The sequence below is a fragment of the Oncorhynchus mykiss genome, chromosome 16 (genome assembly GCF_057628025.1).
Source record: "Oncorhynchus mykiss isolate SJ-2025 chromosome 16, ASM5762802v1, whole genome shotgun sequence".
NCBI classification, from domain to species: Eukaryota; Metazoa; Chordata; class Actinopteri; order Salmoniformes; family Salmonidae; genus Oncorhynchus; species Oncorhynchus mykiss.
In genome coordinates this window covers 33269594-33413772 of record NC_143037.1, presented here as the reverse complement: position 1 = coordinate 33413772, position 144179 = coordinate 33269594, and the positions used below count along the sequence as shown (strand labels likewise).

Sequence of the window (144179 nt, the reverse complement as noted above, 5' to 3'; positions counted from 1 at the left end):
TCAAGGTTAGGCTTGCACAGATCGGGAGGACCTTAGGAACATTCCTGTGGTGGAATTGTCCTTCTAAACCTAACAGTTCCGCCGCTGTCACCCAAAAGCAAATGATGTTGTGGTGCAGGCTTCATTTTGGGCCTGCTTTTCTAATGGTCGCTGCGCCTAGACCGAGCGAGCTACGGTCAAGCGGGATATCTCGTTGAACTCGGCACGGCCTAGGGATTATGGTAATGCCATTTCCTGCTCTCTGTGTCTTTAAGCACCGCACTTTTTCACTCCATCCTTGCTGTGTGTGTGTGAGAGAGCTTTTCTTTGACATCTGTTGGGAGAAATGACTGATTTACAGTTCAGGAGATTTACCTAGTCACACATATGAAATCTTGGAGAGAACTGACTTTTTTTAACCCCTCGAAACAGCCCCTGAGACACCAATTATGGCACTTCCGGTTGGCACAGGAAGCTATAAGTAAACACATGTCTTCATTGACATAGCCACTTACAGAATCCTGAGTTTTAAGTCTTTAAGTTAAGAATTGACTGATCTACACAGGTTTCAATACAGTGATTTTCATAATGACAGGTTATGTTTTTCAAAACACTTTTAGGGTGATTTTAACCACTTCCGGTTGGTCCAGGAAGCTTAGAATCAACACAGGTAGACCTCATAGTGGTTCTGATGGACTGTCACCGAAGACAGGTTCATACGGCATTCATAACCCACATAGGCTTCAGGTTGAATTTAGGGGAGCAGGCAATGTATTCCTATGGGGAGAGATGTCATTGTAATCTGTGAGATCAAAAAACCTGTTTTACTGTTAAGGGTTAATGCCACACGGTCAAGGTTAGGCTTGCACAGATCGGGAGGACCTTAGGAACATTCCTGTGGTGGAATTGTCCTTCTAAACCTAACAGTTCCGCCGCTGTCACCCAAAAGCAAATGATGTTGTGGTGCAGGCTTCATTTTGGGCCTACTTTTCTAATGGTCGCTGCGCCTAGACCGAGCGAGCTACGGTCAAGCGGGATATCTCGTTGAACTCGGCACGGCCTAGGGATTATGGTAATGCCATTTCCTGCTCTCTGTGTCTTTAAGCACCGCACTTTTTCACTCCATCCTTGCTGTGTGTGTGTGAGAGAGCTTTTCTTTGACATCTGTTGGGAGAAATGACTGATTTACAGTTCAGGAGAGTTACCTAGTCACACATATGAAATCTTGGAGAGAACTGACTTTTTTTAACCCCTCGAAACTGCCCCTGAGATACCAATTATGGCACTTCCGGTTGGCACAGGAAGCTATAAGTAAACACATGTCTTGATTGACATAGCCACTTACATAATCCTGAGTTTTAAGTCTTTACGTTAAGAATTGACTGATCTACACAGGGTTGAATGCCCTATGTCTATCAAACTGCAGGCAGGGTATGGGTATACACTTTTAGGGTGATTTTAACCACTTCCGGTTGCTTCAGGAAGCTTAGAATCAACACAGGTAGACCTCATAGTGGTTCTGATGGACTGTCACCGAAGACAGGTTCATACGGCATTCATAACCCACATAGGCTTCAGGTTGAATTTAGGGGAGCAGGCAATGTATTCCTATGGGGAGAGATGTCATTGTAATCTGTGAGATCAAAAAACCTGTTTTACTGTTAAGGGTTAATGCCACACGGTCAAGGTTAGGCTTGCACAGATCGGGAGGACCTTAGGAACATTCCTGTGGTGGAATTGTCCTTCTAAACCTAACAGTTCCGCCGCTGTCACCCAAAAGCAAATGATGTTGTGGTGCAGGCTTCATTTTGGGCCTACTTTTCTAATGGTCGCTGCGCCTAGACCGAGCGAGCTACGGTCAAGCGGGATATCTCGTTGAACTCGGCACGGCCTAGGGATTATGGTAATGCCATTTCCTGCTCTCTGTGTCTTTAAGCACCGCACTTTTTCACTCCATCCTTGCTGTGTGTGTGTGAGAGAGCTTTTCTTTGACATCTGTTGGGAGAAATGACTGATTTACAGTTCAGGAGATTTACCTAGTCACACATATGAAATCTTGGAGAGAACTGACTTTTTTTAACCCCTCGAAACAGCCCCTGAGACACCAATTATGGCACTTCCGGTTGGCACAGGAAGCTATAAGTAAACACATGTCTTCATTGACATAGCCACTTACAGAATCCTGAGTTTTAAGTCTTTAAGTTAAGAATTGACTGATCTACACAGGTTTCAATACAGTGATTTTCATAATGACAGGTTATGTTTTTCAAAACACTTTTAGGGTGATTTTAACCACTTCCGGTTGGTCCAGGAAGCTTAGAATCAACACAGGTAGACCTCATAGTGGTTCTGATGGACTGTCACCGAAGACAGGTTCATACGGCATTCATAACCCACATAGGCTTCAGGTTGAATTTAGGGGAGCAGGCAATGTATTCCTATGGGGAGAGATGTCATTGTAATCTGTGAGATCAAAAAACCTGTTTTACTGTTAAGGGTTAATGCCACACGGTCAAGGTTAGGCTTGCACAGATCGGGAGGACCTTAGGAACATTCCTGTGGTGGAATTGTCCTTCTAAACCTAACAGTTCCGCCGCTGTCACCCAAAAGCAAATGATGTTGTGGTGCAGGCTTCATTTTGGGCCTACTTTTCTAATGGTCGCTGCGCCTAGACCGAGCGAGCTACGGTCAAGCGGGATATCTCGTTGAACTCGGCACGGCCTAGGGATTATGGTAATGCCATTTCCTGCTCTCTGTGTCTTTAAGCACCGCACTTTTTCACTCCATCCTTGCTGTGTGTGTGTGAGAGAGCTTTTCTTTGACATCTGTTGGGAGAAATGACTGATTTACAGTTCAGGAGAGTTACCTAGTCACACATATGAAATCTTGGAGAGAACTGACTTTTTTTAACCCCTCGAAACAGCCCCTGAGACACCAATTATGGCACTTCCGGTTGGCACAGGAAGCTATAAGTAAACACATGTCTTGATTGACATAGCCACTTACATAATCCTGAGTTTTAAGTCTTTACGTTAAGAATTGACTGATCTACACAGGGTTGAATGCCCTATGTCTATCAAACTGCAGGCAGGGTATGGGTATACACTTTTAGGGTGATTTTAACCACTTCCGGTTGCTTCAGGAAGCTTAGAATCAACACAGGTAGACCTCATAGTGGTTCTGATGGACTGTCACCGAAGACAGGTTCATACGGCATTCATAACCCACATAGGCTTCAGGTTGAATTTAGGGGAGCAGGCAATGTATTCCTATGGGGAGAGATGTCATTGTAATCTGTGAGATCAAAAAACCTGTTTTACTGTTAAGGGTTAATGCCACACGGTCAAGGTTAGGCTTGCACAGATCGGGAGGACCTTAGGAACATTCCTGTGGTGGAATTGTCCTTCTAAACCTAACAGTTCCGCCGCTGTCACCCAAAAGCAAATGATGTTGTGGTGCAGGCTTCATTTTGGGCCTACTTTTCTAATGGTCGCTGCGCCTAGACCGAGCGAGCTACGGTCAAGCGGGATATCTCGTTGAACTCGGCACGGCCTAGGGATTATGGTAATGCCATTTCCTGCTCTCTGTGTCTTTAAGCACCGCACTTTTTCACTCCATCCTTGCTGTGTGTGTGTGAGAGAGCTTTTCTTTGACATCTGTTGGGAGAAATGACTGATTTACAGTTCAGGAGAGTTACCTAGTCACACATATGAAATCTTGGAGAGAACTGACTTTTTTTAACCCCTCGAAACAGCCCCTGAGACACCAATTATGGCACTTCCGGTTGGCACAGGAAGCTATAAGTAAACACATGTCTTGATTGACATAGCCACTTACATAATCCTGAGTTTTAAGTCTTTACGTTAAGAATTGACTGATCTACACAGGGTTGAATGCCCTATGTCTATCAAACTGCAGGCAGGGTATGGGTATACACTTTTAGGGTGATTTTAACCACTTCCGGTTGCTTCAGGAAGCTTAGAATCAACACAGGTAGACCTCATAGTGGTTCTGATGGACTGTCACCGAAGACAGGTTCATACGGCATTCATAACCCACATAGGCTTCAGGTTGAATTTAGGGGAGCAGGCAATGTATTCCTATGGGGAGAGATGTCATTGTAATCTGTGAGATCAAAAAACCTGTTTTACTGTTAAGGGTTAATGCCACACGGTCAAGGTTAGGCTTGCACAGATCGGGAGGACCTTAGGAACATTCCTGTGGTGGAATTGTCCTTCTAAACCTAACAGTTCCGCCGCTGTCACCCAAAAGCAAATGATGTTGTGGTGCAGGCTTCATTTTGGGCCTACTTTTCTAATGGTCGCTGCGCCTAGACCGAGCGAGCTACGGTCAAGCGGGATATCTCGTTGAACTCGGCACGGCCTAGGGATTATGGTAATGCCATTTCCTGCTCTCTGTGTCTTTAAGCACCGCACTTTTTCACTCCATCCTTCCTGTGTGTGTGTGAGAGAGCTTTTCTTTGACATCTGTTGGGAGAAATGACTGATTTACAGTTCAGGAGGGTTACCTAGTCACACATATGAAATCTTGGAGAGATCAGACTTTTTTAACCCTTCGAAACAGACAGTGTGACCCAATTAAAGGCACTTCCGGTTGGCACAGGAAGCTATAGGTAAACACATGTCTTGACTGAGGTAGCCTCTTACAGAATCCTGAGTTTTAAGTCTTTACGTTAAGAATTGACTGATCTACACAGGGTTGAATGCCCTATGTCTATCAAACTGCAGGCAGGGTATGGGTATACACTTTTAGGGTGATTTTAACCACTTCCGGTTGCTTCAGGAAGCTTAGAATCAACACAGGTAGACCTCATAGTGGTTCTGATGGACTGTCACCGAAGACAGGTTCATACGGCATTCATAACCCACATAGGCTTCAGGTTGGATTTAGGGGAGCAGGCAATGTATTCCTATGGGGAGAGATGTCATTGTAATCTGTGAGATCAAAAAACCTGTTTTACTGTTAAGGGTTAATGCCACACGGTCAAGGTTAGGCTTGCACAGATCGGGAGGACCTTAGGAACATTCCTGTGGTGGAATTGTCCTTCTAAACCTAACAGTTCCGTCGCTGTCACCCAAAAGCAAATGATGTTGTGGTGCAGGCTTCATTTTGGGCCTACTTTTCTAATGGTCGCTGCGCCTAGACCGAGCGAGCTACGGTCAAGCGGGATATCTCGTTGAACTCGGCACGGCCTAGGGATTATGGTAATGCCATTTCCTGCTCTCTGTGTCTTTAAGCACCGCACTTTTTCACTCCATCCTTGCTGTGTGTGTGTGAGAGAGCTTTTCTTTGACATCTGTTGGGAGAAATGACTGATTTACAGTTCAGGAGAGTTACCTAGTCACACATATGAAATCTTGGAGAGAACTGACTTTTTTTAACCCCTCGAAACAGCCCCTGAGACACCAATTATGGCACTTCCGGTTGGCACAGGAAGCTATAAGTAAACACATGTCTTGATTGACATAGCCACTTACATAATCCTGAGTTTTAAGTCTTTACGTTAAGAATTGACTGATCTACACAGGGTTGAATGCCCTATGTCTATCAAACTGCAGGCAGGGTATGGGTATACACTTTTAGGGTGATTTTAACCACTTCCGGTTGCTTCAGGAAGCTTAGAATCAACACAGGTAGACCTCATAGTGGTTCTGATGGACTGTCACCGAAGACAGGTTCATACGGCATTCATAACCCACATAGGCTTCAGGTTGAATTTAGGGGAGCAGGCAATGTATTCCTATGGGGAGAGATGTCATTGTAATCTGTGAGATCAAAAAACCTGTTTTACTGTTAAGGGTTAATGCCACACGGTCAAGGTTAGGCTTGCACAGATCGGGAGGACCTTAGGAACATTCCTGTGGTGGAATTGTCCTTCTAAACCTAACAGTTCCGCCGCTGTCACCCAAAAGCAAATGATGTTGTGGTGCAGGCTTCATTTTGGGCCTACTTTTCTAATGGTCGCTGCGCCTAGACCGAGCGAGCTACGGTCAAGCGGGATATCTCGTTGAACTCGGCACGGCCTAGGGATTATGGTAATGCCATTTCCTGCTCTCTGTGTCTTTAAGCACCGCACTTTTTCACTCCATCCTTCCTGTGTGTGTGTGAGAGAGCTTTTCTTTGACATCTGTTGGGAGAAATGACTGATTTACAGTTCAGGAGGGTTACCTAGTCACACATATGAAATCTTGGAGAGATCAGACTTTTTTAACCCTTCGAAACAGACAGTGTGACCCAATTAAAGGCACTTCCGGTTGGCACAGGAAGCTATAGGTAAACACATGTCTTGACTGAGGTAGCCTCTTACAGAATCCTGAGTTTTAAGTCTTTACGTTAAGAATTGACTGATCTACACAGGGTTGAATGCCCTATGTCTATCAAACTGCAGGCAGGGTATGGGTATACACTTTTAGGGTGATTTTAACCACTTCCGGTTGCTTCAGGAAGCTTAGAATCAACACAGGTAGACCTCATAGTGGTTCTGATGGACTGTCACCGAAGACAGGTTCATACGGCATTCATAACCCACATAGGCTTCAGGTTGGATTTAGGGGAGCAGGCAATGTATTCCTATGGGGAGAGATGTCATTGTAATCTGTGAGATCAAAAAACCTGTTTTACTGTTAAGGGTTAATGCCACACGGTCAAGGTTAGGCTTGCACAGATCGGGAGGACCTTAGGAACATTCCTGTGGTGGAATTGTCCTTCTAAACCTAACAGTTCCGCCGCTGTCACCCAAAAGCAAATGATGTTGTGGTGCAGGCTTCATTTTGGGCCTACTTTTCTAATGGTCGCTGCGCCTAGACCGAGCGAGCTACGGTCAAGCGGGATATCTCGTTGAACTCGGCACGGCCTAGGGATTATGGTAATGCCATTTCCTGCTCTCTGTGTCTTTAAGCACCGCACTTTTTCACTCCATCCTTGCTGTGTGTGTGTGAGAGAGCTTTTCTTTGACATCTGTTGGGAGAAATGACTGATTTACAGTTCAGGAGATTTACCTAGTCACACATATGAAATCTTGGAGAGAACTGACTTTTTTTAACCCCTCGAAACAGCCCCTGAGACACCAATTATGGCACTTCCGGTTGGCACAGGAAGCTATAAGTAAACACATGTCTTCATTGACATAGCCACTTACAGAATCCTGAGTTTTAAGTCTTTAAGTTAAGAATTGACTGATCTACACAGGTTTCAATACAGTGATTTTCATAATGACAGGTTATGTTTTTCAAAACACTTTTAGGGTGATTTTAACCACTTCCGGTTGGTCCAGGAAGCTTAGAATCAACACAGGTAGACCTCATAGTGGTTCTGATGGACTGTCACCGAAGACAGGTTCATACGGCATTCATAACCCACATAGGCTTCAGGTTGAATTTAGGGGAGCAGGCAATGTATTCCTATGGGGAGAGATGTCATTGTAATCTGTGAGATCAAAAAACCTGTTTTACTGTTAAGGGTTAATGCCACACGGTCAAGGTTAGGCTTGCACAGATCGGGAGGACCTTAGGAACATTCCTGTGGTGGAATTGTCCTTCTAAACCTAACAGTTCCGCCGCTGTCACCCAAAAGCAAATGATGTTGTGGTGCAGGCTTCATTTTGGGCCTACTTTTCTAATGGTCGCTGCGCCTAGACCGAGCGAGCTACGGTCAAGCGGGATATCTCGTTGAACTCGGCACGGCCTAGGGATTATGGTAATGCCATTTCCTGCTCTCTGTGTCTTTAAGCACCGCACTTTTTCACTCCATCCTTGCTGTGTGTGTGTGAGAGAGCTTTTCTTTGACATCTGTTGGGAGAAATGACTGATTTACAGTTCAGGAGAGTTACCTAGTCACACATATGAAATCTTGGAGAGAACTGACTTTTTTTAACCCCTCGAAACAGCCCCTGAGACACCAATTATGGCACTTCCGGTTGGCACAGGAAGCTATAAGTAAACACATGTCTTGATTGACATAGCCACTTACATAATCCTGAGTTTTAAGTCTTTACGTTAAGAATTGACTGATCTACACAGGGTTGAATGCCCAATGTCTATCAAACTGCAGGCAGGGTATGGGTATACACTTTTAGGGTGATTTTAACCACTTCCGGTTGCTTCAGGAAGCTTAGAATCAACACAGGTAGACCTCATAGTGGTTCTGATGGACTGTCACCGAAGACAGGTTCATACGGCATTCATAACCCACATAGGCTTCAGGTTGAATTTAGGGGAGCAGGCAATGTATTCCTATGGGGAGAGATGTCATTGTAATCTGTGAGATCAAAAAACCTGTTTTACTGTTAAGGGTTAATGCCACACGGTCAAGGTTAGGCTTGCACAGATCGGGAGGACCTTAGGAACATTCCTGTGGTGGAATTGTCCTTCTAAACCTAACAGTTCCGCTGCTGTCACCCAAAAGCAAATGATGTTGTGGTGCAGGCTTCATTTTGGGCCTACTTTTCTAATGGTCGCTGCGCCTAGACCGAGCGAGCTACGGTCAAGCGGGATATCTCGTTGAACTCGGCACGGCCTAGGGATTATGGTAATGCCATTTCCTGCTCTCTGTGTCTTTAAGCACCGCACTTTTTCACTCCATCCTTGCTGTGTGTGTGAGAGAGCTTTTCTTTGACATCTGTTGGGAGAAATGACTGATTTACAGTTCAGGAGGGTTACCTAGTCACACATATGAAATCTTGGAGAGATCAGACTTTTTTAACCCCTCGAAACAGCCCCTGAGACACCAATTATGGCACTTCCGGTTGGCACAGGAAGCTATAAGTAAACACATGTCTTCATTGACATAGCCACTTACAGAATCCTGAGTTTTAAGTCTTTAAGTTAAGAATTGACTGATCTACACAGGTTTGAATACAGTGATTTTCATAATGACAGGTTATGTTTTTCAAAACACTTTTAGGGTGATTTTAACCACTTCCGGTTGGTCCAGGAAGCTTAGAATCAACACAGGTAGACCTCATAGTGGCCTGATGGACTGTCACAGAAGACAGGTTCATACGGCATTCATAACCCATATAGGCTTCAGGTTGAATTTAGGGGTGCAGGCAATGTATTCCTATGGGGAGAGAAATCAATGCAAACTGTTTGATATAAACACCTTATTTTAACTGTTAAGGGTTAATGCCACACGGTCAAGGTTAGGCTTGCACGGATCGGGAGGACCTTAGGAACATTCCTGTGGTGGAATTGTCCTTCTAAACCTAACAGTTCCGCCGCTGTCACCCAAAAGCAAATGATGTTGTGGTGCAGGCTTCATTTTGGGCCTACTTTTCTAATGGTCGCTGCGCCTAGACCGAGCGAGCTACGGTCAAGCGGGATATCTCGTTGAACTCGGCACGGCCTAGGGATTATGGTAATGCCATTGCCTGCTCTCTGTGTATTTAAGCACCGCACTTTGTCACTCCATCCTTCCTGTGTGTGTGTGAGGGAGCTTTTCTTTGACATCTGTTGGGAGAAATGACTGATTTACAGTTCAGGAGGGTTACCTAGTCACACATATGAAATCTTGGAGAGATCAGACTTTTTTAACCCTTTGAAACAGACAGTGTGACCCAATTAAAGGCACTTCCGGTTGGCACAGGAAGCTATAGGTAAACACATGTCTTGACTGAGGTAGCCTCTTACAGAATCCTGAGTTTTAAGTCTTTACGTTAAGAATTGACTGATCTACACAGGGTTGAATGCCCTATGTCTATCAAACTGCAGGCAGGGTATGGGTATACACTTTTAGGGTGATTTTAACCACTTCCGGTTGCTTCAGGAAGCTTAGAATCAACACAGGTAGACCTCATAGTGGTTCTGATGGACTGTCACCGAAGACAGGTTCATACGGCATTCATAACCCACATAGGCTTCAGGTTGAATTTAGGGGAGCAGGCAATGTATTCCTATGGGGAGAGATGTCATTGTAATCTGTGAGATCAAAAAACCTGTTTTACTGTTAAGGGTTAATGCCACACGGTCAAGGTTAGGCTTGCACAGATCGGGAGGACCTTAGGAACATTCCTGTGGTGGAATTGTCCTTCTAAACCTAACAGTTCCGCCGCTGTCACCCAAAAGCAAATGATGTTGTGGTGCAGGCTTCATTTTGGGCCTACTTTTCTAACGGTCGCTGCGACTAGACCGAGCGAGCTACGGTCAAGCGGGATATCTCGTTGAACTCGGCACGGCCTAGGGATTATGGTAATGCCATTTCCTGCTCTCTGTGTCTTTAAGCACCGCACTTTTTCACTCCATCCTTCCTGTGTGTGTGTGAGAGAGCTTTTCTTTGACATCTGTTGGGAGAAATGACTGATTTACAGTTCAGGAGGGTTACCTAGTCACACATATGAAATCTTGGAGAGATCAGACTTTTTTAACCCTTTGAAACAGACAGTGTGACCCAATTAAAGGCACTTCCGGTTGGCACAGGAAGCTATAGGTAAACACATGTCTTGACTGAGGTAGCCTCTTACAGAATCCTGAGTTTTAAGTCTTTACGTTAAGAATTGACTGATCTACACAGGGTTGAATGCCCTATGTCTATCAAACTGCAGGCAGGGTATGGGTATACACTTTTAGGGTGATTTTAACCACTTCCGGTTGCTTCAGGAAGCTTAGAATCAACACAGGTAGACCTCATAGTGGTTCTGATGGACTGTCACCGAAGACAGGTTCATACGGCATTCATAACCCACATAGGCTTCAGGTTGAATTTAGGGGAGCAGGCAATGTATTCCTATGGGGAGAGATGTCATTGTAATCTGTGAGATCAAAAAACCTGTTTTACTGTTAAGGGTTAATGCCACACGGTCAAGGTTAGGCTTGCACAGATCGGGAGGACCTTAGGAACATTCCTGTGGTGGAATTGTCCTTCTAAACCTAACAGTTCCGCCGCTGTCACCCAAAAGCAAATGATGTTGTGGTGCAGGCTTCATTTTGGGCCTACTTTTCTAATGGTCGCTGCGCCTAGACCGAGCGAGCTACGGTCAAGCGGGATATCTCGTTGAACTCGGCACGGCCTAGGGATTATGGTAATGCCATTTCCTGCTCTCTGTGTCTTTAAGCACCGCACTTTTTCACTCCATCCTTGCTGTGTGTGTGTGAGAGAGCTTTTCTTTGACATCTGTTGGGAGAAATGACTGATTTACAGTTCAGGAGAGTTACCTAGTCACACATATGAAATCTTGGAGAGAACTGACTTTTTTTAACCCCTCGAAACAGCCCCTGAGACACCAATTATGGCACTTCCGGTTGGCACAGGAAGCTATAAGTAAACACATGTCTTGATTGACATAGCCACTTACATAATCCTGAGTTTTAAGTCTTTACGTTAAGAATTGACTGATCTACACAGGGTTGAATGCCCTATGTCTATCAAACTGCAGGCAGGGTATGGGTATACACTTTTAGGGTGATTTTAACCACTTCCGGTTGCTTCAGGAAGCTTAGAATCAACACAGGTAGACCTCATAGTGGTTCTGATGGACTGTCACCGAAGACAGGTTCATACGGCATTCATAACCCACATAGGCTTCAGGTTGAATTTAGGGGAGCAGGCAATGTATTCCTATGGGGAGAGATGTCATTGTAATCTGTGAGATCAAAAAACCTGTTTTACTGTTAAGGGTTAATGCCACACGGTCAAGGTTAGGCTTGCACAGATCGGGAGGACCTTAGGAACATTCCTGTGGTGGAATTGTCCTTCTAAACCTAACAGTTCCGCCGCTGTCACCCAAAAGTAAATGATGTTGTGGTGCAGGCTTCATTTTGGGCCTACTTTTCTAATGGTCGCTGCGCCTAGACCGAGCGAGCTACGGTCAAGCGGGATATCTCGTTGAACTCGGCACGGCCTAGGGATTATGGTAATGCCATTTCCTGCTCTCTGTGTCTTTAAGCACCGCACTTTTTCACTCCATCCTTCCTGTGTGTGTGTGAGAGAGCTTTTCTTTGACATCTGTTGGGAGAAATGACTGATTTACAGTTCAGGAGGGTTACCTAGTCACACATATGAAATCTTGGAGAGATCAGACTTTTTTAACCCTTCGAAACAGACAGTGTGACCCAATTAAAGGCACTTCCGGTTGGCACAGGAAGCTATAGGTAAACACATGTCTTGACTGAGGTAGCCTCTTACAGAATCCTGAGTTTTAAGTCTTTACGTTAAGAATTGACTGATCTACACAGGGTTGAATGCCCTATGTCTATCAAACTGCAGGCAGGGTATGGGTATACACTTTTAGGGTGATTTTAACCACTTCCGGTTGCTTCAGGAAGCTTAGAATCAACACAGGTAGACCTCATAGTGGTTTTGATGGACTGTCACCGAAGACAGGTTCATACGGCATTCATAACCCACATAGGCTTCAGGTTGAATTTAGGGGAGCAGGCAATGTATTCCTATGGGGAGAGATGTCATTGTAATCTGTGAGATCAAAAAACCTGTTTTACTGTTAAGGGTTAATGCCACACGGTCAAGGTTAGGCTTGCACAGATCGGGAGGACCTTAGGAACATTCCTGTGGTGGAATTGTCCTTCTAAACCTAACAGTTCCGCCGCTGTCACCCAAAAGCAAATGATGTTGTGGTGCAGGCTTCATTTTGGGCCTACTTTTCTAATGGTCGCTGCGCCTAGACCAAGCGAGCTACGGTCAAGCGGGATATCTCGTTGAACTCGGCACGGCCTAGGGATTATGGTAATGCCATTTCCTGCTCTCTGTGTCTTTAAGCACCGCACTTTTTCACTCCATCCTTGCTGTGTGTGTGTGAGAGAGCTTTTCTTTGACATCTGTTGGGAGAAATGACTGATTTACAGTTCAGGAGAGTTACCTAGTCACACATATGAAATCTTGGAGAGAACTGACTTTTTTTAACCCCTCGAAACAGCCCCTGAGACACCAATTATGGCACTTCCGGTTGGCACAGGAAGCTATAAGTAAACACATGTCTTGATTGACATAGCCACTTACATAATCCTGAGTTTTAAGTCTTTACGTTAAGAATTGACTGATCTACACAGGGTTGAATGCCCTATGTCTATCAAACTGCAGGCAGGGTATGGGTATACACTTTTAGGGTGATTTTAACCACTTCCGGTTGCTTCAGGAAGCTTAGAATCAACACAGGTAGACCTCATAGTGGTTCTGATGGACTGTCACCGAAGACAGGTTCATACGGCATTCATAACCCACATAGGCTTCAGGTTGAATTTAGGGGAGCAGGCAATGTATTCCTATGGGGAGAGATGTCATTGTAATCTGTGAGATCAAAAAACCTGTTTTACTGTTAAGGGTTAATGCCACACGGTCAAGGTTAGGCTTGCACAGATCGGGAGGACCTTAGGAACATTCCTGTGGTGGAATTGTCCTTCTAAACCTAACAGTTCCGCCGCTGTCACCCAAAAGCAAATGATGTTGTGGTGCAGGCTTCATTTTGGGCCTACTTTTCTAATGGTCGCTGCGCCTAGACCGAGCGAGCTACGGTCAAGCGGGATATCTCGTTGAACTCGGCACGGCCTAGGGATTATGGTAATGCCATTTCCTGCTCTCTGTGTCTTTAAGCACCGCACTTTTTCACTCCATCCTTCCTGTGTGTGTGTGAGAGAGCTTTTCTTTGACATCTGTTGGGAGAAATGACTGATTTACAGTTCAGGAGGGTTACCTAGTCACACATATGAAATCTTGGAGAGATCAGACTTTTTTAACCCTTCGAAACAGACAGTGTGACCCAATTAAAGGCACTTCCGGTTGGCACAGGAAGCTATAGGTAAACACATGTCTTGACTGAGGTAGCCTCTTACAGAATCCTGAGTTTTAAGTCTTTACGTTAAGAATTGACTGATCTACACAGGGTTGAATGCCCTATGTCTATCAAACTGCAGGCAGGGTATGGGTATACACTTTTAGGGTGATTTTAACCACTTCCGGTTGCTTCAGGAAGCTTAGAATCAACACAGGTAGACCTCATAGTGGTTCTGATGGACTGTCACCGAAGACAGGTTCATACGGCATTCATAACCCACATAGGCTTCAGGTTGAATTTAGGGGAGCAGGCAATGTATTCCTATGGGGAGAGATGTCATTGTAATCTGTGAGATCAAAAAACCTGTTTTACTGTTAAGGGTTAATGCCACACGGTCAAGGTTAGGCTTGCACAGTTCGGGAGGACCTTAGGAACATTCCTGTGGTGGAATTGTCCTTCTAAACCTAACAGTTCCGCCGCTGTCACCCAAAAGCAAATGATGTTGTGGTGCAGGCTTCATTTTGGGCCTACTTTTCTAATGGTCGCTGCGCCTAGACCGAGCGAGCTACGGTCAAGCGGGATATCTCGTTGAACTCGGCACGGCCTAGGGATTATGGTAATGCCATTTCCTGCTCTCTGTGTCTTTAAGCACCGCACTTTTTCACTCCATCCTTGCTGTGTGTGTGAGAGAGAGCTTTTCTTTGACATCTGTTGGGAGAAATGACTGATTTACAGTTCAGGAGATTTACCTAGTCACACATATGAAATCTTGGAGAGAACTGACTTTTTTTAACCCCTCGAAACAGCCCCTGAGACACCAATTATGGCACTTCCGGTTGGCACAGGAAGCTATAAGTAAACACATGTCTTCATTGACATAGCCACTTACAGAATCCTGAGTTTTAAGTCTTTAAGTTAAGAATTGACTGATCTACACAGGTTTGAATACAGTGATTTTCATAATGACAGGTTATGTTTTTCAAAACACTTTTAGGGTGATTTTAACCACTTCCGGTTGGTCCAGGAAGCTTAGAATCAACACAGGTAGACCTCATAGTGGTTCTGATGGACTGTCACCGAAGACAGGTTCATACGGCATTCATAACCCACATAGGCTTCAGGTTGAATTTAGGGGAGCAGGCAATGTATTCCTATGGGGAGAGATGTCATTGTAATCTGTGAGATCAAAAAACCTGTTTTACTGTTAAGGGTTAATGCCACACGGTCAAGGTTAGGCTTGCACAGATCGGGAGGACCTTAGGAACATTCCTGTGGTGGAATTGTCCTTCTAAACCTAACAGTTCCGCCGCTGTCACCCAAAAGCAAATGATGTTGTGGTGCAGGCTTCATTTTGGGCCTACTTTTCTAATGGTCGCTGCGCCTAGACCGAGCGAGCTACGGTCAAGCGGGATATCTCGTTGAACTCGGCACGGCCTAGGGATTATGGTAATGCCATTTCCTGCTCTCTGTGTCTTTAAGCACCGCACTTTTTCACTCCATCCTTGCTGTGTGTGTGTGAGAGAGCTTTTCTTTGACATCTGTTGGGAGAAATGACTGATTTACAGTTCAGGAGAGTTACCTAGTCACACATATGAAATCTTGGAGAGAACTGACTTTTTTTAACCCCTCGAAACAGCCCCTGAGACACCAATTATGGCACTTCCGGTTGGCACAGGAAGCTATAAGTAAACACATGTCTTGATTGACATAGCCACTTACATAATCCTGAGTTTTAAGTCTTTACGTTAAGAATTGACTGATCTACACAGGGTTGAATGCCCAATGTCTATCAAACTGCAGGCAGGGTATGGGTATACACTTTTAGGGTGATTTTAACCACTTCCGGTTGCTTCAGGAAGCTTAGAATCAACACAGGTAGACCTCATAGTGGTTCTGATGGACTGTCACCGAAGACAGGTTCATACGGCATTCATAACCCACATAGGCTTCAGGTTGAATTTAGGGGAGCAGGCAATGTATTCCTATGGGGAGAGATGTCATTGTAATCTGTGAGATCAAAAAACCTGTTTTACTGTTAAGGGTTAATGCCACACGGTCAAGGTTAGGCTTGCACAGATCGGGAGGACCTTAGGAACATTCCTGTGGTGGAATTGTCCTTCTAAACCTAACAGTTCCGCCGCTGTCACCCAAAAGCAAATGATGTTGTGGTGCAGGCTTCATTTTGGGCCTACTTTTCTAATGGTCGCTGCGCCTAGACCGAGCGAGCTACGGTCAAGCGGGATATCTCGTTGAACTCGGCACGGCCTAGGGATTATGGTAATGCCATTTCCTGCTCTCTGTGTCTTTAAGCACCGCACTTTTTCACTCCATCCTTGCTGTGTGTGTGAGAGAGCTTTTCTTTGACATCTGTTGGGAGAAATGACTGATTTACAGTTCAGGAGGGTTACCTAGTCACACATATGAAATCTTGGAGAGATCAGACTTTTTTAACCCCTCGAAACAGCCCCTGAGACACCAATTATGGCACTTCCGGTTGGCACAGGAAGCTATAAGTAAACACATGTCTTCATTGACATAGCCACTTACAGAATCCTGAGTTTTAAGTCTTTAAGTTAAGAATTGACTGATCTACACAGGTTTGAATACAGTGATTTTCATAATGACAGGTTATGTTTTTCAAAACACTTTTAGGGTGATTTTAACCACTTCCGGTTGGTCCAGGAAGCTTAGAATCAACACAGGTAGACCTCATAGTGGCCTGATGGACTGTCACAGAAGACAGGTTCATACGGCATTCATAACCCATATAGGCTTCAGGTTGAATTTAGGGGTGCAGGCAATGTATTCCTATGGGGAGAGAAATCAATGCAAACTTTTTGATATAAACACCTTATTTTAACTGTTAAGGGTTAATGCCACACGGTCAAGGTTAGGCTTGCACGGATCGGGAGGACCTTAGGAACATTCCTGTGGTGGAATTGTCCTTCTAAACCTAACAGTTCCGCCGCTGTCACCCAAAAGCAAATGATGTTGTGGTGCAGGCTTCATTTTGGGCCTACTTTTCTAATGGTCGCTGCGCCTAGACCGAGCGAGCTACGGTCAAGCGGGATATCTCGTTGAACTCGGCACGGCCTAGGGATTATGGTAATGCCATTGCCTGCTCTCTGTGTATTTAAGCACCGCACTTTGTCACTCCATCCTTCCTGTGTGTGTGTGAGGGAGCTTTTCTTTGACATCTGTTGGGAGAAATGACTGATTTACAGTTCAGAAGGGTTACCTAGTCACACATATGAAGTTTTGGAGAGATGTGACTTTTTTAACCCTTCGAAACAGACAGTGTGACCCAATTAAAGGCACTTCCGGTTGGCACAGGAAGCTATAGGTAAACACATGTCTTGACTGAGGTAGCCTCTTACAGAATCCTGAGTTTTAAGTCTTTACGTTAAGAATTGACTGATCTACACAGGGTTGAATGCCCTATGTCTATCAAACTGCAGGCAGGGTATGGGTATACACTTTTAGGGTGATTTTAACCACTTCCGGTTGCTTCAGGAAGCTTAGAATCAACACAGGTAGACCTCATAGTGGTTCTGATGGACTGTCACCGAAGACAGGTTCATACGGCATTCATAACCCACATAGGCTTCAGGTTGAATTTAGGGGAGCAGGCAATGTATTCCTATGGGGAGAGATGTCATTGTAATCTGTGAGATCAAAAAACCTGTTTTACTGTTAAGGGTTAATGCCACACGGTCAAGGTTAGGCTTGCACAGATCGGGAGGACCTTAGGAACATTCCTGTGGTGGAATTGTCCTTCTAAACCTAACAGTTCCGCCGCTGTCACCCAAAAGCAAATGATGTTGTGGTGCAGGCTTCATTTTGGGCCTACTTTTCTAACGGTCGCTGCGACTAGACCGAGCGAGCTACGGTCAAGCGGGATATCTCGTTGAACTCGGCACGGCCTAGGGATTATGGTAATGCCATTTCCTGCTCTCTGTGTCTTTAAGCACCGCACTTTTTCACTCCATCCTTCCTGTGTGTGTGTGAGAGAGCTTTTCTTTGACATCTGTTGGGAGAAATGACTGATTTACAGTTCAGGAGGGTTACCTAGTCACACATATGAAATCTTGGAGAGATCAGACTTTTTTAACCCTTTGAAACAGACAGTGTGACCCAATTAAAGGCACTTCCGGTTGGCACAGGAAGCTATAGGTAAACACATGTCTTGACTGAGGTAGCCTCTTACAGAATCCTGAGTTTTAAGTCTTTACGTTAAGAATTGACTGATCTACACAGGGTTGAATGCCCTATGTCTATCAAACTGCAGGCAGGGTATGGGTATACACTTTTAGGGTGATTTTAACCACTTCCGGTTGCTTCAGGAAGCTTAGAATCAACACAGGTAGACCTCATAGTGGTTCTGATGGACTGTCACCGAAGACAGGTTCATACGGCATTCATAACCCACATAGGCTTCAGGTTGAATTTAGGGGAGCAGGCAATGTATTCCTATGGGGAGAGATGTCATTGTAATCTGTGAGATCAAAAAACCTGTTTTACTGTTAAGGGTTAATGCCACACGGTCAAGGTTAGGCTTGCACAGATCGGGAGGACCTTAGGAACATTCCTGTGGTGGAATTGTCCTTCTAAACCTAACAGTTCCGCCGCTGTCACCCAAAAGCAAATGATGTTGTGGTGCAGGCTTCATTTTGGGCCTACTTTTCTAATGGTCGCTGCGCCTAGACCGAGCGAGCTACGGTCAAGCGGGATATCTCGTTGAACTCGGCACGGCCTAGGGATTATGGTAATGCCATTTCCTGCTCTCTGTGTCTTTAAGCACCGCACTTTTTCACTCCATCCTTGCTGTGTGTGTGTGAGAGAGCTTTTCTTTGACATCTGTTGGGAGAAATGACTGATTTACAGTTCAGGAGATTTACCTAGTCACACATATGAAATCTTGGAGAGAACTGACTTTTTTTAACCCCTCGAAACAGCCCCTGAGACACCAATTATGGCACTTCCGGTTGGCACAGGAAGCTATAAGTAAACACATGTCTTCATTGACATAGCCACTTACAGAATCCTGAGTTTTAAGTCTTTAAGTTAAGAATTGACTGATCTACACAGGTTTCAATACAGTGATTTTCATAATGACAGGTTATGTTTTTCAAAACACTTTTAGGGTGATTTTAACCACTTCCGGTTGGTCCAGGAAGCTTAGAATCAACACAGGTAGACCTCATAGTGGTTCTGATGGACTGTCACCGAAGACAGGTTCATACGGCATTCATAACCCACATAGGCTTCAGGTTGAATTTAGGGGAGCAGGCAATGTATTCCTATGGGGAGAGATGTCATTGTAATCTGTGAGATCAAAAAACCTGTTTTACTGTTAAGGGTTAATGCCACACGGTCAAGGTTAGGCTTGCACAGATCGGGAGGACCTTAGGAACATTCCTGTGGTGGAATTGTCCTTCTAAACCTAACAGTTCCGCCGCTGTCACCCAAAAGCAAATGATGTTGTGGTGCAGGCTTCATTTTGGGCCTACTTTTCTAATGGTCGCTGCGCCTAGACCGAGCGAGCTACGGTCAAGCGGGATATCTCGTTGAACTCGGCACGGCCTAGGGATTATGGTAATGCCATTTCCTGCTCTCTGTGTCTTTAAGCACCGCACTTTTTCACTCCATCCTTGCTGTGTGTGTGTGAGAGAGCTTTTCTTTGACATCTGTTGGGAGAAATGACTGATTTACAGTTCAGGAGAGTTACCTAGTCACACATATGAAATCTTGGAGAGAACTGACTTTTTTTAACCCCTCGAAACAGCCCCTGAGACACCAATTATGGCACTTCCGGTTGGCACAGGAAGCTATAAGTAAACACATGTCTTGATTGACATAGCCACTTACATAATCCTGAGTTTTAAGTCTTTACGTTAAGAATTGACTGATCTACACAGGGTTGAATGCCCTATGTCTATCAAACTGCAGGCAGGGTATGGGTATACACTTTTAGGGTGATTTTAACCACTTCCGGTTGCTTCAGGAAGCTTAGAATCAACACAGGTAGACCTCATAGTGGTTCTGATGGACTGTCACCGAAGACAGGTTCATACGGCATTCATAACCCACATAGGCTTCAGGTTGAATTTAGGGGAGCAGGCAATGTATTCCTATGGGGAGAGATGTCATTGTAATCTGTGAGATCAAAAAACCTGTTTTACTGTTAAGGGTTAATGCCACACGGTCAAGGTTAGGCTTGCACAGATCGGGAGGACCTTAGGAACATTCCTGTGGTGGAATTGTCCTTCTAAACCTAACAGTTCCGCCGCTGTCACCCAAAAGCAAATGATGTTGTGGTGCAGGCTTCATTTTGGGCCTACTTTTCTAATGGTCGCTGCGCCTAGACCGAGCGAGCTACGGTCAAGCGGGATATCTCGTTGAACTCGGCACGGCCTAGGGATTATGGTAATGCCATTTCCTGCTCTCTGTGTCTTTAAGCACCGCACTTTTTCACTCCATCCTTCCTGTGTGTGTGTGAGAGAGCTTTTCTTTGACATCTGTTGGGAGAAATGACTGATTTACAGTTCAGGAGGGTTACCTAGTCACACATATGAAATCTTGGAGAGATCAGACTTTTTTAACCCTTCGAAACAGACAGTGTGACCCAATTAAAGGCACTTCCGGTTGGCACAGGAAGCTATAGGTAAACACATGTCTTGACTGAGGTAGCCTCTTACAGAATCCTGAGTTAAGTCTTTACGTTAAGAATTGACTGATCTACACAGGGTTGAATGCCCTATGTCTATCAAACTGCAGGCAGGGTATGGGTATACACTTTTAGGGTGATTTTAACCACTTCCGGTTGCTTCAGGAAGCTTAGAATCAACACAGGTAGACCTCATAGTGGTTTTGATGGACTGTCACCGAAGACAGGTTCATACGGCATTCATAACCCACATAGGCTTCAGGTTGAATTTAGGGGAGCAGGCAATGTATTCCTATGGGGAGAGATGTCATTGTAATCTGTGAGATCAAAAAACCTGTTTTACTGTTAAGGGTTAATGCCACACGGTCAAGGTTAGGCTTGCACAGATCGGGAGGACCTTAGGAACATTCCTGTGGTGGAATTGTCCTTCTAAACCTAACAGTTCCGCCGCTGTCACCCAAAAGCAAATGATGTTGTGGTGCAGGCTTCATTTTGGGCCTACTTTTCTAATGGTCGCTGCGCCTAGACCGAGCGAGCTACGGTCAAGCGGGATATCTCGTTGAACTCGGCACGGCCTAGGGATTATGGTAATGCCATTTCCTGCTCTCTGTGTCTTTAAGCACCGCACTTTTTCACTCCATCCTTGCTGTGTGTGTGTGAGAGAGCTTTTCTTTGACATCTGTTGGGAGAAATGACTGATTTACAGTTCAGGAGAGTTACCTAGTCACACATATGAAATCTTGGAGAGAACTGACTTTTTTTAACCCCTCGAAACAGCCCCTGAGACACCAATTATGGCACTTCCGGTTGGCACAGGAAGCTATAAGTAAACACATGTCTTGATTGACATAGCCACTTACATAATCCTGAGTTTTAAGTCTTTACGTTAAGAATTGACTGATCTACACAGGGTTGAATGCCCTATGTCTATCAAACTGCAGGCAGGGTATGGGTATACACTTTTAGGGTGATTTTAACCACTTCCGGTTGCTTCAGGAAGCTTAGAATCAACACAGGTAGACCTCATAGTGGTTCTGATGGACTGTCACCGAAGACAGGTTCATACGGCATTCATAACCCACATAGGCTTCAGGTTGAATTTAGGGGAGCAGGCAATGTATTCCTATGGGGAGAGATGTCATTGTAATCTGTGAGATCAAAAAACCTGTTTTACTGTTAAGGGTTAATGCCACACGGTCAAGGTTAGGCTTGCACAGATCGGGAGGACCTTAGGAACATTCCTGTGGTGGAATTGTCCTTCTAAACCTAACAGTTCCGCCGCTGTCACCCAAAAGCAAATGATGTTGTGGTGCAGGCTTCATTTTGGGCCTACTTTTCTAATGGTCGCTGCGCCTAGACCGAGCGAGCTACGGTCAAGCGGGATATCTCGTTGAACTCGGCACGGCCTAGGGATTATGGTAATGCCATTTCCTGCTCTCTGTGTCTTTAAGCACCGCACTTTTTCACTCCATCCTTCCTGTGTGTGTGTGAGAGAGCTTTTCTTTGACATCTGTTGGGAGAAATGACTGATTTACAGTTCAGGAGGGTTACCTAGTCACACATATGAAATCTTGGAGAGATCAGACTTTTTTAACCCTTCGAAACAGACAGTGTGACCCAATTAAAGGCACTTCCGGTTGGCACAGGAAGCTATAGGTAAACACATGTCTTGACTGAGGTAGCCTCTTACAGAATCCTGAGTTTTAAGTCTTTACGTTAAGAATTGACTGATCTACACAGGGTTGAATGCCCTATGTCTATCAAACTGCAGGCAGGGTATGGGTATACACTTTTAGGGTGATTTTAACCACTTCCGGTTGCTTCAGGAAGCTTAGAATCAACACAGGTAGACCTCATAGTGGTTCTGATGGACTGTCACCGAAGACAGGTTCATACGGCATTCATAACCCACATAGGCTTCAGGTTGAATTTAGGGGAGCAGGCAATGTATTCCTATGGGGAGAGATGTCATTGTAATCTGTGAGATCAAAAAACCTGTTTTACTGTTAAGGGTTAATGCCACACGGTCAAGGTTAGGCTTGCACAGTTCGGGAGGACCTTAGGAACATTCCTGTGGTGGAATTGTCCTTCTAAACCTAACAGTTCCGCCGCTGTCACCCAAAAGCAAATGATGTTGTGGTGCAGGCTTCATTTTGGGCCTACTTTTCTAATGGTCGCTGCGCCTAGACCGAGCGAGCTACGGTCAAGCGGGATATCTCGTTGAACTCGGCACGGCCTAGGGATTATGGTAATGCCATTTCCTGCTCTCTGTGTCTTTAAGCACCGCACTTTTTCACTCCATCCTTGCTGTGTGTGTGAGAGAGAGCTTTTCTTTGACATCTGTTGGGAGAAATGACTGATTTACAGTTCAGGAGATTTACCTAGTCACACATATGAAATCTTGGAGAGAACTGACTTTTTTTAACCCCTCGAAACAGCCCCTGAGACACCAATTATGGCACTTCCGGTTGGCACAGGAAGCTATAAGTAAACACATGTCTTCATTGACATAGCCACTTACAGAATCCTGAGTTTTAAGTCTTTAAGTTAAGAATTGACTGATCTACACAGGTTTGAATACAGTGATTTTCATAATGACAGGTTATGTTTTTCAAAACACTTTTAGGGTGATTTTAACCACTTCCGGTTGGTCCAGGAAGCTTAGAATCAACACAGGTAGACCTCATAGTGGTTCTGATGGACTGTCACCGAAGACAGGTTCATACGGCATTCATAACCCACATAGGCTTCAGGTTGAATTTAGGGGAGCAGGCAATGTATTCCTATGGGGAGAGATGTCATTGTAATCTGTGAGATCAAAAAACCTGTTTTACTGTTAAGGGTTAATGCCACACGGTCAAGGTTAGGCTTGCACAGATCGGGAGGACCTTAGGAACATTCCTGTGGTGGAATTGTCCTTCTAAACCTAACAGTTCCGCCGCTGTCACCCAAAAGCAAATGATGTTGTGGTGCAGGCTTCATTTTGGGCCTACTTTTCTAATGGTCGCTGCGCCTAGACCGAGCGAGCTACGGTCAAGCGGGATATCTCGTTGAACTCGGCACGGCCTAGGGATTATGGTAATGCCATTTCCTGCTCTCTGTGTCTTTAAGCACCGCACTTTTTCACTCCATCCTTGCTGTGTGTGTGTGAGAGAGCTTTTCTTTGACATCTGTTGGGAGAAATGACTGATTTACAGTTCAGGAGAGTTACCTAGTCACACATATGAAATCTTGGAGAGAACTGACTTTTTTTAACCCCTCGAAACAGCCCCTGAGACACCAATTATGGCACTTCCGGTTGGCACAGGAAGCTATAAGTAAACACATGTCTTGATTGACATAGCCACTTACATAATCCTGAGTTTTAAGTCTTTAAGTTAAGAATTGACTGATCTACACAGGTTTGAATACAGTGATTTTCACAATGACAGGTTATGTTTTTCAAAACACTTTTAGGGTGATTTTAACCACTTCCGGTTGCTTCAGGAAGCTTAGAATCAACACAGGTAGACCTCATAGTGGTTCTGATGGACTGTCACCGAAGACAGGTTCATACGGCATTCATAACCCACATAGGCTTCAGGTTGAATTTAGGGGAGCAGGCAATGTATTCCTATGGGGAGAGATGTCATTGTAATCTGTGAGATCAAAAAACCTGTTTTACTGTTAAGGGTTAATGCCACACGGTCAAGGTTAGGCTTGCACAGATCGGGAGGACCTTAGGAACATTCCTGTGGTGGAATTGTCCTTCTAAACCTAACAGTTCCGCCGCTGTCACCCAAAAGCAAATGATGTTGTGGTGCAGGCTTCATTTTGGGCCTACTTTTCTAATGGTCGCTGCGCCTAGACCGAGCGAGCTACGGTCAAGCGGGATATCTCGTTGAACTCGGCACGGCCTAGGGATTATGGTAATGCCATTTCCTGCTCTCTGTGTCTTTAAGCACCGCACTTTTTCACTCCATCCTTGCTGTGTGTGTGTGAGAGAGCTTTTCTTTGACATCTGTTGGGAGAAATGACTGATTTACAGTTCAGGAGAGTTACCTAGTCACACATATGAAATCTTGGAGAGAACTGACTTTTTTTAACCCCTCGAAACAGCCCCTGAGACACCAATTATGGCACTTCCGGTTGGCACAGGAAGCTATAAGTAAACACATGTCTTGATTGACATAGCCACTTACATAATCCTGAGTTTTAAGTCTTTACGTTAAGAATTGACTGATCTACACAGGGTTGAATGCCCTATGTCTATCAAACTGCAGGCAGGGTATGGGTATACACTTTTAGGGTGATTTTAACCACTTCCGGTTGCTTCAGGAAGCTTAGAATCAACACAGGTAGACCTCATAGTGGTTCTGATGGACTGTCACCGAAGACAGGTTCATACGGCATTCATAACCCACATAGGCTTCAGGTTGAATTTAGGGGAGCAGGCAATGTATTCCTATGGGGAGAGATGTCATTGTAATCTGTGAGATCAAAAAACCTGTTTTACTGTTAAGGGTTAATGCCACACGGTCAAGGTTAGGCTTGCACAGATCGGGAGGACCTTAGGAACATTCCTGTGGTGGAATTGTCCTTCTAAACCTAACAGTTCCGCCGCTGTCACCCAAAAGCAAATGATGTTGTGGTGCAGGCTTCATTTTGGGCCTACTTTTCTAATGGTCGCTGCGCCTAGACCGAGCGAGCTACGGTCAAGCGGGATATCTCGTTGAACTCGGCACGGCCTAGGGATTATGGTAATGCCATTTCCTGCTCTCTGTGTCTTTAAGCACCGCACTTTTTCACTCCATCCTTCCTGTGTGTGTGTGAGAGAGCTTTTCTTTGACATCTGTTGGGAGAAATGACTGATTTACAGTTCAGGAGGGTTACCTAGTCACACATATGAAATCTTGGAGAGATCAGACTTTTTTAACCCTTCGAAACAGACAGTGTGACCCAATTAAAGGCACTTCCGGTTGGCACAGGAAGCTATAGGTAAACACATGTCTTGACTGAGGTAGCCTCTTACAGAATCCTGAGTTTTAAGTCTTTACGTTAAGAATTGACTGATCTACACAGGGTTGAATGCCCTATGTCTATCAAACTGCAGGCAGGGTATGGGTATACACTTTTAGGGTGATTTTAACCACTTCCGGTTGCTTCAGGAAGCTTAGAATCAACACAGGTAGACCTCATAGTGGTTCTGATGGACTGTCACCGAAGACAGGTTCATACGGCATTCATAACCCACATAGGCTTCAGGTTGAATTTAGGGGAGCAGGCAATGTATTCCTATGGGGAGAGATGTCATTGTAATCTGTGAGATCAAAAAACCTGTTTTACTGTTAAGGGTTAATGCCACACGGTCAAGGTTAGGCTTGCACAGATCGGGAGGACCTTAGGAACATTCCTGTGGTGGAATTGTCCTTCTAAACCTAACAGTTCCGCCGCTGTCACCCAAAAGCAAATGATGTTGTGGTGCAGGCTTCATTTTGGGCCTACTTTTCTAATGGTCGCTGCGCCTAGACCGAGCGAGCTACGGTCAAGCGGGATATCTCGTTGAACTCGGCACGGCCTAGGGATTATGGTAATGCCATTTCCTGCTCTCTGTGTCTTTAAGCACCGCACTTTTTCACTCCATCCTTGCTGTGTGTGTGTGAGAGAGCTTTTCTTTGACATCTGTTGGGAGAAATGACTGATTTACAGTTCAGGAGATTTACCTAGTCACACATATGAAATCTTGGAGAGAACTGACTTTTTTTAACCCCTCGAAACAGCCCCTGAGACACCAATTATGGCACTTCCGGTTGGCACAGGAAGCTATAAGTAAACACATGTCTTCATTGACATAGCCACTTACAGAATCCTGAGTTTTAAGTCTTTAAGTTAAGAATTGACTGATCTACACAGGTTTCAATACAGTGATTTTCATAATGACAGGTTATGTTTTTCAAAACACTTTTAGGGTGATTTTAACCACTTCCGGTTGGTCCAGGAAGCTTAGAATCAACACAGGTAGACCTCATAGTGGTTCTGATGGACTGTCACCGAAGACAGGTTCATACGGCATTCATAACCCACATAGGCTTCAGGTTGAATTTAGGGGAGCAGGCAATGTATTCCTATGGGGAGAGATGTCATTGTAATCTGTGAGATCAAAAAACCTGTTTTACTGTTAAGGGTTAATGCCACACGGTCAAGGTTAGGCTTGCACAGATCGGGAGGACCTTAGGAACATTCCTGTGGTGGAATTGTCCTTCTAAACCTAACAGTTCCGCCGCTGTCACCCAAAAGCAAATGATGTTGTGGTGCAGGCTTCATTTTGGGCCTACTTTTCTAATGGTCGCTGCGCCTAGACCGAGCGAGCTACGGTCAAGCGGGATATCTCGTTGAACTCGGCACGGCCTAGGGATTATGGTAATGCCATTTCCTGCTCTCTGTGTCTTTAAGCACCGCACTTTTTCACTCCATCCTTGCTGTGTGTGTGTGAGAGAGCTTTTCTTTGACATCTGTTGGGAGAAATGACTGATTTACAGTTCAGGAGAGTTACCTAGTCACACATATGAAATCTTGGAGAGAACTGACTTTTTTTAACCCCTCGAAACAGCCCCTGAGACACCAATTATGGCACTTCCGGTTGGCACAGGAAGCTATAAGTAAACACATGTCTTGATTGACATAGCCACTTACATAATCCTGAGTTTTAAGTCTTTACGTTAAGAATTGACTGATCTACACAGGGTTGAATGCCCTATGTCTATCAAACTGCAGGCAGGGTATGGGTATACACTTTTAGGGTGATTTTAACCACTTCCGGTTGCTTCAGGAAGCTTAGAATCAACACAGGTAGACCTCATAGTGGTTCTGATGGACTGTCACCGAAGACAGGTTCATACGGCATTCATAACCCACATAGGCTTCAGGTTGAATTTAGGGGAGCAGGCAATGTATTCCTATGGGGAGAGATGTCATTGTAATCTGTGAGATCAAAAAACCTGTTTTACTGTTAAGGGTTAATGCCACACGGTCAAGGTTAGGCTTGCACAGATCGGGAGGACCTTAGGAACATTCCTGTGGTGGAATTGTCCTTCTAAACCTAACAGTTCCGCCGCTGTCACCCAAAAGCAAATGATGTTGTGGTGCAGGCTTCATTTTGGGCCTACTTTTCTAATGGTCGCTGCGCCTAGACCGAGCGAGCTACGGTCAAGCGGGATATCTCGTTGAACTCGGCACGGCCTAGGGATTATGGTAATGCCATTTCCTGCTCTCTGTGTCTTTAAGCACCGCACTTTTTCACTCCATCCTTCCTGTGTGTGTGTGAGAGAGCTTTTCTTTGACATCTGTTGGGAGAAATGACTGATTTACAGTTCAGGAGGGTTACCTAGTCACACATATGAAATCTTGGAGAGATCAGACTTTTTTAACCCTTCGAAACAGACAGTGTGACCCAATTAAAGGCACTTCCGGTTGGCACAGGAAGCTATAGGTAAACACATGTCTTGACTGAGGTAGCCTCTTACAGAATCCTGAGTTTTAAGTCTTTACGTTAAGAATTGACTGATCTACACAGGGTTGAATGCCCTATGTCTATCAAACTGCAGGCAGGGTATGGGTATACACTTTTAGGGTGATTTTAACCACTTCCGGTTGCTTCAGGAAGCTTAGAATCAACACAGGTAGACCTCATAGTGGTTTTGATGGACTGTCACCGAAGACAGGTTCATACGGCATTCATAACCCACATAGGCTTCAGGTTGAATTTAGGGGAGCAGGCAATGTATTCCTATGGGGAGAGATGTCATTGTAATCTGTGAGATCAAAAAACCTGTTTTACTGTTAAGGGTTAATGCCACACGGTCAAGGTTAGGCTTGCACAGATCGGGAGGACCTTAGGAACATTCCTGTGGTGGAATTGTCCTTCTAAACCTAACAGTTCCGCCGCTGTCACCCAAAAGCAAATGATGTTGTGGTGCAGGCTTCATTTTGGGCCTACTTTTCTAATGGTCGCTGCGCCTAGACCGAGCGAGCTACGGTCAAGCGGGATATCTCGTTGAACTCGGCACGGCCTAGGGATTATGGTAATGCCATTTCCTGCTCTCTGTGTCTTTAAGCACCACACTTTTTCACTCCATCCTTGCTGTGTGTGTGTGAGAGAGCTTTTCTTTGACATCTGTTGGGAGAAATGACTGATTTACAGTTCAGGAGAGTTACCTAGTCACACATATGAAATCTTGGAGAGAACTGACTTTTTTTAACCCCTCGAAACAGCCCCTGAGACACCAATTATGGCACTTCCGGTTGGCACAGGAAGCTATAAGTAAACACATGTCTTGATTGACATAGCCACTTACATAATCCTGAGTTTTAAGTCTTTACGTTAAGAATTGACTGATCTACACAGGGTTGAATGCCCTATGTCTATCAAACTGCAGGCAGGGTATGGGTATACACTTTTAGGGTGATTTTAACCACTTCCGGTTGCTTCAGGAAGCTTAGAATCAACACAGGTAGACCTCATAGTGGTTCTGATGGACTGTCACCGAAGACAGGTTCATACGGCATTCATAACCCACATAGGCTTCAGGTTGAATTTAGGGGAGCAGGCAATGTATTCCTATGGGGAGAGATGTCATTGTAATCTGTGAGATCAAAAAACCTGTTTTACTGTTAAGGGTTAATGCCACACGGTCAAGGTTAGGCTTGCACAGATCGGGAGGACCTTAGGAACATTCCTGTGGTGGAATTGTCCTTCTAAACCTAACAGTTCCGCCGCTGTCACCCAAAAGCAAATGATGTTGTGGTGCAGGCTTCATTTTGGGCCTACTTTTCTAATGGTCGCTGCGCCTAGACCGAGCGAGCTACGGTCAAGCGGGATATCTCGTTGAACTCGGCACGGCCTAGGGATTATGGTAATGCCATTTCCTGCTCTCTGTGTCTTTAAGCACCGCACTTTTTCACTCCATCCTTCCTGTGTGTGTGTGAGAGAGCTTTTCTTTGACATCTGTTGGGAGAAATGACTGATTTACAGTTCAGGAGGGTTACCTAGTCACACATATGAAATCTTGGAGAGATCAGACTTTTTTAACCCTTCGAAACAGACAGTGTGACCCAATTAAAGGCACTTCCGGTTGGCACAGGAAGCTATAGGTAAACACATGTCTTGACTGAGGTAGCCTCTTACAGAATCCTGAGTTTTAAGTCTTTACGTTAAGAATTGACTGATCTACACAGGGTTGAATGCCCTATGTCTATCAAACTGCAGGCAGGGTATGGGTATACACTTTTAGGGTGATTTTAACCACTTCCGGTTGCTTCAGGAAGCTTAGAATCAACACAGGTAGACCTCATAGTGGTTCTGATGGACTGTCACCGAAGACAGGTTCATACGGCATTCATAACCCACATAGGCTTCAGGTTGAATTTAGGGGAGCAGGCAATGTATTCCTATGGGGAGAGATGTCATTGTAATCTGTGAGATCAAAAAACCTGTTTTACTGTTAAGGGTTAATGCCACACGGTCAAGGTTAGGCTTGCACAGATCGGGAGGACCTTAGGAACATTCCTGTGGTGGAATTGTCCTTCTAAACCTAACAGTTCCGCCGCTGTCACCCAAAAGCAAATGATGTTGTGGTGCAGGCTTCATTTTGGGCCTACTTTTCTAATGGTCGCTGCGCCTAGACCGAGCGAGCTACGGTCAAGCGGGATATCTCGTTGAACTCGGCACGGCCTAGGGATTATGGTAATGCCATTTCCTGCTCTCTGTGTCTTTAAGCACCGCACTTTTTCACTCCATCCTTGCTGTGTGTGTGTGAGAGAGCTTTTCTTTGACATCTGTTGGGAGAAATGACTGATTTACAGTTCAGGAGAGTTACCTAGTCACACATATGAAATCTTGGAGAGAACTGACTTTTTTTAACCCCTCGAAACAGCCCCTGAGACACCAATTATGGCACTTCCGGTTGGCACAGGAAGCTATAAGTAAACACATGTCTTGATTGACATAGCCACTTACAGAATCCTGAGTTTTAAGTCTTTACGTTAAGAATTGACTGATCTACACAGGGTTGAATGCCCTATGTCTATCAAACTGCAGGCAGGGTATGGGTATACACTTTTAGGGTGATTTTAACCACTTCCGGTTGCTTCAGGAAGCTTAGAATCAACACAGGTAGACCTCATAGTGGTTCTGATGGACTGTCACCGAAGACAGGTTCATACGTCATTCATAACCCACATAGGCTTCAGGTTGAATTTAGGGGAGCAGGCAATGTATTCCTATGGGGAGAGATGTCATTGTAATCTGTGAGATCAAAAAACCTGTTTTACTGTTAAGGGTTAATGCCACACGGTCAAGGTTAGGCTTGCACAGATCGGGAGGACCTTAGGAACATTCCTGTGGTGGAATTGTCCTTCTAAACCTAACAGTTTCCTGCTCTCTGTGTCTTTAAGCACCGCACTTTTTCACTCCATCCTTGCTGTGTGTGTGTGAGAGAGCTTTTCTTTGACATCTGTTGGGAGAAATGACTGATTTACAGTTCAGGAGGGTTACCTAGTCACACATATGAAATCTTGGAGAGATCAGACTTTTTTAACCCCTCGAAACAGCCCCTGAGACACCAATTATGGCACTTCCGGTTGGCACAGGAAGCTATAAGTAAACACATGTCTTCATTGACATAGCCACTTACAGAATCCTGAGTTTTAAGTCTTTAAGTTAAGAATTGACTGATCTACACAGGTTTGAATTCAGTGATTTTCATAATGACAGGTTATGTTTTTCAAAACACTTTTAGGGTGATTTTAACCACTTCCGGTTGGTCCAGGAAGCTTAGAATCAACACAGGTAGACCTCATAGTGGCCTGATGGACTGTTACAGAAGACAGGTTCATACGGCATTCATAACCCATATAGGCTTCAGGTTGAATTTAGGGGTGCAGGCAATGTATTCCTATGGGGAGAGAAATCAATGCAAACTGTTTGATATAAACACCTTATTTTAACTGTTAAGGGTTAATGCCACATGGTCAAGGTTAGGCTTGCACGGATCGGGAGGACCTCAGGAACGTACCTGAGGTCGAATTGTGCTTCTCACCCTAACGGTTCTCTCACTGTCACCCAAAATCAAATGACGTTGTTGGACAGGCTTCATTTTGGGCCTACTTTTCTAATGGTCGCTGCGCCTAGACCGAGCGAGCTACGGTCAAGCGGGATATCTCGTTGAACTCGGCACGGCCTAGGGATTATGGTAAGGCCTGCTCTCTGTGTCTTTAAGCACCGCACTTTGTCACTCCATCCTTCCTGTGTGTGTGTGAGGGAGCTTTTCTTTGACATCTGTTGGGAGAAATGACTGATTTACAGTTCAGGAGGGTTACCTAGTCATACATATGAAATCTTGGAGAGATCTGACTTTTTTAACCCCTCGAAACAGCCCCTGAGACACCAATTATGGCACTTCCGGTTGGCACAGGAAGCTATAAGTAAACACATGTCTTCATTGACATAGCCACTTACAGAATCCTGAGTTTTAAGTCTTTAAGTTAAGAATTGACTGATCTACACAGGTTTGAATACAGTGATTTTCATAATGACAGGTTATGTTTTTCAAAACACTTTTAGGGTGATTTTAACCACTTCCGGTTGGTCCAGGAAGCTTAGAATCAACACAGGTAGACCTCATAGTGGCCTGATGGACTGTTACAGAAGACAGGTTCATACGGCATTCATAACCCATATAGGCTTCAGGTTGAATTTAGGGGTGCAGGCAATGTATTCCTATGGGGAGAGAAATCAATGCAAACTGTTTGATATAAACACCTTATTTTAACTGTTAAGGGTTAATGCCACACGGTCAAGGTTAGGCTTGCACGGATCGGGAGGACCTTAGGAACATTCCTGTGGTGGAATTGTCCTTCTAAACCTAACAGTTCCGCCGCTGTCACCCAAAAGCAAATGATGTTGTGGTGCAGGCTTCATTTTGGGCCTACTTTTCTAATGGTCGCTGCGCCTAGACCGAGCGAGCTACGGTCAAGCGGGATATCTCGTTGAACTCGGCACGGCCTAGGGATTATGGTAATGCCATTGCCTGCTCTCTGTGTATTTAACCTCTTAGAACTACCCCCCTACTTTGTGCAATTTCCGCCTGAAGACATACCCAAATCTAACAGCCTGTAGCTCAGGCACAGAACCAAGTATATGCATATTCTTGGTACCATTTGAAAGAAAACACTCTGAAGTTTGTGTAAATGTGAATTGAATGTAGGAGAATAACACACACTAGATCTGGTTTAGATAAAACTATGGAAAAAAACATGCGTTTTTTCTATTTATTTTTGTATCATCATCTTTCAAATGAACAAGATAAAACAAAAATTCAGATAAGATGATGGGGACAATTTTCTTGAAAAAATTAAGAGGGCAACAGTACTTGTGCAAAATTTCAGAATGATAACTTCCAAAATGAGTGTGCTACATAACATTTATTATAAAGTCACCCAGGTGTCCCACACAAGTAGACCAAATGTACCCAAGTGGCCAAATTGGTGAAGTACACATTTTGAAACCAATAACTATATACAAAATACCAAAATGGTATTCTAACACACCCCCCCCACAAAAATTTAAAAAATTTATGAAATTTTAAAAATTTCTGAAAAAAAAATTCAAATTTTTTTTTTAAAAAATTTCAAAAAAAAATTTGAAATTTTTTTGTAAACATTTTTTTTTTTTTAAATGTTATGAAAAAAAAAATATATATACACATTTACAAAGTAACATGGGTAACTATTTACACACTTTTACACATCCTCAGTCCTGTATCAAATAGGAAAAACAGGAAAAACAACCTAGAAAGGCAAAAACCTAGGAAGAAACAAGGCAATGAGGGGTGGCCAGTCCTCTTCTGGCTGTGCCGGGTGGAGATCACAGTGTTTGTAGAGTGTGCAACAGTACAGCACCCCAAGAGAAAAAAATGTACAGTTTAGGGTTCCATAGCCGCAGGCAGAACAGTTGAAACTGGAACAGCGGCAAGGCCAGGTGGACTGGGGGACAGCAAGGAGTCATCATGTCAGGTAGTCCTGAAGCATGGTCCCAGGGGTTCAAGTCCACTGAGAGAAAGGAGAGAAAGAGAGCAGACTTAAATTCACACAAGACACCGGATAAGACAGGAAAAAATACTCCAGATATAAGATATAGCTCAGCTAGACTGCAGACAGACCTTCACACACCTGACAACATGATCCCCACTGAAGGACTTGTGGATAGTGGAGCACATCACCACCTCTCTGGTATCCATCCACTTTACAAAAAGCAGGCCATCTTCACGGATCCATCGCATGCTCCCCCGCTCAGCCCGCTTAGGCATGTCGTTCACCTTAGTCTTCGGAAAGCCCACCCTGTTGGTACGAATGGTGCCACAAGCCCATACATCCAGCTTCCTTAGGTCTGCAAACAGGGTAGGGCTTGTGTAGAAGTTATCCACAAACAGTTTGTAGCCCTTCCCTAGCAGTTGAAAATCCAATAACTCCATTACAGAGTCATAGCTGAGTCCCTTACCGGTAGCAAAACTGTTCTTCCCCTCGTAGACAAAGAAATTGCATGTGTAGGCACATACAGAATCAGCCAAAACAAACAGCTTGTAACCCCACTTGGTTGGTTTGTTTCTCATGTATTGTTTGAGGCCAATTCTTGCCTTTGAGGCTACCATCCTCTCATCGATTGACACGTTCTGGGCAGGCTGAAAGTACGTCTTGCAGGCCTCGACGATGCTGTGGTAGAGCGGTTCACCTGAGGTCCTGGCTTCCTTTTCGGCCTGAAAGTTGGTTGTGGTGGCTCCACATCATCTTCTAGGATGGTGTGCCAACGCCCTTCTGTCCCTCTGTTAGTGGGTGGCACACTTCCCCTCTTCCTCTTCACACCTCTAGATGGCCCGGGAGGTGTGGAGCCAGAGACAGCAGGGGTACAGCTGGATGAACCAGCTTCAGAGGGGGATGGACACCTTGGCACTGGGGGCTCCCAGTCGGAGTCAGTGCCACTGTGAAAGAAAATGTTCAGTTAGAATAGTTTCACATATGAGCCCTGTATCAACAGCTATAATAAACATACATATAGAGTACAGGGAGTAGCCCTGTATCAACAGCTATAATAAACATGCATATTGAGGACAGGGAACATAAAGTGCTGTTCCATATCACTTTGGCAATTGATGTGGGCCTGCCTCAAAATAGGCTATTTGGGTAGACCATGCGTTCTCAAAGAAACAGGCACTCACAATGACAAGCTAACGTGCACTTTAGCCATTTCATTACATCGCTATATATTGCTAATAAAATGTAAAAACAGCTATAATAAACATGTATATAAAGTGCTGTTCCACATCAACTGACAAAGTGAAATGGGCCAGCCCCAAAATAGGCTATTTGGGTAGACCATGCGTTCTCAAAGAAACAGGCACTCACAATGACAAGCTAACGTGCACTTTAGCCATTTCATTACATCGCTATATATTGCTAATAAAATGTAAAAACAGCTATAATAAACATGTATATAAAGTGCTGTTCCACATCAATTGACAAAGTGAAATGGGCCAGCCCCAAAATAGGCTATTTAGGTAGACCATGCGTTCTCAAAGAAACAGGCACTCACAATGACAAGCTAACGTGCACTTTAGCCATTTCATTACATCGCTATATATTGCTAATAAAATGTAAAAACAGCTATAATAAACATGTATATAAAGTGCTGTTCCACATCAACTGACAAAGTGAAATGGGCCAGCCCCAAAATAGGCTATTTGGGTAGACCATGCGTTCTCAAAGAAACAGGCACTCACAATGACAAGCTAACGTGCACTTTAGCCATTTCATTACATCGCTATATATTGCTAATAAAATGTAAAAACAGCTATAATAAACATGTATATAAAGTGCTGTTCCACATCAATTGACAAAGTGAAATGGGCCAGCCCCAAAATAGGCTATTTAGGTAGACCATGCGTTCTCAAAGAAACAGGCCCTCACTCACAATGGCTAGCTAACGTGTACTTTAGCCATTTCATTACATCGCTATATATTGCTAATAAAATGTAAAAACAGCTATAATAAACATGTATATAAAGTGCTGTTCCACATCAATTGACAAAGTGAAATGGGCCAGCCCCAAAATAGGCTATTTAGGTAGACCATGCGTTCTCAAAGAAACAGGCCCTCACTCACAATGGCTAGCTAACGTGTACTTTAGCCATTTTTGCAAATAAAATGTAAAAACAATCACTAATAATATTTTATATTAAAGTCAAACAACGGCATTAGCATGAGAGCAACTTACCAGTCCAAAACGATGTCCTCTCCGTTCAAAAAATATGCCTCAGTTTCAGAATCGAAACTATGGGAGCTAATGGAGTCTTCAATCTCTGCCAAATCTGTCTCACTTTCCCGGTCAATCTCTTCCAAAATCATTTCTACATTCGTGTATCTAGTCTTAGAGGTAGCTTTCTTAGACTTATTTGCCATTTTATTCGCGAAATAAACAGTTGAAGTAGCAAATTACTGAAAAACGTCTGTGCGTAATTAGAGTCACTCCTTCACGGTTCAATTGGCAATGGCGAAAGAACGGTCTTTACGCCAGCATCCAGTGAATAGGTTTGTCTTACAACAATGAATCATGGGATATTTCCAGTTACATCTGCTCATTGGCTATCTACCCAGCTAGATTTCAAGAAGATCAGTGGTCATTGGGTTAAAATAGAGTCAATCAACAAGACAGTGGTCATATAATTGCTGCCCAATGGGCTCCTCACGTGTTGTCTTCCAATCGGTATTACCATATCAATAGAGCCCGCAAAATGGCCCATCAGGGTTGATTGCTTTCCAAACAAAGAGTTGATTGCAAGTAAACCAAACATGACTGGAAAGAGAGGGAAAAGACGAGGAAAAGAGAGTCTCTTTACGTTGGACGTTACTTTGAAAATTGTATGACAGGAAATTCAACGAGATAAGCGTTCACAAAATGTTTCGTGTTAGGCTATAAAACATGGATTTAACCGAACAAACGACCATTCATTGTGTAACAATGAGCCTTGGGATTGCAACCAGAGCAAGATCTTCAAAGGTAAACGATTTATTTCAATGCAATCTGTGACTTTGTTACGCAAGTGCTGGTTGAATAAGTAGTTTGATATGGGGGTCTATGCTCAGATAAACGCAGCTTATTATTTCGCAATAAATTATTTTTTAAATATGACAACGCAGTTGGATTAGCAAGATTCTAGGCTTTTGAAGCATGTGAGACACTTGTATTTTCATGAATGTTTAATATGACTATTTGTGGCGAACACCGTATGTTGTTGAATTCAAACCCGGATCCGGGATCGGTAGATCAGAGAGGTTAAGCACCGCACTTTGTCACTCCATCCTTCCTGTGTGTGTGTGAGGGAGCTTTTCTTTGACATCTGTTGGGAGAAATGACTGATTTACAGTTCAGAAGGGTTACCTAGTCACACATATGAAGTTTTGGAGAGATGTGACCTTTTTAACCCTTCGAAACAGACAGTGTGACCCAATTAAAGGCACTTCCGGTTGGCACAGGAAGCTATAGGTAAACACATGTCTTGACTGAGGTAGCCTCTTACAGAATCCTGAGTTTTAAGTCTTTACGTTAAGAATTGACTGATCTACACAGGGTTGAATGCCCTATGTCTATCAAACTGCAGGCAGGGTATGGGTATACACTTTTAGGGTGATTTTAACCACTTCCGGTTGCTTCAGGAAGCTTAGAATCAACACAGGTAGACCTCATAGTGGTTCTGATGGACTGTCACCGAAGACAGGTTCATACGGCATTCATAACCCACATAGGCTTCAGGTTGAATTTAGGGGAGCAGGCAATGTATTCCTATGGGGAGAGATGTCATTGTAATCTGTGAGATCAAAAAACCTGTTTTACTGTTAAGGGTTAATGCCACACGGTCAAGGTTAGGCTTGCACAGATCGGGAGGACCTTAGGAACATTCCTGTGGTGGAATTGTCCTTCTAAACCTAACAGTTCCGCCGCTGTCACCCAAAAGCAAATGATGTTGTGGTGCAGGCTTCATTTTGGGCCTACTTTTCTAATGGTCGCTGCGCCTAGACCGAGCGAGCTACGGTCAAGCGGGATATCTCGTTGAACTCGGCACGGCCTAGGGATTATGGTAATGCCATTTCCTGCTCTCTGTGTCTTTAAGCACCGCACTTTTTCACTCCATCCTTCCTGTGTGTGTGTGAGAGAGCTTTTCTTTGACATCTGTTGGGAGAAATGACTGATTTACAGTTCAGGAGGGTTACCTAGTCACACATATGAAATCTTGGAGAGATCAGACTTTTTTAACCCTTCGAAACAGACAGTGTGACCCAATTAAAGGCACTTCCGGTTGGCACAGGAAGCTATAGGTAAACACATGTCTTGACTGAGGTAGCCTCTTACAGAATCCTGAGTTTTAAGTCTTTACGTTAAGAATTGACTGATCTACACAGGGTTGAATGCCCTATGTCTATCAAACTGCAGGCAGGGTATGGGTATACACTTTTAGGGTGATTTTAACCACTTCCGGTTGCTTCAGGAAGCTTAGAATCAACACAGGTAGACCTCATAGTGGTTCTGATGGACTGTCACCGAAGACAGGTTCATACGGCATTCATAACCCACATAGGCTTCAGGTTGAATTTAGGGGAGCAGGCAATGTATTCCTATGGGGAGAGATGTCATTGTAATCTGTGAGATCAAAAAACCTGTTTTACTGTTAAGGGTTAATGCCACACGGTCAAGGTTAGGCTTGCACAGATCGGGAGGACCTTAGGAACATTCCTGTGGTGGAATTGTCCTTCTAAACCTAACAGTTCCGCCGCTGTCACCCAAAAGCAAATGATGTTGTGGTGCAGGCTTCATTTTGGGCCTACTTTTCTAATGGTCGCTGCGCCTAGACCGAGCGAGCTACGGTCAAGCGGGATATCTCGTTGAACTCGGCACGGCCTAGGGATTATGGTAATGCCATTTCCTGCTCTCTGTGTCTTTAAGCACCGCACTTTTTCACTCCATCCTTGCTGTGTGTGTGTGAGAGAGCTTTTCTTTGACATCTGTTGGGAGAAATGACTGATTTACAGTTCAGGAGAGTTACCTAGTCACACATATGAAATCTTGGAGAGAACTGACTTTTTTTAACCCCTCGAAACAGCCCCTGAGACACCAATTATGGCACTTCCGGTTGGCACAGGAAGCTATAAGTAAACACATGTCTTGATTGACATAGCCACTTACATAATCCTGAGTTTTAAGTCTTTACGTTAAGAATTGACTGATCTACACAGGGTTGAATGCCCAATGTCTATCAAACTGCAGGCAGGGTATGGGTATACACTTTTAGGGTGATTTTAACCACTTCCGGTTGCTTCAGGAAGCTTAGAATCAACACAGGTAGACCTCATAGTGGTTCTGATGGACTGTCACCGAAGACAGGTTCATACGGCATTCATAACCCACATAGGCTTCAGGTTGAATTTAGGGGAGCAGGCAATGTATTCCTATGGGGAGAGATGTCATTGTAATCTGTGAGATCAAAAAACCTGTTTTACTGTTAAGGGTTAATGCCACACGGTCAAGGTTAGGCTTGCACAGATCGGGAGGACCTTAGGAACATTCCTGTGGTGGAATTGTCCTTCTAAACCTAACAGTTCCGCCGCTGTCACCCAAAAGCAAATGATGTTGTGGTGCAGGCTTCATTTTGGGCCTACTTTTCTAATGGTCGCTGCGCCTAGACCGAGCGAGCTACGGTCAAGCGGGATATCTCGTTGAACTCGGCACGGCCTAGGGATTATGGTAATGCCATTTCCTGCTCTCTGTGTCTTTAAGCACCGCACTTTTTCACTCCATCCTTGCTGTGTGTGTGAGAGAGCTTTTCTTTGACATCTGTTGGGAGAAATGACTGATTTACAGTTCAGGAGGGTTACCTAGTCACACATATGAAATCTTGGAGAGATCAGACTTTTTTAACCCCTCGAAACAGCCCCTGAGACACCAATTATGGCACTTCCGGTTGGCACAGGAAGCTATAAGTAAACACATGTCTTCATTGACATAGCCACTTACAGAATCCTGAGTTTTAAGTCTTTAAGTTAAGAATTGACTGATCTACACAGGTTTGAATACAGTGATTTTCATAATGACAGGTTATGTTTTTCAAAACACTTTTAGGGTGATTTTAACCACTTCCGGTTGGTCCAGGAAGCTTAGAATCAACACAGGTAGACCTCATAGTGGCCTGATGGACTGTCACAGAAGACAGGTTCATACGGCATTCATAACCCATATAGGCTTCAGGTTGAATTTAGGGGTGCAGGCAATGTATTCCTATGGGGAGAGAAATCAATGCAAACTGTTTGATATAAACACCTTATTTTAACTGTTAAGGGTTAATGCCACACGGTCAAGGTTAGGCTTGCACGGATCGGGAGGACCTTAGGAACATTCCTGTGGTGGAATTGTCCTTCTAAACCTAACAGTTCCGCCGCTGTCACCCAAAAGCAAATGATGTTGTGGTGCAGGCTTCATTTTGGGCCTACTTTTCTAATGGTCGCTGCGCCTAGACCGAGCGAGCTACGGTCAAGCGGGATATCTCGTTGAACTCGGCACGGCCTAGGGATTATGGTAATGCCATTGCCTGCTCTCTGTGTATTTAAGCACCGCACTTTGTCACTCCATCCTTCCTGTGTGTGTGTGAGGGAGCTTTTCTTTGACATCTGTTGGGAGAAATGACTGATTTACAGTTCAGAAGGGTTACCTAGTCACACATATGAAGTTTTGGAGAGATGTGACTTTTTTAACCCTTCGAAACAGACAGTGTGACCCAATTAAAGGCACTTCCGGTTGGCACAGGAAGCTATAGGTAAACACATGTCTTGACTGAGGTAGCCTCTTACAGAATCCTGAGTTTTAAGTCTTTACGTTAAGAATTGACTGATCTACACAGGGTTGAATGCCCTATGTCTATCAAACTGCAGGCAGGGTATGGGTATACACTTTTAGGGTGATTTTAACCACTTCCGGTTGCTTCAGGAAGCTTAGAATCAACACAGGTAGACCTCATAGTGGTTCTGATGGACTGTCACCGAAGACAGGTTCATACGGCATTCATAACCCACATAGGCTTCAGGTTGAATTTAGGGGAGCAGGCAATGTATTCCTATGGGGAGAGATGTCATTGTAATCTGTGAGATCAAAAAACCTGTTTTACTGTTAAGGGTTAATGCCACACGGTCAAGGTTAGGCTTGCACAGATCGGGAGGACCTTAGGAACATTCCTGTGGTGGAATTGTCCTTCTAAACCTAACAGTTCCGCCGCTGTCACCCAAAAGCAAATGATGTTGTGGTGCAGGCTTCATTTTGGGCCTACTTTTCTAACGGTCGCTGCGACTAGACCGAGCGAGCTACGGTCAAGCGGGATATCTCGTTGAACTCGGCACGGCCTAGGGATTATGGTAATGCCATTTCCTGCTCTCTGTGTCTTTAAGCACCGCACTTTTTCACTCCATCCTTGCTGTGTGTGTGTGAGAGAGCTTTTCTTTGACATCTGTTGGGAGAAATGACTGATTTACAGTTCAGGAGATTTACCTAGTCACACATATGAAATCTTGGAGAGAACTGACTTTTTTTAACCCCTCGAAACAGCCCCTGAGACACCAATTATGGCACTTCCGGTTGGCACAGGAAGCTATAAGTAAACACATGTCTTCATTGACATAGCCACTTACAGAATCCTGAGTTTTAAGTCTTTAAGTTAAGAATTGACTGATCTACACAGGTTTCAATACAGTGATTTTCATAATGACAGGTTATGTTTTTCAAAACACTTTTAGGGTGATTTTAACCACTTCCGGTTGGTCCAGGAAGCTTAGAATCAACACAGGTAGACCTCATAGTGGTTCTGATGGACTGTCACCGAAGACAGGTTCATACGGCATTCATAACCCACATAGGCTTCAGGTTGAATTTAGGGGAGCAGGCAATGTATTCCTATGGGGAGAGATGTCATTGTAATCTGTGAGATCAAAAAACCTGTTTTACTGTTAAGGGTTAATGCCACACGGTCAAGGTTAGGCTTGCACAGATCGGGAGGACCTTAGGAACATTCCTGTGGTGGAATTGTCCTTCTAAACCTAACAGTTCCGCCGCTGTCACCCAAAAGCAAATGATGTTGTGGTGCAGGCTTCATTTTGGGCCTACTTTTCTAATGGTCGCTGCGCCTAGACCGAGCGAGCTACGGTCAAGCGGGATATCTCGTTGAACTCGGCACGGCCTAGGGATTATGGTAATGCCATTTCCTGCTCTCTGTGTCTTTAAGCACCGCACTTTTTCACTCCATCCTTGCTGTGTGTGTGTGAGAGAGCTTTTCTTTGACATCTGTTGGGAGAAATGACTGATTTACAGTTCAGGAGAGTTACCTAGTCACACATATGAAATCTTGGAGAGAACTGACTTTTTTTAACCCCTCGAAACAGCCCCTGAGACACCAATTATGGCACTTCCGGTTGGCACAGGAAGCTATAAGTAAACACATGTCTTGATTGACATAGCCACTTACATAATCCTGAGTTTTAAGTCTTTACGTTAAGAATTGACTGATCTACACAGGGTTGAATGCCCTATGTCTATCAAACTGCAGGCAGGGTATGGGTATACACTTTTAGGGTGATTTTAACCACTTCCGGTTGCTTCAGGAAGCTTAGAATCAACACAGGTAGACCTCATAGTGGTTCTGATGGACTGTCACCGAAGACAGGTTCATACGGCATTCATAACCCACATAGGCTTCAGGTTGAATTTAGGGGAGCAGGCAATGTATTCCTATGGGGAGAGATGTCATTGTAATCTGTGAGATCAAAAAACCTGTTTTACTGTTAAGGGTTAATGCCACACGGTCAAGGTTAGGCTTGCACAGATCGGGAGGACCTTAGGAACATTCCTGTGGTGGAATTGTCCTTCTAAACCTAACAGTTCCGCCGCTGTCACCCAAAAGCAAATGATGTTGTGGTGCAGGCTTCATTTTGGGCCTACTTTTCTAATGGTCGCTGCGCCTAGACCGAGCGAGCTACGGTCAAGCGGGATATCTCGTTGAACTCGGCACGGCCTAGGGATTATGGTAATGCCATTTCCTGCTCTCTGTGTCTTTAAGCACCGCACTTTTTCACTCCATCCTTCCTGTGTGTGTGTGAGAGAGCTTTTCTTTGACATCTGTTGGGAGAAATGACTGATTTACAGTTCAGGAGGGTTACCTAGTCACACATATGAAATCTTGGAGAGATCAGACTTTTTTAACCCTTCGAAACAGACAGTGTGACCCAATTAAAGGCACTTCCGGTTGGCACAGGAAGCTATAGGTAAACACATGTCTTGACTGAGGTAGCCTCTTACAGAATCCTGAGTTTTAAGTCTTTACGTTAAGAATTGACTGATCTACACAGGGTTGAATGCCCTATGTCTATCAAACTGCAGGCAGGGTATGGGTATACACTTTTAGGGTGATTTTAACCACTTCCGGTTGCTTCAGGAAGCTTAGAATCAACACAGGTAGACCTCATAGTGGTTTTGATGGACTGTCACCGAAGACAGGTTCATACGGCATTCATAACCCACATAGGCTTCAGGTTGAATTTAGGGGAGCAGGCAATGTATTCCTATGGGGAGAGATGTCATTGTAATCTGTGAGATCAAAAAACCTGTTTTACTGTTAAGGGTTAATGCCACACGGTCAAGGTTAGGCTTGCACAGATCGGGAGGACCTTAGGAACATTCCTGTGGTGGAATTGTCCTTCTAAACCTAACAGTTCCGCCGCTGTCACCCAAAAGCAAATGATGTTGTGGTGCAGGCTTCATTTTGGGCCTACTTTTCTAATGGTCGCTGCGCCTAGACCGAGCGAGCTACGGTCAAGCGGGATATCTCGTTGAACTCGGCACGGCCTAGGGATTATGGTAATGCCATTTCCTGCTCTCTGTGTCTTTAAGCACCGCACTTTTTCACTCCATCCTTGCTGTGTGTGTGTGAGAGAGCTTTTCTTTGACATCTGTTGGGAGAAATGACTGATTTACAGTTCAGGAGAGTTACCTAGTCACACATATGAAATCTTGGAGAGAACTGACTTTTTTTAACCCCTCGAAACAGCCCCTGAGACACCAATTATGGCACTTCCGGTTGGCACAGGAAGCTATAAGTAAACACATGTCTTGATTGACATAGCCACTTACATAATCCTGAGTTTTAAGTCTTTACGTTAAGAATTGACTGATCTACACAGGGTTGAATGCCCTATGTCTATCAAACTGCAGGCAGGGTATGGGTATACACTTTTAGGGTGATTTTAACCACTTCCGGTTGCTTCAGGAAGCTTAGAATCAACACAGGTAGACCTCATAGTGGTTCTGATGGACTGTCACCGAAGACAGGTTCATACGGCATTCATAACCCACATAGGCTTCAGGTTGAATTTAGGGGAGCAGGCAATGTATTCCTATGGGGAGAGATGTCATTGTAATCTGTGAGATCAAAAAACCTGTTTTACTGTTAAGGGTTAATGCCACACGGTCAAGGTTAGGCTTGCACAGATCGGGAGGACCTTAGGAACATTCCTGTGGTGGAATTGTCCTTCTAAACCTAACAGTTCCGCCGCTGTCACCCAAAAGCAAATGATGTTGTGGTGCAGGCTTCATTTTGGGCCTACTTTTCTAATGGTCGCTGCGCCTAGACCGAGCGAGCTACGGTCAAGCGGGATATCTCGTTGAACTCGGCACGGCCTAGGGATTATGGTAATGCCATTTCCTGCTCTCTGTGTCTTTAAGCACCGCACTTTTTCACTCCATCCTTCCTGTGTGTGTGTGAGAGAGCTTTTCTTTGACATCTGTTGGGAGAAATGACTGATTTACAGTTCAGGAGGGTTACCTAGTCACACATATGAAATCTTGGAGAGATCAGACTTTTTTAACCCTTCGAAACAGACAGTGTGACCCAATTAAAGGCACTTCCGGTTGGCACAGGAAGCTATAGGTAAACACATGTCTTGACTGAGGTAGCCTCTTACAGAATCCTGAGTTTTAAGTCTTTACGTTAAGAATTGACTGATCTACACAGGGTTGAATGCCCTATGTCTATCAAACTGCAGGCAGGGTATGGGTATACACTTTTAGGGTGATTTTAACCACTTCCGGTTGCTTCAGGAAGCTTAGAATCAACACAGGTAGACCTCATAGTGGTTTTGATGGACTGTCACCGAAGACAGGTTCATACGGCATTCATAACCCACATAGGCTTCAGGTTGAATTTAGGGGAGCAGGCAATGTATTCCTATGGGGAGAGATGTCATTGTAATCTGTGAGATCAAAAAACCTGTTTTACTGTTAAGGGTTAATGCCACACGGTCAAGGTTAGGCTTGCACAGATCGGGAGGACCTTAGGAACATTCCTGTGGTGGAATTGTCCTTCTAAACCTAACAGTTCCGCCGCTGTCACCCAAAAGCAAATGATGTTGTGGTGCAGGCTTCATTTTGGGCCTACTTTTCTAATGGTCGCTGCGCCTAGACCGAGCGAGCTACGGTCAAGCGGGATATCTCGTTGAACTCGGCACGGCCTAGGGATTATGGTAATGCCATTTCCTGCTCTCTGTGTCTTTAAGCACCGCACTTTTTCACTCCATCCTTGCTGTGTGTGTGTGAGAGAGCTTTTCTTTGACATCTGTTGGGAGAAATGACTGATTTACAGTTCAGGAGAGTTACCTAGTCACACATATGAAATCTTGGAGAGAACTGACTTTTTTTAACCCCTCGAAACAGCCCCTGAGACACCAATTATGGCACTTCCGGTTGGCACAGGAAGCTATAAGTAAACACATGTCTTGATTGACATAGCCACTTACATAATCCTGAGTTTTAAGTCTTTACGTTAAGAATTGACTGATCTACACAGGGTTGAATGCCCTATGTCTATCAAACTGCAGGCAGGGTATGGGTATACACTTTTAGGGTGATTTTAACCACTTCCGGTTGCTTCAGGAAGCTTAGAATCAACACAGGTAGACCTCATAGTGGTTCTGATGGACTGTCACCGAAGACAGGTTCATACGGCATTCATAACCCACATAGGCTTCAGGTTGAATTTAGGGGAGCAGGCAATGTATTCCTATGGGGAGAGATGTCATTGTAATCTGTGAGATCAAAAAACCTGTTTTACTGTTAAGGGTTAATGCCACACGGTCAAGGTTAGGCTTGCACAGATCGGGAGGACCTTAGGAACATTCCTGTGGTGGAATTGTCCTTCTAAACCTAACAGTTCCGCCGCTGTCACCCAAAAGCAAATGATGTTGTGGTGCAGGCTTCATTTTGGGCCTACTTTTCTAATGGTCGCTGCGCCTAGACCGAGCGAGCTACGGTCAAGCGGGATATCTCGTTGAACTCGGCACGGCCTAGGGATTATGGTAATGCCATTTCCTGCTCTCTGTGTCTTTAAGCACCGCACTTTTTCACTCCATCCTTCCTGTGTGTGTGTGAGAGAGCTTTTCTTTGACATCTGTTGGGAGAAATGACTGATTTACAGTTCAGTAGGGTTACCTAGTCACACATATGAAATCTTGGAGAGATCGGACTTTTTTAACCCTTCGAAACAGACAGTGTGACCCAATTAAAGGCACTTCCGGTTGGCACAGGAAGCTATAGGTAAACACATGTCTTGACTGAGGTAGCCTCTTACAGAATCCTGAGTTTTAAGTCTTTACGTTAAGAATTGACTGATCTACACAGGGTTGAATGCCCTATGTCTATCAAACTGCAGGCAGGGTATGGGTATACACTTTTAGGGTGATTTTAACCACTTCCGGTTGCTTCAGGAAGCTTAGAATCAACACAGGTAGACCTCATAGTGGTTCTGATGGACTGTCACCGAAGACAGGTTCATACGGCATTCATAACCCACATAGGCTTCAGGTTGAATTTAGGGGAGCAGGCAATGTATTCCTATGGGGAGAGATGTCATTGTAATCTGTGAGATCAAAAAACCTGTTTTACTGTTAAGGGTTAATGCCACACGGTCAAGGTTAGGCTTGCACAGTTCGGGAGGACCTTAGGAACATTCCTGTGGTGGAATTGTCCTTCTAAACCTAACAGTTCCGCCGCTGTCACCCAAAAGCAAATGATGTTGTGGTGCAGGCTTCATTTTGGGCCTACTTTTCTAATGGTCGCTGCGCCTAGACCGAGCGAGCTACGGTCAAGCGGGATATCTCGTTGAACTCGGCACGGCCTAGGGATTATGGTAATGCCATTTCCTGCTCTCTGTGTCTTTAAGCACCGCACTTTTTCACTCCATCCTTGCTGTGTGTGTGAGAGAGAGCTTTTCTTTGACATCTGTTGGGAGAAATGACTGATTTACAGTTCAGGAGATTTACCTAGTCACACATATGAAATCTTGGAGAGAACTGACTTTTTTTAACCCCTCGAAACAGCCCCTGAGACACCAATTATGGCACTTCCGGTTGGCACAGGAAGCTATAAGTAAACACATGTCTTCATTGACATAGCCACTTACAGAATCCTGAGTTTTAAGTCTTTAAGTTAAGAATTGACTGATCTACACAGGTTTGAATACAGTGATTTTCATAATGACAGGTTATGTTTTTCAAAACACTTTTAGGGTGATTTTAACCACTTCCGGTTGGTCCAGGAAGCTTAGAATCAACACAGGTAGACCTCATAGTGGTTCTGATGGACTGTCACCGAAGACAGGTTCATACGGCATTCATAACCCACATAGGCTTCAGGTTGAATTTAGGGGAGCAGGCAATGTATTCCTATGGGGAGAGATGTCATTGTAATCTGTGAGATCAAAAAACCTGTTTTACTGTTAAGGGTTAATGCCACACGGTCAAGGTTAGGCTTGCACAGATCGGGAGGACCTTAGGAACATTCCTGTGGTGGAATTGTCCTTCTAAACCTAACAGTTCCGCCGCTGTCACCCAAAAGCAAATGATGTTGTGGTGCAGGCTTCATTTTGGGCCTACTTTTCTAATGGTCGCTGCGCCTAGACCGAGCGAGCTACGGTCAAGCGGGATATCTCGTTGAACTCGGCACGGCCTAGGGATTATGGTAATGCCATTTCCTGCTCTCTGTGTCTTTAAGCACCGCACTTTTTCACTCCATCCTTGCTGTGTGTGTGTGAGAGAGCTTTTCTTTGACATCTGTTGGGAGAAATGACTGATTTACAGTTCAGGAGAGTTACCTAGTCACACATATGAAATCTTGGAGAGAACTGACTTTTTTTAACCCCTCGAAACAGCCCCTGAGACACCAATTATGGCACTTCCGGTTGGCACAGGAAGCTATAAGTAAACACATGTCTTGATTGACATAGCCACTTACATAATCCTGAGTTTTAAGTCTTTACGTTAAGAATTGACTGATCTACACAGGGTTGAATGCCCAATGTCTATCAAACTGCAGGCAGGGTATGGGTATACACTTTTAGGGTGATTTTAACCACTTCCGGTTGCTTCAGGAAGCTTAGAATCAACACAGGTAGACCTCATAGTGGTTCTGATGGACTGTCACCGAAGACAGGTTCATACGGCATTCATAACCCACATAGGCTTCAGGTTGAATTTAGGGGAGCAGGCAATGTATTCCTATGGGGAGAGATGTCATTGTAATCTGTGAGATCAAAAAACCTGTTTTACTGTTAAGGGTTAATGCCACACGGTCAAGGTTAGGCTTGCACAGATCGGGAGGACCTTAGGAACATTCCTGTGGTGGAATTGTCCTTCTAAACCTAACAGTTCCGCCGCTGTCACCCAAAAGCAAATGATGTTGTGGTGCAGGCTTCATTTTGGGCCTACTTTTCTAATGGTCGCTGCGCCTAGACCGAGCGAGCTACGGTCAAGCGGGATATCTCGTTGAACTCGGCACGGCCTAGGGATTATGGTAATGCCATTTCCTGCTCTCTGTGTCTTTAAGCACCGCACTTTTTCACTCCATCCTTGCTGTGTGTGTGAGAGAGCTTTTCTTTGACATCTGTTGGGAGAAATGACTGATTTACAGTTCAGGAGGGTTACCTAGTCACACATATGAAATCTTGGAGAGATCAGACTTTTTTAACCCCTCGAAACAGCCCCTGAGACACCAATTATGGCACTTCCGGTTGGCACAGGAAGCTATAAGTAAACACATGTCTTCATTGACATAGCCACTTACAGAATCCTGAGTTTTAAGTCTTTAAGTTAAGAATTGACTGATCTACACAGGTTTGAATACAGTGATTTTCATAATGACAGGTTATGTTTTTCAAAACACTTTTAGGGTGATTTTAACCACTTCCGGTTGGTCCAGGAAGCTTAGAATCAACACAGGTAGACCTCATAGTGGCCTGATGGACTGTCACAGAAGACAGGTTCATACGGCATTCATAACCCATATAGGCTTCAGGTTGAATTTAGGGGTGCAGGCAATGTATTCCTATGGGGAGAGAAATCAATGCAAACTGTTTGATATAAACACCTTATTTTAACTGTTAAGGGTTAATGCCACACGGTCAAGGTTAGGCTTGCACGGATCGGGAGGACCTTAGGAACATTCCTGTGGTGGAATTGTCCTTCTAAACCTAACAGTTCCGCCGCTGTCACCCAAAAGCAAATGATGTTGTGGTGCAGGCTTCATTTTGGGCCTACTTTTCTAATGGTCGCTGCGCCTAGACCGAGCGAGCTACGGTCAAGCGGGATATCTCGTTGAACTCGGCACGGCCTAGGGATTATGGTAATGCCATTGCCTGCTCTCTGTGTATTTAAGCACCGCACTTTGTCACTCCATCCTTCCTGTGTGTGTGTGAGGGAGCTTTTCTTTGACATCTGTTGGGAGAAATGACTGATTTACAGTTCAGAAGGGTTACCTAGTCACACATATGAAGTTTTGGAGAGATGTGACTTTTTTAACCCTTCGAAACAGACAGTGTGACCCAATTAAAGGCACTTCCGGTTGGCACAGGAAGCTATAGGTAAACACATGTCTTGACTGAGGTAGCCTCTTACAGAATCCTGAGTTTTAAGTCTTTACGTTAAGAATTGACTGATCTACACAGGGTTGAATGCCCTATGTCTATCAAACTGCAGGCAGGGTATGGGTATACACTTTTAGGGTGATTTTAACCACTTCCGGTTGCTTCAGGAAGCTTAGAATCAACACAGGTAGACCTCATAGTGGTTCTGATGGACTGTCACCGAAGACAGGTTCATACGGCATTCATAACCCACATAGGCTTCAGGTTGAATTTAGGGGAGCAGGCAATGTATTCCTATGGGGAGAGATGTCATTGTAATCTGTGAGATCAAAAAACCTGTTTTACTGTTAAGGGTTAATGCCACACGGTCAAGGTTAGGCTTGCACAGATCGGGAGGACCTTAGGAACATTCCTGTGGTGGAATTGTCCTTCTAAACCTAACAGTTCCGCCGCTGTCACCCAAAAGCAAATGATGTTGTGGTGCAGGCTTCATTTTGGGCCTACTTTTCTAACGGTCGCTGCGACTAGACCGAGCGAGCTACGGTCAAGCGGGATATCTCGTTGAACTCGGCACGGCCTAGGGATTATGGTAATGCCATTTCCTGCTCTCTGTGTCTTTAAGCACCGCACTTTTTCACTCCATCCTTCCTGTGTGTGTGTGAGAGAGCTTTTCTTTGACATCTGTTGGGAGAAATGACTGATTTACAGTTCAGGAGGGTTACCTAGTCACACATATGAAATCTTGGAGAGATCAGACTTTTTTAACCCTTTGAAACAGACAGTGTGACCCAATTAAAGGCACTTCCGGTTGGCACAGGAAGCTATAGGTAAACACATGTCTTGACTGAGGTAGCCTCTTACAGAATCCTGAGTTTTAAGTCTTTACGTTAAGAATTGACTGATCTACACAGGGTTGAATGCCCTATGTCTATCAAACTGCAGGCAGGGTATGGGTATACACTTTTAGGGTGATTTTAACCACTTCCGGTTGCTTCAGGAAGCTTAGAATCAACACAGGTAGACCTCATAGTGGTTCTGATGGACTGTCACCGAAGACAGGTTCATACGGCATTCATAACCCACATAGGCTTCAGGTTGAATTTAGGGGAGCAGGCAATGTATTCCTATGGGGAGAGATGTCATTGTAATCTGTGAGATCAAAAAACCTGTTTTACTGTTAAGGGTTAATGCCACACGGTCAAGGTTAGGCTTGCACAGATCGGGAGGACCTTAGGAACATTCCTGTGGTGGAATTGTCCTTCTAAACCTAACAGTTCCGCCGCTGTCACCCAAAAGCAAATGATGTTGTGGTGCAGGCTTCATTTTGGGCCTACTTTTCTAATGGTCGCTGCGCCTAGACCGAGCGAGCTACGGTCAAGCGGGATATCTCGTTGAACTCGGCACGGCCTAGGGATTATGGTAATGCCATTTCCTGCTCTCTGTGTCTTTAAGCACCGCACTTTTTCACTCCATCCTTGCTGTGTGTGTGTGAGAGAGCTTTTCTTTGACATCTGTTGGGAGAAATGACTGATTTACAGTTCAGGAGATTTACCTAGTCACACATATGAAATCTTGGAGAGAACTGACTTTTTTTAACCCCTCGAAACAGCCCCTGAGACACCAATTATGGCACTTCCGGTTGGCACAGGAAGCTATAAGTAAACACATGTCTTCATTGACATAGCCACTTACAGAATCCTGAGTTTTAAGTCTTTAAGTTAAGAATTGACTGATCTACACAGGTTTCAATACAGTGATTTTCATAATGACAGGTTATGTTTTTCAAAACACTTTTAGGGTGATTTTAACCACTTCCGGTTGGTCCAGGAAGCTTAGAATCAACACAGGTAGACCTCATAGTGGTTCTGATGGACTGTCACCGAAGACAGGTTCATACGGCATTCATAACCCACATAGGCTTCAGGTTGAATTTAGGGGAGCAGGCAATGTATTCCTATGGGGAGAGATGTCATTGTAATCTGTGAGATCAAAAAACCTGTTTTACTGTTAAGGGTTAATGCCACACGGTCAAGGTTAGGCTTGCACAGATCGGGAGGACCTTAGGAACATTCCTGTGGTGGAATTGTCCTTCTAAACCTAACAGTTCCGCCGCTGTCACCCAAAAGCAAATGATGTTGTGGTGCAGGCTTCATTTTGGGCCTACTTTTCTAATGGTCGCTGCGCCTAGACCGAGCGAGCTACGGTCAAGCGGGATATCTCGTTGAACTCGGCACTGCCTAGGGATTATGGTAATGCCATTTCCTGCTCTCTGTGTCTTTAAGCACCGCACTTTTTCACTCCATCCTTGCTGTGTGTGTGTGAGAGAGCTTTTCTTTGACATCTGTTGGGAGAAATGACTGATTTACAGTTCAGGAGAGTTACCTAGTCACACATATGAAATCTTGGAGAGAACTGACTTTTTTTAACCCCTCGAAACAGCCCCTGAGACACCAATTATGGCACTTCCGGTTGGCACAGGAAGCTATAAGTAAACACATGTCTTGATTGACATAGCCACTTACATAATCCTGAGTTTTAAGTCTTTACGTTAAGAATTGACTGATCTACACAGGGTTGAATGCCCTATGTCTATCAAACTGCAGGCAGGGTATGGGTATACACTTTTAGGGTGATTTTAACCACTTCCGGTTGCTTCAGGAAGCTTAGAATCAACACAGGTAGACCTCATAGTGGTTCTGATGGACTGTCACCGAAGACAGGTTCATACGGCATTCATAACCCACATAGGCTTCAGGTTGAATTTAGGGGAGCAGGCAATGTATTCCTATGGGGAGAGATGTCATTGTAATCTGTGAGATCAAAAAACCTGTTTTACTGTTAAGGGTTAATGCCACACGGTCAAGGTTAGGCTTGCACAGATCGGGAGGACCTTAGGAACATTCCTGTGGTGGAATTGTCCTTCTAAACCTAACAGTTCCGCCGCTGTCACCCAAAAGCAAATGATGTTGTGGTGCAGGCTTCATTTTGGGCCTACTTTTCTAATGGTCGCTGCGCCTAGACCGAGCGAGCTACGGTCAAGCGGGATATCTCGTTGAACTCGGCACGGCCTAGGGATTATGGTAATGCCATTTCCTGCTCTCTGTGTCTTTAAGCACTGCACTTTTTCACTCCATCCTTCCTGTGTGTGTGTGAGAGAGCTTTTCTTTGACATCTGTTGGGAGAAATGACTGATTTACAGTTCAGGAGGGTTACCTAGTCACACATATGAAATCTTGGAGAGATCAGACTTTTTTAACCCTTCGAAACAGACAGTGTGACCCAATTAAAGGCACTTCCGGTTGGCACAGGAAGCTATAGGTAAACACATGTCTTGACTGAGGTAGCCTCTTACAGAATCCTGAGTTTTAAGTCTTTACGTTAAGAATTGACTGATCTACACAGGGTTGAATGCCCTATGTCTATCAAACTGCAGGCAGGGTATGGGTATACACTTTTAGGGTGATTTTAACCACTTCCGGTTGCTTCAGGAAGCTTAGAATCAACACAGGTAGACCTCATAGTGGTTTTGATGGACTGTCACCGAAGACAGGTTCATACGGCATTCATAACCCACATAGGCTTCAGGTTGAATTTAGGGGAGCAGGCAATGTATTCCTATGGGGAGAGATGTCATTGTAATCTGTGAGATCAAAAAACCTGTTTTACTGTTAAGGGTTAATGCCACACGGTCAAGGTTAGGCTTGCACAGATCGGGAGGACCTTAGGAACATTCCTGTGGTGGAATTGTCCTTCTAAACCTAACAGTTCCGCCGCTGTCACCCAAAAGCAAATGATGTTGTGGTGCAGGCTTCATTTTGGGCCTACTTTTCTAATGGTCGCTGCGCCTAGACCGAGCGAGCTACGGTCAAGCGGGATATCTCGTTGAACTCGGCACGGCCTAGGGATTATGGTAATGCCATTTCCTGCTCTCTGTGTCTTTAAGCACCGCACTTTTTCACTCCATCCTTGCTGTGTGTGTGTGAGAGAGCTTTTCTTTGACATCTGTTGGGAGAAATGACTGATTTACAGTTCAGGAGAGTTACCTAGTCACACATATGAAATCTTGGAGAGAACTGACTTTTTTTAACCCCTCGAAACAGCCCCTGAGACACCAATTATGGCACTTCCGGTTGGCACAGGAAGCTATAAGTAAACACATGTCTTGATTGACATAGCCACTTACATAATCCTGAGTTTTAAGTCTTTACGTTAAGAATTGACTGATCTACACAGGGTTGAATGCCCTATGTCTATCAAACTGCAGGCAGGGTATGGGTATACACTTTTAGGGTGATTTTAACCACTTCCGGTTGCTTCAGGAAGCTTAGAATCAACACAGGTAGACCTCATAGTGGTTCTGATGGACTGTCACCGAAGACAGGTTCATACGGCATTCATAACCCACATAGGCTTCAGGTTGAATTTAGGGGAGCAGGCAATGTATTCCTATGGGGAGAGATGTCATTGTAATCTGTGAGATCAAAAAACCTGTTTTACTGTTAAGGGTTAATGCCACACGGTCAAGGTTAGGCTTGCACAGATCGGGAGGACCTTAGGAACATTCCTGTGGTGGAATTGTCCTTCTAAACCTAACAGTTCCGCCGCTGTCACCCAAAAGCAAATGATGTTGTGGTGCAGGCTTCATTTTGGGCCTACTTTTCTAATGGTCGCTGCGCCTAGACCGAGCGAGCTACGGTCAAGCGGGATATCTCGTTGAACTCGGCACGGCCTAGGGATTATGGTAATGCCATTTCCTGCTCTCTGTGTCTTTAAGCACCGCACTTTTTCACTCCATCCTTCCTGTGTGTGTGTGAGAGAGCTTTTCTTTGACATCTGTTGGGAGAAATGACTGATTTACAGTTCAGGAGGGTTACCTAGTCACACATATGAAATCTTGGAGAGATCAGACTTTTTTAACCCTTCGAAACAGACAGTGTGACCCAATTAAAGGCACTTCCGGTTGGCACAGGAAGCTATAGGTAAACACATGTCTTGACTGAGGTAGCCTCTTACAGAATCCTGAGTTTTAAGTCTTTACGTTAAGAATTGACTGATCTACACAGGGTTGAATGCCCTATGTCTATCAAACTGCAGGCAGGGTATGGGTATACACTTTTAGGGTGATTTTAACCACTTCCGGTTGCTTCAGGAAGCTTAGAATCAACACAGGTAGACCTCATAGTGGTTCTGATGGACTGTCACCGAAGACAGGTTCATACGGCATTCATAACCCACATAGGCTTCAGGTTGAATTTAGGGGAGCAGGCAATGTATTCCTATGGGGAGAGATGTCATTGTAATCTGTGAGATCAAAAAACCTGTTTTACTGTTAAGGGTTAATGCCACACGGTCAAGGTTAGGCTTGCACAGTTCGGGAGGACCTTAGGAACATTCCTGTGGTGGAATTGTCCTTCTAAACCTAACAGTTCCGCCGCTGTCACCCAAAAGCAAATGATGTTGTGGTGCAGGCTTCATTTTGGGCCTACTTTTCTAATGGTCGCTGCGCCTAGACCGAGCGTGCTACGGTCAAGCGGGATATCTCGTTGAACTCGGCACGGCCTAGGGATTATGGTAATGCCATTTCCTGCTCTCTGTGTCTTTAAGCACCGCACTTTTTCACTCCATCCTTGCTGTGTGTGTGAGAGAGAGCTTTTCTTTGACATCTGTTGGGAGAAATGACTGATTTACAGTTCAGGAGGGTTACCTAGTCATACATATGAAATCTTGGAGAGATCTGACTTTTTTAACCCCTCGAAACAGCCCCTGAGACACCAATTATGGCACTTCCGGTTGGCACAGGAAGCTATAAGTAAACACATGTCTTCATTGACATAGCCACTTACAGAATCCTGAGTTTTAAGTCTTTAAGTTAAGAATTGACTGATCTACACAGGTTTGAATACAGTGATTTTCATAATGACAGGTTATGTTTTTCAAAACACTTTTAGGGTGATTTTAACCACTTCCGGTTGGTCCAGGAAGCTTAGAATCAACACAGGTAGACCTCATAGTGGCCTGATGGACTGTTACAGAAGACAGGTTCATACGGCATTCATAACCCATATAGGCTTCAGGTTGAATTTAGGGGTGCAGGCAATGTATTCCTATGGGGAGAGAAATCAATGCAAACTGTTTGATATAAACACCTTATTTTAACTGTTAAGGGTTAATGCCACACGGTCAAGGTTAGGCTTGCACGGATCGGGAGGACCTTAGTAACATTCCTGTGGTGGAATTGTCCTTCTAAACCTAACAGTTCCGCCGCTGTCACCCAAAAGCAAATGATGTTGTGGTGCAGGCTTCATTTTGGGCCTACTTTTCTAATGGTCGCTGCGCCTAGACCGAGCGAGCTACGGTCAAGCGGGATATCTCGTTGAACTCGGCACGGCCTAGGGATTATGGTAATGCCATTGCCTGCTCTCTGTGTATTTAAGCACCGCACTTTGTCACTCCATCCTTCCTGTGTGTGTGTGAGGGAGCTTTTCTTTGACATCTGTTGGGAGAAATGACTGATTTACAGTTCAGAAGGGTTACCTAGTCACACATATGAAGTTTTGGAGAGATGTGACTTTTTTAACCCTTCGAAACAGACAGTGTGACCCAATTAAAGGCACTTCCGGTTGGCACAGGAAGCTATAGGTAAACACATGTCTTGACTGAGGTAGCCTCTTACAGAATCCTGAGTTTTAAGTCTTTACGTTAAGAATTGACTGATCTACACAGGGTTGAATGCCCTATGTCTATCAAACTGCAGGCAGGGTATGGGTATACACTTTTAGGGTGATTTTAACCACTTCCGGTTGCTTCAGGAAGCTTAGAATCAACACAGGTAGACCTCATAGTGGTTCTGATGGACTGTCACCGAAGACAGGTTCATACGGCATTCATAACCCACATAGGCTTCAGGTTGAATTTAGGGGAGCAGGCAATGTATTCCTATGGGGAGAGATGTCATTGTAATCTGTGAGATCAAAAAACCTGTTTTACTGTTAAGGGTTAATGCCACACGGTCAAGGTTAGGCTTGCACAGATCGGGAGGACCTTAGGAACATTCCTGTGGTGGAATTGTCCTTCTAAACCTAACAGTTCCGCCGCTGTCACCCAAAAGCAAATGATGTTGTGGTGCAGGCTTCATTTTGGGCCTACTTTTCTAACGGTCGCTGCGACTAGACCGAGCGAGCTACGGTCAAGCGGGATATCTCGTTGAACTCGGCACGGCCTAGGGATTATGGTAATGCCATTTCCTGCTCTCTGTGTCTTTAAGCACCGCACTTTTTCACTCCATCCTTGCTGTGTGTGTGTGAGAGAGCTTTTCTTTGACATCTGTTGGGAGAAATGACTGATTTACAGTTCAGGAGGGTTACCTAGTCACACATATGAAATCTTGGAGAGATCAGACTTTTTTAACCCCTCGAAACAGCCCCTGAGACACCAATTATGGCACTTCCGGTTGGCACAGGAAGCTATAAGTAAACACATGTCTTCATTGACATAGCCACTTACAGAATCCTGAGTTTTAAGTCTTTAAGTTAAGAATTGACTGATCTACACAGGTTTGAATACAGTGATTTTCACAATGACAGGTTATGTTTTTCAAAACACTTTTAGGGTGATTTTAACCACTTCCGGTTGCTTCAGGAAGCTTAGAATCAACACAGGTAGACCTCATAGTGGTTCTGATGGACTGTCACCGAAGACAGGTTCATACGGCATTCATAACCCACATAGGCTTCAGGTTGAATTTAGGGGAGCAGGCAATGTATTCCTATGGGGAGAGATGTCATTGTAATCTGTGAGATCAAAAAACCTGTTTTACTGTTAAGGGTTAATGCCACACGGTCAAGGTTAGGCTTGCACAGATCGGGAGGACCTTAGGAACATTCCTGTGGTGGAATTGTCCTTCTAAACCTAACAGTTCCGCCGCTGTCACCCAAAAGCAAATGATGTTGTGGTGCAGGCTTCATTTTGGGCCTACTTTTCTAATGGTCGCTGCGCCTAGACCGAGCGAGCTACGGTCAAGCGGGATATCTCGTTGAACTCGGCACGGCCTAGGGATTATGGTAATGCCATTTCCTGCTCTCTGTGTCTTTAAGCACCGCACTTTTTCACTCCATCCTTGCTGTGTGTGTGTGAGAGAGCTTTTCTTTGACATCTGTTGGGAGAAATGACTGATTTACAGTTCAGGAGAGTTACCTAGTCACACATATGAAATCTTGGAGAGAACTGACTTTTTTTAACCCCTCGAAACAGCCCCTGAGACACCAATTATGGCACTTCCGGTTGGCACAGGAAGCTATAAGTAAACACATGTCTTGATTGACATAGCCACTTACATAATCCTGAGTTTTAAGTCTTTACGTTAAGAATTGACTGATCTACACAGGGTTGAATGCCCTATGTCTATCAAACTGCAGGCAGGGTATGGGTATACACTTTTAGGGTGATTTTAACCACTTCCGGTTGCTTCAGGAAGCTTAGAATCAACACAGGTAGACCTCATAGTGGTTCTGATGGACTGTCACCGAAGACAGGTTCATACGGCATTCATAACCCACATAGGCTTCAGGTTGAATTTAGGGGAGCAGGCAATGTATTCCTATGGGGAGAGATGTCATTGTAATCTGTGAGATCAAAAAACCTGTTTTACTGTTAAGGGTTAATGCCACACGGTCAAGGTTAGGCTTGCACAGATCGGGAGGACCTTAGAAACATTCCTGTGGTGGAATTGTCCTTCTAAACCTAACAGTTCCGCCGCTGTCACCCAAAAGCAAATGATGTTGTGGTGCAGGCTTCATTTTGGGCCTACTTTTCTAATGGTCGCTGCGCCTAGACCGAGCGAGCTACGGTCAAGCGGGATATCTCGTTGAACTCGGCACGGCCTAGGGATTATGGTAATGCCATTTCCTGCTCTCTGTGTCTTTAAGCACCGCACTTTTTCACTCCATCCTTCCTGTGTGTGTGTGAGAGAGCTTTTCTTTGACATCTGTTGGGAGAAATGACTGATTTACAGTTCAGGAGGGTTACCTAGTCACACATATGAAATCTTGGAGAGATCAGACTTTTTTAACCCTTCGAAACAGACAGTGTGACCCAATTAAAGGCACTTCCGGTTGGCACAGGAAGCTATAGGTAAACACATGTCTTGACTGAGGTAGCCTCTTACAGAATCCTGAGTTTTAAGTCTTTACGTTAAGAATTGACTGATCTACACAGGGTTGAATGCCCTATGTCTATCAAACTGCAGGCAGGGTATGGGTATACACTTTTAGGGTGATTTTAACCACTTCCGGTTGCTTCAGGAAGCTTAGAATCAACACAGGTAGACCTCATAGTGGTTCTGATGGACTGTCACCGAAGACAGGTTCATACGGCATTCATAACCCACATAGGCTTCAGGTTGAATTTAGGGGAGCAGGCAATGTATTCCTATGGGGAGAGATGTCATTGTAATCTGTGAGATCAAAAAACCTGTTTTACTGTTAAGGGTTAATGCCACACGGTCAAGGTTAGGCTTGCACAGATCGGGAGGACCTTAGGAACATTCCTGTGGTGGAATTGTCCTTCTAAACCTAACAGTTCCGCCGCTGTCACCCAAAAGCAAATGATGTTGTGGTGCAGGCTTCATTTTGGGCCTACTTTTCTAATGGTCGCTGCGCCTAGACCGAGCGAGCTACGGTCAAGCGGGATATCTCGTTGAACTCGGCACGGCCTAGGGATTATGGTAATGCCATTTCCTGCTCTCTGTGTCTTTAAGCACCGCACTTTTTCACTCCATCCTTGCTGTGTGTGTGTGAGAGAGCTTTTCTTTGACATCTGTTGGGAGAAATGACTGATTTACAGTTCAGGAGATTTACCTAGTCACACATATGAAATCTTGGAGAGAACTGACTTTTTTTAACCCCTCGAAACAGCCCCTGAGACACCAATTATGGCACTTCCGGTTGGCACAGGAAGCTATAAGTAAACACATGTCTTCATTGACATAGCCACTTACAGAATCCTGAGTTTTAAGTCTTTAAGTTAAGAATTGACTGATCTACACAGGTTTCAATACAGTGATTTTCATAATGACAGGTTATGTTTTTCAAAACACTTTTAGGGTGATTTTAACCACTTCCGGTTGGTCCAGGAAGCTTAGAATCAACACAGGTAGACCTCATAGTGGTTCTGATGGACTGTCACCGAAGACAGGTTCATACGGCATTCATAACCCACATAGGCTTCAGGTTGAATTTAGGGGAGCAGGCAATGTATTCCTATGGGGAGAGATGTCATTGTAATCTGTGAGATCAAAAAACCTGTTTTACTGTTAAGGGTTAATGCCACACGGTCAAGGTTAGGCTTGCACAGATCGGGAGGACCTTAGGAACATTCCTGTGGTGGAATTGTCCTTCTAAACCTAACAGTTCCGCCGCTGTCACCCAAAAGCAAATGATGTTGTGGTGCAGGCTTCATTTTGGGCCTACTTTTCTAATGGTCGCTGCGCCTAGACCGAGCGAGCTACGGTCAAGCGGGATATCTCGTTGAACTCGGCACGGCCTAGGGATTATGGTAATGCCATTTCCTGCTCTCTGTGTCTTTAAGCACCGCACTTTTTCACTCCATCCTTGCTGTGTGTGTGTGAGAGAGCTTTTCTTTGACATCTGTTGGGAGAAATGACTGATTTACAGTTCAGGAGAGTTACCTAGTCACACATATGAAATCTTGGAGAGAACTGACTTTTTTTAACCCCTCGAAACAGCCCCTGAGACACCAATTATGGCACTTCCGGTTGGCACAGGAAGCTATAAGTAAACACATGTCTTGATTGACATAGCCACTTACATAATCCTGAGTTTTAAGTCTTTACGTTAAGAATTGACTGATCTACACAGGGTTGAATGCCCTATGTCTATCAAACTGCAGGCAGGGTATGGGTATACACTTTTAGGGTGATTTTAACCACTTCCGGTTGCTTCAGGAAGCTTAGAATCAACACAGGTAGACCTCATAGTGGTTCTGATGGACTGTCACCGAAGACAGGTTCATACGGCATTCATAACCCACATAGGCTTCAGGTTGAATTTAGGGGAGCAGGCAATGTATTCCTATGGGGAGAGATGTCATTGTAATCTGTGAGATCAAAAAACCTGTTTTACTGTTAAGGGTTAATGCCACACGGTCAAGGTTAGGCTTGCACAGATCGGGAGGACCTTAGGAACATTCCTGTGGTGGAATTGTCCTTCTAAACCTAACAGTTCCGCCGCTGTCACCCAAAAGCAAATGATGTTGTGGTGCAGGCTTCATTTTGGGCCTACTTTTCTAATGGTCGCTGCGCCTAGACCGAGCGAGCTACGGTCAAGCGGGATATCTCGTTGAACTCGGCACGGCCTAGGGATTATGGTAATGCCATTTCCTGCTCTCTGTGTCTTTAAGCACCGCACTTTTTCACTCCATCCTTCCTGTGTGTGTGTGAGAGAGCTTTTCTTTGACATCTGTTGGGAGAAATGACTGATTTACAGTTCAGGAGGGTTACCTAGTCACACATATAAAATCTTGGAGAGATCAGACTTTTTTAACCCTTCGAAACAGACAGTGTGACCCAATTAAAGGCACTTCCGGTTGGCACAGGAAGCTATAGGTAAACACATGTCTTGACTGAGGTAGCCTCTTACAGAATCCTGAGTTTTAAGTCTTTACGTTAAGAATTGACTGATCTACACAGGGTTGAATGCCCTATGTCTATCAAACTGCAGGCAGGGTATGGGTATACACTTTTAGGGTGATTTTAACCACTTCCGGTTGCTTCAGGAAGCTTAGAATCAACACAGGTAGACCTCATAGTGGTTTTGATGGACTGTCACCGAAGACAGGTTCATACGGCATTCATAACCCACATAGGCTTCAGGTTGAATTTAGGGGAGCAGGCAATGTATTCCTATGGGGAGAGATGTCATTGTAATCTGTGAGATCAAAAAACCTGTTTTACTGTTAAGGGTTAATGCCACACGGTCAAGGTTAGGCTTGCACAGATCGGGAGGACCTTAGGAACATTCCTGTGGTGGAATTGTCCTTCTAAACCTAACAGTTCCGCCGCTGTCACCCAAAAGCAAATGATGTTGTGGTGCAGGCTTCATTTTGGGCCTACTTTTCTAATGGTCGCTGCGCCTAGACCGAGCGAGCTACGGTCAAGCGGGATATCTCGTTGAACTCGGCACGGCCTAGGGATTATGGTAATGCCATTTCCTGCTCTCTGTGTCTTTAAGCACCGCACTTTTTCACTCCATCCTTGCTGTGTGTGTGTGAGAGAGCTTTTCTTTGACATCTGTTGGGAGAAATGACTGATTTACAGTTCAGGAGAGTTACCTAGTCACACATATGAAATCTTGGAGAGAACTGACTTTTTTTAACCCCTCGAAACAGCCCCTGAGACACAAATTATGGCACTTCCGGTTGGCACAGGAAGCTATAAGTAAACACATGTCTTGATTGACATAGCCACTTACATAATCCTGAGTTTTAAGTCTTTACGTTAAGAATTGACTGATCTACACAGGGTTGAATGCCCTATGTCTATCAAACTGCAGGCAGGGTATGGGTATACACTTTTAGGGTGATTTTAACCACTTCCGGTTGCTTCAGGAAGCTTAGAATCAACACAGGTAGACCTCATAGTGGTTCTGATGGACTGTCACCGAAGACAGGTTCATACGGCATTCATAACCCACATAGGCTTCAGGTTGAATTTAGGGGAGCAGGCAATGTATTCCTATGGGGAGAGATGTCATTGTAATCTGTGAGATCAAAAAACCTGTTTTACTGTTAAGGGTTAATGCCACACGGTCAAGGTTAGGCTTGCACAGATCGGGAGGACCTTAGGAACATTCCTGTGGTGGAATTGTCCTTCTAAACCTAACAGTTCCGCCGCTGTCACCCAAAAGCAAATGATGTTGTGGTGCAGGCTTCATTTTGGGCCTACTTTTCTAATGGTCGCTGCGCCTAGACCGAGCGAGCTACGGTCAAGCGGGATATCTCGTTGAACTCGGCACGGCCTAGGGATTATGGTAATGCCATTTCCTGCTCTCTGTGTCTTTAAGCACCACACTTTTTCACTCCATCCTTCCTGTGTGTGTGTGAGAGAGCTTTTCTTTGACATCTGTTGGGAGAAATGACTGATTTACAGTTCAGGAGGGTTACCTAGTCACACATATGAAATCTTGGAGAGATCAGACTTTTTTAACCCTTCGAAACAGACAGTGTGACCCAATTAAAGGCACTTCCGGTTGGCACAGGAAGCTATAGGTAAACACATGTCTTGACTGAGGTAGCCTCTTACAGAATCCTGAGTTTTAAGTCTTTACGTTAAGAATTGACTGATCTACACAGGGTTGAATGCCCTATGTCTATCAAACTGCAGGCAGGGTATGGGTATACACTTTTAGGGTGATTTTAACCACTTCCGGTTGCTTCAGGAAGCTTAGAATCAACACAGGTAGACCTCATAGTGGTTCTGATGGACTGTCACCGAAGACAGGTTCATACGGCATTCATAACCCACATAGGCTTCAGGTTGAATTTAGGGGAGCAGGCAATGTATTCCTATGGGGAGAGATGTCATTGTAATCTGTGAGATCAAAAAACCTGTTTTACTGTTAAGGGTTAATGCCACACGGTCAAGGTTAGGCTTGCACAGATCGGGAGGACCTTAGGAACATTCCTGTGGTGGAATTGTCCTTCTAAACCTAACAGTTCCGCCGCTGTCACCCAAAAGCAAATGATGTTGTGGTGCAGGCTTCATTTTGGGCCTACTTTTCTAATGGTCGCTGCGCCTAGACCGAGCGAGCTACGGTCAAGCGGGATATCTCGTTGAACTCGGCACGGCCTAGGGATTATGGTAATGCCATTTCCTGCTCTCTGTGTCTTTAAGCACCGCACTTTTTCACTCCATCCTTGCTGTGTGTGTGTGAGAGAGCTTTTCTTTGACATCTGTTGGGAGAAATGACTGATTTACAGTTCAGGAGATTTACCTAGTCACACATATGAAATCTTGGAGAGAACTGACTTTTTTTAACCCCTCGAAACAGCCCCTGAGACACCAATTATGGCACTTCCGGTTGGCACAGGAAGCTATAAGTAAACACATGTCTTCATTGACATAGCCACTTACAGAATCCTGAGTTTTAAGTCTTTAAGTTAAGAATTGACTGATCTACACAGGTTTCAATACAGTGATTTTCATAATGACAGGTTATGTTTTTCAAAACACTTTTAGGGTGATTTTAACCACTTCCGGTTGGTCCAGGAAGCTTAGAATCAACACAGGTAGACCTCATAGTGGTTCTGATGGACTGTCACCGAAGACAGGTTCATACGGCATTCATAACCCACATAGGCTTCAGGTTGAATTTAGGGGAGCAGGCAATGTATTCCTATGGGGAGAGATGTCATTGTAATCTGTGAGATCAAAAAACCTGTTTTACTGTTAAGGGTTAATGCCACACGGTCAAGGTTAGGCTTGCACAGATCGGGAGGACCTTAGGAACATTCCTGTGGTGGAATTGTCCTTCTAAACCTAACAGTTCCGCCGCTGTCACCCAAAAGCAAATGATGTTGTGGTGCAGGCTTCATTTTGGGCCTACTTTTCTAATGGTCGCTGCGCCTAGACCGAGCGAGCTACGGTCAAGCGGGATATCTCGTTGAACTCGGCACGGCCTAGGGATTATGGTAAGGCCTGCTCTCTGTGTCTTTAAGCACCGCACTTTGTCACTCCATCCTTCCTGTGTGTGTGTGAGGGAGCTTTTCTTTGACATCTGTTGGGAGAAATGACTGATTTACAGTTCAGGAGGGTTACCTAGTCACACATATGAAATCTTGGAGAGAACTGACTTTTTTTAACCCCTCGAAACAGCCCCTGAGACACCAATTATGGCACTTCCGGTTGGCACAGGAAGCTATAAGTAAACACATGTCTTCATTGACATAGCCACTTACATAATCCTGAGTTTTAAGTCTTTAAGTTAAGAATTGACTGATCTACTCAGGTTTGAATACAGTGATTTTCATAATGACAGGTTATGTTTTTCAAAACACTTTTAGGGTGATTTTAACCACTTCCGGTTGGTCCAGGAAGCTTAGAATCAACACAGGTAGACCTCATAGTGGCCTGATGGACTGTTACAGAAGACAGGTTCATACGGCATTCATAACCCATATAGGCTTCATTTTGAATTTAGGGGTGCAGGCAATGTATTCCTATGGGGAGAGAAATCAATGCAAACTGTTTGATATAAACACCTTATTTTAACTGTTAAGGGTTAATGCCACACGGTCAAGGTTAGGCTTGCACGGATCGGGAGGACCTTAGGAAGATTCCTGTGGTGGAATTGTCCTTCTAAACCTAACGGTTCCGCCGCTGTCACCCAAAAGCAAATGATGTTGTGATGCATTAATTTACCTGAGGTCGTACCTGAGGTCGAATTGTGCTTCTCACCCTAACGGTTCTCTCACTGTCACCCAAAATCAAATGACGTTGTTGGACAGGCTTCATTTTGGGCCTACTTTTCTAATGGTCGCTGCGCCTAGACCGAGCGAGCTACGGTCAAGCGGGATATCTCGTTGATTTTGGGCCTACTTTTCTAATGGTCGCTGCGCCTAGACCGAGCGAGCTACGGTCAAGCGGGATATCTCGTTGAACTCGGCACGGCCTAGGGATTATGGTAATGCCATTGCCTGCTCTCTGTGTATTTAAGCACCGCACTTTGTCACTCCATCCTTCCTGTGTGTGTGTGAGGGAGCTTTTCTTTGACATCTGCTGGGAGAAATGACTGATTTACAGTTCAGAAGGGTTACCTAGTCACACAGATGAAGTTTTGGAGAGATGTGACTTTTTTAACCCTTCGAAACAGACAGTGTGACCCAATTAAAGGCACTTCCGGTTGGCACAGGAAGCTATAGGTAAACACATGTCTTGACTGAGGTAGCCTCTTACAGAATCCTGAGTTTTAAGTCTTTACGTTAATAATTGACTGATCTACACAGGGTTGAATGCCCTATGTCTATCAAACTGCAGGCAGGGTATGGGTATACACTTTTAGGGTGATTTTAACCACTTCCGGTTGCTTCAGGAAGCTTAGAATCAACACAGGTAGACCTCATAGTGGTTCTGATGGACTGTCACCGAAGACAGGTTCATACGGCATTCATAACCCACATAGGCTTCAGGTTGAATTTAGGGGAGCAGGCAATGTATTCCTATGGGGAGAGATGTCATTGTAATCTGTGAGATCAAAAAACCTGTTTTACTGTTAAGGGTTAATGCCACACGGTCAAGGTTAGGCTTGCACAGATCGGGAGGACCTTAGGAACATTCCTGTGGTGGAATTGTCCTTCTAAACCTAACAGTTCCGCCGCTGTCACCCAAAAGCAAATGATGTTGTGGTGCAGGCTTCATTTTGGGCCTACTTTTCTAATGGTCGCTGCGCCTAGACCGAGCGAGCTACGGTCAAGCGGGATATCTCGTTGAACTCGGCACGGCCTAGGGATTATGGTAATGCCATTGCCTGCTCTCTGTGTATTTAAGCACCGCACTTTGTCACTCCATCCTTCCTGTGTGTGTGTGAGGGAGCTTTTCTTTGACATCTGCTGGGAGAAATGACTGATTTACAGTTCAGAAGGGTTACCTAGTCACACAGATGAAGTTTTGGAGAGATGTGACTTTTTTAACCCTTCGAAACAGACAGTGTGACCCAATTAAAGGCACTTCCGGTTGGCACAGGAAGCTATAGGTAAACACATGTCTTGACTGAGGTAGCCTCTTACAGAATCCTGAGTTTTAAGTCTTTACGTTAATAATTGACTGATCTACACAGGGTTGAATGCCCTATGTCTATCAAACTGCAGGCAGGGTATGGGTATACACTTTTAGGGTGATTTTAACCACTTCCGGTTGCTTCAGGAAGCTTAGAATCAACACAGGTAGACCTCATAGTGGTTCTGATGGACTGTCACCGAAGACAGGTTCATACGGCATTCATAACCCACATAGGCTTCAGGTTGAATTTAGGGGAGCAGGCAATGTATTCCTATGGGGAGAGATGTCATTGTAATCTGTGAGATCAAAAAACCTGTTTTACTGTTAAGGGTTAATGCCACACGGTCAAGGTTAGGCTTGCACAGATCGGGAGGACCTTAGGAACATTCCTGTGGTGGAATTGTCCTTCTAAACCTAACAGTTCCGCCGCTGTCACCCAAAAGCAAATGATGTTGTGGTGCAGGCTTCATTTTGGGCCTACTTTTCTAATGGTCGCTGCGCCTAGACCGAGCGAGCTACGGTCAAGCGGGATATCTCGTTGAACTCGGCACGGCCTAGGGATTATGGTAATGCCATTTCCTGCTCTCTGTGTCTTTAAGCACCGCACTTTTTCACTCCATCCTTCCTGTGTGTGTGTGAGAGAGCTTTTCTTTGACATCTGTTGGGAGAAATGACTGATTTACAGTTCAGGAGGGTTACCTAGTCACACATATGAAATCTTGGAGAGATCAGACTTTTTTAACCCTTCGAAACAGACAGTGTGACCCAATTAAAGGCACTTCCGGTTGGCACAGGAAGCTATAGGTAAACACATGTCTTGACTGAGGTAGCCTCTTACAGAATCCTGAGTTTTAAGTCTTTACGTTAAGAATTGACTGATCTACACAGGGTTGAATGCCCTATGTCTATCAAACTGCAGGCAGGGTATGGGTATACACTTTTAGGGTGATTTTAACCACTTCCGGTTGCTTCAGGAAGCTTAGAATCAACACAGGTAGACCTCATAGTGGTTCTGATGGACTGTCACCGAAGACAGGTTCATACGGCATTCATAACCCACATAGGCTTCAGGTTGAATTTAGGGGAGCAGGCAATGTATTCCTATGGGGAGAGATGTCATTGTAATCTGTGAGATCAAAAAACCTGTTTTACTGTTAAGGGTTAATGCCACACGGTCAAGGTTAGGCTTGCACAGATCGGGAGGACCTTAGGAACATTCCTGTGGTGGAATTGTCCTTCTAAACCTAACAGTTCCGCCGCTGTCACCCAAAAGCAAATGATGTTGTGGTGCAGGCTTCATTTTGGGCCTACTTTTCTAATGGTCGCTGCGCCTAGACCGAGCGAGCTACGGTCAAGCGGGATATCTCGTTGAACTCGGCACGGCCTAGGGATTATGGTAATGCCATTTCCTGCTCTCTGTGTCTTTAAGCACCGCACTTTTTCACTCCATCCTTGCTGTGTGTGTGTGAGAGAGCTTTTCTTTGACATCTGTTGGGAGAAATGACTGATTTACAGTTCAGGAGATTTACCTAGTCACACATATGAAATCTTGGAGAGAACTGACTTTTTTTAACCCCTCGAAACAGCCCCTGAGACACCAATTATGGCACTTCCGGTTGGCACAGGAAGCTATAAGTAAACACATGTCTTCATTGACATAGCCACTTACAGAATCCTGAGTTTTAAGTCTTTAAGTTAAGAATTGACTGATCTACACAGGTTTGAATACAGTGATTTTCATAATGACAGGTTATGTTTTTCAAAACACTTTTAGGGTGATTTTAACCACTTCCGGTTGGTCCAGGAAGCTTAGAATCAACACAGGTAGACCTCATAGTGGTTCTGATGGACTGTCACCGAAGACAGGTTCATACGGCATTCATAACCCACATAGGCTTCAGGTTGAATTTAGGGGAGCAGGCAATGTATTCCTATGGGGAGAGATGTCATTGTAATCTGTGAGATCAAAAAACCTGTTTTACTGTTAAGGGTTAATGCCACACGGTCAAGGTTAGGCTTGCACAGATCGGGAGGACCTTAGGAACATTCCTGTGGTGGAATTGTCCTTCTAAACCTAACAGTTCCGCCGCTGTCACCCAAAAGCAAATTATGTTGTGGTGCAGGCTTCATTTTGGGCCTACTTTTCTAATGGTCGCTGCGCCTAGACCGAGCGAGCTACGGTCAAGCGGGATATCTCGTTGAACTCGGCACGGCCTAGGGATTATGGTAATGCCATTTCCTGCTCTCTGTGTCTTTAAGCACCGCACTTTTTCACTCCATCCTTGCTGTGTGTGTGTGAGAGAGCTTTTCTTTGACATCTGTTGGGAGAAATGACTGATTTACAGTTCAGGAGATTTACCTAGTCACACATATGAAATCTTGGAGAGAACTGACTTTTTTTAACCCCTCGAAACAGCCCCTGAGACACCAATTATGGCACTTCCGGTTGGCACAGGAAGCTATAAGTAAACACATGTCTTCATTGACATAGCCACTTACAGAATCCTGAGTTTTAAGTCTTTAAGTTAAGAATTGACTGATCTACACAGGTTTCAATACAGTGATTTTCATAATGACAGGTTATGTTTTTCAAAACACTTTTAGGGTGATTTTAACCACTTCCGGTTGGTCCAGGAAGCTTAGAATCAACACAGGTAGACCTCATAGTGGTTCTGATGGACTGTCACCGAAGACAGGTTCATACGGCATTCATAACCCACATAGGCTTCAGGTTGAATTTAGGGGAGCAGGCAATGTATTCCTATGGGGAGAGATGTCATTGTAATCTGTGAGATCAAAAAACCTGTTTTACTGTTAAGGGTTAATGCCACACGGTCAAGGTTAGGCTTGCACAGATCGGGAGGACCTTAGGAACATTCCTGTGGTGGAATTGTCCTTCTAAACCTAACAGTTCCGCCGCTGTCACCCAAAAGCAAATTATGTTGTGGTGCAGGCTTCATTTTGGGCCTACTTTTCTAATGGTCGCTGCGCCTAGACCGAGCGAGCTACGGTCAAGCGGGATATCTCGTTGAACTCGGCACGGCCTAGGGATTATGGTAATGCCATTTCCTGCTCTCTGTGTCTTTAAGCACCGCACTTTTTCACTCCATCCTTGCTGTGTGTGTGTGAGAGAGCTTTTCTTTGACATCTGTTGGGAGAAATGACTGATTTACAGTTCAGGAGAGTTACCTAGTCACACATATGAAATCTTGGAGAGAACTGACTTTTTTTAACCCCTCGAAACAGCCCCTGAGACACCAATTATGGCACTTCCGGTTGGCACAGGAAGCTATAAGTAAACACATGTCTTGATTGACATAGCCACTTACATAATCCTGAGTTTTAAGTCTTTACGTTAAGAATTGACTGATCTACACAGGGTTGAATGCCCTATGTCTATCAAACTGCAGGCAGGGTATGGGTATACACTTTTAGGGTGATTTTAACCACTTCCGGTTGCTTCAGGAAGCTTAGAATCAACACAGGTAGACCTCATAGTGGTTCTGATGGACTGTCACCGAAGACAGGTTCATACGGCATTCATAACCCACATAGGCTTCAGGTTGAATTTAGGGGAGCAGGCAATGTATTCCTATGGGGAGAGATGTCATTGTAATCTGTGAGATCAAAAAACCTGTTTTACTGTTAAGGGTTAATGCCACACGGTCAAGGTTAGGCTTGCACAGATCGGGAGGACCTTAGGAACATTCCTGTGGTGGAATTGTCCTTCTAAACCTAACAGTTCCGCCGCTGTCACCCAAAAGCAAATGATGTTGTGGTGCAGGCTTCATTTTGGGCCTACTTTTCTAATGGTCGCTGCGCCTAGACCGAGCGAGCTACGGTCAAGCGGGATATCTCGTTGAACTCGGCACGGCCTAGGGATTATGGTAAGGCCTGCTCTCTGTGTCTTTAAGCACCGCACTTTGTCACTCCATCCTTCCTGTGTGTGTGTGAGGGAGCTTTTCTTTGACATCTGTTGGGAGAAATGACTGATTTACAGTTCAGGAGGGTTACCTAGTCACACATATGAAATCTTGGAGAGAACTGACTTTTTTTAACCCCTCGAAACAGCCCCTGAGACACCAATTATGGCACTTCCGGTTGGCACAGGAAGCTATAAGTAAACACATGTCTTCATTGACATAGCCACTTACATAATCCTGAGTTTTAAGTCTTTAAGTTAAGAATTGACTGATCTACACAGGTTTGAATACAGTGATTTTCATAATGACAGGTTATGTTTTTCAAAACACTTTTAGGGTGATTTTAACCACTTCCGGTTGGTCCAGGAAGCTTAGAATCAACACAGGTAGACCTCATAGTGGCCTGATGGACTGTTACAGAAGACAGGTTCATACGGCATTCTTAACCCATATAGGCTTCATTTTGAATTTAGGGGTGCAGGCAATGTATTCCTATGGGGAGAGAAATCAATGCAAACTGTTTGATATAAACACCTTATTTTAACTGTTAAGGGTTAATGCCACACGGTCAAGGTTAGGCTTGCACGGATCGGGAGGACCTTAGGAAGATTCCTGTGGTGGAATTGTCCTTCTAAACCTAACGGTTCCGCCGCTGTCACCCAAAAGCAAATGATGTTGTGATGCATTAATTTACCTGAGGTCGTACCTGAGGTCGAATTGTGCTTCTCACCCTAACGGTTCTCTCACTGTCACCCAAAATCAAATGACGTTGTTGGACAAGCTTCATTTTGGGCCTACTTTTCTAATGGTCGCTGCGCCTAGACCGAGCGAGCTACGGTCAAGCGGGATATCGCGTTGATTTTGGGCCTACTTTTCTAATGGTCGCTGCGCCTAGACCGAGCGAGCTACGGTCAAGCGGGATATCTCGTTGAACTCGGCACGGCCTAGGGATTATGGTAATGCCATTGCCTGCTCTCTGTGTATTTAAGCACCGCACTTTGTCACTCCATCCTTCCTGTGTGTGTGTGAGGGAGCTTTTCTTTGACATCTGCTGGGAGAAATGACTGATTTACAGTTCAGAAGGGTTACCTAGTCACACAGATGAAGTTTTGGAGAGATGTGACTTTTTTAACCCTTCGAAACAGACAGTGTGACCCAATTAAAGGCACTTCCGGTTGGCACAGGAAGCTATAGGTAAACACATGTCTTGACTGAGGTAGCCTCTTACAGAATCCTGAGTTTTAAGTCTTTACGTTAATAATTGACTGATCTACACAGGGTTGAATGCCCTATGTCTATCAAACTGCAGGCAGGGTATGGGTATACACTTTTAGGGTGATTTTAACCACTTCCGGTTGCTTCAGGAAGCTTAGAATCAACACAGGTAGACCTCATAGTGGTTCTGATGGACTGTCACCGAAGACAGGTTCATACGGCATTCATAACCCACATAGGCTTCAGGTTGAATTTAGGGGAGCAGGCAATGTATTCCTATGGGGAGAGATGTCATTGTAATCTGTGAGATCAAAAAACCTGTTTTACTGTTAAGGGTTAATGCCACACGGTCAAGGTTAGGCTTGCACAGATCGGGAGGACCTTAGGAACATTCCTGTGGTGGAATTGTCCTTCTAAACCTAACAGTTCCGCCGCTGTCACCCAAAAGCAAATGATGTTGTGGTGCAGGCTTCATTTTGGGCCTACTTTTCTAATGGTCGCTGCGCCTAGACCGAGCGAGCTACGGTCAAGCGGGATATCTCGTTGAACTCGGCACGGCCTAGGGATTATGGTAATGCCATTTCCTGCTCTCTGTGTCTTTAAGCACCGCACTTTTTCACTCCATCCTTGCTGTGTGTGTGTGAGAGAGCTTTTCTTTGACATCTGTTGGGAGAAATGACTGATTTACAGTTCAGGAGATTTACCTAGTCACACATATGAAATCTTGGAGAGAACTGACTTTTTTTAACCCCTCGAAACAGCCCCTGAGACACCAATTATGGCACTTCCGGTTGGCACAGGAAGCTATAAGTAAACACATGTCTTCATTGACATAGCCACTTACAGAATCCTGAGTTTTAAGTCTTTAAGTTAAGAATTGACTGATCTACACAGGTTTCAATACAGTGATTTTCATAATGACAGGTTATGTTTTTCAAAACACTTTTAGGGTGATTTTAACCACTTCCGGTTGGTCCAGGAAGCTTAGAATCAACACAGGTAGACCTCATAGTGGTTCTGATGGACTGTCACCGAAGACAGGTTCATACGGCATTCATAACCCACATAGGCTTCAGGTTGAATTTAGGGGAGCAGGCAATGTATTCCTATGGGGAGAGATGTCATTGTAATCTGTGAGATCAAAAAACCTGTTTTACTGTTAAGGGTTAATGCCACACGGTCAAGGTTAGGCTTGCACAGATCGGGAGGACCTTAGGAACATTCCTGTGGTGGAATTGTCCTTCTAAACCTAACAGTTCCGCCGCTGTCACCCAAAAGCAAATGATGTTGTGGTGCAGGCTTCATTTTGGGCCTACTTTTCTAATGGTCGCTGCGCCTAGACCGAGCGAGCTACGGTCAAGCGGGATATCTCGTTGAACTCGGCACGGCCTAGGGATTATGGTAAGGCCTGCTCTCTGTGTCTTTAAGCACCGCACTTTGTCACTCCATCCTTCCTGTGTGTGTGTGAGGGAGCTTTTCTTTGACATCTGTTGGGAGAAATGACTGATTTACAGTTCAGGAGGGTTACCTAGTCACACATATGAAATCTTGGAGAGAACTGACTTTTTTTAACCCCTCGAAACAGCCCCTGAGACACCAATTATGGCACTTCCGGTTGGCACAGGAAGCTATAAGTAAACACATGTCTTCATTGACATAGCCACTTACATAATCCTGAGTTTTAAGTCTTTAAGTTAAGAATTGACTGATCTACACAGGTTTGAATACAGTGATTTTCATAATGACAGGTTATGTTTTTCAAAACACTTTTAGGGTGATTTTAACCACTTCCGGTTGGTCCAGGAAGCTTAGAATCAACACAGGTAGACCTCATAGTGGCCTGATGGACTGTTACAGAAGACAGGTTCATACGGCATTCTTAACCCATATAGGCTTCATTTTGAATTTAGGGGTGCAGGCAATGTATTCCTATGGGGAGAGAAATCAATGCAAACTGTTTGATATAAACACCTTATTTTAACTGTTAAGGGTTAATGCCACACGGTCAAGGTTAGGCTTGCACGGATCGGGAGGACCTTAGGAAGATTCCTGTGGTGGAATTGTCCTTCTAAACCTAACGGTTCCGCCGCTGTCACCCAAAAGCAAATGATGTTGTGATGCATTAATTTACCTGAGGTCGTACCTGAGGTCGAATTGTGCTTCTCACCCTAACGGTTCTCTCACTGTCACCCAAAATCAAATGACGTTGTTGGACAGGCTTCATTTTGGGCCTACTTTTCTAATGGTCGCTGCGCCTAGACCGAGCGAGCTACGGTCAAGCGGGATATCTCGTTGATTTTGGGCCTACTTTTCTAATGGTCGCTGCGCCTAGACCGAGCGAGCTACGGTCAAGCGGGATATCTCGTTGAACTCGGCACGGCCTAGGGATTATGGTAATGCCATTGCCTGCTCTCTGTGTATTTAAGCACCGCACTTTGTCACTCCATCCTTCCTGTGTGTGTGTGAGGGAGCTTTTCTTTGACATCTGCTGGGAGAAATGACTGATTTACAGTTCAGAAGGGTTACCTAGTCACACAGATGAAGTTTTGGAGAGATGTGACTTTTTTAACCCTTCGAAACAGACAGTGTGACCCAATTAAAGGCACTTCCGGTTGGCACAGGAAGCTATAGGTAAACACATGTCTTGACTGAGGTAGCCTCTTACAGAATCCTGAGTTTTAAGTCTTTACGTTAATAATTGACTGATCTACACAGGGTTGAATGCCCTATGTCTATCAAACTGCAGGCAGGGTATGGGTATACACTTTTAGGGTGATTTTAACCACTTCCGGTTGCTTCAGGAAGCTTAGAATCAACACAGGTAGACCTCATAGTGGTTCTGATGGACTGTCACCGAAGACAGGTTCATACGGCATTCATAACCCACATAGGCTTCAGGTTGAATTTAGGGGAGCAGGCAATGTATTCCTATGGGGAGAGATGTCATTGTAATCTGTGAGATCAAAAAACCTGTTTTACTGTTAAGGGTTAATGCCACACGGTCAAGGTTAGGCTTGCACAGATCGGGAGGACCTTAGGAACATTCCTGTGGTGGAATTGTCCTTCTAAACCTAACAGTTCCGCCGCTGTCACCCAAAAGCAAATGATGTTGTGGTGCAGGCTTCATTTTGGGCCTACTTTTCTAATGGTCGCTGCGCCTAGACCGAGCGAGCTACGGTCAAGCGGGATATCTCGTTGAACTCGGCACGGCCTAGGGATTATGGTAATGCCATTTCCTGCTCTCTGTGTCTTTAAGCACCGCACTTTTTCACTCCATCCTTGCTGTGTGTGTGTGAGAGAGCTTTTCTTTGACATCTGTTGGGAGAAATGACTGATTTACAGTTCAGGAGAGTTACCTAGTCACACATATGAAATCTTGGAGAGAACTGACTTTTTTTAACCCCTCGAAACAGCCCCTGAGACACCAATTATGGCACTTCCGGTTGGCACAGGAAGCTATAAGTAAACACATGTCTTCATTGACATAGCCACTTACATAATCCTGAGTTTTAAGTCTTTACGTTAAGAATTGACTGATCTACACAGGGTTGAATGCCCTATGTCTATCAAACTGCAGGCAGGGTATGGGTATACACTTTTAGGGTGATTTTAACCACTTCCGGTTGCTTCAGGAAGCTTAGAATCAACACAGGTAGACCTCATAGTGGTTCTGATGGACTGTCACCGAAGACAGGTTCATACGGCATTCATAACCCACATAGGCTTCAGGTTGAATTTAGGGGAGCAGGCAATGTATTCCTATGGGGAGAGATGTCATTGTAATCTGTGAGATCAAAAAACCTGTTTTACTGTTAAGGGTTAATGCCACACGGTCAAGGTTAGGCTTGCACAGATCGGGAGGACCTTAGGAACATTCCTGTGGTGGAATTGTCCTTCTAAACCTAACAGTTCCGCCGCTGTCACCCAAAAGCAAATGATGTTGTGGTGCAGGCTTCATTTTGGGCCTACTTTTCTAATGGTCGCTGCGCCTAGACCGAGCGAGCTACGGTCAAGCGGGATATCTCGTTGAACTCGGCACGGCCTAGGGATTATGTTAAGGCCTGCTCTCTGTGTCTTTAAGCACCGCACTTTGTCACTCCATCCTTCCTGTGTGTGTGTGAGGGAGCTTTTCTTTGACATCTGTTGGGAGAAATGACTGATTTACAGTTCAGGAGGGTTACCTAGTCACACATATGAAATCTTGGAGAGAACTGACTTTTTTTAACCCCTCGAAACAGCCCCTGAGACACCAATTATGGCACTTCCGGTTGGCACAGGAAGCTATAAGTAAACACATGTCTTCATTGACATAGCCACTTACATAATCCTGAGTTTTAAGTCTTTAAGTTAAGAATTGACTGATCTACACAGGTTTGAATACAGTGATTTTCATAATGACAGGTTATGTTTTTCAAAACACTTTTAGGGTGATTTTAACCACTTCCGGTTGGTCCAGGAAGCTTAGAATCAACACAGGTAGACCTCATAGTGGCCTGATGGACTGTTACAGAAGACAGGTTCATACGGCATTCTTAACCCATATAGGCTTCATTTTGAATTTAGGGGTGCAGGCAATGTATTCCTATGGGGAGAGAAATCAATGCAAACTGTTTGATATAAACACCTTATTTTAACTGTTAAGGGTTAATGCCACACGGTCAAGGTTAGGCTTGCACGGATCGGGAGGACCTTAGGAAGATTCCTGTGGTGGAATTGTCCTTCTAAACCTAACGGTTCCGCCGCTGTCACCCAAAAGCAAATGATGTTGTGATGCATTAATTTACCTGAGGTCGTACCTGAGGTCGAATTGTGCTTCTCACCCTAACGGTTCTCTCACTGTCACCCAAAATCAAATGACGTTGTTGGACAGGCTTCATTTTGGGCCTACTTTTCTAATGGTCGCTGCGCCTAGACCGAGCGAGCTACGGTCAAGCGGGATATCGCGTTGATTTTGGGCCTACTTTTCTAATGGTCGCTGCGCCTAGACCGAGCGAGCTACGGTCAAGCGGGATATCTCGTTGAACTCGGCACGGCCTAGGGATTATGGTAATGCCATTGCCTGCTCTCTGTGTATTTAAGCACCGCACTTTGTCACTCCATCCTTCCTGTGTGTGTGTGAGGGAGCTTTTCTTTGACATCTGCTGGGAGAAATGACTGATTTACAGTTCAGAAGGGTTACCTAGTCACACAGATGAAGTTTTGGAGAGATGTGACTTTTTTAACCCTTCGAAACAGACAGTGTGACCCAATTAAAGGCACTTCCGGTTGGCACAGGAAGCTATAGGTAAACACATGTCTTGACTGAGGTAGCCTCTTACAGAATCCTGAGTTTTAAGTCTTTACGTTAAGAATTGACTGATCTACACAGGGTTGAATGCCCTATGTCTATCAAACTGCAGGCAGGGTATGGGTATACACTTTTAGGGTGATTTTAACCACTTCCGGTTGCTTCAGGAAGCTTAGAATCAACACAGGTAGACCTCATAGTGGTTCTGATGGACTGTCACCGAAGACAGGTTCATACGGCATTCATAACCCACATAGGCTTCAGGTTGAATTTAGGGGAGCAGGCAATGTATTCCTATGGGGAGAGATGTCATTGTAATCTGTGAGATCAAAAAACCTGTTTTACTGTTAAGGGTTAATGCCACACGGTCAAGGTTAGGCTTGCACAGATCGGGAGGACCTTAGGAACATTCCTGTGGTGGAATTGTCCTTCTAAACCTAACAGTTCCGCCGCTGTCACCCAAAAGCAAATGATGTTGTGGTGCAGGCTTCATTTTGGGCCTACTTTTCTAATGGTCGCTGCGCCTAGACCGAGCGAGCTACGGTCAAGCGGGATATCTCGTTGAACTCGGCACGGCCTAGGGATTATGGTAATGCCATTTCCTGCTCTCTGTGTCTTTAAGCACCGCACTTTTTCACTCCATCCTTGCTGTGTGTGTGTGAGAGAGCTTTTCTTTGACATCTGTTGGGAGAAATGACTGATTTACAGTTCAGGAGAGTTACCTAGTCACACATATGAAATCTTGGAGAGAACTGACTTTTTTTAACCCCTCGAAACAGCCCCTGAGACACCAATTATGGCACTTCCGGTTGGCACAGGAAGCTATAAGTAAACACATGTCTTCATTGACATAGCCACTTACATAATCCTGAGTTTTAAGTCTTTACGTTAAGAATTGACTGATCTACACAGGGTTGAATGCCCTATGTCTATCAAACTGCAGGCAGGGTATGGGTATACACTTTTAGGGTGATTTTAACCACTTCCGGTTGCTTCAGGAAGCTTAGAATCAACACAGGTAGACCTCATAGTGGTTCTGATGGACTGTCACCGAAGACAGGTTCATACGGCATTCATAACCCACATAGGCTTCAGGTTGAATTTAGGGGAGCAGGCAATGTATTCCTATGGGGAGAGATGTCATTGTAATCTGTGAGATCAAAAAACCTGTTTTACTGTTAAGGGTTAATGCCACACGGTCAAGGTTAGGCTTGCACAGATCGGGAGGACCTTAGGAACATTCCTGTGGTGGAATTGTCCTTCTAAACCTAACAGTTCCGCCGCTGTCACCCAAAAGCAAATGATGTTGTGGTGCAGGCTTCATTTTGGGCCTACTTTTCTAATGGTCGCTGCGCCTAGACCGAGCGAGCTACGGTCAAGCGGGATATCTCGTTGAACTCGGCACGGCCTAGGGATTATGTTAAGGCCTGCTCTCTGTGTCTTTAAGCACCGCACTTTGTCACTCCATCCTTCCTGTGTGTGTGTGAGGGAGCTTTTCTTTGACATCTGTTGGGAGAAATGACTGATTTACAGTTCAGGAGGGTTACCTAGTCACACATATGAAATCTTGGAGAGAACTGACTTTTTTTAACCCCTCGAAACAGCCCCTGAGACACCAATTATGGCACTTCCGGTTGGCACAGGAAGCTATAAGTAAACACATGTCTTCATTGACATAGCCACTTACATAATCCTGAGTTTTAAGTCTTTAAGTTAAGAATTGACTGATCTACACAGGTTTGAATACAGTGATTTTCATAATGACAGGTTATGTTTTTCAAAACACTTTTAGGGTGATTTTAACCACTTCCGGTTGGTCCAGGAAGCTTAGAATCAACACAGGTAGACCTCATAGTGGCCTGATGGACTGTTACAGAAGACAGGTTCATACGGCATTCTTAACCCATATAGGCTTCATTTTGAATTTAGGGGTGCAGGCAATGTATTCCTATGGGGAGAGAAATCAATGCAAACTGTTTGATATAAACACCTTATTTTAACTGTTAAGGGTTAATGCCACACGGTCAAGGTTAGGCTTGCACGGATCGGGAGGACCTTAGGAAGATTCCTGTGGTGGAATTGTCCTTCTAAACCTAACGGTTCCGCCGCTGTCACCCAAAAGAAAATGATGTTGTGATGCATTAATTTACCTGAGGTCGTACCTGAGGTCGAATTGTGCTTCTCACCCTAACGGTTCTCTCACTGTCACCCAAAATCAAATGACGTTGTTGGACAGGCTTCATTTTGGGCCTACTTTTCTAATGGTCGCTGCGCCTAGACCGAGCGAGCTACGGTCAAGCGGGATATCGCGTTGATTTTGGGCCTACTTTTCTAATGGTCGCTGCGCCTAGACCGAGCGAGCTACGGTCAAGCGGGATATCTCGTTGAACTCGGCACGGCCTAGGGATTATGGTAATGCCATTGCCTGCTCTCTGTGTATTTAAGCACCGCACTTTGTCACTCCATCCTTCCTGTGTGTGTGTGAGGGAGCTTTTCTTTGACATCTGCTGGGAGAAATGACTGATTTACAGTTCAGAAGGGTTACCTAGTCACACAGATGAAGTTTTGGAGAGATGTGACTTTTTTAACCCTTCGAAACAGACAGTGTGACCCAATTAAAGGCACTTCCGGTTGGCACAGGAAGCTATAGGTAAACACATGTCTTGACTGAGGTAGCCTCTTACAGAATCCTGAGTTTTAAGTCTTTACGTTAATAATTGACTGATCTACACAGGGTTGAATGCCCTATGTCTATCAAACTGCAGGCAGGGTATGGGTATACACTTTTAGGGTGATTTTAACCACTTCCGGTTGCTTCAGGAAGCTTAGAATCAACACAGGTAGACCTCATAGTGGTTCTGATGGACTGTCACCGAAGACAGGTTCATACGGCATTCATAACCCACATAGGCTTCAGGTTGAATTTAGGGGAGCAGGCAATGTATTCCTATGGGGAGAGATGTCATTGTAATCTGTGAGATCAAAAAACCTGTTTTACTGTTAAGGGTTAATGCCACACGGTCAAGGTTAGGCTTGCACAGATCGGGGGGACCTTAGGAACATTCCTGTGGTGGAATTGTCCTTCTAAACCTAACAGTTCCGCCGCTGTCACCCAAAAGCAAATGATGTTGTGGTGCAGGCTTCATTTTGGGCCTACTTTTCTAATGGTCGCTGCGCCTAGACCGAGCGAGCTACGGTCAAGCGGGATATCTCGTTGAACTCGGCACGGCCTAGGGATTATGGTAATGCCATTTCCTGCTCTCTGTGTCTTTAAGCACCGCACTTTTTCACTCCATCCTTGCTGTGTGTGTGTGAGAGAGCTTTTCTTTGACATCTGTTGGGAGAAATGACTGATTTACAGTTCAGGAGATTTACCTAGTCACACATATGAAATCTTGGAGAGAACTGACTTTTTTTAACCCCTCGAAACAGCCCCTGAGACACCAATTATGGCACTTCCGGTTGGCACAGGAAGCTATAAGTAAACACATGTCTTCATTGACATAGCCACTTACAGAATCCTGAGTTTTAAGTCTTTAAGTTAAGAATTGACTGATCTACACAGGTTTCAATACAGTGATTTTCATAATGACAGGTTATGTTTTTCAAAACACTTTTAGGGTGATTTTAACCACTTCCGGTTGGTCCAGGAAGCTTAGAATCAACACAGGTAGACCTCATAGTGGTTCTGATGGACTGTCACCGAAGACAGGTTCATACGGCATTCATAACCCACATAGGCTTCAGGTTGAATTTTGGGGAGCAGGCAATGTATTCCTATGGGGAGAGATGTCATTGTAATCTGTGAGATCAAAAAAACTGTTTTACTGTTAAGGGTTAATGCCACACGGTCAAGGTTAGGCTTGCACAGATCGGGAGGACCTTAGGAACATTCCTGTGGTGGAATTGTCCTTCTAAACCTAACAGTTCCGCCGCTGTCACCCAAAAGCAAATGATGTTGTGGTGCAGGCTTCATTTTGGGCCTACTTTTCTAATGGTCGCTGCGCCTAGACCGAGCGAGCTACGGTCAAGCGGGATATCTCGTTGAACTCGGCACGGCCTAGGGATTATGGTAATGCCATTTCCTGCTCTCTGTGTCTTTAAGCACCGCACTTTTTCACTCCATCCTTGCTGTGTGTGTGTGAGAGAGCTTTTCTTTGACATCTGTTGGGAGAAATGACTGATTTACAGTTCAGGAGAGTTACCTAGTCACACATATGAAATCTTGGAGAGAACTGACTTTTTTTAACCCCTCGAAACAGCCCCTGAGACACCAATTATGGCACTTCCGGTTGGCACAGGAAGCTATAAGTAAACACATGTCTTGATTGACATAGCCACTTACATAATCCTGAGTTTTAAGTCTTTACGTTAAGAATTGACTGATCTACACAGGGTTGAATGCCCTATGTCTATCAAACTGCAGGCAGGGTATGGGTATACACTTTTAGGGTGATTTTAACCACTTCCGGTTGCTTCAGGAAGCTTAGAATCAACACAGGTAGACCTCATAGTGGTTCTGATGGACTGTCACCGAAGACAGGTTCATACGGCATTCATAACCCACATAGGCTTCAGGTTGAATTTAGGGGAGCAGGCAATGTATTCCTATGGGGAGAGATGTCATTGTAATCTGTGAGATCAAAAAACCTGTTTTACTGTTAAGGGTTAATGCCACACGGTCAAGGTTAGGCTTGCACAGATCGGGAGGACCTTAGGAACATTCCTGTGGTGGAATTGTCCTTCTAAACCTAACAGTTCCGCCGCTGTCACCCAAAAGCAAATGATGTTGTGGTGCAGGCTTCATTTTGGGCCTACTTTTCTAATGGTCGCTGCGCCTAGACCGAGCGAGCTACGGTCAAGCGGGATATCTCGTTGAACTCGGCACGGCCTAGGGATTATGGTAATGCCATTTCCTGCTCTCTGTGTATTTAAGCACCGCACTTTGTCACTCCATCCTTCCTGTGTGTGTGTGAGGGAGCTTTTCTTTGACATCTGTTGGGAGAAATGACTGATTTACAGTTCAGAAGGGTTACCTAGTCACACATATGAAGTTTTGGAGAGATGTGACTTTTTTAACCCTTCGAAACAGACAGTGTGACCCAATTAAAGGCACTTCCGGTTGGCACAGGAAGCTATAGGTAAACACATGTCTTGACTGAGGTAGCCTCTTACAGAATCCTGAGTTTTAAGTCTTTACGTTAAGAATTGACTGATCTACACAGGGTTGAATGCCCTATGTCTATCAAACTGCAGGCAGGGTATGGGTATACACTTTTAGGGTGATTTTAACCACTTCCGGTTGCTTCAGGAAGCTTAGAATCAACACAGGTAGACCTCATAGTGGTTCTGATGGACTGTCACCGAAGACAGGTTCATACGGCATTCATAACCCACATAGGCTTCAGGTTGAATTTAGGGGAGCAGGCAATGTATTCCTATGGGGAGAGATGTCATTGTAATCTGTGAGATCAAAAAACCTGTTTTACTGTTAAGGGTTAATGCCACACGGTCAAGGTTAGGCTTGCACAGATCGGGAGGACCTTAGGAACATTCCTGTGGTGGAATTGTCCTTCTAAACCTAACAGTTCCGCCGCTGTCACCCAAAAGCAAATGATGTTGTGGTGCAGGCTTCATTTTGGGCCTACTTTTCTAATGGTCGCTGCGCCTAGACCGAGCGAGCTACGGTCAAGCGGGATATCTCGTTGAACTCGGCACGGCCTAGGGATTATGGTAATGCCATTTCCTGCTCTCTGTGTCTTTAAGCACCGCACTTTTTCACTCCATCCTTGCTGTGTGTGTGTGAGAGAGCTTTTCTTTGACATCTGTTGGGAGAAATGACTGATTTACAGTTCAGGAGATTTACCTAGTCACACATATGAAATCTTGGAGAGAACTGACTTTTTTTAACCCCTCGAAACAGCCCCTGAGACACCAATTATGGCACTTCCGGTTGGCACAGGAAGCTATAAGTAAACACATGTCTTCATTGACATAGCCACTTACAGAATCCTGAGTTTTAAGTCTTTAAGTTAAGAATTGACTGATCTACACAGGTTTCAATACAGTGATTTTCATAATGACAGGTTATGTTTTTCAAAACACTTTTAGGGTGATTTTAACCACTTCCGGTTGGTCCAGGAAGCTTAGAATCAACACAGGTAGACCTCATAGTGGTTCTGATGGACTGTCACCGAAGACAGGTTCATACGGCATTCATAACCCACATAGGCTTCAGGTTGAATTTTGGGGAGCAGGCAATGTATTCCTATGGGGAGAGATGTCATTGTAATCTGTGAGATCAAAAAAACTGTTTTACTGTTAAGGGTTAATGCCACACGGTCAAGGTTAGGCTTGCACAGATCGGGAGGACCTTAGGAACATTCCTGTGGTGGAATTGTCCTTCTAAACCTAACAGTTCCGCCGCTGTCACCCAAAAGCAAATGATGTTGTGGTGCAGGCTTCATTTTGGGCCTACTTTTCTAATGGTCGCTGCGCCTAGACCGAGCGAGCTACGGTCAAGCGGGATATCTCGTTGAACTCGGCATGGCCTCTGAGACACCAATTATGGCACTTGCGGTTGGCACAGGAAGCTATAAGTAAACACATGTCTTCATTGACATAGCCACTTACAGAATCCTGAGTTTTAAGTCTTTAAGTTAAGAATTGACTGATCTACACAGGTTTGAATACAGTGATTTTCATAATGACAGGTTATGTTTTTCAAAACACTTTTAGGGTGATTTTAACCACTTCCGGTTGGTCCAGGAAGCTTAGAATCAACACAGGTAGACCTCATAGTGGCCTGATGGACTGTTACAGAAGACAGGTTCATACGGCATTCATAACCCATATAGGCTTCAGGTTGAATTTAGGGGTGCAGGCAATGTATTCCTATGGGGAGAGAAATCAATGCAAACTGTTTGATATAAACACCTTATTTTAACTGTTAAGGGTTAATGCCACACGGTCAAGGTTAGGCTTGCACGGATCGGGAGGACCTTAGGAACATTCCTGTGGTGGAATTGTCCTTCTAAACCTAACGGTTCCGCCGCTGTCACCCAAAAGCAAATGATGTGGTGCAGGCTTCATTTTGGGCCTACTTTTCTAATGGTCGCTGCGCCTAGACCGAGCGAGCTACGGTCAAGCGGGATATCTCGTTGAACTCGGCACGGCCTAGGGATTATGGTAATGCCATTGCCTGCTCTCTGTGTATTTAAGCACCGCACTTTGTCACTCCATCCTTCCTGTGTGTGTGTGAGGGAGCTTTTCTTTGACATCTGTTGGGAGAAATGACTGATTTACAGTTCAGAAGGGTTACCTAGTCACACATATGAAGTTTTGGAGAGATGTGACTTTTTTAACCCTTCGAAACAGACAGTGTGACCCAATTAAAGGCACTTCCGGTTGGCACAGGAAGCTATAGGTAAACACATGTCTTGACTGAGGTAGCCTCTTACAGAATCCTGAGTTTTAAGTCTTTACGTTAAGAATTGACTGATCTACACAGGGTTGAATGCCCTATGTCTATCAAACTGCAGGCAGGGTATGGGTATACACTTTTAGGGTGATTTTAACCACTTCCGGTTGCTTCAGGAAGCTTAGAATCAACACAGGTAGACCTCATAGTGGTTCTGATGGACTGTCACCGAAGACAGGTTCATACGGCATTCATAACCCACATAGGCTTCAGGTTGAATTTAGGGGAGCAGGCAATGTATTCCTATGGGGAGAGATGTCATTGTAATCTGTGAGATCAAAAAACCTGTTTTACTGTTAAGGGTTAATGCCACACGGTCAAGGTTAGGCTTGCACAGATCGGGAGGACCTCAGGAACGTACCTGAGGTCGAATTGTGCTTCTCACCCTAACGGTTCTCTCACTGTCACCCAAAATCAAATGACGTTGTTGGGCAGGCTTCATTTTGGGCCTACTTTTCTAATGGTCGCTGCGCCTAGACCGAGCGATCTACGGTCAAGCGGGATATCTCGTTGAACTCGGCACGGCCTATGGATTATGGTAAGGCCTGCTCTCTGTGTCTTTAAGCACCGCACTTTGTCACTCCATCCTTCCTGTGTGTGTGTGAGGGAGCTTTTCTTTGACATGTGTTGGGAGAAATGACTGACTTACAGTTCAGGAGGGTTACCTAGTCACACATATGAAATCTTGGAGAGATCTGACTTTTTTAACCCCTCGAAACAGCCCCTGAGACACCAATTATGGCACTTCCGGTTGGCACAGGAAGCTATAAGTAAACACATGTCTTCATTGACATAGCCACTTACATAATCCTGAGTTTTAAGTCTTTAAGTTAAGAATTGACTGATCTACACAGGTTTGAATACAGTGATTTTCATAATGACAGGTTATGTTTTTCAAAACACTTTTAGGGTGATTTTAACCACTTCCGGTTGGTCCAGGAAGCTTAGAATCAACACAGGTAGACCTCATAGTGGCCTGATGGACTGTTACAGAAGACAGGTTCATACGGCATTCATAACCCATATAGGCTTCAGGTTGAATTTAGGGGTGCAGGCAATGTATTCCTATGGGGAGAGAAATCAATGCAAACTGTTTGATATAAACACCTTATTTTAACTGTTAAGGGTTAATGCCACACGGTCAAGGTTAGGCTTGCACGGATAGGGAGGACCTTAGGAACATTCCTGTGGTGGAATTGTCCTTCTAAACCTAACGGTTCCGCCGCTGTCACCCAAAAGCAAATGATGTTGTGGTGCAGGCTTCATTTTGGGCCTACTTTTCTAATGGTCGCTGCGCCTAGACCGAGCGAGCTACGGTCAAGCGGGATATCTCGTTGAACTCGGCACGGCCTAGGGATTATGGTAATGCCATTTCCTGCTCTCTGTGTATTTAAACACCGCACTTTGTCACTCCATCCTTCCTGTGTGTGTGTGAGGGAGCTTTTCTTTGACATCTGTTGGGAGAAATGACTGATTTACAGTTCAGAAGGGTTACCTAGTCACACATATGAAGTTTTGGAGAGATGTGACTTTTTTAACCCTTCGAAACAGACAGTGTGACCCAATTAAAGGCACTTCCGGTTGGCACAGGAAGCTATAGGTAAACACATGTCTTGACTGAGGTAGCCTCTTACAGAATCCTGAGTTTTAAGTCTTTACGTTAAGAATTGACTGATCTACACAGGGTTGAATGCCCTATGTCTATCAAACTGCAGGCAGGGTATGGGTATACACTTTTAGGGTGATTTTAACCACTTCCGGTTGCTTCAGGAAGCTTAGAATCAACACAGGTAGACCTCATAGTGGTTCTGATGGACTGTCACCGAAGACAGGTTCATACGGCATTCATAACCCACATAGGCTTCAGGTTGAATTTAGGGGAGCAGGCAATGTATTCCTATGGGGAGAGATGTCATTGTAATCTGTGAGATCAAAAAACCTGTTTTACTGTTAAGGGTTAATGCCACACGGTCAAGGTTAGGCTTGCACAGATCGGGAGGACCTCAGGAACGTACCTGAGGTCGAATTGTGCTTCTCACCCTAACGGTTCTCTCACTGTCACCCAAAATCAAATGACGTTGTTGGGCAGGCTTCATTTTGGGCCTACTTTTCTAATGGTCGCTGCGCCTAGACCGAGCGATCTACGGTCAAGCGGGATATCTCGTTGAACTCGGCACGGCCTATGGATTATGGTAAGGCCTGCTCTCTGTGTCTTTAAGCACCGCACTTTGTCACTCCATCCTTCCTGTGTGTGTGTGAGGGAGCTTTTCTTTGACATGTGTTGGGAGAAATGACTGACTTACAGTTCAGGAGGGTTACCTAGTCACACATATGAAATCTTGGAGAGATCTGACTTTTTTAACCCCTCGAAACAGCCCCTGAGACACCAATTATGGCACTTCCGGTTGGCACAGGAAGCTATAAGTAAACACATGTCTTCATTGACATAGCCACTTACATAATCCTGAGTTTTAAGTCTTTAAGTTAAGAATTGACTGATCTACACAGGTTTGAATACAGTGATTTTCATAATGACAGGTTATGTTTTTCAAAACACTTTTAGGGTGATTTTAACCACTTCCGGTTGGTCCAGGAAGCTTAGAATCAACACAGGTAGACCTCATAGTGGCCTGATGGACTGTTACAGAAGACAGGTTCATACGGCATTCATAACCCATATAGGCTTCAGGTTGAATTTAGGGGTGCAGGCAATGTATTCCTATGGGGAGAGAAATCAATGCAAACTGTTTGATATAAACACCTTATTTTAACTGTTAAGGGTTAATGCCACACGGTCAAGGTTAGGCTTGCACGGATAGGGAGGACCTTAGGAACATTCCTGTGGTGGAATTGTCCTTCTAAACCTAACGGTTCCGCCGCTGTCACCCAAAAGCAAATGATGTTGTGGTGCAGGCTTCATTTTGGGCCTACTTTTCTAATGGTCGCTGCGCCTAGACCGAGCGAGCTACGGTCAAGCGGGATATCTCGTTGAACTCGGCACGGCCTAGGGATTATGGTAATGCCATTTCCTGCTCTCTGTGTATTTAAACACCGCACTTTGTCACTCCATCCTTCCTGTGTGTGTGTGAGGGAGCTTTTCTTTGACATCTGTTGGGAGAAATGACTGATTTACAGTTCAGAAGGGTTACCTAGTCACACATATGAAGTTTTGGAGAGATGTGACTTTTTTAACCCTTCGAAACAGACAGTGTGACCCAATTAAAGGCACTTCCGGTTGGCACAGGAAGCTATAGGTAAACACATGTCTTGACTGAGGTAGCCTCTTACAGAATCCTGAGTTTTAAGTCTTTACGTTAAGAATTGACTGATCTACACAGGGTTGAATGCCCTATGTCTATCAAACTGCAGGCAGGGTATGGGTATACACTTTTAGGGTGATTTTAACCACTTCCGGTTGCTTCAGGAAGCTTAGAATCAACACAGGTAGACCTCATAGTGGTTCTGATGGACTGTCACCGAAGACAGGTTCATACGGCATTCATAACCCACATAGGCTTCAGGTTGAATTTAGGGGAGCAGGCAATGTATTCCTATGGGGAGAGATGTCATTGTAATCTGTGAGATCAAAAAACCTGTTTTACTGTTAAGGGTTAATGCCACACGGTCAAGGTTAGGCTTGCACAGATCGGGAGGACCTTAGGAACATTCCTGTGGTGGAATTGTCCTTCTAAACCTAACAGTTCCGCCGCTGTCACCCAAAAGCAAATGATGTTGTGGTGCAGGCTTCATTTTGGGCCTACTTTTCTAATGGTCGCTGCGCCTAGACCGAGCGAGCTACGGTCAAGCGGGATATCTCGTTGAACTCGGCACGGCCTAGGGATTATGGTAATGCCATTTCCTGCTCTCTGTGTCTTTAAGCACCGCACTTTTTCACTCCATCCTTGCTATGTGTGTGTGAGAGAGCTTTTCTTTGACATCTGTTGGGAGAAATGACTGATTTACAGTTCAGGAGGGTTACCTAGTCACACATATGAAATCTTGGAGAGATCAGACTTTTTTAACCCCTCGAAACAGCCCCTGAGACACCAATTATGGCACTTCCGGTTGGCACAGGAAGCTATAAGTAAACACATGTCTTCATTGACATAGCCACTTACAGAATCCTGAGTTTTAAGTCTTTAAGTTAAGAATTGACTGATCTACACAGGTTTGAATACAGTGATTTTCATAATGACAGGTTATGTTTTTCAAAACACTTTTAGGGTGATTTTAACCACTTCCGGTTGGTCCAGGAAGCTTAGAATCAACACAGGTAGACCTCATAGTGGCTTGATGGACTGTTACAGAAGACAGGTTCATACGGCATTCATAACCCATATAGGCTTCAGGTTGAATTTAGGGGTGCAGGCAATGTATTCCTATGGGGAGAGAAATCAATGCAAACTGTTTGATATAAACACCTTATTTTAACTGTTAAGGGTTAATGCCACACGGTCAAGGTTAGGCTTGCACGGATAGGGAGGACCTTAGGAACATTCCTGTGGTGGAATTGTCCTTCTAAACCTAACGGTTCCGCCGCTGTCACCCAAAAGCAAATGATGTTGTGGTGCAGGCTTCATTTTGGGCCTACTTTTCTAATGGTCGCTGCGCCTAGACCGAGCGAGCTACGGTCAAGCGGGATATCTCGTTGAACTCGGCACGGCCTAGGGATTATGGTAATGCCATTTCCTGCTCTCTGTGTATTTAAACACCGCACTTTGTCACTCCATCCTTCCTGTGTGTGTGTGAGGGAGCTTTTCTTTGACATCTGTTGGGAGAAATGACTGATTTACAGTTCAGAAGGGTTACCTAGTCACACATATGAAGTTTTGGAGAGATGTGACTTTTTTAACCCTTCGAAACAGACAGTGTGACCCAATTAAAGGCACTTCCGGTTGGCACAGGAAGCTATAGGTAAACACATGTCTTGACTGAGGTAGCCTCTTACAGAATCCTGAGTTTTAAGTCTTTACGTTAAGAATTGACTGATCTACACAGGGTTGAATGCCCTATGTCTATCAAACTGCAGGCAGGGTATGGGTATACACTTTTAGGGTGATTTTAACCACTTCCGGTTGCTTCAGGAAGCTTAGAATCAACACAGGTAGACCTCATAGTGGTTCTGATGGACTGTCACCGAAGACAGGTTCATACGGCATTCATAACCCACATAGGCTTCAGGTTGAATTTAGGGGAGCAGGCAATGTATTCCTATGGGGAGAGATGTCATTGTAATCTGTGAGATCAAAAAACCTGTTTTACTGTTAAGGGTTAATGCCACACGGTCAAGGTTAGGCTTGCACAGATCGGGAGGACCTTAGGAACATTCCTGTGGTGGAATTGTCCTTCTAAACCTAACAGTTCCGCCGCTGTCACCCAAAAGCAAATGATGTTGTGGTGCAGGCTTCATTTTGGGCCTACTTTTCTAATGGTCGCTGCGCCTAGACCGAGCGAGCTACGGTCAAGCGGGATATCTCGTTGAACTCGGCACGGCCTAGGGATTATGGTAATGCCATTTCCTGCTCTCTGTGTCTTTAAGCACCGCACTTTTTCACTCCATCCTTGCTATGTGTGTGTGAGAGAGCTTTTCTTTGACATCTGTTGGGAGAAATGACTGATTTACAGTTCAGGAGGGTTACCTAGTCACACATATGAAATCTTGGAGAGATCAGACTTTTTTAACCCCTCGAAACAGCCCCTGAGACACCAATTATGGCACTTCCGGTTGGCACAGGAAGCTATAAGTAAACACATGTCTTCATTGACATAGCCACTTACAGAATCCTGAGTTTTAAGTCTTTAAGTTAAGAATTGACTGATCTACACAGGTTTGAATACAGTGATTTTCATAATGACAGGTTATGTTTTTCAAAACACTTTTAGGGTGATTTTAACCACTTCCGGTTGGTCCAGGAAGCTTAGAATCAACACAGGTAGACCTCATAGTGGCTTGATGGACTGTTACAGAAGACAGGTTCATACGGCATTCATAACCCATATAGGCTTCAGGTTGAATTTAGGGGTGCAGGCAATGTATTCCTATGGGGAGAGAAATCAATGCAAACTGTTTGATATAAACACCTTATTTTAACTGTTAAGGGTTAATGCCACACGGTCAAGGTTAGGCTTGCACGGATCGGGAGGACCTTAGGAACATTCCTGTGGTGGAATTGTCCTTCTAAACCTAACGGTTCCGCCGCTGTCACCCAAAAGCAAATGATGTTGTGGTGCAGGCTTCATTTTGGGCCTACTTTGCTAATGGTCGCTGCGCCTAGACCGAGCGAGCTACGGTCAAGCGGGATATCTCGTTGAACTCGGCACGGCCTAGGGATTATGGTAATGCCATTTCCTGCTCTCTGTGTATTTAAGCACCGCACTTTGTCACTCCATCCTTCCTGTGTGTGTGTGAGGGAGCTTTTCTTTGACATCTGTTGGGAGAAATGACTGATTTACAGTTCAGAAGGGTTACCTAGTCACACATATGAAGTTTTGGAGAGATGTGACTTTTTTAACCCTTCGAAACAGACAGTGTGACCCAATTAAAGGCACTTCCGGTTGGCACAGGAAGCTATAGGTAAACACATGTCTTGACTGAGGTAGCCTCTTACAGAATCCTGAGTTTTAAGTCTTTACGTTAAGAATTGACTGATCTACACAGGGTTGAATGCCCTATGTCTATCAAACTGCAGGCAGGGTATGGGTATACACTTTTAGGGTGATTTTAACCACTTCCGGTTGCTTCAGGAAGCTTAGAATCAACACAGGTAGACCTCATAGTGGTTCTGATGGACTGTCACCGAAGACAGGTTCATACGGCATTCATAACCCACATAGGCTTCAGGTTGAATTTAGGGGAGCAGGCAATGTATTCCTATGGGGAGAGATGTCATTGTAATCTGTGAGATCAAAAAACCTGTTTTACTGTTAAGGGTTAATGCCACACGGTCAAGGTTAGGCTTGCACGGATCGGGAGGACCTTAGGAACATTCCTGTGGTGGAATTGTCCTTCTAAACCTAACAGTTCCGCCGCTGTCACCCAAAAGCAAATGATGTTGTGGTGCAGGCTTCATTTTGGGCCTACTTTTCTAATGGTCGCTGCGCCTAGACCGAGCGAGCTACGGTCAAGCGGGGTATCTCGTTGAACTCGGCACGGCCTAGGGATTATGGTAATGCCATTTCCTGCTCTCTGTGTCTTTAAGCACCGCACTTTTTCACTCCATCCTTGCTGTGTGTGTGTGAGAGAGCTTTTCTTTGACATCTGTTGGGAGAAATGACTGATTTACAGTTCAGGAGGGTTACCTAGTCACACATATGAAATCTTGGAGAGATCTGACTTTTTTTAACCCCTCGAAACAGCCCCTGAGACACCAATTATGGCACTTCCGGTTGGCACAGGAAGCTATAAGTAAACACATGTCTTCATTGACATAGCCACTTACAGAATCCTGAGTTTTAAGTCTTTAAGTTAAGAATTGACTGATCTACACAGGTTTGAATACAGTGATTTTCATAATGACAGGTTATGTTTTTCAAAACACTTTTAGGGTGATTTTAACCACTTCCGGTTGGTCCAGGAAGCTTAGAATCAACACAGGTAGACCTCATAGTGGCCTGATGGACTGTTACAGAAGACAGGTTCATACGGCATTCATAACCCATATAGGCTTCAGGTTGAATTTAGGGGTGCAGGCAATGTATTCCTATGGGGAGAGAAATCAATGCAAACTGTTTGATGTAAACACCTTATTTTAACTGTTAAGGGTTAATGCCACACGGTCAAGGTTAGGCTTGCACGGATCGGGAGGACCTTAGGAACATTCCTGTGGTGGAATTGTCCTTCTAAACCTAACGGTTCCGCCGCTGTCACCCAAAAGCAAATGATGTTGTGGTGCAGGCTTCATTTTGGGCCTACTTTTCTAATGGTCGCTGCGCCTAGACCGAGCGAGCTACGGTCAAGCGGGATATCTCGTTGAACTCGGCACAGCCTAGGGATTATGGTAATGCCATTTCCTGCTCTCTGTGTATTTAAGCACCGCACTTTGTCACTCCATCCTTCCTGTGTGTGTGTGAGGGAGCTTTTCTTTGACATCTGTTGGGAGAAATGACTGATTTACAGTTCAGAAGGGTTACCTAGTCACACATATGAAGTTTTGGAGAGATTTGACTTTTTTAACCCTTCGAAACAGACAGTGTGACCCAATTAAAGGCACTTCCGGTTGGCAAAGGAAGCTATAGGTAAACACATGTCTTGACTGAGGTAGCCTCTTACAGAATCCTGATTTTTAAGTCTTTACGTTAAGAATTGACTGATCTACACAGGGTTGAATGCCCTATGTCTATCAAACTGCAGGCAGGGTATGGGTATACACTTTTAGGGTGATTTTAACCACTTCCGGTTGCTTCAGGAAGCTTAGAATCAACACAGGTAGACCTCATAGTGGTTCTGATGGACTGTCACCGAAGACAGGTTCATACGGCATTCATAACCCACATAGGCTTCAGGTTGAATTTAGGGGAGCAGGCAATGTATTCCTATGGGGAGAGATGTCATTGTAATCTGTGAGATCAAAAAACCTGTTTTACTGTTAAGGGTTAATGCCACACGGTCAAGGTTAGGCTTGCACAGATCGGGAGGACCTTAGGAACATTCCTGTGGTGGAATTGTCCTTCTAAACCTAACAGTTCCGCCGCTGTCACCCAAAAGCAAATGATGTTGTGGTGCAGGCTTCATTTTGGGCCTACTTTTCTAATGGTCGCTGCGCCTAGACCGAGCGAGCTACGGTCAAGCGGGATATCTCGTTGAACTCGGCACGGCCTAGGGATTATGGTAATGCCATTTCCTGCTCTCTGTGTATTTAAGCACCGCACTTTGTCACTCCATCCTTCCTGTGTGTGTGTGAGGGAGCTTTTCTTTGACATCTGTTGGGAGAAATGACTGATTTACAGTTCAGAAGGGTTACCTAGTCACACATATGAAGTTTTGGAGAGATGTGACTTTTTTAACCCTTCGAAGCAGACAGTGTGACCCAATTAAAGGCACTTCCGGTTGGCACAGGAAGCTATAGGTAAACACATGTCTTGACTGAGGTAGCCTCTTACAGAATCCTGAGTTTTAAGTCTTTACGTTAAGAATTGACTGATCTACACAGGGTTGAATGCCCTATGTCTATCAAACTGCAGGCAGGGTATGGGTATACACTTTTAGGGTGATTTTAACCACTTCCGGTTGCTTCAGGAAGCTTAGAATCAACACAGGTAGACCTCATAGTGGTTCTGATGGACTGTCACCGAAGACAGGTTCATACGGCATTCATAACCCACATAGGCTTCAGGTTGAATTTAGGGGAGCAGGCAATGTATTCCTATGGGGAGAGATGTCATTGTAATCTGTGAGATCAAAAAACCTGTTTTACTGTTAAGGGTTAATGCCACACGGTCAAGGTTAGGCTTGCACAGATCGGGAGGACCTTAGGAACATTCCTGTGGTGGAATTGTCCTTCTAAACCTAACAGTTCCGCCACTGTCACCCAAAAGCAAATTATGTTGTGGTGCAGGCTTCATTTTGGGCCTACTTTTCTAATGGTCGCTGCGCCTAGACCGAGCGAGCTACGGTCAAGCGGGATATCTCGTTGAACTCGGCACGGCCTAGGGATTATGGTAATGCCATTTCCTGCTCTCTGTGTATTTAAGCACCGCACTTTGTCACTCCATCCTTCCTGTGTGTGTGTGAGAGAGCTTTTCTTTGACATCTGTTGGGAGAAATGACTGATTTACAGTTCAGAAGGGTTACCTAGTCACACATATGAAGTTTTGGAGAGATGTGACTTTTTTAACCCTTCGAAACAGACAGTGTGACCCAATTAAAGGCACTTCCGGTTGGCACAGGAAGCTATAGGTAAACACATGTCTTGACTGAGGTAGCCTCTTACAGAATCCAGAGTTTTAAGTCTTTACGTTAAGAATTGACTGATCTACACAGGGTTGAATGCCCTATGTCTATCAAACTGCAGGCAGGGTATGGGTATACACTTTTAGGGTGATTTTAACCACTTCCGGTTGCTTCAGGAAGCTTAGAATCAACACAGGTAGACCTCATAGTGGTTCTGATGGACTGTCACCGAAGACAGGTTCATACGGCATTCATAACCCACATAGGCTTCAGGTTGAATTTAGGGGAGCAGGCAATGTATTCCTATGGGGAGAGATGTCATTGTAATCTGTGAGATCAAAAAACCTGTTTTACTGTTAAGGGTTAATGCCACACGGTCAAGGTTAGGCTTGCACAGATCGGGAGGACCTTAGGAACATTCCTGTGGTGGAATTGTCCTTCTAAACCTAACAGTTCCGCCGCTGTCACCCAAAAGCAAATGATGTTGTGGTGCAGGCTTCATTTTGGGCCTACTTTTCTAATGGTCGCTGCGCCTAGACCGAGCGAGCTACGGTCAAGCGGGATATCTCGTTGAACTCGGCACGGCCTAGGGATTATGGTAATGCCATTTCCTGCTCTCTGTGTCTTTAAGCACCGCACTTTTTCACTCCATCCTTGCTGTGTGTGTGTGAGAGAGCTTTTCTTTGACATCTGTTGGGAGAAATGACTGATTTACAGTTCAGGAGGGTTACCTAGTCACACATATGAAATCTTGGAGCGATCAGACTTTTTTAACCCCTCGAAACAGCCCCTGAGACACCAATTATGGCACTTCCGGTTGGCACAGGAAGCTATAAGTAAACACATGTCTTCATTGACATAGCCACTTACAGAATCCTGAGTTTTAAGTCTTTAAGTTAAGAATTGACTGATCTACACAGGTTTGAATACAGTGATTTTCATAATGACAGGTTATGTTTTTCAAAACACTTTTAGGGTGATTTTAACCACTTCCGGTTGGTCCAGGAAGCTTAGAATCAACACAGGTAGACCTCATAGTGGCCTGATGGACTGTTACAGAAGACAGGTTCATACGGCATTCATAACCCATATAGGCTTCAGGTTGAATTTAGGGGTGCAGGCAATGTATTCCTATGGGGAGAGAAATCAATGCAAACTGTGTGATATAAACACCTTATTTTAACTGTTAAGGGTTAATGCCACACGGTCAAGGTTAGGCTTGCACGGATCGGGAGGACCTTAGGAACATTCCTGTGGTGGAATTGTCCTTCTAAACCTAACGGTTCCGCCGCTGTCACCCAAAAGCAAATGATGTTGTGGTGCAGGCTTCATTTTGGGCCTACTTTTCTAATGGTCGCTGCGCCTAGACCGAGCGAGCTACGGTCAAGCGGGATATCTCGTTGAACTCGGCACGGCCTAGGGATTATGGTAATGCCATTTCCTGCTCTCTGTGTATTTAAGCACCGCACTTTGTCACTCCATCCTCCCTGTGTGTGTGTGAGGGAGCTTTTCTTTGACATCTGTTGGGAGAAATGACTGATTTACAGTTCAGAAGGGTTACCTAGTCACACATATGAAGTTTTGGAGAGATGTGACTTTTTTAACCCTTCGAAACAGACAGTGTGACCCAATTAAAGGCACTTCCGGTTGGCACAGGAAGCTATAGGTAAACACATGTCTTGACTGAGGTAGCCTCTTACAGAATCCTGAGTTTTAAGTCTTTACGTTAAGAATTGACTGATCTACACAGGGTTGAATGCCCTATGTCTATCAAACTGCAGGCAGGGTATGGGTATACACTTTTAGGGTGATTTTAACCACTTCCGGTTGCTTCAGGAAGCTTAGAATCAACACAGGTAGACCTCATAGTGGTTCTGATGGACTGTCACCGAAGACAGGTTCATACGGCATTCATAACCCACATAGGCTTCAGGTTGAATTTAGGGGAGCAGGCAATGTATTCCTATGGGGAGAGATGTCATTGTAATCTGTGAGATCAAAAAACCTGTTTTACTGTTAAGGGTTAATGCCACACGGTCAAGGTTAGGCTTGCACAGATCGGGAGGACCTTAGGAACATTCCTGTGGTGGAATTGTCCTTCTAAACCTAACAGTTCCGCCACTGTCACCCAAAAGCAAATTATGTTGTGGTGCAGGCTTCATTTTGGGCCTACTTTTCTAATGGTCGCTGCGCCTAGACCGAGCGAGCTACGGTCAAGCGGGATATCTCGTTGAACTCGGCACGGCCTAGGGATTATGGTAATGCCATTTCCTGCTCTCTGTGTATTTAAGCACCGCACTTTGTCACTCCATCCTTCCTGTGTGTGTGTGAGAGAGCTTTTCTTTGACATCTGTTGGGAGAAATGACTGATTTACAGTTCAGAAGGGTTACCTAGTCACACATATGAAGTTTTGGAGAGATGTGACTTTTTTAACCCTTCGAAACAGACAGTGTGACCCAATTAAAGGCACTTCCGGTTGGCACAGGAAGCTATAGGTAAACACATGTCTTGACTGAGGTAGCCTCTTACAGAATCCAGAGTTTTAAGTCTTTACGTTAAGAATTGACTGATCTACACAGGGTTGAATGCCCTATGTCTATCAAACTGCAGGCAGGGTATGGGTATACACTTTTAGGGTGATTTTAACCACTTCCGGTTGCTTCAGGAAGCTTAGAATCAACACAGGTAGACCTCATAGTGGTTCTGATGGACTGTCACCGAAGACAGGTTCATACGGCATTCATAACCCACATAGGCTTCAGGTTGAATTTAGGGGAGCAGGCAATGTATTCCTATGGGGAGAGATGTCATTGTAATCTGTGAGATCAAAAAACCTGTTTTACTGTTAAGGGTTAATGCCACACGGTCAAGGTTAGGCTTGCACAGATCGGGAGGACCTTAGGAACATTCCTGTGGTGGAATTGTCCTTCTAAACCTAACAGTTCCGCCGCTGTCACCCAAAAGCAAATGATGTTGTGGTGCAGGCTTCATTTTGGGCCTACTTTTCTAATGGTCGCTGCGCCTAGACCGAGCGAGCTACGGTCAAGCGGGATATCTCGTTGAACTCGGCACGGCCTAGGGATTATGGTAATGCCATTTCCTGCTCTCTGTGTCTTTAATCACCGCACTTTTTCACTCCATCCTTGCTGTGTGTGTGTGAGAGAGCTTTTCTTTGACATCTGTTGGGAGAAATGACTGATTTACAGTTCAGGAGGGTTACCTAGTCACACATATGAAATCTTGGAGAGATCTGACTTTTTTTAACCCCTCGAAACAGCCCCTGAGACACCAATTATGGCACTTCCGGTTGGCACAGGAAGCTATAAGTAAACACATGTCTTCATTGACATAGCCACTTACAGAATCCTGAGTTTTAAGTCTTTAAGTTAAGAATTGACTGATCTACACAGGTTTGAATACAGTGATTTTCATAATGACAGGTTATGTTTTTCAAAACACTTTTAGGGTGATTTTAACCACTTCCGGTTGGTCCAGGAAGCTTAGAATCAACACAGGTAGACCTCATAGTGGCCTGATGGACTGTTACAGAAGACAGGTTCATACGGCATTCATAACCCATATAGGCTTCAGGTTGAATTTAGGGGTGCAGGCAATGTATTCCTATGGGGAGAGAAATCAATGCAAACTGTTTGATGTAAACACCTTATTTTAACTGTTAAGGGTTAATGCCACACGGTCAAGGTTAGGCTTGCACGGATCGGGAGGACCTTAGGAACATTCCTGTGGTGGAATTGTCCGTCTAAACCTAACGGTTCCGCCGCTGTCACCCAAAAGCAAATGATGTTGTGGTGCAGGCTTCATTTTGGGCCTACTTTTCTAATGGTCGCTGCGCCTAGACCGAGCGAGCTACGGTCAAGCGGGATATCTCGTTGAACTCGGCACGGCCTAGGGATTATGGTAATGCCATTTCCTGCTCTCTGTGTCTTTAAGCACAGCACTTTGTCACTCCATCCTTCCTGTGTGTGTGTGAGGGAGCTTTTCTTTGACATCTGTTGGGAGAAATGACTGATTTACAGTTCAGAAGGGTTACCTAGTCACACATATGAAGTTTTGGAGAGATGTGACTTTTTTAACCCTTCGAAACAGACAGTGTGACCCAATTAAAGGCACTTCCGGTTGGCACAGGAAGCTATAGGTAAACACATGTCTTGACTGAGGTAGCCTCTTACAGAATCCTGAGTTTTAAGTCTTTACGTTAAGAATTGACTGATCTACACAGGGTTGAATGCCCTATGTCTATCAAACTGCAGGCAGGGTATGGGTATACACTTTTAGGGTGATTTTAACCACTTCCGGTTGCTTCAGGAAGCTTAGAATCAACACAGGTAGACCTCATAGTGGTTCTGATGGACTGTCACCGAAGACAGGTTCATACGGCATTCATAACCCACATAGGCTTCAGGTTGAATTTAGGGGAGCAGGCAATGTATTCCTATGGGGAGAGATGTCATTGTAATCTGTGAGATCAAAAAACCTGTTTTACTGTTAAGGGTTAATGCCACACGGTCAAGGTTAGGCTTGCACAGATCGGGAGGACCTTAGGAACATTCCTGTGGTGGAATTGTCCTTCTAAACCTAACAGTTCCGCCGCTGTCACCCAAAAGCAAATGATGTTGTGGTGCAGGCTTCATTTTGGGCCTACTTTTCTAATGGTCGCTGCGCCTAGACCGAGCGAGCTACGGTCAAGCGGGATATCTCGTTGAACTCGGCACGGCCTAGGGATTATGGTAATGCCATTTCCTGCTCTCTGTGTATTTAAGCACCGCAATTTGTCACTCCATCCTTCCTGTGTGTGTGTGAGAGAGCTTTTCTTTGACATCTGTTGGGAGAAATGACTGATTTACAGTTCAGAAGGGTTACCTAGTCACACATATGAAGTTTTGGAGAGATGTGACTTTTTTAACCCTTCGAAACAGACAGTGTGACCCAATTAAAGGCACTTCCGGTTGGCACAGGAAGCTATAGGTAAACACATGTCTTGACTGAGGTAGCCTCTTACAGAATCCAGAGTTTTAAGTCTTTACGTTAAGAATTGACTGATCTACACAGGGTTGAATGCCCTATGTCTATCAAACTGCAGGCAGGGTATGGGTATACACTTTTAGGGTGATTTTAACCACTTCCGGTTGCTTCAGGAAGCTTAGAATCAACACAGGTAGACCTCATAGTGGTTCTGATGGACTGTCACCGAAGACAGGTTCATACGGCATTCATAACCCACATAGGCTTCAGGTTGAATTTAGGGGAGCAGGCAATGTATTCCTATGGGGAGAGATGTCATTGTAATCTGTGAGATCAAAAAACCTGTTTTACTGTTAAGGGTTAATGCCACACGGTCAAGGTTAGGCTTGCACAGATCGGGAGGACCTTAGGAACATTCCTGTGGTGGAATTGTCCTTCTAAACCTAACAGTTCCGCCGCTGTCACCCAAAAGCAAATGATGTTGTGGTGCAGGCTTCATTTTGGGCCTACTTTTCTAATGGTCGCTGCGCCTAGACCGAGCGAGCTACGGTCAAGCGGGATATCTCGTTGAACTCGGCACGGCCTAGGGATTATGGTAATGCCATTTCCTGCTCTCTGTGTATTTAAGCACCGCACTTTGTCACTCCATCCTTCCTGTGTGTGTGTGAGAGAGCTTTTCTTTGACATCTGTTGGGAGAAATGACTGATTTACAGTTCAGAAGGGTTACCTAGTCACACATATGAAGTTTTGGAGAGATGTGACTTTTTTAACCCTTCGAAACAGACAGTGTGACCCAATTAAAGGCACTTCCGGTTGGCACAGGAAGCTATAGGTAAACACATGTCTTGACTGAGGTAGCCTCTTACAGAATCCAGAGTTTTAAGTCTTTACGTTAAGAATTGACTGATCTACACAGGGTTGAATGCCCTATGTCTATCAAACTGCAGGCAGGGTATGGGTATACACTTTTAGGGTGATTTTAACCACTTCCGGTTGCTTCAGGAAGCTTAGAATCAACACAGGTAGACCTCATAGTGGTTCTGATGGACTGTCACCGAAGACAGGTTCATACGGCATTCATAACCCACATAGGCTTCAGGTTGAATTTAGGGGAGCAGGCAATGTATTCCTATGGGGAGAGATGTCATTGTAATCTGTGAGATCAAAAAACCTGTTTTACTGTTAAGGGTTAATGCCACACGGTCAAGGTTAGGCTTGCACAGATCGGGAGGACCTTAGGAACATTCCTGTGGTGGAATTGTCCTTCTAAACCTAACAGTTCCGCCGCTGTCACCCAAAAGCAAATGATGTTGTGGTGCAGGCTTCATTTTGGGCCTACTTTTCTAATGGTCGCTGCGCCTAGACCGAGCGAGCTACGGTCAAGCGGGATATCTCGTTGAACTCGGCACGGCCTAGGGATTATGGTAATGCCATTTCCTGCTCTCTGTGTCTTTAAGCACCGCACTTTTTCACTCCATCCTTGCTGTGTGTGTGTGAGAGAGCTTTTCTTTGACATCTGTTGGGAGAAATGACTGATTTACAGTTCAGGAGGGTTACCTAGTCACACATATGAAATCTTGGAGCGATCAGACTTTTTTAACCCCTCGAAACAGCCCCTGAGACACCAATTATGGCACTTCCGGTTTGCACAGGAAGCTATAAGTAAACACATGTCTTCATTGACATAGCCACTTACAGAATCCTGAGTTTTAAGTCTTTAAGTTAAGAATTGACTGATCTACACAGGTTTGAATACAGTGATTTTCATAATGACAGGTTATGTTTTTCAAAACACTTTTAGGGTGATTTTAACCACTTCCGGTTGGTCCAGGAAGCTTAGAATCAACACAGGTAGACCTCATAGTGGCCTGATGGACTGTTACAGAAGACAGGTTCATACGGCATTCATAACCCATATAGGCTTCAGGTTGAATTTAGGGGTGCAGGCAATGTATTCCTATGGGGAGAGAAATCAATGCAAACTGTTTGATATAAACACCTTATTTTAACTGTTAAGGGTTAATGCCACACGGTCAAGGTTAGGCTTGCACGGATCGGGAGGACCTTAGGAACATTCCTGTGGTGGAATTGTCCTTCTAAACCTAACGGTTCCGCCGCTGTCACCCAAAAGCAAATGATGTTGTGGTGCAGGCTTCATTTTGGGCCTACTTTTCTAATGGTCGCTGCGCCTAGACCGAGCGAGCTACGGTCAAGCGGGATATCTCGTTGAACTCGGCACGGCCTAGGGATTATGGTAATGCCATTTCCTGCTCTCTGTGTATTTAAGCACCGCACTTTGTCACTCCATCCTTCCTGTGTGTGTGTGAGGGAGCTTTTCTTTGACATCTGTTGGGAGAAATGACTGATTTACAGTTCAGAAGGGTTACCTAGTCACACATATGAAGTTTTGGAGAGATGTGACTTTTTTAACCCTTCGAAACAGACAGTGTGACCCAATTAAAGGCTCTTCCGGTTGGCACAGGAAGCTATAGGTAAACACATGTCTTGACTGAGGTAGCCTCTTACAGAATCCTGAGTTTTAAGTCTTTACGTTAAGAATTGACTGATCTACACAGGGTTGAATGCCCTATGTCTATCAAACTGCAGGCAGGGTATGGGTATACACTTTTAGGGTGATTTTAACCACTTCCGGTTGCTTCAGGAAGCTTAGAATCAACACAGGTAGACCTCATAGTGGTTCTGATGGACTGTCACCGAAGACAGGTTCATACGGCATTCATAACCCACATAGGCTTCAGGTTGAATTTAGGGGAGCAGGCAATGTATTCCTATGGGGAGAGATGTCATTGTAATCTGTGAGATCAAAAAACCTGTTTTACTGTTAAGGGTTAATGCCACACGGTCAAGGTTAGGCTTGCACAGATCGGGAGGACCTTAGGAACATTCCTGTGGTGGAATTGTCCTTCTAAACCTAACAGTTCCGCCGCTGTCACCCAAAAGCAAATTATGTTGTGGTGCAGGCTTCATTTTGGGCCTACTTTTCTAATGGTCGCTGCGCCTAGACCGAGCGAGCTACGGTCAAGCGGGATATCTCGTTGAACTCGGCACGGCCTAGGGATTATGGTAATGCCATTTCCTGCTCTCTGTGTCTTTAATCACCGCACTTTTTCACTCCATCCTTGCTGTGTGTGTGTGTGAGAGAGCTTTTCTTTGACATCTGTTGGGAGAAATGACTGATTTACAGTTCAGGAGGGTTACCTAGTCACACATATGAAATCTTGGAGAGATCTGACTTTTTTTAACCCCTCGAAACAGCCCCTGAGACACCAATTATGGCACTTCCGGTTGGCACAGGAAGCTATAAGTAAACACATGTCTTCATTGACATAGCCACTTACAGAATCCTGAGTTTTAAGTCTTTAAGTTAAGAATTGACTGATCTACACAGGTTTGAATACAGTGATTTTCATAATGACAGGTTATGTTTTTCAAAACACTTTTAGGGTGATTTTAACCACTTCCGGTTGGTCCAGGAAGCTTAGAATCAACACAGGTAGACCTCATAGTGGCCTGATGGACTGTTACAGAAGACAGGTTCATACGGCATTCATAACCCATATAGGCTTCAGGTTGAATTTAGGGGTGCAGGCAATGTATTCCTATGGGGAGAGAAATCAATGCAAACTGTTTGATGTAAACACCTTATTTTAACTGTTAAGGGTTAATGCCACACGGTCAAGGTTAGGCTTGCACGGATCGGGAGGACCTTAGGAACATTCCTGTGGTGGAATTGTCCTTCTAAACCTAACGGTTCCGCCGCTGTCACCCAAAAGCAAATGATGTTGTGGTGCAGGCTTCATTTTGGGCCTACTTTTCTAATGGTCGCTGCGCCTAGACCGAGCGAGCTACGGTCAAGCGGGATATCTCGTTGAACTCGGCACGGCCTAGGGATTATGGTAATGCCATTTCCTGCTCTCTGTGTATTTAAGCACCGCACTTTGTCACTCCATCCTTCCTGTGTGTGTGTGAGGGAGCTTTTCTTTGACATCTGTTGGGAGAAATGACTGATTTACAGTTCAGAAGGGTTACCTAGTCACACATATGAAGTTTTGGAGAGATGTGACTTTTTTAACCCTTCGAAACAGACAGTGTGACCCAATTAAAGGCACTTCCGGTTGGCACAGGAAGCTATAGGTAAACACATGTCTTGACTGAGGTAGCCTCTTACAGAATCCTGAGTTTTAAGTCTTTACGTTAAGAATTGACTGATCTACACAGGGTTGAATGCCCTATGTCTATCAAACTGCAGGCAGGGTATGGGTATACACTTTTAGGGTGATTTTAACCACTTCCGGTTGCTTCAGGAAGCTTAGAATCAACACAGGTAGACCTCATAGTGGTTCTGATGGACTATCACCGAAGACAGGTTCATACGGCATTCATAACCCACATAGGCTTCAGGTTGAATTTAGGGGAGCAGGCAATGTATTCCTATGGGGAGAGATGTCATTGTAATCTGTGAGATCAAAAAACCTGTTTTACTGTTAAGGGTTAATGCCACACGGTCAAGGTTAGGCTTGCACAGATCGGGAGGACCTTAGGAACATTCCTGTGGTGGAATTGTCCTTCTAAACCTAACAGTTCCGCCGCTGTCACCCAAAAGCAAATTATGTTGTGGTGCAGGCTTCATTTTGGGCCTACTTTTCTAATGGTCGCTGCGCCTAGACCGAGCGAGCTACGGTCAAGCGGGATATCTCGTTGAACTCGGCACGGCCTAGGGATTATGGTAATGCCATTTCCTGCTCTCTGTGTCTTTAATCACCGCACTTTTTCACTCCATCCTTGCTGTGTGTGTGTGAGAGAGCTTTTCTTTGACATCTGTTGGGAGAAATGACTGATTTACAGTTCAGGAGGGTTACCTAGTCACACATATGAAATCTTGGAGAGATCTGACTTTTTTTAACCCCTCGAAACAGCCCCTGAGACACCAATTATGGCACTTCCGGTTGGCACAGGAAGCTATAAGTAAACACATGTCTTCATTGACATAGCCACTTACAGAATCCTGAGTTTTAAGTCTTTAAGTTAAGAATTGACTGATCTACACAGGTTTGAATACAGTGATTTTCATAATGACAGGTTATGTTTTTCAAAACACTTTTAGGGTGATTTTAACCACTTCCGGTTGGTCCAGGAAGCTTAGAATCAACACAGGTAGACCTCATAGTGGCCTGATGGACTGTTACAGAAGACAGGTTCATACGGCATTCATAACCCATATAGGCTTCAGGTTGAATTTAGGGGTGCAGGCAATGTATTCCTATGGGGAGAGAAATCAATGCAAACTGTTTGATGTAAACACCTTATTTTAACTGTTAAGGGTTAATGCCACACGGTCAAGGTTAGGCTTGCACGGATCGGGAGGACCTTAGGAACATTCCTGTGGTGGAATTGTCCTTCTAAACCTAACGGTTTCGCCGCTGTCACCCAAAAGCAAATGATGTTGTGGTGCAGGCTTCATTTTGGGCCTACTTTTCTAATGGTCGCTGCGCCTAGACCGAGCGAGCTACGGTCAAGCGGGATATCTCGTTGAACTCGGCACGGCCTAGGGATTATGGTAATGCCATTTCCTGCTCTCTGTGTATTTAAGCACCGCACTTTGTCACTCCATCCTTCCTGTGTGTGTGTGAGGGAGCTTTTCTTTGACATCTGTTGGGAGAAATGACTGATTTACAGTTCAGAAGGGTTACCTAGTCACACATATGAAGTTTTGGAGAGATGTGACTTTTTTAACCCTTCGAAACAGACAGTGTGACCCAATTAAAGGCACTTCCGGTTGGCACAGGAAGCTATAGGTAAACACATGTCTTGACTGAGGTAGCCTCTTACAGAATCCTGAGTTTTAAGTCTTTACGTTAAGAATTGACTGATCTACACAGGGTTGAATGCCCTATGTCTATCAAACTGCAGGCAGGGTATGGGTATACACTTTTAGGGTGATTTTAACCACTTCCGGTTGCTTCAGGAAGCTTAGAATCAACACAGGTAGACCTCATAGTGGTTCTGATGGACTATCACCGAAGACAGGTTCATACGGCATTCATAACCCACATAGGCTTCAGGTTGAATTTAGGGGAGCAGGCAATGTATTCCTATGGGGAGAGATGTCATTGTAATCTGTGAGATCAAAAAACCTGTTTTACTGTTAAGGGTTAATGCCACACGGTCAAGGTTAGGCTTGCACAGATCGGGAGGACCTTAGGAACATTCCTGTGGTGGAATTGTCCTTCTAAACCTAACAGTTCCGCCGCTGTCACCCAAAAGCAAATTATGTTGTGGTGCAGGCTTCATTTTGGGCCTACTTTTCTAATGGTCGCTGCGCCTAGACCGAGCGAGCTACGGTCAAGCGGGATATCTCGTTGAACTCGGCACGGCCTAGGGATTATGGTAATGCCATTTCCTGCTCTCTGTGTCTTTAATCACCGCACTTTTTCACTCCATCCTTGCTGTGTGTGTGTGTGAGAGAGCTTTTCTTTGACATCTGTTGGGAGAAATGACTGATTTACAGTTCAGGAGGGTTACCTAGTCACACATATGAAATCTTGGAGAGATCTGACTTTTTTTAACCCCTCGAAACAGCCCCTGAGACACCAATTATGGCACTTCCGGTTGGCACAGGAAGCTATAAGTAAACACATGTCTTCATTGACATAGCCACTTACAGAATCCTGAGTTTTAAGTCTTTAAGTTAAGAATTGACTGATCTACACAGGTTTGAATACAGTGATTTTCATAATGACAGGTTATGTTTTTCAAAACACTTTTAGGGTGATTTTAACCACTTCCGGTTGGTCCAGGAAGCTTAGAATCAACACAGGTAGACCTCATAGTGGCCTGATGGACTGTTACAGAAGACAGGTTCATACGGCATTCATAACCCATATAGGCTTCAGGTTGAATTTAGGGGTGCAGGCAATGTATTCCTATGGGGAGAGAAATCAATGCAAACTGTTTGATGTAAACACCTTATTTTAACTGTTAAGGGTTAATGCCACACGGTCAAGGTTAGGCTTGCACGGATCGGGAGGACCTTAGGAACATTCCTGTGGTGGAATTGTCCTTCTAAACCTAACGGTTCCGCCGCTGTCACCCAAAAGCAAATGATGTTGTGGTGCAGGCTTCATTTTGGGCCTACTTTTCTAATGGTCGCTGCGCCTAGACCGAGCGAGCTACGGTCAAGCGGGATATCTCGTTGAACTCGGCACGGCCTAGGGATTATGGTAATGCCATTTCCTGCTCTCTGTGTATTTAAGCACCGCACTTTGTCACTCCATCCTTCCTGTGTGTGTGTGAGGGAGCTTTTCTTTGACATCTGTTGGGAGAAATGACTGATTTACAGTTCAGAAGGGTTACCTAGTCACACATATGAAGTTTTGGAGAGATGTGACTTTTTTAACCCTTCGAAACAGACAGTGTGACCCAATTAAAGGCACTTCCGGTTGGCACAGGAAGCTATAGGTAAACACATGTCTTGACTGAGGTAGCCTCTTACAGAATCCTGAGTTTTAAGTCTTTACGTTAAGAATTGACTGATCTACACAGGGTTGAATGCCCTATGTCTATCAAACTGCAGGCAGGGTATGGGTATACACTTTTAGGGTGATTTTAACCACTTCCGGTTGCTTCAGGAAGCTTAGAATCAACACAGGTAGACCTCATAGTGGTTCTGATGGACTATCACCGAAGACAGGTTCATACGGCATTCATAACCCACATAGGCTTCAGGTTGAATTTAGGGGAGCAGGCAATGTATTCCTATGGGGAGAGATGTCATTGTAATCTGTGAGATCAAAAAACCTGTTTTACTGTTAAGGGTTAATGCCACACGGTCAAGGTTAGGCTTGCACAGATCGGGAGGACCTTAGGAACATTCCTGTGGTGGAATTGTCCTTCTAAACCTAACAGTTCCGCCGCTGTCACCCAAAAGCAAATTATGTTGTGGTGCAGGCTTCATTTTGGGCCTACTTTTCTAATGGTCGCTGCGCCTAGACCGAGCGAGCTACGGTCAAGCGGGATATCTCGTTGAACTCGGCACGGCCTAGGGATTATGGTAATGCCATTTCCTGCTCTCTGTGTCTTTAATCACCGCACTTTTTCACTCCATCCTTGCTGTGTGTGTGTGAGAGAGCTTTTCTTTGACATCTGTTGGGAGAAATGACTGATTTACAGTTCAGGAGGGTTACCTAGTCACACATATGAAATCTTGGAGAGATCTGACTTTTTTTAACCCCTCGAAACAGCCCCTGAGACACCAATTATGGCACTTCCGGTTGGCACAGGAAGCTATAAGTAAACACATGTCTTCATTGACATAGCCACTTACAGAATCCTGAGTTTTAAGTCTTTAAGTTAAGAATTGACTGATCTACACAGGTTTGAATACAGTGATTTTCATAATGACAGGTTATGTTTTTCAAAACACTTTTAGGGTGATTTTAACCACTTCCGGTTGGTCCAGGAAGCTTAGAATCAACACAGGTAGACCTCATAGTGGCCTGATGGACTGTTACAGAAGACAGGTTCATACGGCATTCATAACCCATATAGGCTTCAGGTTGAATTTAGGGGTGCAGGCAATGTATTCCTATGGGGAGAGAAATCAATGCAAACTGTTTGATGTAAACACCTTATTTTAACTGTTAAGGGTTAATGCCACACGGTCAAGGTTAGGCTTGCACGGATCGGGAGGACCTTAGGAACATTCCTGTGGTGGAATTGTCCTTCTAAACCTAACGGTTTCGCCGCTGTCACCCAAAAGCAAATGATGTTGTGGTGCAGGCTTCATTTTGGGCCTACTTTTCTAATGGTCGCTGCGCCTAGACCGAGCGAGCTACGGTCAAGCGGGATATCTCGTTGAACTCGGCACGGCCTAGGGATTATGGTAATGCCATTTCCTGCTCTCTGTGTATTTAAGCACCGCACTTTGTCACTCCATCCTTCCTGTGTGTGTGTGAGGGAGCTTTTCTTTGACATCTGTTGGGAGAAATGACTGATTTACAGTTCAGAAGGGTTACCTAGTCACACATATGAAGTTTTGGAGAGATGTGACTTTTTTAACCCTTCGAAACAGACAGTGTGACCCAATTAAAGGCACTTCCGGTTGGCACAGGAAGCTATAGGTAAACACATGTCTTGACTGAGGTAGCCTCTTACAGAATCCTGAGTTTTAAGTCTTTACGTTAAGAATTGACTGATCTACACAGGGTTGAATGCCCTATGTCTATCAAACTGCAGGCAGGGTATGGGTATACACTTTTAGGGTGATTTTAACCACTTCCGGTTGCTTCAGGAAGCTTAGAATCAACACAGGTAGACCTCATAGTGGTTCTGATGGACTATCACCGAAGACAGGTTCATACGGCATTCATAACCCACATAGGCTTCAGGTTGAATTTAGGGGAGCAGGCAATGTATTCCTATGGGGAGAGATGTCATTGTAATCTGTGAGATCAAAAAACCTGTTTTACTGTTAAGGGTTAATGCCACACGGTCAAGGTTAGGCTTGCACAGATCGGGAGGACCTTAGGAACATTCCTGTGGTGGAATTGTCCTTCTAAACCTAACAGTTCCGCCGCTGTCACCCAAAAGCAAATTATGTTGTGGTGCAGGCTTCATTTTGGGCCTACTTTTCTAATGGTCGCTGCGCCTAGACCGAGCGAGCTACGGTCAAGCGGGATATCTCGTTGAACTCGGCACGGCCTAGGGATTATGGTAATGCCATTTCCTGCTCTCTGTGTCTTTAATCACCGCACTTTTTCACTCCATCCTTGCTGTGTGTGTGTGAGAGAGCTTTTCTTTGACATCTGTTGGGAGAAATGACTGATTTACAGTTCAGGAGGGTTACCTAGTCACACATATGAAATCTTGGAGAGATCTGACTTTTTTTAACCCCTCGAAACAGCCCCTGAGACACCAATTATGGCACTTCCGGTTGGCACAGGAAGCTATAAGTAAACACATGTCTTCATTGACATAGCCACTTACAGAATCCTGAGTTTTAAGTCTTTAAGTTAAGAATTGACTGATCTACACAGGTTTGAATACAGTGAATTTCATAATGACAGGTTATGTTTTTCAAAACACTTTTAGGGTGATTTTAACCACTTCCGGTTGGTCCAGGAAGCTTAGAATCAACACAGGTAGACCTCATAGTGGCCTGATGGACTGTTACAGAAGACAGGTTCATACGGCATTCATAACCCATATAGGCTTCAGGTTGAATTTAGGGGTGCAGGCAATGTATTCATATGGGGAGAGAAATCAATGCAAACTGTTTGATGTAAACACCTTATTTTAACTGTTAAGGGTTAATGCCACACGGTCAAGGTTAGGCTTGCACGGATCGGGAGGACCTTAGGAACATTCCTGTGGTGGAATTGTCCTTCTAAACCTAACGGTTCCGCCGCTGTCACCCAAAAGCAAATGATGTTGTGGTGCAGGCTTCATTTTGGGCCTACTTTTCTAATGGTCGCTGCGCCTAGACCGAGCGAGCTACGGTCAAGCGGGATATCTTGTTGAACTCGGCACGGCCTAGGGATTATGGTAATGCCATTTCCTGCTCTCTGTGTCTTTAAGCACAGCACTTTGTCACTCCATCCTTCCTGTGTGTGTGTGAGGGAGCTTTTCTTTGACATCTGTTGGGAGAAATGACTGATTTACAGTTCAGAAGGGTTACCTAGTCACACATATGAAGTTTTGGAGAGATGTGACTTTTTTAACCCTTCGAAACAGACAGTGTGACCCAATTAAAGGCACTTCCGGTTGGCACAGGAAGCTATAGGTAAACACATGTCTTGACTGAGGTAGCCTCTTACAGAATCCTGAGTTTTAAGTCTTTACGTTAAGAATTGACTGATCTACACAGGGTTGAATGCCCTATGTCTATCAAACTGCAGGCAGGGTATGGGTATACACTTTTAGGGTGATTTTAACCACTTCCGGTTGCTTCAGGAAGCTTAGAATCAACACAGGTAGACCTCATAGTGGTTCTGATGGACTGTCACCGAAGACAGGTTCATACGGCATTCATAACCCACATAGGCTTCAGGTTGAATTTAGGGGAGCAGGCAATGTATTCCTATGGGGAGAGATGTCATTGTAATCTGTGAGATCAAAAAACCTGTTTTACTGTTAAGGGTTAATGCCACACGGTCAAGGTTAGGCTTGCACAGATCGGGAGGACCTTAGGAACATTCCTGTGGTGGAATTGTCCTTCTAAACCTAACAGTTCCGCCGCTGTCACCCAAAAGCAAATGATGTTGTGGTGCAGGCTTCATTTTGGGCCTACTTTTCTAATGGTCGCTGCGCCTAGACTGAGCGAGCTACGGTCAAGCGGGATATCTCGTTGAACTCGGCACGGCCTAGGGATTATGGTAATGCCATTTCCTGCTCTCTGTGTATTTAAGCACCGCACTTTGTCACTCCATCCTTCCTGTGTGTGTGTGAGAGAGCTTTTCTTTGACATCTGTTGGGAGAAATGACTGATTTACAGTTCAGAAGGGTTACCTAGTCACACATATGAAGTTTTGGAGAGATGTGACTTTTTTAACCCTTCGAAACAGACAGTGTGACCCAATTAAAGGCACTTCCGGTTGGCACAGGAAGCTATAGGTAAACACATGTCTTGACTGAGGTAGCCTCTTACAGAATCCTGAGTTTTAAGTCTTTACGTTAAGAATTGACTGATCTACACAGGGTTGAATGCCCTATGTCTATCAAACTGCAGGCAGGGTATGGGTATACACTTTTAGGGTGATTTTAACCACTTCCGGTTGCTTCAGGAAGCTTAGAATCAACACAGGTAGACCTCATAGTGGTTCTGATGGACTGTCACCGAAGACAGGTTCATACGGCATTCATAACCCACATAGGCTTCAGGTTGAATTTAGGGGAGCAGGCAATGTATTCCTATGGGGAGAGATGTCATTGTAATCTGTGAGATCAAAAAACCTGTTTTACTGTTAAGGGTTAATGCCACACGGTCAAGGTTAGGCTTGCACAGATCGGGAGGACCTTAGGAACATTCCTGTGGTGGAATTGTCCTTCTAAACCTAACAGTTCCGCCGCTGTCACCCAAAAGCAAATGATGTTGTGGTGCAGGCTTCATTTTGGGCCTACTTTTCTAATGGTCGCTGCGCCTAGACCGAGCGAGCTACGGTCAAGCGGGATATCTCGTTGAACTCGGCACGGCCTAGGGATTATGGTAAGGCCATTTCCTGCTCTCTGTGTCTTTAAGCACCGCACTTTTTCACTCCATCCTTGCTGTGTGTGTGTGAGAGAGCTTTTCTTTGACATCTGTTGGGAGAAATGACTGATTTACAGTTCAGGAGGGTTACCTAGTCACACATATGAAATCTTGGAGCGATCAGACTTTTTTAACCCCTCGAAACAGCCCCTGAGACACCAATTATGGCACTTCCGGTTGGCACAGGAAGCTATAAGTAAACACATGTCTTCATTGACATAGCCACTTACATAATCCTGAGTTTTAAGTCTTTAAGTTAAGAATTGACTGATCTACACAGGTTTGAATACAGTGATTTTCATAATGACAGGTTATGTTTTTCAAAACACTTTTAGGGTGATTTTAACCACTTCCGGTTGGTCCAGGAAGCTTAGAATCAACACAGGTAGACCTCATAGTGGCCTGATGGACTGTTACAGAAGACAGGTTCATACGGCATTCATAACCCATATAGGCTTCAGGTTGAATTTAGGGGTGCAGGCAATGTATTCCTATGGGGAGAGAAATCAATGCAAACTGTTTGATATAAACACCTTATTTTAACTGTTAAGGGTTAATGCCACACGGTCAAGGTTAGGCTTGCACGGATCGGGAGGACCTTAGGAACATTCCTGTGGTGGAATTGTCCTTCTAAACCTAACGGTTCCGCCGCTGTCACCCAAAAGCAAATGATGTTGTGGTGCAGGCTTCATTTTGGGCCTACTTTTCTAATGGTCGCTGCGCCTAGACCGAGCGAGCTACGGTCAAGCGGGATATCTCGTTGAACTCGGCACGGCCTAGGGATTATGGTAATGCCATTTCCTGCTCTCTGTGTATTTAAGCACCGCACTTTGTCACTCCATCCTTCCTGTGTGTGTGTGAGGGAGCTTTTCTTTGACATCTGTTGGGAGAAATGACTGATTTACAGTTCAGAAGGGTTACCTAGTCACACATATGAAGTTTTGGAGAGATGTGACTTTTTTAACCCTTCGAAACAGACAGTGTGACCCAATTAAAGGCACTTCCGGTTGGCACAGGAAGCTATAGGTAAACACATGTCTTGACTGAGGTAGCCTCTTACAGAATCCTGAGTTTTAAGTCTTTACGTTAAGAATTGACTGATCTACACAGGGTTGAATGCCCTATGTCTATCAAACTGCAGGCAGGGTATGGGTATACACTTTTAGGGTGATTTTAACCACTTCCGGTTGCTTCAGGAAGCTTAGAATCAACACAGGTAGACCTCATAGTGGTTCTGATGGACTGTCACCGAAGACAGGTTCATACGGCATTCATAACCCACATAGGCTTCAGGTTGAATTTAGGGGAGCAGGCAATGTATTCCTATGGGGAGAGATGTCATTGTAATCTGTGAGATCAAAAAACCTGTTTTACTGTTAAGGGTTAATGCCACACGGTCAAGGTTAGGCTTGCACAGATCGGGAGGACCTTAGGAACATTCCTGTGGTGGAATTGTCCTTCTAAACCTAACAGTTCCGCCGCTGTCACCCAAAAGCAAATGATGTTGTGGTGCAGGCTTCATTTTGGGCCTACTTTTCTAATGGTCGCTGCGCCTAGACCGAGCGAGCTACGGTCAAGCGGGATATCTCGTTGAACTCGGCACGGCCTAGGGATTATGGTAATGCCATTTCCTGCTCTCTGTGTCTTTAATCACCGCACTTTTTCACTCCATCCTTGCTGTGTGTGTGTGAGAGAGCTTTTCTTTGACATCTGTTGGGAGAAATGACTGATTTACAGTTCAGGAGGGTTACCTAGTCACACATATGAAATCTTGGAGAGATCTGACTTTTTTTAACCCCTCGAAACAGCCCCTGAGACACCAATTATGGCACTTCCGGTTGGCACAGGAAGCTATAAGTAAACACATGTCTTCATTGACATAGCCACTTACAGAATCCTGAGTTTTAAGTCTTTAAGTTAAGAATTGACTGATCTACACAGGTTTGAATACAGTGATTTTCATAATGACAGGTTATGTTTTTCAAAACACTTTTAGGGTGATTTTAACCACTTCCGGTTGGTCCAGGAAGCTTAGAATCAACACAGGTAGACCTCATAGTGGCCTGATGGACTGTTACAGAAGACAGGTTCATACGGCATTCATAACCCATATAGGCTTCAGGTTGAATTTAGGGGTGCAGGCAATGTATTCCTATGGGGAGAGAAATCAATGCAAACTGTTTGATGTAAACACCTTATTTTAACTGTTAAGGGTTAATGCCACACGGTCAAGGTTAGGCTTGCACGGATCGGGAGGACCTTAGGAACATTCCTGTGGTGGAATTGTCCTTCTAAACCTAACGGTTCCGCCGCTGTCACCCAAAAGCAAATGATGTTGTGGTGCAGGCTTCATTTTGGGCCTACTTTTCTAATGGTCGCTGCGCCTAGACCGAGCGAGCTACGGTCAAGCGGGATATCTCGTTGAACTCGGCACGGCCTAGGGATTATGGTAATGCCATTTCCTGCTCTCTGTGTATTTAAGCACCGCACTTTGTCACTCCATCCTTCCTGTGTGTGTGTGAGGGAGCTTTTCTTTGACATCTGTTGGGAGAAATGACTGATTTACAGTTCAGAAGGGTTACCTAGTCACACATATGAAGTTTTGGAGAGATGTGACTTTTTTAACCCTTCGAAACAGACAGTGTGACCCAATTAAAGGCACTTCCGGTTGGCACAGGAAGCTATAGGTAAACACATGTCTTGACTGAGGTAGCCTCTTACAGAATCCTGAGTTTTAAGTCTTTACGTTAAGAATTGACTGATCTACACAGGGTTGAATGCCCTATGTCTATCAAACTGCAGGCAGGGTATGGGTATACACTTTTAGGGTGATTTTAACCACTTCCGGTTGCTTCAGGAAGCTTAGAATCAACACAGGTAGACCTCATAGTGGTCTGATGGACTGTCATAGAAGACAGGTTCATAAGGCATTCATAACCCACATAGGCTTCAGGTTGAATTTAGGGGAGCAGGCAATGTATTCCTATGGGGAGAGATGTCATTGTAATCTGTGAGATCAAAAAACCTGTTTTACTGTTAAGGGTTAATGCCACACGGTCAAGGTTAGGCTTGCACAGATCGGGAGGACCTTAGGAACATTCCTGTGGTGGAATTGTCCTTCTAAACCTAACAGTTCCGCCGCTGTCACCCAAAAGCAAATGATGTTGTGGTGCAGGCTTCATTTTGGGCCTACTTTTCTAATGGTCGCTGCGCCTAGACCGAGCGAGCTACGGTCAAGCGGGATATCTCGTTGAACTCGGCACGGCCTAGGGATTATGGTAATGCCATTTCCTGCTCTCTGTGTATTTAAGCACCGCACTTTGTCACTCCATCCTTCCTGTGTGTGTGTGAGGGAGCTTTTCTTTGACATCTGTTGGGAGAAATGACTGATTTACAGTTCAGAAGGGTTACCTAGTCACACATATGAAGTTTTGGAGAGATGTGACTTTTTTAACCCTTCGAAACAGACAGTGTGACCCAATTAAAGGCACTTCCGGTTGGCACAGGAAGCTATAGGTAAACACATGTCTTGACTGAGGTAGCCTCTTACAGAATCCTGAGTTTTAAGTCTTTACGTTAAGAATTGACTGATCTACACAGGGTTGAATGCCCTATGTCTATCAAACTGCAGGCAGGGTATGGGTATACACTTTTAGGGTGATTTTAACCACTTCCGGTTGCTTCAGGAAGCTTAGAATCAACACAGGTAGACCTCATAGTGGTTCTGATGGACTGTCACCGAAGACAGGTTCATACGGCATTCATAACCCACATAGGCTTCAGGTTGAATTTAGGGGAGCAGGCAATGTATTCCTATGGGGAGAGATGTCATTGTAATCTGTGAGATCAAAAAACCTGTTTTACTGTTAAGGGTTAATGCCACACGGTCAAGGTTAGGCTTGCACAGATCGGGAGGACCTTAGGAACATTCCTGTGGTGGAATTGTCCTTCTAAACCTAACAGTTCCGCCGCTGTCACCCAAAAGCAAATGATGTTGTGGTGCAGGCTTCATTTTGGGCCTACTTTTCTAATGGTCGCTGCGCCTAGACCGAGCGAGCTACGGTCAAGCGGGATATCTCGTTGAACTCGGCACGGCCTAGGGATTATGGTAATGCCATTTCCTGCTCTCTGTGTCTTTAATCACCGCACTTTTTCACTCCATCCTTGCTGTGTGTGTGTGAGAGAGCTTTTCTTTGACATCTGTTGGGAGAAATGACTGATTTACAGTTCAGGAGGGTTACCTAGTCACACATATGAAATCTTGGAGAGATCTGACTTTTTTTAACCCCTCGAAACAGCCCCTGAGACACCAATTATGGCACTTCCGGTTGGCACAGGAAGCTATAAGTAAACACATGTCTTCATTGACATAGCCACTTACAGAATCCTGAGTTTTAAGTCTTTAAGTTAAGAATTGACTGATCTACACAGGTTTGAATACAGTGATTTTCATAATGACAGGTTATGTTTTTCAAAACACTTTTAGGGTGATTTTAACCACTTCCGGTTGGTCCAGGAAGCTTAGAATCAACACAGGTAGACCTCATAGTGGCCTGATGGACTGTTACAGAAGACAGGTTCATACGGCATTCATAACCCATATAGGCTTCAGGTTGAATTTAGGGGTGCAGGCAATGTATTCCTATGGGGAGAGAAATCAATGCAAACTGTTTGATGTAAACACCTTATTTTAACTGTTAAGGGTTAATGCCACACGGTCAAGGTTAGGCTTGCACGGATCGGGAGGACCTTAGGAACATTCCTGTGGTGGAATTGTCCTTCTAAACCTAACGGTTCCGCCGCTGTCACCCAAAAGCAAATGATGTTGTGGTGCAGGCTTCATTTTGGGCCTACTTTTCTAATGGTCGCTGCGCCTAGACCGAGCGAGCTACGGTCAAGCGGGATATCTCGTTGAACTCGGCACGGCCTAGGGATTATGGTAATGCCATTTCCTGCTCTCTGTGTATTTAAGCACCGCACTTTGTCACTCCATCCTTCCTGTGTGTGTGTGAGGGAGCTTTTCTTTGACATCTGTTGGGAGAAATGACTGATTTACAGTTCAGAAGGGTTACCTAGTCACACATATGAAGTTTTGGAGAGATGTGACTTTTTTAACCCTTCGAAACAGACAGTGTGACCCAATTAAAGGCACTTCCGGTTGGCACAGGAAGCTATAGGTAAACACATGTCTTGACTGAGGTAGCCTCTTACAGAATCCTGAGTTTTAAGTCTTTACGTTAAGAATTGACTGATCTACACAGGGTTGAATGCCCTATGTCTATCAAACTGCAGGCAGGGTATGGGTATACACTTTTAGGGTGATTTTAACCACTTCCGGTTGCTTCAGGAAGCTTAGAATCAACACAGGTAGACCTCATAGTGGTCTGATGGACTGTCATAGAAGACAGGTTCATAAGGCATTCATAACCCACATAGGCTTCAGGTTGAATTTAGGGGAGCAGGCAATGTATTCCTATGGGGAGAGATGTCATTGTAATCTGTGAGATCAAAAAACCTGTTTTACTGTTAAGGGTTAATGCCACACGGTCAAGGTTAGGCTTGCACAGATCGGGAGGACCTTAGGAACATTCCTGTGGTGGAATTGTCCTTCTAAACCTAACAGTTCCGCCGCTGTCACCCAAAAGCAAATGATGTTGTGGTGCAGGCTTCATTTTGGGCCTACTTTTCTAATGGTCGCTGCGCCTAGACCGAGCGAGCTACGGTCAAGCGGGATATCTCGTTGAACTCGGCACGGCCTAGGGATTATGGTAATGCCATTTCCTGCTCTCTGTGTCTTTAAGCACCGCACTTTTTCACTCCATCCTTGCTGTGTGTGTGTGAGAGAGCTTTTCTTTGACATCTGTTGGGAGAAATGACTGATTTACAGTTCAGGAGGGTTACCTAGTCACACATATGAAATCTTGGAGAGATCAGACTTTTTTAACCCCTCGAAACAGCCCCTGAGACACCAATTATGGCACTTCCGGTTGGCACAGGAAGCTATAAGTAAACACATGTCTTCATTGATATAGCCACTTACAGAATCCTGAGTTTTAAGTCTTTAAGTTAAGAATTGACTGATCTACACAGGTTTGAATACAGTGATTTTCATAATGACAGGTTATGTTTTTCAAAACACTTTTAGGGTGATTTTAACCACTTCCGGTTGGTCCAGGAAGCTTAGAATCAACACAGGTAGACCTCATAGTGGCCTGATGGACTGTTACAGAAGACAGGTTCATACGGCATTCATAACCCATATAGGCTTCAGGTTGAATTTAGGGGTGCAGGCAATGTATTCCTATGGGGAGAGAAATCAATGCAAACTGTTTGATATAAACACCTTATTTTAACTGTTAAGGGTTAATGCCACACGGTCAAGGTTAGGCTTGCACGGATCGGGAGGACCTTAGGAACATTCCTGTGGTGGAATTGTCCTTCTAAACCTAACGGTTCCGCCGCTGTCACCCAAAAGCAAATGATGTTGTGGTGCAGGCTTCATTTTGGGCCTACTTTTCTAATGGTCGCTGCGCCTAGACCGAGCGAGCTACGGTCAAGCGGGATATCTCGTTGAACTCGGCACGGCCTAGGGATTATGGTAATGCCATTTCCTGCTCTCTGTGTATTTAAGCACCGCACTTTGTCACTCCATCCTTCCTGTGTGTGTGTGAGGGAGCTTTTCTTTGACATCTGTTGGGAGAAATGACTGATTTACAGTTCAGGAGGGTTACCTAGTCACACATATGAAGTTTTGGAGAGATGTGACTTTTTTAACCCTTCGAAACAGACAGTGTGACCCAATTAAAGGCACTTCCGGTTGGCACAGGAAGCTATAGGTAAACACATGTCTTGACTGAGGTAGCCTCTTGCAGAATCCTGAGTTTTAAGTCTTTACGTTAAGAATTGACTGATCTACACAGGGTTGAATGCCCTATGTCTATCAAACTGCAGGCAGGGTATGGGTATACACTTTTAGGGTGATTTTAACCACTTCCGGTTGCTTCAGGAAGCTTAGAATCAACACAGGTAGACCTCATAGTGGTTCTGATGGACTGTCACCGAAGACAGGTTCATACGGCATTCATAACCCACATAGGCTTCAGGTTGAATTTAGGGGAGCAGGCAATGTATTCCTATGGGGAGAGATGTCATTGTAATCTGTGAGATCAAAAAACCTGTTTTACTGTTAAGGGTTAATGCCACACGGTCAAGGTTAGGCTTGCACAGATCGGGAGGACCTTAGGAACATTCCTGTGGTGGAATTGTCCTTCTAAACCTAACAGTTCCGCCGCTGTCACCCAAAAGCAAATGATGTTGTGGTGCAGGCTTCATTTTGGGCCTACTTTTCTAATGGTCGCTGCGCCTAGACCGAGCGAGCTACGGTCAAGCGGGATATCTCGTTGAACTCGGCACGGCCTAGGGATTATGGTAATGCCATTTCCTGCTCTCTGTGTATTTAAGCACCGCACTTTGTCACTCCATCCTTCCTGTGTGTGTGTGAGGGAGCTTTTCTTTGACATCTGTTGGGAGAAATGACTGATTTACAGTTCAGGAGGGTTACCTAGTCACACATATGAAGTTTTGGAGAGATGTGACTTTTTTAACCCTTCGAAACAGACAGTGTGACCCAATTAAAGGCACTTCCGGTTGGCACAGGAAGCTATAGGTAAACACATGTCTTGACTGAGGTAGCCTCTTGCAGAATCCTGAGTTTTAAGTCTTTACGTTAAGAATTGACTGATCTACACAGGGTTGAATGCCCTATGTCTATCAAACTGCAGGCAGGGTATGGGTATACACTTTTAGGGTGATTTTAACCACTTCCGGTTGCTTCAGGAAGCTTAGAATCAACACAGGTAGACCTCATAGTGGTTCTGATGGACTGTCACCGAAGACAGGTTCATACGGCATTCATAACCCACATAGGCTTCAGGTTGAATTTAGGGGAGCAGGCAATGTATTCCTATGGGGAGAGATGTCATTGTAATCTGTGAGATCAAAAAACCTGTTTTACTGTTAAGGGTTAATGCCACACGGTCAAGGTTAGGCTTGCACAGATCGGGAGGACCTTAGGAACATTCCTGTGGTGGAATTGTCCTTCTAAACCTAACAGTTCCGCCGCTGTCACCCAAAAGCAAATGATGTTGTGGTGCAGGCTTCATTTTGGGCCTACTTTTCTAATGGTCGCTGCGCCTAGACCGAGCGAGCTACGGTCAAGCGGGATATCTCGTTGAACTCGGCACGGCCTAGGGATTATGGTAATGCCATTTCCTGCTCTCTGTGTCTTTAAGCACAGCACTTTGTCACTCCATCCTTGCTGTGTGTGTGTGAGGGAGCTTTTCTTTGACATCTGTTGGGAGAAATGACTGATTTACAGTTCAGAAGGGTTACCTAGTCACACATATGAAGTTTTGGAGAGATGTGACTTTTTTAACCCTTCGAAACAGACAGTGTGACCCAATTAAAGGCACTTCCGGTTGGCACAGGAAGCTATAGGTAAACACATGTCTTGACTGAGGTAGCCTCTTACAGAATCCTGAGTTTTAAGTCTTTACGTTAAGAATTGACTGATCTACACAGGGTTGAATGCCCTATGTCTATCAAACTGCAGGCAGGGTATGGGTATACACTTTTAGGGTGATTTTAACCACTTCCGGTTGCTTCAGGAAGCTTAGAATCAACACAGGTAGACCTCATAGTGGTTCTGATGGACTGTCACCGAAGACAGGTTCATACGGCATTCATAACCCACATAGGCTTCAGGTTGAATTTAGGGGAGCAGGCAATGTATTCCTATGGGGAGAGATGTCATTGTAATCTGTGAGATCAAAAAACCTGTTTTACTGTTAAGGGTTAATGCCACACGGTCAAGGTTAGGCTTGCACAGATCGGGAGGACCTTAGGAACATTCCTGTGGTGGAATTGTCCTTCTAAACCTAACAGTTCCGCCGCTGTCACCCAAAAGCAAATGATGTTGTGGTGCAGGCTTCATTTTGGGCCTACTTTTCTAATGGTCGCTGCGCCTAGACCGAGCGAGCTACGGTCAAGCGGGATATCTCGTTGAACTCGGCACGGCCTAGGGATTATGGTAATGCCATTTCCTGCTCTCTGTGTCTTTAAGCACCGCACTTTTTCACTCCATCCTTGCTGTGTGTGTGTGAGAGAGCTTTTCTTTGACATCTGTTGGGAGAAATGACTGATTTACAGTTCAGGAGGGTTACCTAGTCACACATATGAAATCTTGGAGCGATCAGACTTTTTTAACCCCTCGAAACAGCCCCTGAGACACCAATTATGGCACTTCCGGTTGGCACAGGAAGCTATAAGTAAACACATGTCTTCATTGACATAGCCACTTACAGAATCCTGAGTTTTAAGTCTTTAAGTTAAGAATTGACTGATCTACACAGGTTTGAATACAGTGATTTTCATAATGACAGGTTATGTTTTTCAAAACACTTTTAGGGTGATTTTAACCACTTCCGGTTGGTCCAGGAAGCTTAGAATCAACACAGGTAGACCTCATAGTGGCCTGATGGACTGTTACAGAAGACAGGTTCATACGGCATTATAACCCATATAGGCTTCAGGTTGAATTTAGGGGTGCAGGCAATGTATTCCTATGGGGAGAGAAATCAATGCAAACTGTTTGATATAAACACCTTATTTTAACTGTTAAGGGTTAATGCCACACGGTCAAGGTTAGGCTTGCACGGATCGGGAGGACCTTAGGAACATTCCTGTGGTGGAATTGTCCTTCTAAACCTAACGGTTCCGCCGCTGTCACCCAAAAGCAAATGATGTTGTGGTGCAGGCTTCATTTTGGGCCTACTTTTCTAATGGTCGCTGCGCCTAGACCGAGCGAGCTACGGTCAAGCGGGATATCTCGTTGAACTCGGCACGGCCTAGGGATTATGGTAATGCCATTTCCTGCTCTCTGTGTATTTAAGCACCGCACTTTGTCACTCCATCCTTCCTGTGTGTGTGTGAGGGAGCTTTTCTTTGACATCTGTTGGGAGAAATGACTGATTTACAGTTCAGAAGGGTTACCTAGTCACACATATGAAGTTTTGGAGAGATGTGACTTTTTTAACCCTTCGAAACAGACAGTGTGACCCAATTAAAGGCACTTCCGGTTGGCACAGGAAGCTATAGGTAAACACATGTCTTGACTGAGGTAGCCTCTTACAGAATCCTGAGTTTTAAGTCTTTACGTTAAGAATTGACTGATCTACACAGGGTTGAATGCCCTATGTCTATCAAACTGCAGGCAGGGTATGGGTATACACTTTTAGGGTGATTTTAACCACTTCCGGTTGCTTCAGGAAGCTTAGAATCAACACAGGTAGACCTCATAGTGGTTCTGATGGACTGTCACCGAAGACAGGTTCATACGGCATTCATAACCCACATAGGCTTCAGGTTGAATTTAGGGGAGCAGGCAATGTATTCCTATGGGGAGAGATGTCATTGTAATCTGTGAGATCAAAAAACCTGTTTTACTGTTAAGGGTTAATGCCACACGGTCAAGGTTAGGCTTGCACAGATCGGGAGGACCTTAGGAACATTCCTGTGGTGGAATTGTCCTTCTAAACCTAACAGTTCCGCCGCTGTCACCCAAAAGCAAATGATGTTGTGGTGCAGGCTTCATTTTGGGCCTACTTTTCTAATGGTCGCTGCGCCTAGACCGAGCGAGCTACGGTCAAGCGGGATATCTCGTTGAACTCGGCACGGCCTAGGGATTATGGTAATGCCATTTCCTGCTCTCTGTGTCTTTAATCACCGCACTTTTTCACTCCATCCTTGCTGTGTGTGTGTGAGAGAGCTTTTCTTTGACATCTGTTGGGAGAAATGACTGATTTACAGTTCAGGAGGGTTACCTAGTCACACATATGAAATCTTGGAGAGATCTGACTTTTTTTAACCCCTCGAAACAGCCCCTGAGACACCAATTATGTCACTTCCGGTTGGCACAGGAAGCTATAAGTAAACACATGTCTTCATTGACATAGCCACTTACAGAATCCTGAGTTTTAAGTCTTTAAGTTAAGAATTGACTGATCTACACAGGTTTGAATACAGTGATTTTCATAATGACAGGTTATGTTTTTCAAAACACTTTTAGGGTGATTTTAACCACTTCCGGTTGGTCCAGGAAGCTTAGAATCAACACAGGTAGACCTCATAGTGGCCTGATGGACTGTTACAGAAGACAGGTTCATACGGCATTCATAACCCATATAGGCTTCAGGTTGAATTTAGGGGTGCAGGCAATGTATTCCTATGGGGAGAGAAATCAATGCAAACTGTTTGATGTAAACACCTTATTTTAACTGTTAAGGGTTAATGCCACACGGTCAAGGTTAGGCTTGCACGGATCGGGAGGACCTTAGGAACATTCCTGTGGTGTAATTGTCCTTCTAAACCTAACGGTTCCGCCGCTGTCACCCAAAAGCAAATGATGTTGTGGTGCAGGCTTCATTTTGGGCCTACTTTTCTAATGGTCGCTGCGCCTAGACCGAGCGAGCTACGGTCAAGCGGGATATCTCGTTGAACTCGGCACGGCCTAGGGATTATGGTAATGCCATTTCCTGCTCTCTGTGTATTTAAGCACCGCACTTTGTCACTCCATCCTTCCTGTGTGTGTGTGAGGGAGCTTTTCTTTGACATCTGTTGGGAGAAATGACTGATTTACAGTTCAGAAGGGTTACCTAGTCACACATATGAAGTTTTGGAGAGATGTGACTTTTTTAACCCTTCGAAACAGACAGTGTGACCCAATTAAAGGCACTTCCGGTTGGCACAGGAAGCTATAGGTAAACACATGTCTTGACTGAGGTAGCCTCTTACAGAATCCTGAGTTTTAAGTCTTTACGTTAAGAATTGACTGATCTACACAGGGTTGAATGCCCTATGTCTATCAAACTGCAGGCAGGGTATGGGTATACACTTTTAGGGTGATTTTAACCACTTCCGGTTGCTTCAGGAAGCTTAGAATCAACACAGGTAGACCTCATAGTGGTCTGATGGACTGTCATAGAAGACAGGTTCATAAGGCATTCATAACCCACATAGGCTTCAGGTTGAATTTAGGGGAGCAGGCAATGTATTCCTATGGGGAGAGATGTCATTGTAATCTGTGAGATCAAAAAACCTGTTTTACTGTTAAGGGTTAATGCCACACGGTCAAGGTTAGGCTTGCACAGATCGGGAGGACCTTAGGAACATTCCTGTGGTGGAATTGTCCTTCTAAACCTAACAGTTCCGCCGCTGTCACCCAAAAGCAAATGATGTTGTGGTGCAGGCTTCATTTTGGGCCTACTTTTCTAATGGTCGCTGCGCCTAGACCGAGCGAGCTACGGTCAAGCGGGATATCTCGTTGAACTCGGCACGGCCTAGGGATTATGGTAATGCCATTTCCTGCTCTCTGTGTCTTTAAGCACCGCACTTTTTCACTCCATCCTTGCTGTGTGTGTGTGAGAGAGCTTTTCTTTGACATCTGTTGGGAGAAATGACTGATTTACAGTTCAGGAGGGTTACCTAGTCACACATATGAAATCTTGGAGAGATCAGACTTTTTTAACCCCTCGAAACAGCCCCTGAGACACCAATTATGGCACTTCCGGTTGGCACAGGAAGCTATAAGTAAACACATGTCTTCATTGATATAGCCACTTACAGAATCCTGAGTTTTAAGTCTTTAAGTTAAGAATTGACTGATCTACACAGGTTTGAATACAGTGATTTTCATAATGACAGGTTATGTTTTTCAAAACACTTTTAGGGTGATTTTAACCACTTCCGGTTGGTCCAGGAAGCTTAGAATCAACACAGGTAGACCTCATAGTGGCCTGATGGACTGTTACAGAAGACAGGTTCATACGGCATTCATAACCCATATAGGCTTCAGGTTGAATTTAGGGGTGCAGGCAATGTATTCCTATGGGGAGAGAAATCAATGCAAACTGTTTGATATAAACACCTTATTTTAACTGTTAAGGGTTAATGCCACACGGTCAAGGTTAGGCTTGCACGGATCGGGAGGACCTTAGGAACATTCCTGTGGTGGAATTGTCCTTCTAAACCTAACGGTTCCGCCGCTGTCACCCAAAAGCAAATGATGTTGTGGTGCAGGCTTCATTTTGGGCCTACTTTTCTAATGGTCGCTGCGCCTAGACCGAGCGAGCTACGGTCAAGCGGGATATCTCGTTGAACTCGGCACGGCCTAGGGATTATGGTAATGCCATTTCCTGCGCTCTGTGTATTTAAGCACCGCACTTTGTCACTCCATCCTTCCTGTGTGTGTGTGAGGGAGCTTTTCTTTGACATCTGTTGGGAGAAATGACTGATTTACAGTTCAGGAGGGTTACCTAGTCACACATATGAAGTTTTGGAGAGATGTGACTTTTTTAACCCTTCGAAACAGACAGTGTGACCCAATTAAAGGCACTTCCGGTTGGCACAGGAAGCTATAGGTAAACACATGTCTTGACTGAGGTAGCCTCTTGCAGAATCCTGAGTTTTAAGTCTTTACGTTAAGAATTGACTGATCTACACAGGGTTGAATGCCCTATGTCTATCAAACTGCAGGCAGGGTATGGGTATACACTTTTAGGGTGATTTTAACCACTTCCGGTTGCTTCAGGAAGCTTAGAATCAACACAGGTAGACCTCATAGTGGTTCTGATGGACTGTCACCGAAGACAGGTTCATACGGCATTCATAACCCACATAGGCTTCAGGTTGAATTTAGGGGAGCAGGCAATGTATTCCTATGGGGAGAGATGTCATTGTAATCTGTGAGATCAAAAAACCTGTTTTACTGTTAAGGGTTAATGCCACACGGTCAAGGTTAGGCTTGCACAGATCGGGAGGACCTTAGGAACATTCCTGTGGTGGAATTGTCCTTCTAAACCTAACAGTTCCGCCGCTGTCACCCAAAAGCAAATGATGTTGTGGTGCAGGCTTCATTTTGGGCCTACTTTTCTAATGGTCGCTGCGCCTAGACCGAGCGAGCTACGGTCAAGCGGGATATCTCGTTGAACTCGGCCTAGGGATTATGGTAATGCCATTTCCTGCTCTCTGTGTATTTAAGCACCGCACTTTGTCACTCCATCCTTCCTGTGTGTGTGTGAGGGAGCTTTTCTTTGACATCTGTTGGGAGAAATGACTGATTTACAGTTCAGGAGGGTTACCTAGTCACACATATGAAATCTTGGAGAGATCAGACTTTTTTAACCCCTCGAAACAGCCCCTGAGACACCAATTATGGCACTTCCGGTTGGCACAGGAAGCTATAAGTAAACACATGTCTTCATTGACATAGCCACTTACAGAATCCTGAGTTTTAAGTCTTTAAGTTAAGAATTGACTGATCTACACAGGTTTGAATACAGTGATTTTCATAATGACAGGTTATGTTTTTCAAAACACTTTTAGGGTGATTTTAACCACTTCCGGTTGGTCCAGGAAGCTTAGAATCAACACAGGTAGACCTCATAGTGGCCTGATGGACTGTTACAGAAGACAGGTTCATACGGCATTCATAACCCATATAGGCTTCAGGTTGAATTTAGGGGTGCAGGCAATGTATTCCTATGGGGAGAGAAATCAATGCAAACTGTTTGATATAAACACCTTATTTTAACTGTTAAGGGTTAATGCCACACGGTCAAGGTTAGGCTTGCACGGATCGGGAGGACCTTAGGAACATTCCTGTGGTGGAATTGTCCTTCTAAACCTAACGGTTCCGCCGCTGTCACCCAAAAGCAAATGATGTTGTGGTGCAGGCTTCATTTTGGGCCTACTTTTCTAATGGTCGCTGCGCCTAGACCGAGCGAGCTACGGTCAAGCGGGATATCTCGTTGAACTCGGCACGGCCTAGGGATTATGGTAATGCCATTTCCTGCTCTCTGTGTATTTAAGCACCGCACTTTGTCACTCCATCCTTCCTGTGTGTGTGTGAGGGAGCTTTTCTTTGACATCTGTTGGGAGAAATTACTGATTTACAGTTCAGAAGGGTTACCTAGTCACACATATGAAGTTTTGGAGAGATGTGACTTTTTTAACCCTTCGAAACAGACAGTGTGACCCAATTAAAGGCACTTCCGGTTGGCACAGGAAGCTATAGGTAAACACATGTCTTGACTGAGGTAGCCTCTTGCAGAATCCTGAGTTTTAAGTCTTTACGTTAAGAATTGACTGATCTACACAGGGTTGAATGCCCTATGTCTATCAAACTGCAGGCAGGGTATGGGTATACACTTTTAGGGTGATTTTAACCACTTCCGGTTGCTTCAGGAAGCTTAGAATCAACACAGGTAGACCTCATAGTGGTTCTGATGGACTGTCACCGAAGACAGGTTCATACGGCATTCATAACCCACATAGGCTTCAGGTTGAATTTAGGGGAGCAGGCAATGTATTCCTATGGGGAGAGATGTCATTGTAATCTGTGAGATCAAAAAACCTGTTTTACTGTTAAGGGTTAATGCCACACGGTCAAGGTTAGGCTTGCACAGATCGGGAGGACCTTAGGAACATTCCTGTGGTGGAATTGTCCTTCTAAACCTAACAGTTCCGCCGCTGTCACCCAAAAGCAAATGATGTTGTGGTGCAGGCTTCATTTTGGGCCTACTTTTCTAATGGTCGCTGCGCCTAGACCGAGCGAGCTACGGTCAAGCGGGATATCTCGTTGAACTCGGCACGGCCTAGGGATTATGGTAATGCCATTTCCTGCTCTCTGTGTCTTTAAGCACCGCACTTTTTCACTCCATCCTTGCTGTGTGTGTGTGAGAGAGCTTTTCTTTGACATCTGTTGGGAGAAATGACTGATTTACAGTTCAGGAGGGTTACCTAGTCACACATATGAAATCTTGGAGAGATCAGACTTTTTTAACCCCTCGAAACAGCCCCTGAGACACCAATTATGGCACTTCCGGTTGGCACAGGAAGCTATAAGTAAACACATGTCTTCATTGACATAGCCACTTACATAATCCTGAGTTTTAAGTCTTTAAGTTAAGAATTGACTGATCTACACAGGTTTGAATACAGTGATTTTCATAATGACAGGTTATGTTTTTCAAAACACTTTTAGGGTGATTTTAACCACTTCCGGTTGGTCCAGGAAGCTTAGAATCAACACAGGTAGACCTCATAGTGGCCTGATGGACTGTTACAGAAGACAGGTTCATACGGCATTCATAACCCATATAGGCTTCAGGTTGAATTTAGGGGTGCAGGCAATGTATTCCTATGGGGAGAGAAATCAATGCAAACTGTTTGATGTAAACACCTTATTTTAACTGTTAAGGGTTAATGCCACACGGTCAAGGTTAGGCTTGCACAGATCGGGAGGACCTTAGGAACATTCCTGTGGTGGAATTGTCCTTCTAAACCTAACAGTTCCGCCGCTGTCACCCAAAAGCAAATGATGTTGTGGTGCAGGCTTCATTTTGGGCCTACTTTTCTAATGGTCGCTGCGCCTAGACCGAGCGAGCTACGGTCAAGCGGGATATCTCGTTGAACTCGGCACGGCCTAGGGATTATGGTAATGCCATTTCCTGCTCTCTGTGTCTTTAAGCACCGCACTTTTTCACTCCATCCTTGCTGTGTGTGTGTGAGAGAGCTTTTCTTTGACATCTGTTGGGAGAAATGACTGATTTACAGTTCAGGAGGGTTACCTAGTCACACATATGAAATCTTGGAGAGATCAGACTTTTTTAACCCCTCGAAACAGCCCCTGAGACACCAATTATGGCACTTCCGGTTGGCACAGGAAGCTATAAGTAAACACATGTCTTCATTGACATAGCCACTTACATAATCCTGAGTTTTAAGTCTTTAAGTTAAGAATTGACTGATCTACACAGGTTTGAATACAGTGATTTTCATAATGACAGGTTATGTTTTTCAAAACACTTTTAGGGTGATTTTAACCACTTCCGGTTGGTCCAGGAAGCTTAGAATCAACACAGGTAGACCTCATAGTGGCCTGATGGACTGTTACAGAAGACAGGTTCATACGGCATTCATAACCCATATAGGCTTCAGGTTGAATTTAGGGGTGCAGGCAATGTATTCCTATGGGGAGAGAAATCAATGCAAACTGTTTGATGTAAACACCTTATTTTAACTGTTAAGGGTTAATGCCACACGGTCAAGGTTAGGCTTGCACGGATCGGGAGGACCTTAGGAACATTCCTGTGGTGGAATTGTCCTTCTAAACCTAACGGTTCCGCCGCTGTCACCCAAAAGCAAATGATGTTGTGGTGCAGGCTTCATTTTGGGCCTACTTTTCTAATGGTCGCTGCGCCTAGACCGAGCGAGCTACGGTCAAGCGGGATATCTCGTTGAACTCGGCACGGCCTAGGGATTATGGTAATGCCATTTCCTGCTCTCTGTGTATTTAAGCACCGCACTTTGTCACTCCATCCTTCCTGTGTGTGTGTGAGGGAGCTTTTCTTTGACATCTGTTGGGAGAAATGACTGATTTACAGTTCAGAAGGGTTACCTAGTCACACATATGAAGTTTTGGAGAGATTTGACTTTTTTAACCCTTCGAAACAGACAGTGTGACCCAATTAAAGGCACTTCCGGTTGGCACAGGAAGCTATAGGTAAACACATGTCTTGACTGAGGTAGCCTCTTACAGAATCCTGAGTTTTAAGTCTTTACGTTAAGAATTGACTGATCTACACAGGGTTGAATGCCCTATGTCTATCAAACTGCAGGCAGGGTATGGGTATACACTTTTAGGGTGATTTTAACCACTTCCGGTTGCTTCAGGAAGCTTAGAATCAACACAGGTAGACCTCATAGTGGTCTGATGGACTGTCATAGAAGACAGGTTCATAAGGCATTCATAACCCACATAGGCTTCAGGTTGAATTTAGGGGTGCAGGCAATGTATTCCTATGGGGAGAGAAATCAATGCAAACTGTTTGATGTAAACACCTTCTTTTAACTGTTAAGGGTTAATGCCACACGGTCAAGGTTAGGCTTGCACGGATCGGGAGGACCTTAGGAACATTCCTGTGGTGGAATTGTCCTTCTAAACCTAACGGTTCCGCCGCTGTCACCCAAAAGCAAATGATGTTGTGGTGCAGGCTTCATTTTGGGCCTACTTTTCTAATGGTCGCTGCGCCTAGACCGAGCGAGCTACGGTCAAGCGGGATATCTCGTTGAACTCGGCACGGCCTAAGGATTATGGTAATGCCATTGCCTGCTCTCTGTGTATTTAAGCACCGCACTTTGTCACTCCATCCTTCCTGTGTGTGTGTGAGGGAGCTTTTCTTTGACATCTGTTGGGAGAAATGACTGATTTACAGTTCAGAAGGGTTACCTAGTCACACATATGAAGTTTTGGAGAGATGTGACTTTTTTAACCCTTCGAAACAGACAGTGTGACCCAATTAAAGGCACTTCCGGTTGGCACAGGAAGCTATAGGTAAACACATGTCTTGACTGAGGTAGCCTCTTACAGAATCCTGAGTTTTAAGTCTTTACGTTAAGAATTGACTGATCTACACAGGGTTGAATGCCCTATGTCTATCAAACTGCAGGCAGGGTATGGGTATACACTTTTAGGGTGATTTTAACCACTTCCGGTTGCTTCAGGAAGCTTAGAATCAACACAGGTAGACCTCATAGTGGTTCTGATGGACTGTCACCGAAGACAGGTTCATACGGCATTCATAACCCACATAGGCTTCAGGTTGAATTTAGGGGAGCAGGCAATGTATTCCTATGGGGAGAGATGTCATTGTAATCTGTGAGATCAAAAAACCTGTTTTACTGTTAAGGGTTAATGCCACACGGTCAAGGTTAGGCTTGCACAGATCGGGAGGACCTTAGGAACATTCCTGTGGTGGAATTGTCCTTCTAAACCTAACAGTTCCGCCGCTGTCACCCAAAAGCAAATGATGTTGTGGTGCAGGCTTCATTTTGGGCCTACTTTTCTAATGGTCGCTGCGCCTAGACCGAGCGAGCTACGGTCAAGCGGGATATCTCGTTGAACTCGGCACGGCCTAGGGATTATGGTAATGCCATTTCCTGCTCTCTGTGTCTTTAAGCACCGCACTTTTTCACTCCATCCTTGCTGTGTGTGTGTGAGAGAGCTTTTCTTTGACATCTGTTGGGAGAAATGACTGATTTACAGTTCAGGAGGGTTACCTAGTCACACATATGAAATCTTGGAGAGATCAGACTTTTTTAACCCCTCGAAACAGCCCCTGAGACACCAATTATGGCACTTCCGGTTGGCACAGGAAGCTATAAGTAAACACATGTCTTCATTGACATAGCCACTTACAGAATCCTGAGTTTTAAGTCTTTAAGTTAAGAATTGACTGATCTACACAGGTTTGAATACAGTGATTTTCATAATGACAGGTTATGTTTTTCAAAACACTTTTAGGGTGATTTTAACCACTTCCGGTTGGTCCAGGAAGCTTAGAATCAACACAGGTAGACCTCATAGTGGCCTGATGGACTGTTACAGAAGACAGGTTCATACGGCATTCATAACCTATATAGGCTTCAGGTTGAATTTAGGGGTGCAGGCAATGTATTCCTATGGGGAGAGAAATCAATGCAAACTGTTTGATATAAACACCTTATTTTAACTGTTAAGGGTTAATGCCACACGGTCAAGGTTAGGCTTGCACGGATCGGGAGGACCTTAGGAACATTCCTGTGGTGGAATTGTCCTTCTAAACCTAACGGTTCCGCCGCTGTCACCCAAAAGCAAATGATGTTGTGGTGCAGGCTTCATTTTGGGCCTACTTTTCTAATGGTCGCTGCGCCTAGACCGAGCGAGCTACGGTCAAGCGGGATATCTCGTTGAACTCGGCACGGCCTAGGGATTATGGTAATGCCATTTCCTGCTCTCTGTGTATTTAAGCACCGCACTTTGTCACTCCATCCTTCCTGTGTGTGTGTGAGGGAGCTTTTCTTTGACATCTGTTGGGAGAAATGACTGATTTACAGTTCAGAAGGGTTACCTAGTCACACATATGAAGTTTTGGAGAGATGTGACTTTTTTAACCCTTCGAAACAGACAGTGTGACCCAATTAAAGGCACTTCCGGTTGGCACAGGAAGCTATAGGTAAACACATGTCTTGACTGAGGTAGCCTCTTACAGAATCCTGAGTTTTAAGTCTTTACGTTAAGAATTGACTGATCTACACAGGGTTGAATGCCCTATGTCTATCAAACTGCAGGCAGGGTATGGGTATACACTTTTAGGGTGATTTTAACCACTTCCGGTTGCTTCAGGAAGCTTAGAATCAACACAGGTAGACCTCATAGTGGTTCTGATGGACTGTCACCGAAGACAGGTTCATACGGCATTCATAACCCACATAGGCTTCAGGTTGAATTTAGGGGAGCAGGCAATGTATTCCTATGGGGAGAGATGTCATTGTAATCTGTGAGATCAAAAAAACTGTTTTACTGTTAAGGGTTAATGCCACACGGTCAAGGTTAGGCTTGCACAGATCGGGAGGACCTTAGGAACATTCCTGTGGTGGAATTGTCCTTCTAAACCTAACAGTTCCGCCGCTGTCACCCAAAAGCAAATTATGTTGTGGTGCAGGCTTCATTTTGGGCCTACTTTTCTAATGGTCGCTGCGCCTAGACCGAGCGAGCTACGGTCAAGCGGGATATCTCGTTGAACTCGGCACGGCCTAGGGATTATGGTAATGCCATTTCCTGCTCTCTGTGTCTTTAATCACCGCACTTTGTCACTCCATCCTTCCTGTGTGTGTGTGAGAGAGCTTTTCTTTGACATCTGTTGGGAGAAATGACTGATTTACAGTTCAGGAGGGTTACCTAGTCACACATATGAAATCTTGGAGAGAACTGACTTTTTTTAACCCCTCGAAACAGCCCCTGAGACACCAATTATGGCACTTCCGGTTGGCACAGGAAGCTATAAGTAAACACATGTCTTCATTGACATAGCCACTTACATAATCCTGAGTTTTAAGTCTTTAAGTTAAGAATTGACTGATCTACACAGGTTTGAATACAGTGATTTTCATAATGACAGGTTATGTTTTTCAAAACACTTTTAGGGTGATTTTAACCACTTCCGGTTGGTCCAGGAAGCTTAGAATCAACACAGGTAGACCTCATAGTGGCCTGATGGACTGTTACAGAAGACAGGTTCATACGGCATTCATAACCCATATAGGCTTCATTTTGAATTTAGGGGTGCAGGCAATGTATTCCTATGGGGAGAGAAATCAATGCAAACTGTTTGATATAAACACCTTATTTTAACTGTTAATGTTAAATCTACCCCCACCTTTTTTGAAAATTCTGTTAAAAATCGCGCAACTTTTCAGCGTCCTGCTACTCATGCCAGGAATATAGTATATGCATATGATTAGTATGTGTGGATAGAAAACACTCTGAAGTTTATAAAACTGGTTAAATCACGGCTGTGACTATAACAGAGCGTGTGTTTCATTGAAAAACGCAAGAAAAACTGCTCTCTGAAAGCAAAAAATAATTTCCATAAGTCACTTCCACCAGTTGTTAAAGGAGAACAGAATTTAATGGAAATTTGCCTGCACTTCATACAAATTCCGCACGATGGCGCCATTGTACTAATTTTCAATCGAATTAATTGTTGGAAAATCCATCTGTCTGACCCCAAGTTTTCCAGTCTTCACCCGGATGCAGTTCAAGGAGAGATCAGATTGCATTGTTTTTGAAGTGAGGACCTATTGAAGAGACATCGCCCTGTAATCGTTTTGATAGATTATAAACGTTTACTAATACCTAAAGTTGGATTACAAAAGGATTTCGAAGTGTTTTGTGAAAGTTTATCGTCGACTTTTTTAATTTTAAAAAATTACGCAGCGTTTAAAAACGATGAATTTTTCTGAATGACACTACTTCAATACAAAGCTATTTTGGGTATATATGGACCGATTTAAACGAAAAAAAGACCCAATAGTGATGTTTATGGGGCATATAGGAGTGCCAAGAAAGAAGCTCGTCTAAGGTAATGAATGTTTTATATTTTATTTCTGCGTTTTGGGTAGCGCCGTCTATCGCAAAATCTGTTGTTTACGTGTCGAGCTGGCATTTTGGGGGGTGCATGCTATCAGATAATAGCTTCTGATGCTTTCGCCGAAAAGCATTTTAAAAATCTGACTTGCTGGCTAGGTTCACAACGAGTGTAGCTTTAATTTAATACCCTGCTTGTGAATTTTGATCAAGGTTTGAGTTTTAACGAGTACATTTAGCATTTAGCGTAGCGCATTTGCATTTCCAGGTGCCTACTTGGGACATGTGCGTCTCAAGTAGATTCAAGAAGTTAAGGGTTAATGCCACACGGTCAAGGTTAGGCTTGCACGGATCGGGAGGACCTTAGGAAGATTCCTGTGGTGGAATTGTCCTTCTAAACCTAACGGTTCCGCCGCTGTCACCCAAAAGCAAATGATGTTGTGATGCAGGCTTCATTTTGGGCCTACTTTTCTAATGGTCGCTGCGCCTAGACCGAGCGAGCTACGGTCAAGCGGGATATCTCGTTGAACTCGGCACGGCCTAGGGATTATGGTAATGCCATTGCCTGCTCTCTGTGTATTTAAGCACCGCACTTTGTCACTCCATCCTTCCTGTGTGTGTGTGAGGGAGCTTTTCTTTGACATCTGTTGGGAGAAATGACTGATGTACAGTTCAGAAGGGTTACCTAGTCACACATATGAAGTTTTGGAGAGATGTGACTTTTTTAACCCTTCGAAACAGACAGTGTGACCCAATTAAAGGCACTTCCGGTTGGCACAGGAAGCTATAGGTAAACACATGTCTTGACTGAGGTAGCCTCTTACAGAATCCTGAGTTTTAAGTCTTTACGTTAAGAATTGACTGATCTACACAGGGTTGAATGCCCTATGTCTATCAAACTGCAGGCAGGGTATGGGTATACACTTTTAGGGTGATTTTAACCACTTCCGGTTGCTTCAGGAAGCTTAGAATCAACACAGGTAGACCTCATAGTGGTTCTGATGGACTGTCACCGAAGACAGGTTCATACGTCATTCATAACCCACATAGGCTTCAGGTTGAATTTAGGGGAGCAGGCAATGTATTCCTATGGGGAGAGATGTCATTGTAATCTGTGAGATCAAAAAACCTGTTTTACTGTTAAGGGTTAATGCCACACGGTCAAGGTTAGGCTTGCACAGATCGGGAGGACCTTAGGAACATTCCTGTGGTGGAATTGTCCTTCTAAACCTAACAGTTTCCTGCTCTCTGTGTCTTTAAGCACCGCACTTTTTCACTCCATCCTTGCTGTGTGTGTGTGAGAGAGCTTTTCTTTGACATCTGTTGGGAGAAATGACTGATTTACAGTTCAGGAGGGTTACCTAGTCACACATATGAAATCTTGGAGAGATCAGACTTTTTTAACCCCTCGAAACAGCCCCTGAGACACCAATTATGGCACTTCCGGTTGGCACAGGAAGCTATAAGTAAACACATGTCTTCATTGACATAGCCACTTACAGAATCCTGAGTTTTAAGTCTTTAAGTTAAGAATTGACTGATCTACACAGGTTTGAATTCAGTGATTTTCATAATGACAGGTTATGTTTTTCAAAACACTTTTAGGGTGATTTTAACCACTTCCGGTTGGTCCAGGAAGCTTAGAATCAACACAGGTAGACCTCATAGTGGCCTGATGGACTGTTACAGAAGACAGGTTCATACGGCATTCATAACCCATATAGGCTTCAGGTTGAATTTAGGGGTGCAGGCAATGTATTCCTATGGGGAGAGAAATCAATGCAAACTGTTTGATATAAACACCTTATTTTAAATGTTAAGGGTTAATGCCACATGGTCAAGGTTAGGCTTGCACGGATCGGGAGGACCTCAGGAACGTACCTGAGGTCGAATTGTGCTTCTCACCCTAACGGTTCTCTCACTGTCACCCAAAATCAAATGACGTTGTTGGACAGGCTTCATTTTGGGCCTACTTTTCTAATGGTCGCTGCGCCTAGACCGAGCGAGCTACGGTCAAGCGGGATATCTCGTTGAACTCGGCACGGCCTAGGGATTATGGTAAGGCCTGCTCTCTGTGTCTTTAAGCACCGCACTTTGTCACTCCATCCTTCCTGTGTGTGTGTGAGGGAGCTTTTCTTTGACATCTGTTGGGAGAAATGACTGATTTACAGTTCAGGAGGGTTACCTAGTCATACATATGAAATCTTGGAGAGATCTGACTTTTTTAACCCCTCGAAACAGCCCCTGAGACACCAATTATGGCACTTCCGGTTGGCACAGGAAGCTATAAGTAAACACATGTCTTCATTGACATAGCCACTTACAGAATCCTGAGTTTTAAGTCTTTAAGTTAAGAATTGACTGATCTACACAGGTTTGAATACAGTGATTTTCATAATGACAGGTTATGTTTTTCAAAACACTTTTAGGGTGATTTTAACCACTTCCGGTTGGTCCAGGAAGCTTAGAATCAACACAGGTAGACCTCATAGTGGCCTGATGGACTGTTACAGAAGACAGGTTCATACGGCATTCATAACCCATATAGGCTTCAGGTTGAATTTAGGGGTGCAGGCAATGTATTCCTATGGGGAGAGAAATCAATGCAAACTGTTTGATATAAACACCTTATTTTAACTGTTAAGGGTTAATGCCACACGGTCAAGGTTAGGCTTGCACGGATCGGGAGGACCTTAGGAACATTCCTGTGGTGGAATTGTCCTTCTAAACCTAACAGTTCCGCCGCTGTCACCCAAAAGCAAATGATGTTGTGGTGCAGGCTTCATTTTGGGCCTACTTTTCTAATGGTCGCTGCGCCTAGACCGAGCGAGCTACGGTCAAGCGGGATATCTCGTTGAACTCGGCACGGCCTAAGGATTATGGTAATGCCATTGCCTGCTCTCTGTGTATTTAAGCACCGCACTTTGTCACTCCATCCTTCCTGTGTGTGTGTGAGGGAGCTTTTCTTTGACATCTGTTGGGAGAAATGACTGATTTACAGTTCAGAAGGGTTACCTAGTCACACATATGAAGTTTTGGAGAGATGTGACTTTTTTAACCCTTCGAAACAGACAGTGTGACCCAATTAAAGGCACTTCCGGTTGGCACAGGAAGCTATAGGTAAACACATGTCTTGACTGAGGTAGCCTCTTACAGAATCCTGAGTTTTAAGTCTTTACGTTAAGAATTGACTGATCTACACAGGGTTGAATGCCCTATGTCTATCAAACTGCAGGCAGGGTATGGGTATACACTTTTAGGGTGATTTTAACCACTTCCGGTTGCTTCAGGAAGCTTAGAATCAACACAGGTAGACCTCATAGTGGTTCTGATGGACTGTCACCGAAGACAGGTTCATACGGCATTCATAACCCACATAGGCTTCAGGTTGAATTTAGGGGAGCAGGCAATGTATTCCTATGGGGAGAGATGTCATTGTAATCTGTGAGATCAAAAAACCTGTTTTACTGTTAAGGGTTAATGCCACACGGTCAAGGTTAGGCTTGCACAGATCGGGAGGACCTTAGGAACATTCCTGTGGTGGAATTGTCCTTCTAAACCTAACAGTTCCGCCGCTGTCACCCAAAAGCAAATGATGTTGTGGTGCAGGCTTCATTTTGGGCCTACTTTTCTAATGGTCGCTGCGCCTAGACCGAGCGAGCTACGGTCAAGCGGGATATCTCGTTGAACTCGGCACGGCCTAGGGATTATGGTAATGCCATTTCCTGCTCTCTGTGTCTTTAAGCACCGCACTTTTTCACTCCATCCTTGCTGTGTGTGTGTGAGAGAGCTTTTCTTTGACATCTGTTGGGAGAAATGACTGATTTACAGTTCAGGAGGGTTACCTAGTCACACATATGAAATCTTGGAGAGATCAGACTTTTTTAACCCCTCGAAACAGCCCCTGAGACACCAATTATGGCACTTCCGGTTGGCACAGGAAGCTATAAGTAAACACATGTCTTCATTGACATAGCCACTTACAGAATCCTGAGTTTTAAGTCTTTAAGTTAAGAATTGACTGATCTACACAGGTTTGAATACAGTGATTTTCATAATGACAGGTTATGTTTTTCAAAACACTTTTAGGGTGATTTTAACCACTTCCGGTTGGTCCAGGAAGCTTAGAATCAACACAGGTAGACCTCATAGTGGCCTGATGGACTGTTACAGAAGACAGGTTCATACGGCATTCATAACCCATATAGGCTTCAGGTTGAATTTAGGGGTGCAGGCAATGTATTCCTATGGGGAGAGAAATCAATGCAAACTGTTTGATATAAACACCTTATTTTAACTGTTAAGGGTTAATGCCACACGGTCAAGGTTAGGCTTGCACGGATCGGGAGGACCTTAGGAACATTCCTGTGGTGGAATTGTCCTTCTAAACCTAACGGTTCCGCCGCTGTCACCCAAAAGCAAATGATGTTGTGGTGCAGGCTTCATTTTGGGCCTACTTTTCTAATGGTCGCTGCGCCTAGACCGAGCGAGCTACGGTCAAGCGGGATATCTCGTTGAACTCGGCACGGCCTAGGGATTATGGTAATGCCATTTCCTGCTCTCTGTGTATTTAAGCACCGCACTTTGTCACTCCATCCTTCCTGTGTGTGTGTGAGGGAGCTTTTCTTTGACATCTGTTGGGAGAAATGACTGATTTACAGTTCAGAAGGGTTACCTAGTCACACATATGAAGTTTTGGAGAGATGTGACTTTTTTAACCCTTCGAAACAGACAGTGTGACCCAATTAAAGGCACTTCCGGTTGGCACAGGAAGCTATAGGTAAACACATGTCTTGACTGAGGTAGCCTCTTACAGAATCCTGAGTTTTAAGTCTTTACGTTAAGAATTGACTGATCTACACAGGGTTGAATGCCCTATGTCTATCAAACTGCAGGCAGGGTATGGGTATACACTTTTAGGGTGATTTTAACCACTTCCGGTTGCTTCAGGAAGCTTAGAATCAACACAGGTAGACCTCATAGTGGTTCTGATGGACTGTCACCGAAGACAGGTTCATACGGCATTCATAACCCACATAGGCTTCAGGTTGAATTTAGGGGAGCAGGCAATGTATTCCTATGGGGAGAGATGTCATTGTAATCTGTGAGATCAAAAAACCTGTTTTACTGTTAAGGGTTAATGCCACACGGTCAAGGTTAGGCTTGCACAGATCGGGAGGACCTTAGGAACATTCCTGTGGTGGAATTGTCCTTCTAAACCTAACAGTTCCGCCGCTGTCACCCAAAAGCAAATTATGTTGTGGTGCAGGCTTCATTTTGGGCCTACTTTTCTAATGGTCGCTGCGCCTAGACCGAGCGAGCTACGGTCAAGCGGGATATCTCGTTGAACTCGGCACGGCCTAGGGATTATGGTAATGCCATTTCCTGCTCTCTGTGTCTTTAATCACCGCACTTTGTCACTCCATCCTTCCTGTGTGTGTGTGAGAGAGCTTTTCTTTGACATCTGTTGGGAGAAATGACTGATTTACAGTTCAGGAGGGTTACCTAGTCACACATATGAAATCTTGGAGAGAACTGACTTTTTTTAACCCCTCGAAACAGCCCCTGAGACACCAATTATGGCACTTCCGGTTGGCACAGGAAGCTATAAGTAAACACATGTCTTCATTGACATAGCCACTTACATAATCCTGAGTTTTAAGTCTTTAAGTTAAGAATTGACTGATCTACACAGGTTTGAATACAGTGATTTTCATAATGACAGGTTATGTTTTTCAAAACACTTTTAGGGTGATTTTAACCACTTCCGGTTGGTCCAGGAAGCTTAGAATCAACACAGGTAGACCTCATAGTGGCCTGATGGACTGTTACAGAAGACAGGTTCATACGGCATTCATAACCCATATAGGCTTCATTTTGAATTTAGGGGTGCAGGCAATGTATTCCTATGGGGAGAGAAATCAATGCAAACTGTTTGATATAAACACCTTATTTTAACTGTTAAGGGTTAATGCCACACGGTCAAGGTTAGGCTTGCACGGATCGGGAGGACCTTAGGAAGATTCCTGTGGTGGAATTGTCCTTCTAAACCTAACGGTTCCGCCGCTGTCACCCAAAAGCAAATGATGTTGTGATGCAGGCTTCATTTTGGGCCTACTTTTCTAATGGTCGCTGCGCCTAGACCGAGCGAGCTACGGTCAAGCGGGATATCTCGTTGAACTCGGCACGGCCTAGGGATTATGGTAATGCCATTGCCTGCTCTCTGTGTATTTAAGCACCGCACTTTGTCACTCCATCCTTCCTGTGTGTGTGTGAGGGAGCTTTTCTTTGACATCTGATGGGAGAAATGACTGATGTACAGTTCAGAAGGGTTACCTAGTCACACATATGAAGTTTTGGAGAGATGTGACTTTTTTAACCCTTCGAAACAGACAGTGTGACCCAATTAAAGGCACTTCCGGTTGGCACAGGAAGCTATAGGTAAACACATGTCTTGACTGAGGTAGCCTCTTACAGAATCCTGAGTTTTAAGTCTTTACGTTAAGAATTGACTGATCTACACAGGGTTGAATGCCCTATGTCTATCAAACTGCAGGCAGGGTATGGGTATACACTTTTAGGGTGATTTTAACCACTTCCGGTTGCTTCAGGAAGCTTAGAATCAACACAGGTAGACCTCATAGTGGTTCTGATGGACTGTCACCGAAGACAGGTTCATACGTCATTCATAACCCACATAGGCTTCAGGTTGAATTTAGGGGAGCAGGCAATGTATTGCTATGGGGAGAGATGTCATTGTAATCTGTGAGATCAAAAAACCTGTTTTACTGTTAAGGGTTAATGCCACACGGTCAAGGTTAGGCTTGCACAGATCGGGAGGACCTTAGGAACATTCCTGTGGTGGAATTGTCCTTCTAAACCTAACAGTTTCCTGCTCTCTGTGTCTTTAAGCACCGCACTTTTTCACTCCATCCTTGCTGTGTGTGTGTGAGAGAGCTTTTCTTTGACATCTGTTGGGAGAAATGACTGATTTACAGTTCAGGAGGGTTACCTAGTCACACATATGAAATCTTGGAGAGATCAGACTTTTTTAACCCCTCGAAACAGCCCCTGAGACACCAATTATGGCACTTCCGGTTGGCACAGGAAGCTATAAGTAAACACATGTCTTCATTGACATAGCCACTTACAGAATCCTGAGTTTTAAGTCTTTAAGTTAAGAATTGACTGATCTACACAGGTTTGAATTCAGTGATTTTCATAATGACAGGTTATGTTTTTCAAAACACTTTTAGGGTGATTTTAACCACTTCCGGTTGGTCCAGGAAGCTTAGAATCAACACAGGTAGACCTCATAGTGGCCTGATGGACTGTTACAGAAGACAGGTTCATACGGCATTCATAACCCATATAGGCTTCAGGTTGAATTTAGGGGTGCAGGCAATGTATTCCTATGGGGAGAGAAATCAATGCAAACTGTTTGATATAAACACCTTATTTTAAATGTTAAGGGTTAATGCCACATGGTCAAGGTTAGGCTTGCACGGATCGGGAGGACCTCAGGAACGTACCTGAGGTCGAATTGTGCTTCTCACCCTAACGGTTCTCTCACTGTCACCCAAAATCAAATGACGTTGTTGGACAGGCTTCATTTTGGGCCTACTTTTCTAATGGTCGCTGCGCCTAGACCGAGCGAGCTACGGTCAAGCGGGATATCTCGTTGAACTCGGCACGGCCTAGGGATTATGGTAAGGCCTGCTCTCTGTGTCTTTAAGCACCGCACTTTGTCACTCCATCCTTCCTGTGTGTGTGTGAGGGAGCTTTTCTTTGACATCTGTTGGGAGAAATGACTGATTTACAGTTCAGGAGGGTTACCTAGTCATACATATGAAATCTTGGAGAGATCTGACTTTTTTAACCCCTCGAAACAGCCCCTGAGACACCAATTATGGCACTTCCGGTTGGCACAGGAAGCTATAAGTAAACACATGTCTTCATTGACATAGCCACTTACAGAATCCTGAGTTTTAAGTCTTTAAGTTAAGAATTGACTGATCTACACAGGTTTGAATACAGTGATTTTCATAATGACAGGTTATGTTTTTCAAAACACTTTTAGGGTGATTTTAACCACTTCCGGTTGGTCCAGGAAGCTTAGAATCAACACAGGTAGACCTCATAGTGGCCTGATGGACTGTTACAGAAGACAGGTTCATACGGCATTCATAACCCATATAGGCTTCAGGTTGAATTTAGGGGTGCAGGCAATGTATTCCTATGGGGAGAGAAATCAATGCAAACTGTTTGATATAAACACCTTATTTTAACTGTTAAGGGTTAATGCCACACGGTCAAGGTTAGGCTTGCACGGATCGGGAGGACCTTAGGAACATTCCTGTGGTGGAATTGTCCTTCTAAACCTAACAGTTCCGCCGCTGTCACCCAAAAGCAAATGATGTTGTGGTGCAGGCTTCATTTTGGGCCTACTTTTCTAATGGTCGCTGCGCCTAGACCGAGCGAGCTACGGTCAAGCGGGATATCTCGTTGAACTCGGCACGGCCTACGGATTATGGTAATGCCTTTGCCTGCTCTCTGTGTATTTAAGCACCGCACTTTGTCACTCCATCCTTCCTGTGTGTGTGTGAGGGAGCTTTTCTTTGACATCTGTTGGGAGAAATGACTGATTTACAGTTCAGAAGGGTTACCTAGTCACACATATGAAGTTTTGGAGAGATGTGACCTTTTTAACCCTTCGAAACAGACAGTGTGACCCAATTAAAGGCACTTCCGGTTGGCACAGGAAGCTATAGGTAAACACATGTCTTGACTGAGGTAGCCTCTTACAGAATCCTGAGTTTTAAGTCTTTACGTTAAGAATTGACTGATCTACACAGGGTTGAATGCCCTATGTCTATCAAACTGCAGGCAGGGTATGGGTATACACTTTTAGGGTGATTTTAACCACTTCCGGTTGCTTCAGGAAGCTTAGAATCAACACAGGTAGACCTCATAGTGGTTCTGATGGACTGTCACCGAAGACAGGTTCATACGGCATTCATAACCCACATAGGCTTCAGGTTGAATTTAGGGGAGCAGGCAATGTATTCCTATGGGGAGAGATGTCATTGTAATCTGTGAGATCAAAAAACCTGTTTTACTGTTAAGGGTTAATGCCACACGGTCAAGGTTAGGCTTGCACAGATCGGGAGGACCTTAGGAACATTCCTGTGGTGGAATTGTCCTTCTAAACCTAACAGTTCCGCCGCTGTCACCCAAAAGCAAATGATGTTGTGGTGCAGGCTTCATTTTGGGCCTACTTTTCTAATGGTCGCTGCGCCTAGACCGAGCGAGCTACGGTCAAGCGGGATATCTCGTTGAACTCGGCACGGCCTAGGGATTATGGTAATGCCATTTCCTGCTCTCTGTGTCTTTAAGCACCGCACTTTTTCACTCCATCCTTCCTGTGTGTGTGTGAGAGAGCTTTTCTTTGACATCTGTTGGGAGAAATGACTGATTTACAGTTCAGGAGGGTTACCTAGTCACACATATGAAATCTTGGAGAGATCAGACTTTTTTAACCCTTCGAAACAGACAGTGTGACCCAATTAAAGGCACTTCCGGTTGGCACAGGAAGCTATAGGTAAACACATGTCTTGACTGAGGTAGCCTCTTACAGAATCCTGAGTTTTAAGTCTTTACGTTAAGAATTGACTGATCTACACAGGGTTGAATGCCCTATGTCTATCAAACTGCAGGCAGGGTATGGGTATACACTTTTAGGGTGATTTTAACCACTTCCGGTTGCTTCAGGAAGCTTAGAATCAACACAGGTAGACCTCATAGTGGTTCTGATGGACTGTCACCGAAGACAGGTTCATACGGCATTCATAACCCACATAGGCTTCAGGTTGAATTTAGGGGAGCAGGCAATGTATTCCTATGGGGAGAGATGTCATTGTAATCTGTGAGATCAAAAAACCTGTTTTACTGTTAAGGGTTAATGCCACACGGTCAAGGTTAGGCTTGCACAGATCGGGAGGACCTTAGGAACATTCCTGTGGTGGAATTGTCCTTCTAAACCTAACAGTTCCGCCGCTGTCACCCAAAAGCAAATGATGTTGTGGTGCAGGCTTCATTTTGGGCCTACTTTTCTAATGGTCGCTGCGCCTAGACCGAGCGAGCTACGGTCAAGCGGGATATCTCGTTGAACTCGGCACGGCCTAGGGATTATGGTAATGCCATTTCCTGCTCTCTGTGTCTTTAAGCACCGCACTTTTTCACTCCATCCTTGCTGTGTGTGTGTGAGAGAGCTTTTCTTTGACATCTGTTGGGAGAAATGACTGATTTACAGTTCAGGAGAGTTACCTAGTCACACATATGAAATCTTGGAGAGAACTGACTTTTTTTAACCCCTCGAAACAGCCCCTGAGACACCAATTATGGCACTTCCGGTTGGCACAGGAAGCTATAAGTAAACACATGTCTTGATTGACATAGCCACTTACATAATCCTGAGTTTTAAGTCTTTACGTTAAGAATTGACTGATCTACACAGGGTTGAATGCCCTATGTCTATCAAACTGCAGGCAGGGTATGGGTATACACTTTTAGGGTGATTTTAACCACTTCCGGTTGCTTCAGGAAGCTTAGAATCAACACAGGTAGACCTCATAGTGGTTCTGATGGACTGTCACCGAAGACAGGTTCATACGGCATTCATAACCCACATAGGCTTCAGGTTGAATTTAGGGGAGCAGGCAATGTATTCCTATGGGGAGAGATGTCATTGTAATCTGTGAGATCAAAAAACCTGTTTTACTGTTAAGGGTTAATGCCACACGGTCAAGGTTAGGCTTGCACAGATCGGGAGGACCTTAGGAACATTCCTGTGGTGGAATTGTCCTTCTAAACCTAACAGTTCCGCCGCTGTCACCCAAAAGCAAATGA

General features: G+C 44.6%; 1 protein-coding gene across 3 annotated transcripts; it reads right to left on the bottom strand.

Annotated features, from left to right (window-relative positions):
• Nucleotides 1-32653: 32653 nt before the first annotated feature.
• Nucleotides 32654-36009, bottom strand: LOC118965516 (uncharacterized). Of its 3 annotated transcripts, none has more exons than XR_016487045.1 (3): nucleotides 35692-36009; nucleotides 33594-34399; nucleotides 32654-33473 (listed from the first exon to the last, which is right to left on the bottom strand). XR_016487045.1 is itself a non-coding variant. In XM_090201641.1 (3 exons), exons 1-3 carry the CDS (start codon nucleotides 35874-35876, stop codon nucleotides 33465-33467), a joined length of 441 nt encoding a protein of 146 aa, XP_090057767.1. In that variant the 5' UTR covers nucleotides 35877-35987; the 3' UTR covers nucleotides 32654-33464. The 3 variants fall into 3 exon arrangements, 1 of the variants encoding a protein (XP_090057767.1); XR_016487046.1 differs by having other exon boundaries at nucleotides 33584-34399; nucleotides 35692-35986; XM_090201641.1 differs by having other exon boundaries at nucleotides 34153-34399; nucleotides 35692-35987.
• Between the last annotated feature and the right edge of the window lie 108170 nt (nucleotides 36010-144179).

Bases quoted from the DNA above. Each gene is read 5' to 3' on its own strand.
- LOC118965516 (XM_090201641.1), bottom strand. From the start codon at position 35,876: ATGGCAAATAAGTCTAAGAAAGCTACCTCTAAGACTAGATACACGAAT. The intron at 34,400-35,691 runs GTAAGTTGCTCT...TTTCTTTCACAG, and splicing joins GAGGACATCGTTTTGGACTG to TGGCACTGACTCCGACTGGG.